The following is a 143,503-nucleotide window of genomic DNA, read 5'->3' as shown; positions in this document are numbered from 1 at the left end:
TAATAGACACATGTCCCAGTGTCCTCTGTCCTTAGACACATGTCCCAGTGTCCTCGGTCCTTAGACAAATGTCCCGGCGTCCTCTGTCCTTAGACAAATGTCCCAGCGTCCTCTGTCCTTAGACACATGTCCCAGTGTCCTCTGTCCTCAAACACATGTCCCAGTGTCCTCTGTCCTCAAACACATGTCCCAGTGTCCTCTGTCCAGAGACACATGTCCCAGTGTCCTCTGTCCTCAAACACATGTCCCAGTGTCCTCTGTCCAGAGACACATGTCCCAGTGTCCTCTGTCCAGAGACACATGTCCCAGTGTCCTCTGTCCTCAAACACATGTCCCAGTGTCCTCTGTCCTCAAACACATGTCCCAGTGTCCTCTGTCCAGAGACACATGTCCCAGTGTCCTCTGTCCTCAAACACATGTCCCAGTGTCCTCTGTCCAGAGACACATGTCCCAGTGTCCTCTGTCCTCAAACACATGTCCCAGTGTCCTCTGTCCAGAGACACATGTCCCAGTGTCCTCTGTCCTCAGACACATGTCCCAGCGTCCTCTGTCCAGAGACACATGTCCCAGTGTCCTCTGTCCTTAAACACATGTCCCAGCGTCCTCTGTCCTTAGACAAATGTCCCAGCGTCCTCTGTCCTTAGATAAATGTCCCAGCGTCTTCTGTCCTTAGACAAATGTCCCAGCGTCCTCTGTCCTCAGACACATGTCCCAGCGTCCTCTGTCCTTAAACACATGTCCCAGCGTCATTTGTCCTTAGACACATGTAAACTGTGTTGTGCGACATATCTGCTCATGTCATTATTCTTGATGATAAACTGTGTTGTGTGACATATCTGCTCATGTCATTATTCTTGATGATAAACTGTGTTGTGTGACATATCTGCTCATGTCATTATTCTTAATGATAAACTGTGTTGTGTGACATATCTGCTCATGTCATTATTCTTGATGATAAACTGTGTTGTGTGACATATCTGCTCATGTCATTATTCTTGATGATAAACTGTGTTGTGTGACATATCTGCTCATGTCATTATTCTTGATGATAAACTGTGTTGTGTGACATATCTGCTCATGTCATTATTCTTGATGATAAACTGTGTTGTGTGACATTTCGTGCTGTTTTGCATTTCTAAAAAATGTTTTAGGTTTTCATTGCAGTAATTAAGTGTAAGAGTCATTAGTCTGTTGGGTAAATATGATGTATATTTGTCTGTTGCATTAGTGACTGCCTCATCTGCATATTGACTGCCTCATCTGCATATTGATTGCCTCATCTGCATATTGACTGCCTCATCTGCATATTGACTGCCTCATCTGCATATTGATTGCCTCATCTGCATATTGACTGCCTCATCTGCATATTGACTGCCTCATCTGCATATTGACTGCCTCATCTGCATATTGATTGCCTCATCTGCATATTGACTGCCTCATCTGCATATTGACTGCCTCATCTGCATATTGACTGCCTCATCTGCATATTGACTGCCTCATCTGCATATTGATTTTTGCCTCATCTGCATATTGACTGCCTCATCTGCATATTGACTGCCTCATCTGCATATTGATTGCCTCATCTGCATATTGACTGCCTCATCTGCATATCGACTGCCTCATCTGCATATTGATTGCCTCATCTGCATATTGACTGCCTCATCTGCATATTGACTGCCTCATCTGCATATTGACTGCCTCATCTGCATATTGATTGCCTCATCTGCATATTGACTGCCTCATCTGCATATTGACTGCCTCATCTGCATATTGACTGCCTCATCTGCATATTGACTGCCTCATCTGCATATTGATTTTTGCCTCATCTGCATATTGACTGCCTCATCTGCATATTGACTGCCTCATCTGCATATTGATTGCCTCATCTGCATATTGATTGCCTCATCTGCATATTGATTGCCTCATCTGCATATTGACTGCCTCATCTGCATATTGATTTTTGCCTCATCTGCATATTGACTGCCTCATCTGCATATTGACTGCCTCATCTGCATATTGATTGCCTCATCTGCATATTGACTGCCTCATCTGCATATCGACTGCCTCATCTGCATATTGATTGCCTCATCTGCATATTGACTGCCTCATCTGCATATTGACTGCCTCATCTGCATATTGACTGCCTCATCTGCATATTGATTGCCTCATCTGCATATTGACTGCCTCATCTGCATATTGACTGCCTCATCTGCATATTGACTGCCTCATCTGCATATTGACTGCCTCATCTGCATATTGATTTTTGCCTCTTCTGCATATTGACTGCCTCATCTGCATATTGACTGCCTCATCTGCATATTGATTGCCTCATCTGCATATTGATTGCCTCATCTGCATATTCATAGACACATTTGTTTTGTCTTTCTAATTTCATTAGTTGTTTCTTTTGTTCAGGGATATTTCCTTTTCTCAACAATATTTTGAACACGTGTCTTTGCTGACCTCTAGTGGCCACGCCCCCTTCATCACGCGTCTCCAATGGAAACCTCCCTGTGTGACGTCACTTCAAACGTGTTCCGTCTTTTCTTGTTCCAGGTCAAAACTATTTACACATAATAGACACATGTCCCAGTGTCCTCTGTCCTTAGACACATGTCCCAGTGTCCTCGGTCCTTAGACAAATGTCCCGGCGTCCTCTGTCCTTAGACAAATGTCCCAGCGTCCTCTGTCCTTAGACACATGTCCCAGTGTCCTCTGTCCTCAAACACATGTCCCAGTGTCCTCTGTCCTCAGACACATGTCCCGGCGTCCACTGTCCTTAGACACATGTCCCAGTGTCCTCTGTCCTTACACAAATGTCCCAGCGTCCTCTGTCCTTAGACAAATGTCCCAGCGTCCTCTGTCCTTAGCTCCTCCTTCTCCTCCAGAAAAACTACTAAACAGACATTGTTGATTCGGCCTCAGAGGCTCCAGACACACCCCCTCAGCCCCAGACACACCCCCTCAGCCCCAGACACACCCCCTCAGCCCCAGACACACCCCCTCAGCCCCAGACTAACCCCCTCAGCCCCAGACACACCCCCTCAGCTCATGACACACCCCCTCAGCCCCAGACACACCCCCTCAGCCCCAGACACACCCCCTCAGCCCCAGACACACCCCCTCAGCCCCAGACACACCCCCTCAGCTCATGACACACCCCCTCAGCCCCAGACACACCCCCTCAGCTCATGACACACCCCCTCAGCCCCAGACACACCCCCTCAGCTCATGACACACCCCCTCAGCCCCAGACACACCCCCTCAGCTCATGACACACCCCCTCAGCCCCAGACACACCCCCTCAGCTCATGACACACCCCCTCAGCCCCAGACACACCCCCTCAGCCCCAGACACACCCCCTCAGCTCATGACACACCCCCTCAGCCCCAGACACACCCCCTCAGCTCATGACACACCCCCTCAGCCCCAGACACACCCCCCAGCTCCAGACACACCCCCTCAGCCCCAGACACACCCCCTCAGCTCATGACACACCCCCTCAGCCCCAGACACACCCCCTCAGCTCATGACACACGCCCTCAGCCCCAGACACACCCCCTCAGCCCCAGACACACCCCCTCAGCTCCAGACACACCCCCTCAGTGAAACACCCCTCAGCTCCAGACACACCCCTTCATCCCCAGACACACCCCCTCAGCTCCAGACACACCCCCTCAGCTCCAGACACACCCCCTCAGCCCCAGACACACCCCCTCAGCTCCAGACACACCCCCTCAGCCCCAGACACACCCCCTCAGCTCATGACACACCCCCTCAGCCCCAGACACACCCCCTCAGCTCATGACACACCCCCTCAGCCCCAGACACACCCCCTCAGCTCATGACACACCCCCTCAGCCCCAGACACACCCCCTCAGCCCCAGACACACCCCCTCAGCCCCAGACACACCCCCTCAGCCCCAGACACACCCCCTCAGCTCATGACACACCCCCTCAGCCCCAGACACACCCCCTCAGCTCATGACACACCCCCTCAGCCCCAGACACACCCCCTCAGCTCATGACACACCCCCTCAGCCCCAGACACAGCCCCTCAGGCGCAGACACACCCCCTCAGCCCCAGACACACCCCCTCAGCCCCAGACACACCCCCTCAGCTCCAGACACACCCCCTCAGCCCCAGACACACCCCCTCAGCCCCAGACACACCCCCTCAGCCCCAGACACACCCCCTCAGCTCATGACACACCCCCTCAGCCCCAGACACACCCCCTCAGCTCATGACACACCCCCTCAGCCCCAGACACACCCCCTCAGGCGCAGACACACCCCCTCAGCCCCAGACACACCCCCTCAGCCCCAGACACACCCCCTCAGCTCCAGACACACCCCCTCAGCCCCAGACACACCCCCTCAGCCCCAGACACACCCCCTCAGCCCCAGACACACCCCCTCAGCCCCAGACACACCCCCTCAGCCCCAGACACACCCCCTCAGCCCCAGACACACCCCCTCAGCTCCAGACACACCCCCTCAGCCCCAGACACACCCCCTCAGCCCCAGACACACCCCCTCAGCCCCAGACCTGGTGAAATAAGTGACAAGATTAAAAAGGCTTTAGACAAAATACATGATTTTAAATCTAAGACTGGCAGAAGTGGGCGGGGTCCATGATGTGAAAGAACGAGACGTCTGGACGCCGCCATGACACACTGTTTCTGTCTGAAGTAGTGGTACTGTAGTATCAGTATTATACTGAAGTAGTGGTAGTATAGTATCAGTATTATACTGAAGTAGTGGTAGTATAGTATCAGTATTATACTGAAGTAGTGGTAGTATAGTATCAGTATTATACTGAAGTAGTGGTAGTATAGTATCAGTAGTGGTAGTATAGTATCAGTATTATACTGAAGTAGTGGTAGTATAGTATCAGTATTATACTGAAGTAGTGGTAGTATAGTATCAGTATTATACTGAAGTAGTGGTAGTATAGTATCAGTATTATACTGAAGTAGTGGTCGTATAGTATCAGTATTATACTGTAGTAGTGGTAGTATAGTATCAGTATTATACTGAAGTAGTGGTAGTATAGTATCAGTATTATACTGAGGTAGTGGTAGTATAGTATCAGTATTATACTGAAGTAGTGGTAGTATAGTATCAGTATTATACTGAAGTAGTGGTAGTATAGTATCAGTATTATACTGAAGTAGTGGTAGTATAGTATCAGTATTATACTGTAGTAGTGGTAGTATAGTATCAGTATTATTATGAAGTAGTGGTAGTATAGTATCAGTAGTATACTGAAGTAGTGGTAGTATAGTATCAGTATAATACTGAAGTAGTGGTAGTATAGTATCAGTATTATACTGAAGTAGTGGTAGTATAGTATCAGTATTATACTGAAGTAGTGGTAGTATAGTATCAGTATTATACTGAAGTAGTGGTAGTATAGTATCAGTATTATACTGAAGTAGTGGTAGTATAGTATCAGTATTATACTGAAGTAGTGGTACTGAAGTAGTGGTAGTATAGTATCAGTATTATACTGAAGTAGTGGTAGTATAGTATCAGTATTATACTGAAGTAGTGGTCGTATATTATCAGTATTATACTGTAGTAGTGGTAGTATAGTATCAGTATTATACTGAAGTAGTGGTAGTATAGTATCAGTATTATACTGAAGTAGTGGTAGTATAGTATCAGTATTATACTGAAGTAGTGGTAGTATAGTATCAGTATTATACTGAAGTAGTGGTAGTATAGTATCAGTATTATACTGTAGTAGTGGTAGTATAGTATCAGTATTATACTGAGGTAGTGGTAGTATAGTATCAGTATTATACTGAAGTAGTGGTAGTATAGTATCAGTATTATACTGAAGTAGTGGTAGTATAGTATCAGTATTATACTGAGGTAGTGGTAGTATAGTATCAGTATTATACTGAAGTAGTGGTAGTATAGTATCAGTATTATACTGAAGTAGTGGTAGTATAGTATCAGTATTATACTGAAGTAGTGGTAGTATAGTATCAGTATTATACTGAAGTAGTGGTAGTATAGTATCAGTATTATACTGAAGTAGTGGTAGTATAGTATCAGTATTATACTGAAGTAGTGGTAGTATAGTATCAGTATTATACTGAAGTAGTGGTAGTATAGTATCAGTATTATTATGAAGTAGTGGTAGTATAGTATCAGTAGTGGTAGTATAGTATCAGTATTATACTGAAGTAGTGGTAGTATAGTATCAGTATTATACTGAAGTAGTGGTAGTATAGTATCAGTAGTGGTAGTATAGTATCAGTATTATACTGAAGTAGTGGTAGTATAGTATCAGTATTATACTGTAGTAGTGGTAGTATAGTATCAGTATTATACTGAGGTAGTGGTAGTATAGTATCAGTATTATACTGAAGTAGTGGTAGTATAGTATCAGTATTATACTGAAGTAGTGGTAGTATAGTATCAGTATTATACTGAGGTAGTGGTAGTATAGTATCAGTATTATACTGAAGTAGTGGTAGTATAGTATCAGTATTATACTGAAGTAGTGGTAGTATAGTATCAGTATTATACTGAAGTAGTGGTAGTATAGTATCAGTATTATACTGAAGTAGTGGTACTGTAGTAGTGGTAGTATAGTATCAGTATTATACTGAAGTAGTGGTAGTATAGTATCAGTATTATACTGAAGTAGTGGTAGTATAGTATCAGTATTATACTGAAGTAGTGGTAGTATAGTATCAGTATTATACTGAAGTAGTGGTAGTATAGTATCAGTATTATACTGAAGTAGTGGTAGTATAGTATCAGTATTATACTGAAGTAGTGGTAGTATAGTATCAGTAGTGGTAGTATAGTATCAGTATTATACTGAAGTAGTGGTAGTATAGTATCAGTATTATACTGAAGTAGTGGTAGTATAGTATCAGTAGTGGTAGTATAGTATCAGTATTATACTGAAGTAGTGGTAGTATAGTATCAGTATTATACTGAAGTAGTGGTAGTATAGTATCAGTATTATACTGAAGTAGTGGTAGTATAGTATCAGTATTATACTGAAGTAGTGGTAGTAAAGTATCAGTATTATACTGAAGTAGTGGTAGTATAGTATCAGTATTATACTGAAGTAGTGGTAGTATAGTATCAGTATTATACTGAAGTAGTGGTAGTATAGTATCAGTATTATACTGAAGTAGTGGTAGTATAGTATCAGTATTATACTGAAGTAGTGGTAGTATAGTATCAGTAGTGGTAGTATAGTATCAGTATTATACTGAAGTAGTGGTAGTATAGTATCAGTATTATACTGAAGTAGTGGTAGTATAGTATCAGTATTATACTGAAGTAGTGGTAGTATAGTATCAGTAGTGGTAGTATAGTATCAGTATTATACTGAAGTAGTGGTAGTATAGTATCAGTATTATACTGAAGTAGTGGTAGTATAGTATCAGTAGTGGTAGTATAGTATCAGTATTATACTGAAGTAGTGGTAGTATAGTATCAGTATTATACTGAAGTAGTGGTAGTATAGTATCAGTATTATACTGAAGTAGTGGTAGTATAGTATCAGTATTATACTGAGGTAGTGGTAGTATAGTATCAGTATTATACTGAAGTAGTGGTAGTATAGTATCAGTATTATACTGAAGTAGTGGTAGTATAGTATCAGTATTATACTGAAGTAGTGGTAGTATAGTATCAGTATTATACTGAAGTAGTGGTAGTATAGTATCAGTATTATACTGAAGTAGTGGTAGTATAGTATCAGTATTATACTGAAGTAGTGGTAGTATAGTATCAGTAGTATACTGAAGTAGTGGTAGTATAGTATCAGTATAATACTGAAGTAGTGGTAGTATAGTATCAGTATTATACTGAAGTAGTGGTAGTATAGTATCAGTATTATACTGAAGTAGTGGTAGTATAGTATCAGTATTATACTGAAGTAGTGGTAGTATAGTATCAGTATTATACTGAAGTAGTGGTAGTATAGTATCAGTATTATACTGAAGTAGTGGTAGTATAGTATCAGTATTATACTGAAGCAGTGTAGTATAGTATCAGTATTATACTGAAGTAGTGGTAGTATAGTATCAGTATTATACTGAAGTAGTGGTAGTATAGTATCAGTAGTGGTAGTATAGTATCAGTATTATACTGAAGTAGTGGTAGTATAGTATCAGTATTATACTGAAGTAGTGGTAGTATAGTATCAGTATTATACTGAAGTAGTGGTAGTATAGTATCAGTAGTGGTAGTATAGTATCAGTATTATACTGAAGTAGTGGTAGTATAGTATCAGTATTATACTGAAGTAGTGGTACTGTAGTAGTGGTAGTATAGTATCAGTATTATACTGAAGTAGTGGTAGTATAGTATCAGTATTATACTGAAGTAGTGGTAGTATAGTATCAGTAGTGGTAGTATAGTATCAGTATTATACTGAAGTAGTGGTAGTATAGTATCAGTATTATACTGAAGTAGTGGTAGTATAGTATCAGTATTATACTGAAGTAGTGGTAGTATAGTATCAGTATTATACTGAAGTAGTGGTAGTATAGTATCAGTATTATACTGTAGTAGTGGTAGTATAGTATCAGTATTATACTGTAGTAGTGGTACTGTAGTATCAGTATTATACTGAAGTAGTGGTACTGTAGTAGTGGTAGTATAGTATCAGTATTATACTGAAGTAGTGGTAGTATAGTATCAGTATTATACTGAAGTAGTGGTAGTATAGTATCAGTATTATACTGAAGTAGTGGTAGTATAGTATCAGTATTATACTGAAGTAGTGGTAGTATAGTATCAGTATTATACTGAAGTAGTGGTAGTATAGTATCAGTATTATACTGTAGTAGTGGTAGTATAGTATCAGTATTATACTGAAGTAGTGGTACTGTAGTAGTGGTAGTATAGTATCAGTATTATACTGAAGTAGTGGTAGTATAGTATCAGTATTATACTGAAGTAGTGGTAGTATAGTATCAGTATTATACTGAAGTAGTGGTAGTATAGTATCAGTATTATACTGAAGTAGTGGTAGTATAGTATCAGTATTATACTGAAGTAGTGGTAATATAGTATCAGTATTATACTGAAGTAGTGGTAGTATAGTATCAGTATTATACTGAAGTAGTGGTAGTATAGTATCAGTATTATACTGAAGTAGTGGTAGTATAGTATCAGTATTATACTGAAGTAGTGGTAGTATAGTATCAGTATTATACTGAAGTAGTGGTAGTATAGTATCAGTATTATACTGAAGTAGTGGTAGTATAGTATCAGTATTATACTGAAGTAGTGGTAGTATAGTATCAGTATTATACTGAAGTAGTGGTAGTATAGTATCAGTATTATACTGAAGTAGTGGTAGTATAGTATCAGTATTATACTGAAGTAGTGGTAGTATAGTATCAGTATTATACTGAAGTAGTGGTAGTATAGTATCAGTAGTGGTAGTATAGTATCAGTATTATACTGAGGTAGTGGTAGTATAGTATCAGTATTATACTGAAGTAGTGGTAGTATAGTATCAGTATTATACTGAAGTAGTGGTAGTATAGTATCAGTATTATACTGAAGTAGTGGTAGTATAGTATCAGTATTATACTGAAGTAGTGGTAGTATAGTATCAGTATTATACTGAAGTAGTGGTAGTATAGTATCAGTATTATACTGAAGTAGTGGTAGTATAGTATCAGTAGTGGTAGTATAGTATCAGTATTATACTGAAGTAGTGGTAGTATAGTATCAGTATTATACTGAAGTAGTGGTAGTATAGTATCAGTATTATACTGAAGTAGTGGTAGTATAGTATCAGTATTATACTGAAGTAGTGGTAGTATAGTATCAGTATTATACTGAAGTAGTGGTAGTATAGTATCAGTATTATACTGAAGGGATGTGCACGGTCAAGCTTCATGATGTCTAAAGTTCTGACCACATGTCCACACGTTACATCTACGGTCTGGGTTGTCCAGGTCGTCCAGGTTGTGTGTCAAAACACGTACTTGGTTTGTAAAGTAGAGACAGTGTCCCTCAGGTCAGACACGTCCTGCTCGACCGCTGTGGCTCAGGTGTCCATCTGGCCCGCCGAGGGGACCCAACCTGCAATTCAACTGGGAGGGCATCAGATTCACTCTGCCCCAAACCCAGCACCCTGAGACTGGACACTGGCACCCTGAGACTGGACACTAGCACACTAGCACCCTGAGACTGGACACTAGCACCCTGAGACTGGACACTAGCACACTAGCACCCTGAGACTGGACACTAGCACCCTGAGACTGTACACTAGCACCCTGAGACTGCACACTAGCACCCTGAGACTGGACACTAGCACCCTGAGACTGGACACTAGCACACTAGCACCCTGAGACTGTACACTAGCACCCTGAGACTGCACACTAGCACCCTGAGACTGTACACTAGCACCCTGAGACTGGACACTAGCACACTAGCACCCTGAGACTGGACACTAGCACCCTGAGACTGGACACTAGCACACTAGCACCCTGAGACTGTACACTAGCACCCTGAGACTGGACACTAGCACACTAGCACCCTGAGACTGGACACTAGCACCCTGAGACTGTACACTAGCACCCTGAGACTGCACACTAGCACCCTGAGACTGGACACTAGCACCCTGAGACTGGACACTAGCACACTAGCACCCTGAGACTGGACACTAGCACCCTGAGACTGTACACTAGCACCCTGAGACTGCACACTAGCACCCTGAGACTGTACACTAGCACCCTGAGACTGGACACTAGCACACTAGCACCCTGAGACTGGACACTAGCACCCTGAGACTGGACACTAGCACACTAGCACCCTGAGACTGTACACTAGCACCCTGAGACTGGACACTAGCACACTAGCACCCTGAGACTGGACACTGGCACCCTGAGACTGTACACTAGCACCCTGAGACTGGACACTAGCACCCTGAGACTGGACACTAGCACCCTGAGACTGTACACTAGCACCCTGAGACTGTACACTAGCACCCTGAGACTGCACACTAGCACCCTGAGACTGGACACTAGCACACTAGCACCCTGAGACTGAACACTAGCACCCTGAGACTGTACACTAGCACCCTGAGACTGGACACTAGCACACTAGCACCCTGAGACTGTACACTAGCACCCTGAGACTGTACACTAGCACACTAGCACCCTGAGACTGTACACTAGCACCCTGAGACTGGACACTAGCACACTAGCACCCTGAGACTGGACACTAGCACCCTGAGACTGTACACTTTCACACTAGCACCCTGAGACTGGACACTAGCACCCTGAGACTGGACACTAGCGCACTAGCACCCTGAGACTGGACACTAGCACCCTGAGACTGTACACTAGCACCCTGAGACTGCACACTAGCACCCTGAGACTGGACACTAGCACACTAGCACCCTGAGACTGAACACTAGCACCCTGAGACTGTACACTAGCACCCTGAGACTGGACACTAGCACACTAGCACCCTGAGACTGGACACTAGCACCCTGAGACTGGACACTAGCACACTAGCACCCTGAGACTGGACACTAGCACCCTGAGACTGTACACTAGCACCCTGAGACTGTACACTAGCCCCCTGAGACTGCACACTAGCACCCTGAGACTGTACACTAGCACCCTGAGACTGTACACTAGCACCCTGAGACTGTACACTAGCACCCTGAGACTGTACACTAGCACCCTGAGACTGTACACTAGCACCCTGAGACTGTACACTAGCACCCTGAGACTGTACACTAGCACCCTGAGACTGTACACTAGCACCCTGAGACTGGACACTAGCACCCTGAGACTGTACACTAGCACCCTGAGACTGGACACTAGCACACTAGCACCCTGAGACTGGACACTAGCACCCTGAGACTGTACACTAGCACCCTGAGACTGTACACTAGCACCCTGAGACTGGACACTAGCACACTAGCACCCTGAGACTGTACACTAGCACCCTGAGACTGGACACTAGAACCCTGAGACTGGACACTAGCACACTAGCACCCTGAGACTGGACACTAGCACACTAGCACCCTGAGACTGGACATTAGCACCCTGAGACTGTACACTAGCACCCTGAGACTGGACACTAGCACCCTGAGACTGGACACTAGCACACTAGCACCCTGAGACTGGACACTAGCACCCTGAGACTGTACACTAGCACCCTGAGACTGGACACTAGCACCCTGAGACTGGACACTAGCACACTAGCACCCTGAGACTGGACACTAGCACCCTGAGACTGTACACTAGCACCCTGAGACTGTACACTAGCACCCTGAGACTGTACACTAGCACCCTGAGACTGGACACTAGCACCCTGAGACTGTACACTAGCACCCTGAGACTGGACACTAGCACACTAGCACCCTGAGACTGGACACTAGCACCCTGAGACTGTACACTAGCACCCTGAGACTGGACACTAGCACACTAGCACCCTGAGACTGTACACTAGCACCCTGAGACTGGACACTAGAACCCTGAGACTGGACACTAGCACACTAGCACCCTGAGACTGGACACTAGCACACTAGCACCCTGAGACTGGACATTAGCACCCTGAGACTGTACACTAGCACCCTGAGACTGGACACTAGCACCCTGAGACTGGAGACTAGCACACTAGCACCCTGAGACTGGACACTAGCACCCTGAGACTGTACACTAGCACCCTGAGACTGGACACTAGCACACTAGCATCCTGAGACTGGACACTAGCACCCTGAGACTGTACACTAGCACACTAGCACCCTGAGACTGTACACTAGCACACTAGCACCCTGAGACTGGACACTAGCACCCTGAGACTGGACACTAGCACCCTGAGACTGTACACTAGCACCCTGAGACTTTACACTAGCACACTAGCACCCTGAGACTGGACACTAGCACCCTGAGACTGTACACTAGCACATTAGCACCCTGAGACTGGACACTAGCACACTAGCACCCTGAGACTGCACACAAGTACACTAGCACCCTGAGACTGTACACTAGCACACTAGCACCCTGAGACTGTACACTAGCACCCTGAGACTGTACACTAGCACCCTGAGACTGGACACTAGCACCCTGAGACTGGACACTAGCGCCCTGAGACTGTACACTAGCACCCTGAGACTGGACACTAGCACCCTGAGACTGTACACTAGCACCCTGAGACTGGACACTAGCACACTAGCCCCCTGAGACTGGACACTAGCACCCTGAGACTGGACACTAGCACACTAGCCCCCTGAGACTGGACACTAGCACCCTGAGACTGTACACTAGCACCCTGAGACTGTACACTAGCACCCTGAGACTGGACACTAGCACCCTGAGACTGGACACTAGCACTCTGAGACTGGACACTAGCACCCTGAGACTGTACACTAGCACCCTGAGACTGTACACTAGCACCCTGAGACTGGACACTAGCACACTAGCCCCCTGAGACTGGACACTAGCACCCTGAGACTGGACACTAGCACCCTGAGACTGTACACTAGCACCCTGAGACTGTACACTAGCACACTAGCACCCTGAGAATGGACACTAGCACCCTGAGACTGGACACTAGCACCCTGAGACTGTACACTAGCACCCTGAGACTGTACACTAGCACCCTGAGACTGGACACTAGCACACTAGCACCCTGAGACTGTACACTAGCACACTAGCACCCTGAGACTGGACACCAGCACCCTGAGACTGTACACTAGCACATTAGCACCCTGAGACTGGACACTAGCACACTAGCACCCTGAGACTGTACACAAGCACACTAGCACCCTGAGACTGTACACTAGCACACTAGCCCCCTGAGACTGGACACTAGCACCCTGAGACTGGACACTAGCACCCTGAGACTGTACACTAGCACCCTGAGACTGGACACTAGCACCCTGAGACTGGACACTAGCACTCTGAGACTGGACACTAGCACCCTGAGACTGTACACTAGCACCCTGAGACTGTACACTAGCACACTAGCACCCTGAGACTGGACACTAGCACCCTGAGAATGGACACTAGCACCCTGAGACTGGACACTAGCACCCTGAGACTGTACACTAGCACCCTGAGACTTTACATTAGCACCCTGAGACTGTACACTAGCACCCTGAGACTGTACACTAGCACCCTGAGACTGTACACTAGCACCCTGAGACTGTACACTACCACCCTGAGATTGTACACCAGCACCCTGAGATTGTACACCAGCACCCTGAGACTGTACACTAGCACCCTGAGACTGTACACTAGCACCCTGATACTGTACACTAGCACCCTGAGACTGGACACTAGCTCCCTGAGACTGTACACTAGCACCCTGAGACTGGACACTAGCACCCTGAGACTGTACACTAGCACCCTGAGACTGTACACAAGCACCCTGAGATTGTACACCAGCACCCTCAGACTGGACACTAGCACCCTGAGACTGGACACTAGCACCCTGAGTCTGTACACTAGCACCCTGAGACTGGACACTAGCCGTAAGGAAGGAGGCGGGACTAGTGAGTGTGAGAGCCACTATCCAGGACGAAACGTCCAAGATCCATAAGTACATCAAGGACAAGGCTCCTACAGAGGACGTGCTCAGTGAATGTCTCAGACAATGAGGAACAGAGGAGGGACCATCATGGGAGGACACGCCCCTACATGGGAGGACACGCCCCTACATGGGAGGACACGCCCCTACATGGGATGTACCACCGGAACTGACGTGGCTGATATCACAAAATCCTTCCAATGGCTGCTGCTCGGGTCCTGACTAGAACCAGGAAGTATGATCACATTAGTCCTGTTCTCAGGTCTCTGCACTGCCCCCTGTGGCTCAGAGAAGAGACTTTAAAGCAGCTCTGCTTGTGTACAAGTCTCTCCATGGCCTAGCACCAAAGTACATCTTGGATATGTTAGTGCCATATGAACCATCTCGGACTCTGAGGACCTCAGGGACCGGCCTCCTGCTGGTGCCAGAGTCAGGACTAAACATGGACCGGCCTCCTGCTGGTGCCAGAGTCAGGACTAAACATGGACCGGCCTCCTGCTGGTGCCAGAGTCAGGACTAAACATGGACCGGCCTCCTGCTGGTGCCAGAGTCAGGACTAAACATGGACCGGCCTCCTGCTGGTGCCAGAGTCAGGACTAAACATGGACCGGCCTCCTGCTGGTGCCAGAGTCAGGACTAAACATGGACCGGCCTCCTGCTGGTGCCAGAGTCAGGACTAAACATGGACCGGCCTCCTGCTGGTGCCAGAGTCAGGACTAAACATGGACCGGCCTCCTGCTGGTGCCAGAGTCAGGACTAAACATGGACCGGCCTCCTGCTGGTGCCAGAGTCAGGACTAAACATGGACCGGCCTCCTGCTGGTGCCAGAGTCAGGACTAAACATGGACCGGCCTCCTGCTGGTGCCAGAGTCAGGACTAAACATGGACCGGCCTCCTGCTGGTGCCAGAGTCAGGACTAAACATGGACCGGCCTCCTGCTGGTGCCAGAGTCAGGACTAAACATGGCCCGGCCTCCTGCTGGTGCCATTGTGAAGCACATTGTTTTGCCTTGTGTATGAATCGTGCTCTTCACATGTGAAGTCATGGTTAGTCTCAAAGATGATCCCTCCCCTGAGCAAACCCCGCCCCCCTGAGTAAACCCCGCCCCCCTGAGTAAACCCCGCCCCCCATGTGGACACAGCAGCAGCAGCAGCACATTCTCGGGACACTCACCACAGGTAAGACTGAACTTTAGACTCTGCATTTCCTGTTGTTTTGTGGTTTCATGTGTCGAGGCTTTAAACGTGCTGAAGAGTAAAAACACACATTCTCACACATGATTATTGAACATTCAGCGTTTTGTCTCGTTACATTTATATTCTTGGATCTGGTGGAAAATGATATTCTTAGTTTGAAGAACTGCTTTTTCTGTCGATTGTTTGTTCAAGACTAAATCTGGGGATGAAATATCAAGTTAAAATGTTCAGAAGCTTCGCCCTTCGAGAGGTAAAATGTGTTCAGTATATAATATATATATATATATATATATATTTATAATCTTCCCCTTCAGAAAGTGATTTGCTGTTTGAGATGTTTCTGTGTAAATATTCCAGACCAGCTTCATGTCATATTTGTGGACGTTACTTTTATTATTATTATGTCATTATTCATAGTTTTCATTTAAAGCTGAAAGTTCCTCTGTTTGTGAACTGTTCAAAGACAACAAAGCTTTTCTGATTCGAGCGACTTCGGTGAGACGTTTTGCTCAGATTGTTCACTTAAGTGTCACGTACTTGATGTGTTTAGTGTCTTTAAAGGGCGCGTCCTCGTGTACTCTGCTCTCAGGCTGAGAGTTCCCTCTTTATCTCCATGTTTGTGGGGGAAGTTCTGATACTCTCCAAACCCGTCTGTTACTTCAGTCTAATTGTCACACGACCTCATGCTGGAGAATGATGTCCGGGTGGCACGGCCGAACGGCACAGCTGGGTGCAGACTGCAAACCTGGGTGGAAGGCGTTCAGAGCGTGAGTCCCGCTGCTGGAATGTGGCAGGAGTCCACACCTTGAAGAGGTGTGAGAGGCTTTATTGGTTTCACATTCTTTTGTGGCAGTGGCTCAACCGGCTCAACTGGAAACTCCCCGTCCACAGCTCCAGCTCCAGCTGCAGCTCAGAGCAGAAGATCACATTAAGCACTTGCTGCTTTAGCTGAAGCTCCGTGTCCCTCATACGACACTCAGTGTGTTTTACAGGCAAACAAAAAAAACGTTTTTTATAACATTGGGTTTTGAGGTCTTGGACAAGCTCTGTCCTTGTCTCTGTCCTTGTCCTACACGCAGACCAGAAAGTCCTGACAAGAAGGTGTCGTCCTCCTGACAATAGGGGGCGATATGCCTCGTTTCCCCCTCATTCGACCGTTAGTGTCTCATATAAACAACAGCTCTGTTCATCTCCTGTGTCACGTCTGTGTTAGTTATTGTTAGTTATTGTTAGTTATTGTTAGTTATTGTTAGTTATTAGGCCCGAGCGCCACAAGCTGGCGAGAGGCCTATTAGCCTCGTAAGGCCGTGCGAAGCACGGCTGCGAAAGTGCGCACGTAGTGCGCACGAAATCGAGCGCGAAGCGCTCGCCCACTTCCAAACACTCACTAACGCACTCCTTCACTCACGCACGCCCCCTGCAGACTAATTAGAGGTAGGAAAATGGAACATTACCGTTGTAAACGGGCGAAGCCCGTGCAAAAGTGCGCACTAAACGAGCACTTTGCATTGGTCATCCCCATATAAAGCACTCATTTGCGCTAAGTAGCTCACAAATACATTCCATCTCTTGCATGTTCCGTTCATATAAACATGTGATGTAAAATTGAACATTATTACTGTATAGAGGGCCAAAAACACAAAGTGGGCGGAGCCCACTCAAAATTATCGAAAGTACCCGTCAGTGACCAGGGACCCACACCATGAGGTAGGAAAGCGCGAGCGCTTTCCGAAAATGTATAGTTTATGATATTTGAAAAATGGGAAACATTGTTTTTGCATTGGAACATTATTCTTTCTTCTTTCTCCTCAGGACACGCCCCCTATTTTTCACCCAGTGACATTGACGAAAAGTCACAAAAATGTTCACACCTCTAAGAATTATGCCTCTCTACATTCTGGCTATTTCCCTTTTCTAAAATAAAAAAATTGGCGCGTCAGCGCCCCCAAATGTACCAAAAATGCATTGAGATAGGAAATGACCCAAAACCCGACCCGAAATTTGGCGCAGAGGTAGATGGTGACAAGAGAAGTAAAAAATATTATCACGGCAACGCAGTCCGCCCAACCAAATGTCGGCCATATTGCTTCAAAAATGGCTAAACATGACTTCGGAGTTTTTCCAAACGTGGTACTTTTATGAACTCCTCCCAGGGCGTTGGCCCTAAAAAGCTGAAATTTGGTGAAAATGCTACTGAGGAGTGGGACATCAAAAGTTATTCAAATGACATTGACCCTGACACAGTCTCTGAGCGGCGAAGCCACAAACTTTAGCTAGAATTGCCGTTTGCGCAGATAAAGTCCGAATTGCGTCAAATTAGAATCAGTTGTTAAACTCTTTGCCCTAAACCTACTTGAAGTGAAATAAATTAATTTGGAGCCACAGCGCCCCCTACAGATTTTATATGGAGGTTAAATGTTTAGTTTTGCGAAATTATATGAAATTTGACACAAAACTCAATTTTGGCATCCCCATCAAAAAAGTCAATGACTCATGTCATAATTGTTATGTCGTTGCCGTAACGATGACCGAAACCTTCCATGTTATTCCAATGGGGAAATCGCCAGAACATGTTTACACTTTAGACTTTCATAAACTCCTCCCCCTCAGGGCGTTTGCCCTATTAATCTGAAATTTGGTGAGACTCCCCTTCAGGACCATCAAAAGTTATCCACATTTTTATTCAAAGAGTCACGGTGTCTGTGCGGCAGAGCCGCACATTTTGCCAAGAATTCAAAATAAAATGTCTTTTTGATGTAAAACAAAGGGGAGAAGATGTGACAGCGTCACAGATTCAGCAGTAGGCGTAATAAAAGGACAATTGGGGCGCGTTAGCGCCCCCTCCTCTTGCGGCGTGGCGGCGGCGTGGCGAGGGCCGATCATTGCCGCTTGCGGCTATATTTGTTAGTTATTGTTAGTTATTGAGCAGATGAAGTGCTGCTGACCCTGGTGTTGTGTTCTTCATGTATGGTTTTGTTCCGGGGTCGTAGGTCAGCGTGGGTCATAGGTCATTGTGGGTCGTGGGTTTGAACAAGTCTTATTTTAAGTGACATAAACTCTAATGAATTCATATCTACTTTAAACACGTCTGTGACAAGTTCATTAGTTCTTTATATTCTTTATATTCTTTATATTCTTTATACAAACACAAGCGTTTGGACTGAAATGTGACATTTGAGTCACTGCTGCACCTTTTGTGTCACAAATGTGCTGTAAATAATAATAATACGTTTTTAAACCTTTGGGTCATTTTGTCACAAAAGACACTCGAGATTTAGACCATTTTACATCAGCGATCTGACCTCAGACTGTGTGTATATATATATATATATATATATATATATATATATATATATATATATATATATATATATCTTCTCTGTTGAAGTAAGTTTGTGCAGCAGTTTTTGTCCCTTTTATAACATAATATATACATATATTTCCCCGCCACATAAAGCCGTGTGGAGAAGACACGGGTTAAACTCAGTCTCAGGTTCTAAACTCTGAGTTTGTCTTCTGGAAGCATCAGAAGGACTTTGACTCTAACGGGGACAATGTCCCACAGACAGAGCCAGTCCCAGAGGTGGTCCCCAAAAGAAAGCTTGGAAACATAAATGTCAGTGTCTTATTACATATTTTTACATCAAATTAAGGACAAAAATATGAATAGAATATTGTTTAAATAATGCGTATACAAATAATACAATGCAAACAATGCATTTTGGGGTCTCAAACTCCCAGCTGTACTCCGGGCCGTCCCTGAGGAGCTTGTGGACCTGTCACAGCACATATGGAACCCACTTCCCCCCGTCCAGGGCCAGTCCCAGGCTGAATCCCCCCGTCCCGGGCCGGTCCCAGGCTGAATCCCCCCGTCCCGGGCCGGTCCCAGGCTGAATCCCCCCGTCCCGGGCCAGTCTCAGGCTGAATCCCCCCGTCCCGGGCCGGTCCCAGGCTGAATCCCCCCGTCCCGGGCCAGTCTCAGGCTGAATCCCCCCGTCCCGGGCCGGTCCCAGGCTGAATCCCCCCGTCCCGGGCCGGTCCCAGGCTGAATCCCCCCGTCCCGGGCCGGTCCCAGGCTGAATCCCCCCGTCCCGGGCCAGTCTCAGGCTGAATCCCCCCGTCCCGGGCCGGTCCCAGGCTGAATCCCCCCGTCCCGGGCCAGTCCCACACGACACACTATCATCATGGTGTTTGCTTTCTCATTTCATTTGTTTCTGTCTTGAACACGAGGCCCGACCACAGAGAAGCAGCTTAACAACACATGAGCTCAGCTGCGTTGGTCTGGACCTGTTCTTGTGGGTGTGGCAGTGTTTGTCAGAGTGATCAGAAGTGACTCCATGAGCAGGTATGATGACGTCTCGCCCTGTGCTCAGACTTGCCCTGGCTTCCCTGTGCCAGGACGTCCTGCCACCACCAGCAGCAGCAGCACTCTTATTCACATGTTCTGTAACGTAATCCTCACTCACTGTTCGCTCTTTTAGATCTTTACTTTTATATTTGTGTTATTTCTCATCTCGGCACGTCTCACAGGTCACATCCCACTTTCATCATTGCTCTTCCTCTCTCTCTCTCGCTCCTTTTTTTTAACCTTATGGCATAAAACACAGACTTTGAAGACGTACACCTCCAGTAGGGGGCGGTAAATGCACCTTTTCAGTCGGCTGAACATCAACCACTGGTTCTGGATTTCCCATGTTATAAATATTATGTTACTATGAAATCAAATTAGACATCTGGTCAGAGGCTTTTGTTGAGACTGAGCATGAGCGCAGATGCAGATGTTTTGTGTGGTCCACAGTGACGTCCACAGTGACGTCCACTGTGACGTCCACAGTGACGTCCACAGTGACGTCCACAGTGACGTCCACAGTGACGTCCACAGTGACGTCCACAGTGACGTCCACAGTGACGTCCACAGAGACGTCCACAGAGACGTCCACAGTGACGTCCACAGTGACGTCCACAGTGACGTCCACAGTGACGTCCACAGTGACGTCCACAGTGACGTCCACAGTGACGTCCACAGAGACGTCCACAGAGACGTCCACAGTGACGTCCACAGTGACGTCCACAGTGACGTCCACAGTGACGTCCACAGTGACGTCCACAGAGACGTCCACAGAGACGTCCACAGTGACGTCCACAGTGACGTCCACAGTGACGTCCACAGTGACGTCCACAGTGACGTCCACAGTGACGTCCACAGTGACGTCCACAGTGACGTCCACAGTGACGTCCACAGAGACGTCCACAGTGACGTCCACAGTGACGTCCACAGTGACGTCCACTGTGACGTCCACAGTGACGTCCACAGTGACGCCCACTGTGACGTCCACAGTGACGTCCACAGTGACGTCCACAGTGACGTCCACAGTGACGTCCACAGTGACGTCCACAGAGACGTCCACAGAGACGTCCACAGTGACGTCCACAGTGACGTCCACAGTGACGTCCACAGTGACGTCCACAGTGACGTCCACAGAGACGTCCACAGTGACGTCCACAGTGACGTCCACAGAGACGTCCACAGTGACGTCCACAGTGACGTCCACAGTGACGTCCACAGTGACGTCCACAGAGACGTCCACAGTGACGTCCACAGTGACGTCCACAGTGACGTCCACAGTGACGTCCACAGAGACGTCCACAGTGACGTCCACAGTGACGTCCACAGTGACGTCCACAGTGACGTCACTGTCCACAGTGACGTCCACAGTGACGTCCACAGAGACGTCCACAGTGACGTCCACAGTGACGTCCACAGTGACGTCCACAGTGACGTCCACAGTGACGTCCACAGTGACGTCCACAGAGACGTCCACAGAGACGTCCACAGAGACGTCCACAGTGACGTCCACAGTGACGTCCACAGAGACGTCCACAGAGACGTCCACAGTGACGTCCACAGTGACGTCCACAGTGACGTCCACAGTGACGTCCACAGTGACGTCCACAGTGACGTCCACAGTGACGTCCACAGTGACGTCCACAGAGACGTCCACTGTGACGTCCACAGTGACGTCCACAGTTAGTCTTTACTCTTCCCTCAGAAGGTCAGTGATCAGAAGCAGGAGTAATAAGGTGGCCAGAGGAAGAGAGAGCTACAGACCATAGACGTTAGGGCATGAAAGCTCCTGACCAAGCGTGAAGGTCCCAAGCCACGCACCCTTAAGCTACAGACACGCTGAACCCTGTGAAGAGCCATGGTGCGAATCAGGTGCGAATCAGGTGCGAATCAGGTGCGAATCAGGTGCAACTGCAACGAGGAGCAACGTGTCGTCGGCGCAAACAAGGCGACCAGGCGTCAAAGCGCGACCATGTGCAAACATTGAGGTCAAGGTGGCCTGAATTAGATGTGTTTCATAATCATAAGCCAAAATGCCCTTCAAAGTGCAAATTTGTTTCCTGTCACTTTCCAAGCGCCATTTAAGACAAGCAATGGCAAAAGTCCTGTGATTACATCTGGAAAGAGTATTTATTGTAAGTGAAGTGCACTTTTTGAGCTTTTAGCAATGTTCTAACATCGTTCCTTCCTCAAAACCATGAACCTGCCGTTGTCTTGAGCTTCTTGCTTGATAAATCCTGGTTATAAAATCTTTCCCAGATGTGACGTTCTCTCGATGTTTGAAGAATCTCGTTCATTACAACTGCGAGACTCAACAAGGCAGAAGAAGCTGGTGCAATTCCCTCTGCAGCCAGTAGATGGACTCAATGCACCGTTACTACTCCCAGAGCTGCAAATAATCATTTTGTATGAACATAAAATGCCAAAGTGTTAGAGAATGTTTAAAGGCCTATAACGATTTAAATAATGCATCCTATTTGTTCTTTTAACCTAAACCAGAGGGAACAAGTTTGATAAGAAATAATGTCACTTCGTCCCAGGGCAGCTGTGGCTACAATAGTAACTTAACACCACCACGTGAGGAATGAACAATAAGCAGCTTGAAGAGGGAGGAGAGAGGGAGGAGAGAGGGAGGAGTGAGGGAGGAGTGAGGGAGGAGTGAGGGAGGAGAGAGGGAGGAGAGAGGGAGGAGAGAGGGAGGAGTGAGGGAGGAGTGAGGGAGGAGAGAGGGAGGAGTGAGGGAGGAGTGAGGGAGGAGTGAGGGAGGAGAGAGGGAGGAGAGAGGGAGGAGAGAGGGAGGAGTGAGGGAGGAGTGAGGGAGGAGTGAGGGAGGAGAGAGGGAGGAGAGAGGGAGGAGTGAGGGAGGAGAGAGGGAGGAGTGAGGGAGGAGAGAGGGAGGAGAGAGGGAGGAGAGAGGGAGGAGAGAGGGAGGAGAGAGGGAGGAGAGAGGGAGGAGAGAGACGTGCACCTTTAATGTGACATAAACCTGTTTGACAGATCAGTGTTGTCCCAGAGGGAGTGGAGCAGGAGCAGGAGCAGGAGCAGGAGCAGGAGCAGGAGCAGGAGCAGGAGCAGATAAGTAAGTTTGTTCTGATGACATTGGGGATCTCAGAGGTTCTCATGGTTCAAACTAGATGGTGTGACTCTGGATGAAGCGATGGCATGTTACATGTTAATTATTATTACATGTTAATTATTACATGTTAATTGTTACATGTTAATTATTACATGTTAATTGTTACATGTTAATTATTACATGTTAATTATTACATGTTAATTGTTACATGTTAATTATTACATGTTAATTATTACATGTTAATTGTTACATGTTAATTGTTACATGTTAATTATTACATGTTAATTGTTACATGTTAATTATTACATGTTAATTGTTACATGTTAATTGTTACATGTTAATTATTACATGTTAATTGTTACATGTTAATTATTACATGTTAATTGTTACATGTTAATTGTTACATGTTAATTATTACATGTTAATTGTTACATGTTAATTATTACATGTTAATTGTTACATGTTAATTGTTACATGTTAATTATTACATGTTAATTGTTACATGTTAATTGTTACATGTTAATTATTACATGTTAATTATTACATGTTAATTGTTACATGTTAATTATTACATGTTAATTGTTACATGTTAATTATTACATGTTAATTATTACATGTTAATTGTTACATGTTAATTGTTACATGTTAATTGTTACATGTTAATTGTTACATGTTAATTATTACATGTTAATTGTTACATGTTAATTATTACATGTTAATTATTACATGTTAATTGTTACATGTTAATTGTTACATGTTAATTATTACATGTTAATTATTACATGTTAATTGTTACATGTTAATTATTACATGTTAATTGTTACATTTTAATTGTTACATGTTAATTGTTACATGTTAATTGTTACATGTTAATTGTTACATGTTAATTGTTACATGTTAATTATTACATGTTAATTGTTACATGTTAATTATTACATGTTAATTATTACATGTTAATTGTTACATGTTAATTATTACATGTTAATTATTACATGTTAATTGTTACATGTTAATTGTTACATGTTAATTGTTACATGTTAATTGTTACATGTTAATTGTTACATGTTAATTATTACATGTTAATTATTACATGTTAATTGTTACATGTTAATTATTACATGTTAATTGTTACATGTTAATTATTACATGTTAATTGTTACATGTTAATTATTACATGTTAATTATTACATGTTAATTGTTACATGTTAATTGTTACATGTTAATTGTTACATGTTAATTGTTACATGTTAATTATTACATGTTAATTGTTACATGTTAATTGTTACATGTTAATTGTTACATGTTAATTATTACATGTTAATTGTTACATGTTAATTGTTACATGTTAATTATTACATGTTAATTATTACATGTTAATTATTACATGTTAATTGTTACATGTTAATTGTTACATGTTAATTGTTACATGTTAATTGTTACATGTTAATTATTACATGTTAATTGTTACATGTTAATTGTTACATGTTAATTGTTACATGTTAATTGTTACATGTTAATTGTTACATGTTAATTATTACATGTTAATTATTACATGTTAATTGTTACATGTTAATTATTACATGTTAATTATTACATGTTAATTGTTACATGTTAATTATTACATGTTAATTGTTACATGTTAATTGTTACATGTTAATTATTACATGTTAATTGTTACATGTTAATTGTTACATGTTAATTGTTACATGTTAATTATTACATGTTAATTGTTACATGTTAATTGTTACATGTTAATTATTACATGTTAATTATTACATGTTAATTATTACATGTTAATTGTTACATGTTAATTGTTACATGTTAATTATTACATGTTAATTGTTACATGTTAATTGTTACATGTTAATTGTTACATGTTAATTGTTACATGTTGATGGATTCTTATGAAGTATTCTTGTAATAATGTTCTGTTACATCTTTGTTAACCAGATTTGTTCTCATGATATCATGAATATGGGCCCCTGGGAGCCACTAGAGCAGCAGAGGCTTCGACCAGCCTCTTGTGTCATTATTATTATTATAAGAGCTGCACAATTGTGAAGTGGTTTACATTTTATGATATAGCGTTTTGCCACCCACAATGTGTGTAACATTGATCACAGCCTTTAACAATTGACTGAATGCCTCTTCCCACTCTTCGCTCTCATTCCATGCTTACATTAGCCCTGTCCAATAAAGCCCATGGACCAGGCTTTAGTGGGAGTGGCATGTGACTCTGCTTTGGTGCCTAAAACGTCGCCTTTTGATGTCGTAGCAAAATATACGATCAGTTTTTATGTTGAAATGTAAATGATTCCAGGTGTTTATATGACGTCATGATTCTGCAGTGCTATTGTCATTGTTGCTCAGTATATTAACTCTACCATGGAGCACTTAACCTCAGTACACGGCCGTCCTCAAACCTGTAGATGCCGTAACACACGAGGCACTAGGGCCCCGAGGCACCCGTGGGTGTGGCCTCCTCTTGTTTACTCTCTGCACGATCCACACACACTGCAGCGGCAGTGAGGGCCCGACGGGGGTGGAAAGGTTAGAAAGTCTCCAAGGGCCCGGGGCTGACAAGGGCCCGGGGCTGACAGGGGCCCGGGGCTGACAGGGGCCCGGGGCTGACAGGGGCCCGGGGCTGACAGGGGCCCGGGGCTGACAGAGGCACAGAAGGATCAGGACCGTTTGGGGGGCGGGGCCTCATTGTGTGTTTGATGAGTCCGTTCTAGTCCAGAGTATTTCAAAAAGGTCATTTTTTAATGTTAATGTCAATCATAATGTGGGTCCAGTAAAGATGAGTTTGATTTGATTTGAGGCCCAAATCCACAGTTCTGATCTTAACTCCTCATTGTAAACGCCTCTAAGTCCTGTTTCGCCAAGTCAAAGGATTCTCTCAACAAACCAACGTTTTTACAATCTGGTAGAAAACCTTTACGACTTTTATTGTTCTTTATATCTTGAGTTTGTGCTGTAGGTGTGACATTTTGGTCATAAGACAGTTTAAGATTGTAACATCTGTGTTTAGTTTGTATCTTCTGATCAGCTCCTTCCATGTTGTAAGAGCAGATTTGAGACAGGGATTCTTCACTTCCTCCGTCAAACTCAAGCGTCTGTCATCTGCAGTAAGAACTGTACAGGAACCCCCGGCACCACATGACTCTCAGTATAAGACCTGTACAGGAACCCCCGGCACCACATGACTCTCAGTATAAGACCTGTACAGGAACCCCCGGCACCACATGACTCTCAGTATAAGACCTGTACAGGAACCCCCGGCACCACATGACTCTCAGTATAAGATCTGTACAGGAACCCCCGGCACCACATGACTCTCAGTATAAGACCTGTACAGGAACTCCCGGCACCACATGACTCTCAGTATAAGACCTGTACAGGAACCCCCGGCACCACATGACTCTCAGTATAAGACCTGTACAGGAACCCCCGGCACCACATGACTCTCAGTATAAGACCTGTACAGGAACCCCCGGCACCACATGACTCTCAGTATAAGACCTGTACAGGAACCCCCGGCACCACATGACTCTCAGTATAAGATCTGTACAGGAACCCCCGGCACCACATGACTCTCAGTATAAGACCTGTACAGGAACTCCCGGCACCACATTACTCTCAGTATAAGACCTGTACAGGAACCCCCGGCACCACATGACTCTCAGTATAAGACCTGTACAGGAACCCCCGGCACCACATGACTCTCAGTATAAGACCTGTACAGGAACCCCCGGCACCACATGACTCTCAGTATAAGACCTGTACAGGAACCCCCGGCACCACATGACTCTCAGTATAAGACCTGTACAGGAACCCCCGGCACCACATGACTCTCAGTATAAGACCTGTACAGGAACCCCCGGCACCACATGACTCTCAGTATGAGACCATTGAGCACAACATTCTGGACCAGGACCACTCTGATTTGACCTGGAATAAAGTCATTTCTCAGACAAGGTAAACCCTGCCCCCTTTTTCTTTTTTGATAATTGTAGAGTTTTGAATTGGCCTCAGAGTTTTTGCTTTGTCATATAAATCTTTTTGAGTTCATCAAACAGCCGGTTGTGGGTGGAAATTGTTCTGGCAAAACATTAGAATGTTTAGTTTCATTTGACTTAATAAGTCATATTTTCAAGATTTTTTAAAGAGTAGTCAAAATAGTTAAAAGGGGATATAATTTTTGGTCTCTATGGAATTCCACACCTACATATCTAAGAAATTCCGTTTGGTCAAAGGGGTCGCCAGCATGAGATCAATTCATTTAATTTGAATCCAGATATATGTTTCATAAGATATGTAGATTTGTGGTTTGGTCAAATATAATAACACACAATAAACACAATAAATTGCTTTTGATTGTTTAAACTATTGGGACAATGGTTCCAAGTACAAAGCAAACAGGAGGATGGACCAGGCACAGCCCTGTCTGACTCCTCTGTCCAGAGTCAGCTGATCTGTCACATGACCATTGATTTTACTTCTTGATGTTGGACCAGCGTAAAGAGCCCTAATATTTTTTATAATTAAATCGTTGATTTGAAATGTGTTTATCACTTTAAATAAATAAATCCAGACTTATTCTTCCATCTTTGTTTAGTTGTGTTTGTGTGTGTCTCATTGTGTGTAAAGATGGTCTTATGTCCTCTTGTGTGTCTCATTGTGTAAAGATGGTCTTATGTCGTCTTGTGTGTGTCTCATTGTGTGTAAAGATGGTCTTATGTAGTCTTGTGTGTCTCATTGTGTGTAAAGATGGTCTTATATCGTCTTGTGTGCGTCTCATTGTGTGTAAAGATGGTCTTATGTCGTCTTGTGTGTGTCTCATTGTGTGTAAAGATGGTCTTATGTCCTCTTGTGTGTGTCTCATTGTGTAAAGATTGTCTTATGTCCTCTTGTGTGTGTCTCATTGTGTAAAGATTGTCTTATGTCCTCTTGTGTGTGTCTCATTGTGTAAAGATGGTCTTGTGTCGTCTTGTGTGTGTCTCATTGTGTGTAAAGATGGTCTTGTGTCGTCTTGTGTGTGTCTCATTGTGTGTAAAGATGGTCTTATGTCCTCTTGTGTGTGTCTCATTGTGTGTAAAGATGGTCTTGTGTCGTCTTGTGTGTGTCTCATTGTGTGTAAAGATGGTCTTATGTCGTCTTGTGTGTGTCTCATTGTGTGTAAAGATGGTCTTATGTCCTCTTGTGTGTGTCTCATTGTGTGTAAAGATGGTCTTATGTCGTCTTGTGTGTGATCTTTGTGGATTCAGTTTAGGAGGATTTGTTCCATTCTTTTGGAAATAATGGAGATGTTTGAGTCTATATTAGGCACATTCAAGTTGGTCCTTCCATAAGTCTATTTATATTTTTCATCCTATGGCGGATTTAAATTGTTTCTTTTGGACTTCATACAGAATGTTTTATCATTGTTCATTCAATCACATAATAATAAGAATAATAAGCAAGTTCCTACGTTCGTGAATTCTGTTCATTGACAATAGCAATAAACCCCGATTCTGATTTTTTATGTACTTTTTAGACTTTAAGCTGCTACACGCACTTTGAACCCTGCGGCCGATACAACGGTGCGTCTAATCTATAGATAATCTATAGACTTTACAGGCTGGCGGCCGCCGGGAGGTGCTCTAACAGGACGTTTAAACGTATGGCGGCCGCCGGAAGGTGCTCTAACAGGACGTTTAAACGTATGACGGCCACCGGGAGGTGCTCTAACAGGACGTTTAAACGTATGGCGGCCGCCGGAAGGTGCTCTAACAGGACGTTTAAACGTATGGCGGCCGCCGGAAGGTGCTCTAACAGGACGTTTAAACGTATGGCGGCCACCGGGAGGTGCTCTAACAGGACGTTTAAACGTATGGCGGCCACCGGGAGGTGCTCTAACAGGACGTTTAAACGTATGGCGGCCGCCGGAAGGTGCTCTAACAGGACGTTTAAACGTATGGCGGCCACCGGGAGGTGCTCTAACAGGACGTTTAAACGTATGGCGGCCACCGGGAGGTGCTCTAACAGGACGTTTAAACGTATGGCGGCCGCCGGAAGGTGCTCTAACAGGATGTGTAAACGTATGGCGGCCACCGGGAGGTGCTCTAACAGGACGTGTAAACGTAAGACACACTGTAGAAGAAGAGGTCAGTGGAACATGTCGTGTTCTCTGTATCGTTGTGTGTTTGATCACAATCAGACTCATATTCACAGAGAGATTAGTCTAATTAGTCCCGCAGAGATTTTTCTTTATCTTCTTTATCTCCTGAGAATTTAGAAAAAGTTTTTACAGAAAAATTTCATTTTTTTTTTTTTTTTTTTTACATTATACCAACTCTCATATTTAAAAAAAAATCTTTTGTTTGTTTGGGTGTTACAAAAATACATTTAATTGAATTGAATACAGTACTTCTATAGCTCTGTTTACCTGTTGTCGCAAAATAAAAAGTAATGTCAGTATCTTTGTCCTATTTTATTTTTTTAAATGAAGATGTGCAACCACTAAATATCTTGATCATCATTATTATTGAGGACCACAGCCTTCACCCAAACTATAACTTCATTCACTACAATGAGAGGGTTTCTTTATATTATGATATATATATATATATATATATATATATATATATATATATATATATATATATATATATATATATATATATATATATTATAAATTGTGGCCGTAGGCTTTAAATGAGGTGGAATAGTACTTTTGATCTGCTGTTTGTGCTGCTCCTCTGGAGGTGAGAAGGATGTGGACCTGAAGCTGATGCAGAAGATGCTGCTGCAGCTCGTTCAGATCATGAAACATACAATACTTTACTAGAATGTGTTCCATATATTTCTATTTGGATCAGTTGTTGGATGTATGAAGTTATTAGAGCAGAATGGATTTATAAAGAAGTGCTTTTTGGATAAACATGACATTTCATACATTTTCTTATCCAGAGTAAAACCATTATCCATTTGGTACATTTTTAAGACCCTTCAGACGTATCATAATGAGGGAATTGTATTGGAATATACAAGTAGATACGTATCGTATCGCAAGGGTCTTGGCGATACCCAGCCCTACCTCCTACAGGGTTCAGGGCGGGGTCATAATATATAATTTTTTATATGTCCTGAGATGATGTATTTTTCGCCTATTTTTACTGCGACTTTCTTTTCAAGCAGTAATAAGCCTTGTGTAGGTTCTTTACAAGATTTCTGCGATGATCAATCCATCAGTGAAATCGTCCTGAAGAGTGGAAAAGAACGGATACTGATGCTGAGGCTTTTTCTTTTACGATCCATGTTGAGATTCAGGGGATGAAACATGATCCATTTTCTCCTACCTGAGTCGAGACCTCAGCAAAGGCCTTTTCACACTCTCGCAGAGTCGGTCTTGTCCGATCCGCAGCGAGACATCCAGCCGCTGATCTTTATCACTGCAGTATAATGGGTCTTGGACGCTGGTTCGGGGCCGGCTTGGGGCCCAGGGGCCATGTGCACGGTCAAGCTTTATTTTACCAGCTTTAGTTAGAAGTTCTAGATATTCAGGGATCCAATTCACACATTTGACCTAATCTTTCCCTTCAAAGTTCTTTGGAAGACAAACTGCAGATGGCCTCTGTCATATCCTCTTGACCTATCAGGACACACACCTGGCTCATTAGCTCTGCTACGTTAGCCTGCAGCGTTAGCCTGCAGCGTTAGCCTGCAGCGTGAAGACCAGCCAGTTCAGCTGAAGCTGCATCTGTCTTTGCCTTTACAACTTTTGTAACGTTGTCATCAGAAAGTTCCCTCTTTTGACATCCCATACTTGGTCTTTTTACGTTACATGAAGTGTTCACCTCGCGTGGCGCTCTTGGAGCACAAACGTTGCCGTTATACGTTGTGTAGCAGATTCAGGGTTGAGTTGGTGGTGGGCGGGGCATCAGGCCTGTTTTCTGTAGCACTTTAACTCCTTTTGTTTATGAGGCTAGTGTTGATCCAGGGAAATCGTGAACATCTCTGATTTTTTGGAGAATAACTGGTGGAAATTAGCATTCATGCATTTTCTAGTTGAGCCTATCCCAGTGACTTTGGGCCTTAGGCGGGGTACATCCTGGACAGGGGCCAATAAAACATACAACATTGAAATTGAGAGTAATAGACTTAAGGGAAATGTGATCTCTGCAAATGCCTCAGCTCCGAGCTCCTGTGTGACGAGGCTCCTGTGTGACGAGGCTCCTGTGTGACGAGGCTCCTGTGTGACGAGGCTCCTGTGTGACCGGGCTCCTGTGTGACGGGGCTCCTGTGTGACGGGGCTCCTGTGTGACGGGGCTCCTGTGTGACGAGGCTCCTGTGTGACGGGGCTCCTGTGTGACGAGGCTCCTGTGTGACGAGGCTCCTGTGTGACGAGGCTCCTGTGTGACGAGGCTCCTGTGTGACGAGGCTCCTGTGTGACGAGGCTCCTGTGTGACGAGGCTCCTGTGTGACCGGGCTCCTGTGTGACGGGGCTCCTGTGTGACGGGGCTCCTGTGTGACAGGGCTCCTGTGTGACGGGGCTCCTGTGTGACGGGGCTCCTGTGTGACGAGGCTCCTGTGTGACGGGGCTCCTGTGTGACGGGGCTCCTGTGTGACGAGGCTCCTGTGTGACGGGGCTCCTGTGTGACGGGGCTCCTGTGTGACGGGGCTCCCGTGGGGGGCGGGCGTGTGACGTCACGTGAATGACCTCTATAGCCCTTCGAGACAACAGCTAATGTGATTTTGGGCGTCACAAAATACTTTGAATTGAATGTGTCACTGCCTCATGTTGTTGTGATTACGATTGTTTTGTGCCCGTTATTTCCTTTATTCTACAATGAATCATACAAAACTGCTCAAACAGTACATATTCATATGGAACTAATTACTTTGTGTTTGTTTGTTTGTTTGTTTGTTAGCTTGTTAGCTTGTTTATTTGTTAGCTTGTTAGCTTGTTAGCTTGTTAGCTTGTTTATTTGTTAGCTTGTTAGCTTGTTAGCTTGTTTATTTGTTAGCTTGTTAGCTTGTTAGCTTGTTAGCTTGTTAGCTTGTTAGCTTGTTAGCTTGTTTATTTGTTAGCTTGCTGTCGTAGCCTCGGGGCTTGAATAACCACCTCTCAGACCAAAGATAATTTCATGTGATTAGAATTTCCACATAAAGATTTGCAAAGTGCAAAATGTGTAATTCTTACAACAAAAATCAAATCTATGAATATGATTATCCCGTGCTGCCCGGTGGTGCAGTGGTCAAGGCACAGCACACGTGCCAGGCTCCACGCGCAGCTGACCGCAGAGTCGGGAGTTCAAATCCATTTCACACTTTCCTCTTCTGTTTAATAAAGCCTATTGGCCAACAAGTCTCTAAAAATAAAAAAATATAAATCTCTAAATTGTGATTTAAAAAAAGTGTAATTGACAGATGATGATTGATAGTGAATGACAGCAGTGACCTCATCACTGGATGAAGGGCTTGAGATGGAGGAGAGCGATGTGAGTGGAAATGCTGTCAGAGCGAGAGTCTCAGTCACCTGGAGTGGCCTACGCGCTTGGGTGTGGCCTACGCGCTTGGGTGTGGCCTACGCGCTTGGGTGTGGCCAACGCGCCTGGGAGTGGCCGACGCCTGGGTGTGGCTGACGCCTGGGAGTGGCCAACGCGCCTGGGTGTGGCCGACACCTGGGCGTGGCCTACGCGCCTGGGTGTGGCTGACACCTGGGAGTGGCCGACGCCTGGGTGTTGCCTACGCGCCTGGGTGTGGCTGACGCCTGGGAGTGGCCAACGCCTGGGTGTGGCTGACGCCTGGGAGTGGCCAACGCGCCTGGGTGTGGCCGACACCTGGGCGTGGCCTACGCGCCTGGGTGTGGCCTACGCACCTGGGTGTGGCTGACGCCTGGGAGTGGCCAACGCGCCTGGGTGTGGCCGACACCTGGGCGTGGCCTACGCGCCTGGGTGTGGCCTACGCACCTGGGTGTGGCTGATGCCTGGGTGTGGCCTACGCGCTTGGGTGTGGCCAACGCGCCTGGGAGTGGCCGACGCCTGGGTGTGGCTGACGCCTGGGAGTGGCCAACGCGCCTGGGTGTGGCCGACACCTGGGCGTGGCCTACGCGCCTGGGTGTGGCTGACACCTGGGAGTGGCCGACGCCTGGGTGTTGCCTACGCGCCTGGGTGTGGCTGACGCCTGGGAGTGGCCAACGCCTGGGTGTGGCTGACGCCTGGGAGTGGCCAACGCGCCTGGGTGTGGCCGACACCTGGGCGTGGCCTACGCGCCTGGGTGTGGCCTACGCACCTGGGTGTGGCTGACGCCTGGGAGTGGCCAACGCGCCTGGGTGTGGCCGACACCTGGGCGTGGCCTACGCGCCTGGGTGTGGCCTACGCACCTGGGTGTGGCTGATGCCTGGGTGTGGCCTACGCGCTTGGGTGTGGCCAACGCGCCTGGGAGTGGCCGACGCCTGGGTGTGGCTGACGCCTGGGAGTGGCCAACGCGCCTGGGTGTGGCCGACACCTGGGCGTGGCCTACGCGCCTGGGTGTGGCTGACGCCTGGGTGTGGCCTACGCGCTTGGGTGTGGCCTACGCGCTTGGGTGTGGCCAACGCGCCTGGGAGTGGCCGACGCCTGGGTGTGGCTGACGCCTGGGAGTGGCCAACGCGCCTGGGTGTGGCTGACACCTGGGAGTGGCCGACGCCTGGGTGTTGCCTACGCGCCTGGGTGTGGCTGACGCCTGGGAGTGGCCAACGCCTGGGTGTGGCTGACGCCTGGGAGTGGCCAACGCGCCTGGGCGTGGCCGACACCTGGGCGTGGCCTACGCGCCTGGGTGTGGCCTACGCACCTGGGTGTGGCTGACGCCTGGGAGTGGCCAACGCGCCTGGGTGTGGCCGACACCTGGGCGTGGCCTACGCGCCTGGGCGTGGCCTACGCGCCTGGGTGTGGCCGACGCCTGGGAGTGGCCAACGCGCCTGGGAGTGGCTGACGCCTCCTCGGGCCGTTCATTGGCTGTAGACAATGTGACGTCTGTAAAAGTGACTGACGTGGGTTAGTTCTTAAATAAAGACCTGCAGAGATGAACGGCGACATGTGAAGTGTTTCCTGCTAAACGAGGCGAGAGGGAAGAAGGGGGTGGTTTCTGTCGAGCCACTGTCACTGCGAGACGGGGAATGTGTGAGTATCGTTGGTGTGTCTGGAGCGCCGAGGAAAGATTGTCCCACTCGTGTCCAGAGCATGTACTACACCCATTGTCCCACTCGTGTCCAGAGCATGTACTACACCCATTGTCCCACTCGTGTCCAGAGCATGTACTACACCCATTGTCCCACTCGTGTCCAGAGTATGTACTACACCCATTGTCCCACTCGTGTCCAGAGTAGGTACTACACCCATTGTCCCACTCGTGTCCAGAGTATGTACTACACCCATTGTCCCACTCGTGTCCAGAGTAGGTACTACACCCATTGTCCCACTCGTGTCCAGAGTATGTACTACACCCATTGTCCCACTCGTGTCCAGAGCATGTACTACACCCATTGTCCCACTCGTGTCCAGAGTAGGTACTACACCCATTGTCCCACTCGTGTCCAGAGTATGTACTACACCCATTGTCCCACTCGTGTCCAGAGTATGTACTACACCCATTGTCCCACTCGTGTCCAGAGTATGTACTACGCCCATTGTCCCACTCGTGTCCAGAGTATGTACTACGCCCATTGTCCCACTCGTGTCCAGAGTATGTACTACGCCCATTGTCCCACTCGTGTCCAGAGCATGTACTACGCCCATTGTCCCACTCGTGTCCAGAGTAGGTACTACACCCATTGTCCCACTCGTGTCCAGAGTAGGTACTACACCCATTGTGCCCACTCGTGTCCAGAGCATGTACTACACCCATTGTCCCACTCGTGTCCAGAGCATGTACTACACCCATTGTCCCACTCGTGTCCAGAGCATGTACTACACCCATTGTCCCACTCGTGTCCAGAGTAGGTACTACACCCATTGTCCCACTCGTGTCCAGAGTAGGTACTACACCCATTGTGCCCACTCGTGTCCAGAGCATGTACTACACCCATTGTCCCACTCGTGTCCAGAGCATGTACTACACCCATTGTCCCACTCGTGTCCAGAGCATGTACTACGCCCATTGTCCCACTCGTGTCCAGAGCATGTACTACGCCCATTGTCCCACTCGTGTCCAGAGCATGTACTACACCCATTGTCCCACTCGTGTCCAGAGCATGTACTACACCCATTGTCCCACTCGTGTCCAGAGTAGGTACTACACCCATTGTCCCACTCGTGTCCAGAGCATGTACTACACCCATTGTCCCACTCGTGTCCAGAGTAGGTACTACACCCATTGTCCCACTCTTGTCCAGAGTATGTACTACGCCCATTGTCCCATTCGTGTCCAGAGTATGTACTACACCTATTGTCCCACTCGTGTCCAGAGTATGTACTACGCCCATTGTCCCACTCGTGTCCAGAGCATGTACTACACCCATTGTCCCACTCGTGTCCAGAGTATGTACTACGCCCATTGTCCCACTCGTGTCCAGAGCATGTACTACACCCATTGTCCCACTCGTGTCCAGAGCATGTACTACACCCATTGTCCCACTCGTGTCCAGAGCATGTACTACGCCCATTGTCCCACTCGTGTCCAGAGCATGTACTACGCCCATTGTCCCACTCGTGTCCAGAGCATGTACTACGCCCATTGTCCCACTCGTGTCCAGAGCATGTACTACACCCATTGTCCCACTCGTGTCCAGAGTAGGTACTACACCCATTGTCCCACTCGTGTCCAGAGCATGTACTACACCCATTGTCCCACTCGTGGCCAGAGTAGGTACTACACCCATTGTCCCACTCGTGTCCAGAGTATGTACTACACCCATTGTCCCACTCTTGTCCAGAGTATGTACTACGCCCATTGTCCCATTCGTGTCCAGAGTATGTACTACACCTATTGTCCCACTCGTGTCCAGAGTATGTACTACGCCCATTGTCCCACTCGTGTCCAGAGCATGTACTACACCCATTGTCCCACTCGTGTCCAGAGTATGTACTACGCCCATTGTCCCACTCGTGTCCAGAGCATGTACTACACCCATTGTCCCACTCGTGTCCAGAGTATTTACTACACCCATTGTCCCACTCGTGTCCAGAGTATTTACTACACCCATTGTCCCACTCGTGTCCAGAGTATGTACTACACCCATTGTCCCACTCGTGTCCAGAGTATGTACTACACCCATTGTCCCACTCGTGTCCAGAGTAGGTACTACACCCATTGTCCCACTCGTGTCCAGAGTAGGTACTACACCCATTGTCCCACTCGTGTCCGGAGTATGTACTACACCCATTGTCCCACTCGTGTCCAGAGTAGGTACTACACCCATTGTCCCACTCGTGTCCAGAGTAGGTACTACACCCATTGTCCCACTCGTGTCCAGAGTATGTACTACACCCATTGTCCCACTCGTGTCCAGAGTATTTACTACACCCATTGTCCCACTCGTGTCCAGAGTAGGTACTACACCCATTGTCCCACTCGTGTCCAGAGTAGGTACTACACCCATTGTCCCACTCGTGTCCAGAGTATTTACTACACCCATTGTCCCACTCGTGTCCTCAGCACACGCCGCTGTATCGTCCTCCCTAAGTTTGTCCTGGAGCTAATAGCACATGATGCTAACACACAGCTAACGTGCTTCACCTGCTTTAAACCCTCAGTGTTGCTATAGCGACCGACACAAACAAACCAGAGTCTACGGCTCAGTTTAGTTCAGTCAATAAGACACATTTTATTCTAATAACTTATGATGGAAACGTGAGTTAAAGTGAGACTAATAATGAGTCAAATCCTCATCTGAAGCAGAAGAAATACTCACGTACTTATATATATTATATATATTATTTATATATGAATGTACTTTTATCTTATGGTCTATATTCTATAATCGAGCAGTCCTGGCTCAAGGTCCAATCCCCCAGCTAAAGTGGCTCTGATCTGGAGACGGGGCCCAGCGCTGCACACATGGGGTTTACAGGAGGACACGGGTGCATCTGGTCGTGGTTGTGGGGGTTTACAGGAGGACACGGGTGCATCTGGTCGTGGTTGTGGGGGTTTACAGGAGGACACGGGTGCATCTGGTCGTGGTTGTGGGGGTTTACAGGAGGACACGGGTGCATCTGGTCGTGGTTGTGGGGGTTTACAGGAGGACACGGGTGCATCTGGTCGTGGTTGTGGGGGTTTACAGGAGGACACGGGTGCATCTGGTCGTGGTTGTGGGGGTTTACAGGAGGACACGGGTGCATCTGGTCGTGGTTGTGGGGGTTTACAGGAGGACACGGGTGCATCTGGTCGTGGTTGTGGGGGTTTACAGGAGGACACGGGTGCATCTGGTCGTGGTTGTGGGGGTTTACAGGAGGACACGGGTGCATCTGGTCGTGGTTGTGGGGGTTTACAGGAGGACACGGGTGCATCTGGTCGTGGTTGTGGGGGTTTACAGGAGGACACGGGTGCATCTGGTCGTGGTTGTGGGGGTTTACAGGAGGACACGGGTGCATCTGGTCGTGGTTGTGGGGGTTTACAGGAGGACACGGGTGCATCTGGTCGTGGTTGTGGGGGTTTACAGGAGGACACGGGGGCATCTGGTCGTGGTTGTGGGGGTTTACAGGAGGACACGGGTGCATCTGGTCGTGGTTGTGAGGGTTTACAGGAGGACACGGGGGCATCTGGTCGTGGTTGTGGGGGTTTACAGGAGGACACGGGGGCATCTGGTCGTGGTTGTGGGGGTTTACAGGAGGACACGGGTGCATCTGGTCGTGGTTGTGGGGGTTTACAGGAGGACACGGGTGCATCTGGTCGTGGTTGTGGGGGTTTACAGGAGGACACGGGTGCATCTGGTCGTGGTTGTGGGGGTTTACAGGAGGACACGGGTGCATCTGGTCGTGGTTGTGGGGGTTTACAGGAGGACACGGGTGCATCTGGTCGTGGTTGTGGGGGTTTACAGGAGGACACGGGTGCATCTGGTCGTGGTTGTGGGGGTTTACAGGAGGACACGGGTGCATCTGGTCGTGGTTGTGGGGGTTTACAGGAGGACACGGGTGCATCTGGTCGTGGGGGGTTTACAGGAGGACACGGGTGCATCTGGTCGTGGTTGTGGGGGTTTACAGGAGGACACGGGTGCATCTGGTCGTGGTTGTGGGGGTTTATCTTTTAATTCTCTTTTTCTTTCATTCAACAGGTTTTTCAGATGCAAACAAAGCACAAAGAACAAGGACATGGTACGTTCAAACCCATCGTTAGCACTGGGGCCCCTTATGTGTTCCGCGTCCTTTATGGACCCTTCACCTTGGGTCATCATACACACCAAAAAGCAGGAGCCGGGCTCTCGGGGGCCGGGCTCTCGGGGGCCGGGCTCTCGGGGGCCGGGCTCTCGGGGGCCGGGCTCTCAGGGGCCGGGCTCTCTCTGCTCTGTTGATGATGTAGTTCTCCGTCTCTTCAGGATTCTGAGTTTGGACAGAACAGTCCTGAGGAGGATCCAGTCACTCCTCGGCCTTTATCAACCGCACAAAACCCCAAATACCAACTGTATCTCAACAATGACCTGAAGAGCAACGGCTCCAACAGCAGAGAGAAGGACATGAGCTTCAGCAGTGGGCCAGCAGGGGCCGAGAACGGGCCCCGACCCCGCTGGGAGGGCACCAGGCTGGGAATAAACAACTACAGAGGGTCCCTGGAGTCACTTTCATCACGGGACTGGGACGTCATGTCAGAGCGGGTGAGAAACATGTGTGTGTGTCTATATATATATATATTTATGGATAAGTATGTGTATGTATATATATATATATATATATATATATATATATATATATATATATATACATGTAACACGTGAACATGTGCGATCTGGAGAGTAAATCTCAGTGACAAACATGACTTTGCTCAGTTATAGATATGACGGTTGATAATGACGTTGTGCTTCAGGGCGGTTTACTGGACGTGTCCTCCAGAGTCTTCAACAGTCCGTACTCCACCACTGCGTCTGTGGACTACAGCCCCACATACCGCAGGTCGTCTGATTATAAGGTCTGTTCTTCCTCTTAATGTATAAAAACATGACATGGTGAAAAACATATGTATTATATAGAATATACACAACAGTTTCCTTATATTTATACAATTAAACTAGAGAAACATTCAAATTTACTCTAGATTTATTATTTTCATCATATCACCTGCACTGCACACCTGCACTGCACACCTGCACTGCACACCTGCACTGCACACCTGCACTGCACACCTGCACTGCACACCTGCACTGCACACCTGCACTGCACACCTGCACTGCACACCTGCACTGCACACCCGCACTGCACACCCGCACTGCACACCCGGATACCCGTACTGCACACCTGCACTGCACACCTGCACTGCACACCCGCACTGCACACCCGCACTGCACACCCACACTGCACACCTGCACTGCACACCCACACTGCACACCTGCACTGCACACCCGGATACCCGTACTGCACACCCGCACTGCACACCTGCACTGCACACCTGCAATGCACACCCGCACTGCACACCCGCACTGCACACCCATACTGCACACCCGCATACCCGTACTGCACACCCGTACTGCACACCCGCACTGCACACCCGCACTGCACACCTGCACACTCGCACTGCACACCCGCACTGCACACCCGCACACCCGCACTGCACACCCGCACTGCACACCCGCACTGCACACCTGCACACTCGCACTGCACACCCGCACTGCACACCCGCACACCCGCACTGCACACCCGCACTGCACACCCACACTGCACACCCGCACTGCACACCCGGATACCCGTACTGCACACCGGCACTGCACACCTGCACTGCACACCTGCAATGCACACCCGCACTGCACACCCATACTGCACACCCGCATACCTGTACTGCACACCCGCACTGCACACCCGCACTGCACACCCGCACTGCACACCCGCACTGCACACCCGGTCTCTGGAGTGAGCATCAGGAGGCTTTAAATGACTATTATTACTAGTATTTGAACCATTTTTAGAAATGAAGTGGAGGAAGAGTCAAAGTAATAAGTATGAAGTAAAGTACATAAACATGAAGCTGGAAGTAGGGTTCTGTACGAGAGTTACTCTGGTCAGAGTTACTCTGGTCAGAGTTACTCTGGTCAGAACAGAGTTACTCTGGTCAGAGTTACTCTGGTCAGAGTTACTCTGGTCAGAACAGAGTTACTCTGGTCAGTTACTCTGGTCAGAACAGAGTTACTCTGGTCAGAACAGAGTTACTCTGGTCAGAGTTACTCTGGTCAGAACAGAGTTACTCTGGTCAGTTACTCTGGTCAGAACAGAGTTACTCTGGTCAGAGTTACTCTGGTCAGAACAGAGTTACTCTGGTCAGAACAGAGTTACTCTGGTCAGAGTTACTCTGGTCAGAACAGAGTTACTCTGGTCAGAGTTACTCTGGTCAGAACAGAGTAACGTTACTCTGGTCAGAACAGAGTTACTCTGGTCAGAGTTACTCTGGTCAGAACAGAGTTACTCTGGTCAGAGTTACTCTGGTCAGAACAGAGTTACTCTGTGATGGTGAGTCCAGAGGAGACGAGTGTAAGTGACATAAATGGATCCAATGTGTGACCTCCAGGTACAAGGCAGTTTGTCTCCAGCGACCTCTGACCTCAACTTGTACAACTACAATGGGCGGAGCATCAGCCCGGTGCCCTCTGTCGCTGGACGGGCGTTCTACTCCACGTACGACACGCTCAGACGCAAACCTGAGATCAACTCCACCGTAAGAACTCCCCCTTCAGAAGTGACCACGCCCAGAACAGTGTGGAGCCCTGACCCTCTGTTGTTCTCAGGTTCTTCCCTCCGCACATTATTCTGTTCGATCGTCCACTCTGGGAAACGCAAACAAGAAGGATTACATCGAGGAGCTGACCAAAGAGCTGGACGCCTGTCAAAAGGTGAGTGTTCTGCCTTCTCTAAAGAGGAAGATTATGCACAAAGACTTTGAGGTATTTTAGTCACTGTCACTGTAACAGTCACTGTCACTGTAACAGTCACTGTCACTGTAACAGTCACTGTCACAGTCACTGTCACTGTAACAGTCACTGTCACTGTCACAGTCACTGTAACAGTCACTGTCACTGTCACAGTCACTGTCACTGTAACAGTCACAGTCACTGTCACTGTAACAGTCACTGTAACAGTCACTGTCACTGTCACAGTCACTGTCACTGTAACAGTCACTGTCACTGTCACAGTCACTGTCACTGTAACAGTCACTGTCACTGTAACAGTCACTGTCACAGTCACTGTCACTGTAACAGTCACTGTCACAGTCACAGTCACTGTAACAGTCACTGTCACTGTCACTGTCACAGTCACAGTCACTGTCACTGTCACTGTAACAGTCACTGTCACTGTCACTGTCACTGTCACTGTCACTCGCCATGTTTGAAATGCCATGTGATCATAAATAAACCTGTCAATCAATCTTAGGCAAAAAGATGAAAAATCCAGTCCATTTGGATATTTAACACAAGCGGCTTCGCAAACAGAGCAGCTGCGCAAACAGGGAAGCTGCGCAGACAGAGCAGCTGCACAAACAGGGCAGCTGCACAAACAGGGAGGCTGCGCAGACAGAGCAGCTGTACAAACAGGGAGGCTGCGCAGACAGAGCAGCTGTACAGACAGGGCAGCTGCACAAACAGGGAAGCTGCACAAAAAGGGAGGCTGCGCAGACAGAGCAGCTGTACAGACAGGGCAGCTGCACAAACAGGGAAGCTGCACAAACAGGGAGGCTGCGCAGACAGAGCAGCTGTACAGACAGGGCAGCTGCACAAACAGGGAAGCTGCGCAGACAGGGCAGCTGTACAGACAGGGCAGCTGCACAAACAGGGAAGCTGCGCAGACAGGGCAGCTGCACAGACAGGGAAGCTGCGCAGACAGGGCAGCTGCACAGACAGGCCAGCTGCGCAGACAGGGCAGCTGCACAAACAGGGAAGCTGCGCAGACTGGGAAGTTGCGTAGACATGGCAGCTGCACAGACAGGCCAGCTGCGCAGACAGGCCAGCTGCGCAGACAGGGCAGGTGCACAGACATGTCAGCTGCGCACACTGGGCAGGGCAGCTGTGCAGACATGGCAGCTGCGCAGACAGGGTGCGCAGACAGGTCAGCTGCGCAGACAGGGCAGCTGCGGAGACATGGTAACAAAGAATTGGACACCTCCGTTTGCAGATTGGAAACATACAAACTCTTTTTTGCAGAGGAACCAGTTTTTAGAAGCCGAGAGCGTCGAGATGGAGAAGGAGAGGAACCAGATCAGGTCAGAAGAACACGCAATATTCATGTACATGTATTTTAAACATGTATTTTAAACATGTATTTTAAACATGTATTTTAAACATGTATTTTAAACATGTATTTCAAACATGTATTTTAAACATGTATTTTAAACATGTATTTCAAACATGTATTTCAAACATGTATTTCAAACATGTATTTCAAACATGTATTTTAAACATGTATTTGAAACATGTATTTTAAACATGTATTTTACACATGTATTTCAAACATGTATTTTAAACATGTATTTCAAACATGTATTTCAAACATGTATTTCAAACATGTATTTCAAACATGTATTTTAAACATGTATTTGAAACATGTATTTTAAACATGTATTTTACACATGTATTTCAAACATGTATTTTAAACATGTATTTCAAAGATGTATTTCAAACATGTATTTTAAACATGTATTTCAAACATGTATTTTAAACATGCATTTTAAACATGTATTTCAAACATGTATTTCAAACATGTATTTTAAATATGTATTTTAAACATGTATTTCAAACATGTATTTCAAACATGTATTTCAAACATGTATTTCAAACATGTATTTTAAACATGTATTTTAGACATATATCTTAAACATGTATTTTAAACATGTATTTTAAACATGTATTTTAAACATGTATTTTAAACATGTATTTTAAACATGTATTTTAGACATATATCTTAAACATGTATTTTAAACATGTATTTTAAACATGTATTCTAAACATGTATTTTAGACATGTATTTTAGACATATATCTTAAACATGTATTTTAAACATGTATTTCAAACATGTATTCTAAACATGTATTTTAGACATGTATTTTAGACATATATCTTAAACATGTATTTTAAACATGTATTTTAAACATGTATTTTAAACATGTATTTGAAACATGCATTTTAAAACATGTATTTCAAACATGTATTTTAAACATGTATTTCAAACATGTATTTCAAACATGTATTTTAAACATGTATTTTAAACATGTATTTCAAACTTGTATTTCAAACATGTATTTTAAACATGTATTTCAAACATGTATTTTAAACATGTATTTCAAACTTGTATTTTAAACATGTTTTTTAAACATGTATTTTAAACATGTATTTCAAACATGTATTTTAAACATGTATTTCAAACATGTATTTCAAACATGTATTTTAAACATGTATTTCAAACAAGTATTTTAAACATGTATTTTAAACATGTATTTCAAACATGTATTTCAAACATGTATTTCAAACATGTATTTTAAACATGTATTTGAAACATGTATTTTAAACATGTATTTTACACATGTATTTCAAACATGTATTTTAAACATGTATTTCAAACATGTATTTCAAACATGTATTTCAAACATGTATTTCAAAAATGTATTTCAAACATGTATTTTAAACATGTATTTGAAACATGTATTTTAAACATGTATTTTAAACATGTATTTCAAACATGTATTTCAAACATGTATTTCAAACATGTATTTCAAACATGTATTTTAAACATGTATTTGAAACATGTATTTTAAACATGTATTTTACACATGTATTTCAAACATGTATTTCAAACATGTATTTTAAACATGTATTTCAAACATGTATTTTAAACATGTTTTTTAAACATGTATTTCAAACATGTATTTCAAACATGTATTTTAAACATGTATTTTAAACATGTATTTCAAACATGTATTTCAAACATGTATTTCAAACATGTATTTCAAACATGTATTTTAAACATGTATTTCAAACATGTATTTTAAACATGTATTTTACACATGTATTTCAAACATGTATTTTAAACATGTATTTCAAACATGTATTTCAAACATGTATTTTAAACATGTATTTCAAACATGTATTTTAAACATGTATTTTAAACATGTATTTCAAACATGTATTTCAAACATGTATTTTAAACATGTATTTCAAACATGTATTTTAAACATGTATTTTAAACATGTATTTCAAACATGTATTTCAAACATGTATTTTAAACATTTATTTTAAACATGTATTTCAAACATGTATTTTAAACATGTATTTTAAACATGTATTTCAAAAACATGTATTTCAAACATGTATTTTAAACATTTATTTTAAACATGTATTTCAAACATGTATTTTAAACATGTATTTTAAACATGTATTTTAAACATGTATTTCAAACATGTATTTTAAACATGTATTTTAAACATGTATTTTAGACATATATCTTAAACATGTATTTTAAACATACATTTTAAACATGTATTTTAAACATGTATTCTAAACATGTATTTTAGACATGTATTTTAGACATATATCTCAAACATGTATTTTAAACATGTATTTTAAACATGTATTTTAAACATGTATTTGAAACATGCATTTTAAAACATGTATTTCAAACATGTATTTTAAACATGTATTTCAAACATGTATTTTAAACATGTATTTTAAACATGTATTTTAAACATGTATTTTAAACATGTATTTCAAACATGTATTTTAAACATGTATTTTAAACATGCATTTTAAACACGTATTTTAAACATGTATTTTAAACATGTATTTTAAACATGTATTTTAAACATGTATTTTAAACATGTATTTCAAACATGTATTTTAAACATGTATTTTAAACATGTATTTTAAACATGTATTTCAAACATGTATTTCAAACATGTATTTTAAACATGTATTTTAAACATGTATTTTAAACATGTATTTTAAACATGTATTTCAAACACGTATTTTAAACACGTATTTTAAACATGTATTTCAAACATGTATTTTAAACATGTATTTTAAACATGCATTTTAAACACGTATTTTAAACATGTATTTTAAACATGTATTTTAAACATGTATTTTAAACATGTATTTTAAACATGTATTTTAAACATGTATTATAAACATGTATTTTAAACATGTATTTTAAACATGTATTTCAAACATGTATTTTAAACATTTATTTTAAACATGTATTTTAAACATGTATTTTAAACATGTATTTTAAACATGTATTTTAAACATGTATTTCAAACACGTATTTTAAACATGTATTTTAAACATGTATTTCAAACATGTATTTTAAACATGTATTTTAAACATGCATTTTAAACATGTATTTTAAACATGCATTTTAAACACGTATTTTAAACATGTATTTTAAACATGTATTTTAAACATGTATTTTAAACATGTATTTGAAACATGCATTTTAAAACATGTATTTCAAACATGTATTTTAAACATGTATTTCAAACATGTATTTCAAACATGTATTTTAAACATGTATTTTAAACATGTATTTCAAACTTGTATTTCAAACATGTATTTTAAACATGTATTTCAAACATGTATTTTAAACATGTATTTCAAACTTGTATTTTAAACATGTATTTTAAACATGTATTTTAAACATGTATTTCAAACATGTATTTTAAACATGTATTTCAAACATGTATTTCAAACATGTATTTTAAACATGTATTTCAAACAAGTATTTTAAACATGTATTTTAAACATGTATTTCAAACATGTATTTCAAACATGTATTTCAAACATGTATTTTAAACATGTATTTGAAACATGTATTTTAAACATGTATTTTACACATGTATTTCAAACATGTATTTTAAACATGTATTTCAAACATGTATTTCAAACATGTATTTCAAACATGTATTTCAAAAATGTATTTCAAACATGTATTTTAAACATGTATTTGAAACATGTATTTTAAACATGTATTTTAAACATGTATTTCAAACATGTATTTCAAACATGTATTTCAAACATGTATTTCAAACATGTATTTTAAACATGTATTTGAAACATGTATTTTAAACATGTATTTTACACATGTATTTCAAACATGTATTTCAAACATGTATTTTAAACATGTATTTCAAACATGTATTTTAAACATGTTTTTTAAACATGTATTTCAAACATGTATTTCAAACATGTATTTTAAACATGTATTTTAAACATGTATTTCAAACATGTATTTCAAACATGTATTTCAAACATGTATTTCAAACATGTATTTTAAACATGTATTTCAAACATGTATTTTAAACATGTATTTTACACATGTATTTCAAACATGTATTTTAAACATGTATTTCAAACATGTATTTCAAACATGTATTTTAAACATGTATTTCAAACATGTATTTTAAACATGTATTTTAAACATGTATTTCAAACATGTATTTCAAACATGTATTTTAAACATGTATTTCAAACATGTATTTTAAACATGTATTTTAAACATGTATTTCAAACATGTATTTCAAACATGTATTTTAAACATTTATTTTAAACATGTATTTCAAACATGTATTTTAAACATGTATTTTAAACATGTATTTCAAACATGTATTTCAAACATGTATTTTAAACATTTATTTTAAACATGTATTTCAAACATGTATTTTAAACATGTATTTTAAACATGTATTTCAAACATGTATTTTAAACATGTATTTTAAACATGTATTTTAAACATGTATTTTAAACATGTATTTCAAACACGTATTTTAAACATGTATTTTAAACATGTATTTCAAACATGTATTTTAAACATGTATTTTAAACATGCATTTTAAACACGTATTTTAAACATGTATTTTAAACACGTATTTTAAACATGTATTTTAAACATGTATTTCAAACATGTATTTTAAACATGTATTTCAAACATGTATTTTAAACATGTATTTTAAACATGTATTTTAAACATGTATTTTAAACATGTATTTTAAACATATATTTCAAACATGTATTTTAAACATGTATTTCAAACACGTATTTTAAACACATATTTTAAACATGTATTTCAAACATGTATTTTAAACATGTATTTTAAACATGCATTTTAAACACGTATTTTAAACATGTATTTTAAACATGTATTTTAAACATGTATTTTAAACATGTATTTTAAACATGTATTTTAAACATGTATTTTAAACATGTATTTTAAACATATATTTCAAACATGTATTTTAAACATGTATTTCAAACATGTATTTTAAACATGTATTTTAAACATGTATTTTAAACATGTATTTCAAACATGTATTTTAAACATGTATTTTAAACATGCATTTTAAACACGTATTTTAAACATGTATTTTAAACATGTATTTTAAACATGTATTTTAAACATGTATTTTAAACATGTATTTCAAACATGTATTTTAAACATGCATTTTAAACATGTATTTTAAACATGCATTTTAAACACGTATTTTAAACATGTATTTTAAACATGTATTTTAAACACGTATTTTAAACATGCATTTTAAACATGTATTTTAAACATGTATTTTACACATGTATTTTAAACATGTATTTTAAACATTTATTTTAAACATGTATTTTAAACATGTATTTCAAACACGTATTTTAAACATGTATTTTAAACATGTATTTCAAACATGTATTTTAAACATTTATTTTAAACATGTATTTTAAACATGTATTTTAAACATGTATTTTAAACATGTATTTCAAACACGTATTTTAAACATGTATTTTAAACATGTATTTCAAACATGTATTTTAAACATGTATTTTAAACACGTATTTTAAACATGTATTTTAAACATGTATTTTAAACATGTATTTTAAACATGTATTTCAAACATGTATTTTAAACATGTATTTCAAACATGTATTTTAAACATGTATTTTAAACATGTATTTTAAACATGTATTTTAAACATGTATTTTAAACATATATTTCAAACATGTATTTTAAACATGTATTTCAAACATGTATTTTAAACATGTATTTTAAACATGTATTTTAAACATGTATTTTAAACATGTATTTTAAACATGTATTTTAAACATGTATTTCAAACACGTATTTTAAACATGTATTTTAAACATGTATTTCAAACATGTATTTTAAACATGTATTTTAAACATGCATTTTAAACACGTATTTTAAACATGTATTTTAAACATGTATTTTAAACATGTATTTTAAACATGTATTTTAAACATGTATTATAAACATGTATTTTAAACATGTATTTTAAACATGTATTTCAAACATGTATTTTAAACATTTATTTTAAACATGTATTTCAAACATGTATTTTAAACATGTATTTTAAACATGTATTTTAAACATGTATTTCAAACATGTATTTTAAACATGTATTTTATACATGTATTTCAAACACGTATTTTAAACACGTATTTTAAACATGTATTTCAAACATGTATTTTAAACATGTATTTTAAACATGCATTTTAAACACGTATTTTAAACATGTATTTTAAACATGTATTTTAAACATGTATTTTAAACATGTATTTTAAACATGTATTATAAACATGTATTTTAAACATGTATTTTAAACATGTATTTCAAACATGTATTTTAAACATTTATTTTAAACATGTATTTTAAACATGTATTTTAAACATGTATTTTAAACATGTATTTTAAACATGTATTTCAAACATGTATTTTAAACATGTATTTTATACATGTATTTCAAACATGTATTTTAAACATGTATTTTAAACATGCATTTTAAACATGTATTTTAAACATGCATTTTAAACACGTATTTTAAACATGTATTTTAAACATGTATTTTAAACACGTATTTTAAACATGTATTTTAAACATGTATTTTAAACATGTATTTTACACATGTATTTTAAACATGTATTTTAAACATGTATTTTAAACATTTATTTTAAACATGTATTTTAAACATGTATTTCAAACACGTATTTTAAATATGTATTTTAAACATGTATTTCAAACATGTATTTTAAACATTTATTTTAAACATGTATTTTAAACATGTATTTTAAACATGTATTTTAAACATGTATTTCAAACACGTATTTTAAACATGTATTTTAAACATGTATTTCAAACATGTATTTTAAACATGTATTTTAAACACGTATTTTAAACATGTATTTTAAACATGTATTTTAAACATGTATTTTAAACATGTATTTCAAACATGTATTTTAAACATGTATTTCAAACATGTATTTTAAACATGTATTTTAAACATGTATTTTAAACATGTATTTTAAACATGTATTTTAAACATATATTTCAAACATGTATTTTAAACATGTATTTCAAACATGTATTTTAAACATGTATTTTAAACATGTATTTTAAACATGTATTTTAAACATGTATTTTAAACATGTATTTTAAACATGTATTTCAAACACGTATTTTAAACACGTATTTTAAACATGTATTTCAAACATGTATTTTAAACATGTATTTTAAACATGCATTTTAAACACGTATTTTAAACATGTATTTTAAACATGTATTTTAAACATGTATTTTAAACATGTATTTTAAACATGTATTATAAACATGTATTTTAAACATGTATTTTAAACATGTATTTCAAACATGTATTTTAAACATTTATTTTAAACATGTATTTCAAACATGTATTTTAAACATGTATTTTAAACATGTATTTTAAACATGTATTTCAAACATGTATTTTAAACATGTATTTTATACATGTATTTCAAACACGTATTTTAAACACGTATTTTAAACATGTATTTCAAACATGTATTTTAAACATGTATTTTAAACATGCATTTTAAACACGTATTTTAAACATGTATTTTAAACATGTATTTTAAACATGTATGTTAAACATGTATTTTAAACATGTATTATAAACATGTATTTTAAACATGTATTTTAAACATGTATTTCAAACATGTATTTTAAACATTTATTTTAAACATGTATTTTAAACATGTATTTTAAACATGTATTTTAAACATGTATTTTAAACATGTATTTCAAACATGTATTTTAAACATGTATTTTATACATGTATTTCAAACATGTATTTTAAACATGTATTTTAAACATGCATTTTAAACATGTATTTTAAACATGCATTTTAAACACGTATTTTAAACATGTATTTTAAACATGTATTTTAAACACGTATTTTAAACATGTATTTTAAACATGTATTTTAAACATGTATTTTACACATGTATTTTAAACATGTATTTTAAACATGTATTTTAAACATGTATTTTAAACATGTATTTCAAACACGTATTTTAAACATGTATTTTAAACATGTATTTCAAACATGTATTTTAAACATTTATTTTAAACATGCATTTTAAACACGTATTTTAAACATGTATTTTAAACATGTATTTTAAACATGTATTTTAAACATGTATTTCAAACATGTATTTTAAACATGTATTTCAAACATGTATTTTAAACATGTATTTTAAACATGTATTTTAAACATGTATTTTAAACATGTATTTTAAACATATATTTCAAACATGTATTTTAAACATGTATTTCAAACATGTATTTTAAACATGTATTTTAAACATGTATTTTAAACATGTATTTCAAACATGTATTTTAAACATGTATTTTAAACATGCATTTTAAACACGTATTTTAAACATGTATTTTAAACATGTATTTTAAACATGTATTTCAAACATGTATTTTAAAATGTATTTCAAACATGTATTTTAAACATGTATTTTAAACATGTATTTTAAACATGTATTTTAAACATGTATTTTAAACATGTATTTCAAACATGTATTTTAAACATGTATTTTAAACATGCATTTTAAACACGTATTTTAAACATGTATTTTAAACATGTATTTTAAACATGTATTTTAAACATGTATTTCAAACATGTATTTTAAACATGTATTTCAAACATGTATTTTAAACATGTATTTTAAACATGTATTTTAAACATGTATTTTAAACATGTATTTTAAACATATATTTCAAACATGTATTTTAAACATGTATTTCAAACATGTATTTTAAACATGTATTTTAAACATGTATTTTAAACATGTATTTCAAACATGTATTTTAAACATGTATTTCAAACATGTATTTTAAACATGTATTTCAAACATGTATTTTAAACATGTATTTTAAACATGTATTTTAAACATGTATTTTAAACATGTATTTTAAACATGTATTTCAAACATGTATTTTAAACATGTATTTTAAACATGCATTTTAAACACGTATTTTAAACATGTATTTTAAACATGTATTTTAAACATGTATTTTAAACATGTATTTTAAACATGTATTTTAAACATGTATTTCAAACATGTATTTTAAACATGTATTTCAAACATGTATTTTAAACATGTATTTTAAACATGTATTTTAAACATGTATTTTAAACATATATTTCAAACATGTATTTTAAACATATATTTGCATGTATGTTTCTACACAAACACTCCACACATTCTATATTCTATGTCAAAGTTACATTAACATGTGTCTTACCTCATATTACACATGAATAACATGATATTACACATGATTAACATATTACATGTTGATAACATGATATTACACACGAACAACATGATATTACACATGAATAACATGATACATGTTAATAACATGATATTACACATGAATAACATGATATTACACATGAATAACATGATACATGTTAATAACATGTTAATAACATGATATTAGACATGAATAAACCTTTAATGAGCCACTTGTGCTGCAGGTTTGAAATGCGAGGTCTTCTGGTCAACAACGAGGACCTTCTGAGGACCAACACCCAACTGACCAATGAGATCAAGAGAACCAGAGAACAAATGCTGGACATGGAGAAAGAGAACCAGGCGATGGCCGAGCGCTGTCGGGAGATGGAGGTCAGTCCAGGGTCATCTGTGCTGTGGTCAGTCCAGGGTCATCTGTGCTGTGGTCAGTGCAGGGTCATCTGTGCTGTGGTCAGTCCAGGGTCATCTGTGCTGTGGTCAGTGCAGGGTCATCTGTGCTGTGGTCAGTCCAGGTCATCTGTGCTGTGGTCAGTCCAGGTCATCTGTGCTGTGGTCAGTGCAGGGTCATCTGTGCTGTGGTCAGTCCAGGGTCATCTGTGCTGTGGTCAGTGCAGGGTCATCTGTGCTGTGGTCAGTCCAGGTCATCTGTGCTGTGGTCAGTGCAGGGTCATCTGTGCTGTGGTCAGTCCAGGGTCATCTGTGCTGTGGTCAGTCCAGGGTCATCTGTGCTGTGGTCAGTCCAGGTCATCTGTGCTGTGGTCAGTGCAGGGTCATCTGTGCTGTGGTCAGTCCAGGGTCATCTGTGCTGTGGTCAGTCCAGGTCATCTGTGCTGTGGTCAGTGCAGGGTCATCTGTGCTGTGGTCAGTCCAGGGTCATCTGTGCTGTGGTCAGTCCAGGTCATCTGTGCTGTGGTCAGTGCAGGGTCATCTATGCTGTGGTCAGTCCAGGGTCATCTGTGCTGTGGTCAGTGCAGGGTCATCTGTGCTGTGGTCAGTGCAGGGTCATCTGTGCTGTGGTCAGTCCAGGGTCATCTGTGCTGTGGTCAGTCCAGGGTCATCTGTGCTGGTCAGTCCAGGGTCATCTGCGCTGGTCAGTGCAGGGTCATCTGCGCTGTGGTCAGTCCAGGTCATCTGTGCTGGTCAGTCTAGGGTCATCTGTGCTGGTCAGTGCAGGGTCATCTGTGCTGGTCAGTCCAGGGTCATCTGTGCTGTGGTCAGTGCAGGGTCATCTGTGCTGTGGTCAGTCCAGGGTCATCTGTGCTGTGGTCAGTGCAGGGTCATCTGTGCTGTGGTCAGTCCAGGGTCATCTGTGCTGTGGTCAGTGCAGGGTCATCTGTGCTGTGGTCAGTCCAGGTCATCTGTGCTGTGGTCGGTGCAGGGTCATCTGTGCTGTGGTCAGTCCAGGGTCATCTGTGCTGTGGTCAGTCCAGGTCATCTGTGCTGTGGTCAGTGCAGGGTCATCTGTGCTGTGGTCAGTGCAGGGTCATCTGTGCTGGTCAGTCCAGGGTCATCTGCGCTGGTCAGTGCAGGGTCATCTGTGCTGGTCAGTGCAGGGTCATCTGTGCTGGTCAGTGCAGGGTCATCTGTGCTGGTCAGTGCAGGGTCAGTGTAGTGTAGTTCAACCCTCTCAAAACATAAAAATGGTTTGCTCCAGTGAGAAACAGACTTTTCTCATATTATGTCCTTCATTTCATGTTGGTTTGATCTTTTTGTGTCTTTTTGAGTAACTTCTTCACAAAGGCACAATTCTCAACGTTTTGTCTCAAAATGGCACTATTTAGTTTCACTGTCACCCAAAAGATTCATAAAAAACAACGTGACAACACATGAGTGTGTTTTGGGGAAAGCCCGGACTCATACGCAGGGATGGCCCCTCCCACTTCAGAGGGTTCATCCCTATTAGTTCAGAATCTGACCCATAGTCTTAGTGGCCTAAAGTGGATGAGCCCCGGGCGCAGAGCAGCAGTGTAAGACGCTCCTCTGTCGCTGAGCTCCTGCCCGCTCTGTGGCTGAGCTCCTGCCCTCTCCTGCCCGCTCTGTCACTGAGCTCCTGCCCGCTCTGTGGCTGAGCTCCTGCCCTCTCCTGCCCGCTCTGTGGCTGAGCTCCTGTCCGCTCTGTGGCTGAGCTCCTGCCCTCTCCTGCCCGCTCTGTGGCTGAGCTCCTGCCCTCTCCTGCCCGCTCTGTCGCTGAGCTCCTGCCCTCTCCTGCCCGCTCTGTGGCTGAGCTCCTGTCCGCTCTGTGGCTGAGCTCCTGTCCGCTCTGTGGCTGAGCTCCTGCCCTCTCCTGCCCGCTCTGTGGCTGAGCTCCTGCCCTCTCCTGCCCGCTCTGTCGCTGAGCTCCTGCCCTCTCCTGCCCGCTCTGTCGCTGAGCTCCTGCCCTCTACTGCCCGCTCTGTGGCTGAGCTCCTGCCCTCTCCTGCCCTCTCTGTGGCTGAGTTAATGACATAGATCTTCAGCTCTAACTGAAACTTGGCTTCAACATCATGATGATGATCATGATGAAGAAGAAGATGATGATGATGATGATGATGATGATGATGATGATGATGATGATGTCAGACTCGTTTAGTCTGTTGGAAGTTATAAAGGATCTGACCCTGTCATCTGCAGTAAAGAGTTCACACAGTTGTATTTGTATTCATAGATCACAGATTTCAGCATGTGGTTACGTACAATATATTTACACCATGTACCAGAACAAACCCAAACTGTTGTATATATATATATATACTCATATATATATATATACTCATATATATATATATATATATATATATATATATATATATATATATACTCATATATACTCATATATATATATACTCATACATACTCATATATATATATATACTCATATATATATATATATACTCATATATATATATATATATATATATATATATACTCATATATACTCATATATATATATACTCATACATACTCATATATATATATATACTCATATATATATATATATACTCATATATATATATATATATATATATATATATATATATACTCATATATACTCATATATATATATACTCATACATACTCATATATGTATATATATATATATATATATATATATATATATATATATATATATATATATATATATATATATATATATATATATATATATATATATATATATATATATATATATATATATATATATATATATATATATATATATATATATATATATATATATATATACGAGTGTGAAGTACTTGTCTGTGTTTTGCAGATTGAGGTGAAACAGGCTCGAGACATCATGGTGGAGGCCAACAACCAGGAGTACGCCTTCAACTTCCTCCAGCAGTCGCTGAAGAACCAGATCCAGGACGTCGAGGTGAGAGTCTAACACACAGTCCAGGAGACAACTCAGAGACAACTCAGAGACGACTCCAGGAGACGACTCCAGGAGACAACTCCACTGGTGGAACAGAACTGAGGATTGGAGGCTTTGGCTTGAGACATATATCTTATATATATATATCTTATATATCTTATATATATTATATATATCATGATTATCTTATGAATATCTTACATTTTGCTCAGATTGAGCGAAATGAGCAGAATGTAGCTGAGCAGCTCTGTGCTGTTGTCATCATTAAACATTGTGCTTATTATTAGTGGAATAAAGCGTTTTGACGTTAGGACACGTCTCTGCAAATCATGACACAAAACAACTATTGAAAATGTCTTTTGAAAACTCTGAATGATTCATTTCTGTTTCTTTTGCTCCAGGAAAACCTGGAGAAGCAGACGCAGCATTCTCAGACTTTAGCAGAGAAACTGTGGCGCGCCGAGAGACAACTGGAGGAGTTTGAACTGGACAGAGACTCCAAGGACAAGAAGACATCCGACCTAAACAGCAGTGTGCAGCGACTGGAGGACGAGGTGCATGATGGGACATTTATCATCTATGATGGGACATTTATCATTATGATGGGACATTTATCATCTATGAAGGGACATTTATCATTATGATGGGACATTTAGACTTAACACACAAACACATTGTTGAGCTTAGTGAGGACATTTAGACGAGTGTGAGGGACATTCAGATTAAAAACATATCAGACTCAGAAAAGGTTTGAACAGAATTCACAGATATAAAACTCACATAAAACAATGAACAATGATTTTTTCTAACTGAGTCCAGATGAAACAACTGAAGCTTTTTCTACAATGGAACACGCCTGGACCAATGAGCGATGAGCGATTACGCCCACAATGAACAAAGATTAAATAAAAAACGATATAAGTCAAAAGAGAAACTATTTAAATCTGCCACAGGATCAAATCAAAATAAGCTTAATATGTTCATAAATGTACAGTTGAATTTACATCACCAATATGAGGGCCCTATGAGAGGAGCCGTGTCCCTGTGGGGGCCCCCACAGGCTGAAACACCAGTTTGTGCCGGAGTAAAACAGACTCTCTCACATTATACAGTTGTGTTGGGGGTGAGAGCTGGCCGTGGTGCTGAAAGTGACTCGTGTTTCCGACACTTTGGAAAGAAACGTTGGTCTTGGATTTTTGAAATATACATATTTCTCCTGTAATATTCACTTTTCTGACTGCGACTTTATTCTCATAAAATTACAACTTAAATGTCAGAATGTTTCCTGTGGGCCTCACTGTCCCTTATGGCGCCCTCACTGTCCCTTATGGCACCCTCACTGTCCCTTGTGGCACCCTCACTGTCCCTTATGGCGCCCTCACTGTCCCTTATGGCGCCCTCACTGTCCCTTATGGCGCCCTCACTGTCCCTTATGGCGCCCTCACTGTCCCATATGGCGCCCTCACTGTCCCATATGGCGCCCTCACTGTCCCATGTGGTGCCCTCACTGTCCCTTATGGCGCCCTCATTGTCCCTTATGGCGCCCTCACTGTCCCTTATGGCGCCCTCACTGTCCCTTATGGCGCCCTCACTGTCCCTTGTGGCACCCTCACTGTCCCTTATGGCGCCCTCACTGTCCCTTATGGCGCCCTCACTGTCCCTTATGGCGCCCTCACTGTCCCTTATGGCGCCCTCACTGTCCCATATGGCGCCCTCACTGTCCCATATGGCGCCCTCACTGTCCCATGTGGTGCCCTCACTGTCCCTTATGGCGCCCTCACTGTCCCTTATGGCGCCCTCATTGTCCCTTATGGCGCCCTCACTGTCCCTTATGGCGCCCTCACTGTCCCTTATGGCGCCCTCATTGTCCCTTATGGCGCCCTCATTGTCCCTTATGGCGCCCTCACTGTCCCTTATGGCGCTCTCACTGTCCCTTATGGCGCCCTCACTGTCCCTTATGGCGCCCTCACTGTCCCTTATGGCGCCCTCACTGTCCCTTATGGCGCCCTCATTGTCCCTTATGGCGCCCTCACTGTCCCTTATGGCGCTCTCACTGTCCCTTATGGCGCCCTCACTGTCCCTTATGGCGCCCTCACTGTCCCTTATGGCGCTCTCACTGTTCCTTATGGCGCCCTCACTGTCCCTTATGGCGCCCTCACTGTCCCTTATAGCGCCCTCATTGTCCCTTATGGCACCCTCACTGTCCCTTATGGCGCCCTCACTGTCCCTTATGGTGCTCTCACTGTCCCTTATGGCGCCCTCACTGTCCCTTATAGCTCCCTCATTGTCCCTTATGGCGCCCTCATTGTCCCTTATGGCGCCCTCACTGTCCCTTATGGCGCTCTCACTGTTCCTTATGGCGCCCTCACTGTCCCTTATGGCGCCCTCACTGTCCCTTATAGCGCCCTCATTGTCCCTTATGGCACCCTCACTGTCCCTTATGGCGCCCTCACTGTCCCTTATGGCGCTCTCACTGTCCCTTATGGCGCCCTCACTGTCCCTTATGGCGCCCTCACTGTCCCTTATAGCGCCCTCATTGTCCCTTATGGCGCCCTCACTGTCCCTTATGGCGCTCTCACTGTCCCTTATGGCGCCCTCACTGTCCCTTATGGCGCCCTCACTGTCCCTTATAGCGCCCTCACTGTCCCTTATGGCGCCCTCACTGTCCCTTATGGCGCCCTCACTGTCCCTTATGGCGCCCTCATTGTCCCTTATGGCGCCCTCACTGTCCCTTATGGCGCCCTCACTGTCCCTTATGGCGCCCTCATTGTCCCATATGGCGCCCTCATTGTCCCTTATGGCGCCCTCACTGTCCCTTATGGCGCCCTCACTGTCCCTTATGGCGCCCTCATTGTCCCTTATGGCGACCTCATTGTCCCTTATGGTGCCCTCACTGTCCCTTATAGCGCTCTCACAGTCCCTTATGGCGCCCTCATTGTCCCTTATGGCGCCCTCACTGTCCCTTATGGTGCTCTCACTGTCCCTTATGGCGCCCTCACTGTCCCTTATGGCGCCCTCACTGTCCCTTATAGCGCTCTCACTGTCCCTTATGGCGCCCTCATTGTCCCTTATGGCGCCCTCACTGTCCCTTATGGCGCCCTCACTGTCCCTTATGGCGCCCTCACTGTCCCTTTATAGCGCCCTCATTGTCCCTTATGGCGCCCTCAATGTCCCTTATGGCGCTCTCACTGTCCCTTATGGCGCCCTCACTGTCCCTTATGGCGCCCTCACTGTCCCTTATTGCGCCCTCATTGTCCCTTATGGCGCCCTCACTGTCCCTTATGGCGCTCTCACTGTCCCTTATAGCGCCCTCATTGTCCCTTATAGCGCCCTCATTGTCCCTTATGGCGCCCTCATTGTCCCTTATGGCGCCCTCACTGTCCCTTATGGCGCCCTCACTGTCCCATATGGCGCCCTCACTGTCCCTTATGGCGCCCTCATTGTCCCTTATGGCGCCCTCACTGTCCCTTATGGCGCCCTCACTGTCCCTTATGGCGCCCTCACTGTCCCTTATGGCGCCCTCATTGTCCCTTATGGCGCCCTCATTGTCCCTTATGGTGCCCTCACTGTCCCTTATAGCGCTCTCACAGTCCCTTATGGCGCCCTCATTGTCCCTTATGGCGCCCTCACTGTCCCTTATAGTGCTCTCACTGTCCCTTATGGCGCCCTCACTGTCCCTTATGGCGCCCTCACTGTCCCTTATTGCTCCCTCATTGTCCCTTATGGCGCCCTCATTGTCCCTTATGGCGCCCTCATTGTCCCTTATGGCGCCCTCACTGTCCCTTATGGCGCTCTCACTGTCCCTTATGGCGCTCTCACTGTCCCTTATAGCGCCCTCATTGTCCCTTATGGCGCTCTCACTGTCCCTTATTGCGCCCTCATTGTCTCACTGTCCCCTCATTGTCTCACTGCGCCCTTATGGCGCCCTCACTCCCTGTCCCTTATGGCGCCCTCACTGTCCCTTATGGCGCCCTCACTGTCCCTTATAGCGCCCTCTTTGTCCCTTATGGCGCCCTCACTGTCCCTTATAGCGCCCTCACTGTCCCTTATGGCGCCCTCACTGTCCCTTATGGCGCTCTCACTGTCCGTTATGGCGCCCTCACTGTCCCTTATGGCGCCCTCACTGTCCCTTATAGCGCCCTCATTGTCCCTTATGGCGCCCTCACTGTCCCTTATGGCGCTCTCACTGTCTCTTATGGCGCCCTCACTGTCCCTTATGGCGCCCTCACTGTCCCTTATGGCGCCCTCACTGTCCCTTATTGCGCCCTCATTGTCCCTTATGGCGCCCTCAATGTCCCTTATGGCGCTCTCACTGTCCCTTATAGCGCCCTCATTGTCCCTTATGGCGCCCTCATTGTCCCTTATGGCGCCCTCACTGTCCCTTATGGCGCTCTCACTGTCCCTTATGGCGCCCTCACTGTCCCTTATGGCGCCCTCACTGTCCCTTATGGCGCCCTCACTGTCCCATATGGCGCCCTCACTGTCCCATATGGCGCCCTCACTGTTCCTTATGGCGCCCTCACTGTCCCTTATGGCGCCCTCATTGTCCCTTATGGCGCCCTCACTGTCCCTTATGGCGCCCTCATTGTCCCTTATGGCGCCCTCATTGTCCCTTATGGTGCCCTCACTGTCCCTTATGGCGCTCTCACAGTCCCTTATGGCGCCCTCATTGTCCCTTATGGCGCCCTCACTGTCCCTTATGGTGCTCTCACTGTCCCTTATGGCGCTCTCACTGTCCCTTATGGCGCCCTCACTGTCCCTTATGGCGCCCTCACTGTCCCTTATAGCGCTCTCACTGTCCCTTATGGCGCCCTCATTGTCCCTTATGGCGCCCTCACTGTCCCTTATGGCGCCCTCATTGTCCCTTATGGCGCCCTCACTGTCCCTTATGGCGCCCTCACTGTCCCTTATGGCGCCCTCACTGTCCCTTATAGCGCCCTCATTGTCCCTTATGGCGCCCTCACTGTCCCTTATGGCGCCCTCACTGTCCCTTATGGCGCCCTAACTATCCCTTATGGCGCCCTCACTGTCCCTTATGGCGCCCTCACTGTCCCTTATAGCGCCCTCATTGTCCATTATGGCGCCCTCACTGTCCCTTATGGCACCCTCACTGTCCCTTATGGCGCCCTCACTGTCCCTTATAGCGCCCTCATTGTCCCTTATGGCGCCCTCACTGTCCCTTATGGCGCCCTCACTGTCCCTTATGGCGCTCTCACTGTCCCTTATGGCGCCCTCACTGTCCCTTATGGCGCCCTCACTGTCCCTTATGGCGCTCTCACTGTCCCTTATGGCGCTCTCACTGTCCCTTATGGCGCCCTCATTGTCCCTTATAGCGCCCTCACTGTCCCTTATGGCGCCCTCATTGTCCCTTATGGCCTGTGTCATTTTGTTTTGACCCTTTCACATGTTTATTTATATATTTCTCATAAATGTCGAATGTTTTGGAAAATCATTTTCAAAACTTTTTTATTCCAACCAGGTCCAAGTATTTAAAACATACATTATATCCTTGATCTGGACCATACACATGACATCACACACATAAAGTATATATAATATATAATATATATCATATATATAATATGTATAATATATTATATATATATAAGTATCTCGGGGTCTTGTTCACGAGTGAGGGAAGGATGGAGCGTGAGATCGACAGGCGGATCGGTGCAGCGGCTGCAGTGATGCAGTCGCTGCATCGGACCGTTGTGGTGAAGAAGGAGCTGAGCCCAAAGGCAAAGCTCTCGATTTACCGGTCGGTCTACGTTCCTACCCTCACCTATGGTCATGAGCTTTGGGTAATGACCGAAAGAACAAGATCGCGGATACAAGCGGTCGAAATGAGTTTCCTCCGCCGTGTGGCCAGGCGCTCCCTTAGAGATAAGGTGAGGAGCTCGGCCACACGGAGGGAGCTCGGAGTAGAGCCGCTGCTCCTCCACGTCGAGAGGAGCCAGCTGAGGTGGCTCGGGCATCTGTTCCGGATGCCTCCTGGGCGCCTCCCTCGGGAGGTGTTTCAGGCATGTCCCACCGGGAAGAGGCCCCGGGGAAGACCCAGGACACGCTGGAGAGACTATGTCTCTCGGCTGGCCTGGGAACGCCTCGGGATCCCCCCGGAGGAGTTAGAGGAAGTGTCTGGGGAGTAGGAAGTCTGGGAGTCCCTGCTCAGACTGCTGCCCCCGCGACCCGGCCCCGGATAAAGCGGCAGAAGATGGATGGATGGATGGATGGATTATATATATATATAATATGTATAATATATTATATATATATAATATATATATAATGTATAATATATACAAAATACATAATATATATAATATATATGATATGTATAATATATATAATATGTATAATATATATAATATATACAAAATACATAATATATATAATATGTATAATATTTATAATATATACAAAATATATAATATGTATAATATATATAATATGTATAATATGTTTAATATATATATAATATGTATAATATGTATAAAATGTATAATATATATAATATGTATAATATGTATAATATATATAATATGTATAATATGTATAATATATATAATATGTTCAATATATATAATATATATAATATATTTAATATATATGGTGATGTTGCAGCTGACGGAGGCCCTACAGATGGCGTCAGAAGCGTCTGGGGAGAGGAACCTCCACATGAAGCTCAGAGAAGACGCTCAACTTCGGGTGGAGGAGTTGGAGGAGAATCTTCTGAACAAGGAACAGGAAATGGACAAACTCCACATCCTGGTCACGAAGCTCCAGGGCGAGGTGGGTTCCCCAGGTTCAGATGGAGGACAGGAACTGAACGTTTTTATAACATCATAAATGAATCTGCAAATGTAGAAGCTTCTTTATTAAGGATTAACCCTACTTTTACCCAAAGCATTTTGAGAACCGTAAATATTCACCGCAATGTGTTTATAAGAGGTAAAGCTAACAAGCATTAGCATGCTAACATCCATCCTAACAAGCATCAGCATGCTAGCATCCATCCTAACAAGCATTTGCATGCTAGCATCCATACTAACAAGCATTAGCATGATAGCATCCATCCTAACAAGCAGTAGCATGCTAGCATCCATCCTAACAAGCATTAGAATGCTAGCATCCATCCTAACAAGTATTTGCATGCTAGCATCCATACTAACAAGCATTAACATGATAGCATCCATCCTAACAAGCATTAGCATGCTAACATCCATCCTAACAAGCATTAGCATGCTAGCATCCATCCTAAAAAGTATTAGCATGATAGCATCCATCTTCTACATTCTACCTTCAGTCCCAGGCTTCATGGAGCTGTTCTCTTGACCCTTGACCCTTGCGTGTGTTGCTCAGGTGTGGTTCTCTTGACCCTTGACCCTTGCGTGTGTTGCTCAGGTGTCGTTCTCTTGACCCTTGCGTGTGTTACTCAGGTGTGGTTCTCTTGACCCTTGACCCTTGCGTGTGTTGCTCAGGTGTGGTTCTCTTGACCCTTGACCCTTGCGTGTGTTGCTCAGGTGTGGTTCTCTTGACCCTTGACCCTTGCGTGTGTTGCTCAGGTGTCGTTCTCTTGACCCTTGCGTGTGTTGCTCAGGTGTGGTTCTCTTGACCCTTGCGTGTGTTGCTCAGGTGTGGTTCTCTTGACCCTTGACCCTTGCGTGTGTTGCTCAGGTGTGGTTCTCTTGACCCTTGACCCTTGTGTGTGTTGCTCAGGTGTCGTTCTCTTGACCCTTGCGTGTGTTGCTCAGGTGTGGTTCTCTTGACCCTTGCGTGTGTTGCTCAGGTGTGGTTCTCTTGACCCTTGACCCTTGCGTGTGTTGCTCAGGTGTTGTTCTCTTGACCCTTGCGTGTGTTGCTCAGGTGTGGTTCTCTTGACCCTTGTGTGTGTTGCTCAGGTGTGGTTCTCTTGACCCTTGCGTGTGTTGCTCAGGTGTGGTTCTCTTGACCCTTGACCCTTGCGTGTGTTGCTCAGGTGTGGTTCTCTTGACCCTTGCATGTGTTGCTCAGGTGTGGATCTCTTGACCCTTGTGTGTGTCACTCAGGTGTGGTTCTCTTGACCCTTGCGTGTGTTGCTCAGGTGTGGTTCTCTTGACCCTTGCGTGTGTTGCTCAGGTGTGGTTCTCTTGACCCTTGACCCTTGCGTGTGTTGCTCAGGTGTGGTTCTCTTGACCCTTGCATGTGTTGCTCAGGTGTGGATCTCTTGACCCTTGTGTGTGTCACTCAGGTGTGGTTCTCTTGACCCTTGCATGTGTTGCTCAGGTGTCGTTCTCTTGACCCTTGCGTGTGTTGCTCAGGTGTGGTTCTCTTGACCCTTGACCCTTGCGTGTGTTGCTCAGGTGTGGTTCTCTTGACCCTTGACCCTTGCGTGTGTTGCTCAGGTGTGGTTCTCTTGACCCTTGACCCTTGCGTGTGTTGCTCAGGTGTTGTTCTCTTGACCCTTGCGTGTGTTGCTCAGGTGTGGTTCTCTTGACCCTTGACCCTTGCGTGTGTTGCTCAGGTGTTGTTCTCTTGACCCTTGACCCTTGCGTGTGTTGCTCAGGTGTGGTTCTCTTGACCCTTGCGTGTGTTGCTCAGGTGTGGTTCTCTTGACCCTTGACCCTTGCGTGTGTTGCTCATGTGTTGTTCTCTTGACCCTTGACCCTTGCGTGTGTTGCTCAGGTGTGGTTCTCTTGACCCTTGACCCTTGCGTGTGTTACTCGGGGGTGGTTCCCTTGACCCTTGTGTGTGTTGCTCAGGTGTGGTTCTCTTGACCCTTGACCCTTGCGTGTGTTGCTCAGGTGTGGTTCTCTTGACCCTTGACCCTTGCGTGTGTTGCTCAGGTGTGGTTCTCTTGACCCTTGCATGTGTTGCTCAGGTGTGGTTCTCTTGACCCTTGTGTGTGTTGCTCAGGTGTGGTTCTCTTGACCCTTGTGTGTGTTGCTCAGGTGTGGTTCTCTTGACCCTTGACCCTTGTGTGTGTTGCTCAGGTGTCGTTCTCTTGACCCTTGCGTGTGTTGCTCAGGTGTGGTTCTCTTGACCCTTGCGTGTGTTGCTCAGGTGTGGTTCTCTTGACCCTTGACCCTTGTGTGTGTTGCTCAGGTGTGGTTCTCTTGACCCTTGCGTGTGTTGCTCAGGTGTGGTTCTCTTGACCCTTGACCCTTGCGTGTGTTGCTCAGGTGTTGTTCTCTTGACCCTTGCTTGTGTTGCTCAGGTGTGGTTCTCTTGACCCTTGACCCTTGCGTGTGTTGCTCAGGTGTTGTTCTCTTGACCCTTGCGTGTGTTGCTCAGGTGTGGTTCTCTTGACCCTTGACCCTTGCGTGTTTTGCTCAGGTGTGGTTCTCTTGACCCTTGCGTGTGTTGCTCAGGTGTGGTTCTCTTGACCCTTGACCCTTGCGTGTGTTGCTCAGGTGTGGTTCTCTTGACCCTTGTGTGTGTTGCTCAGGTGTGGTTCTCTTGACCCTTGTGTGTGTTGCTCAGGTGTGGTACTCTTGACCCTTGCGTGTGTTGCTCAGGTGTGGTTCTCTTGACCCTTGCGTGTGTTGCTCAGGTGTTGTTCTCTTGACCCTTGACCCTTGCGTGTGTTGCTCAGGTGTGGTTCTCTTGACCCTTGACCCTTGCGTGTGTTGCTCAGGTGTGGTTCTCTTGACCCTTGACCCTTGCGTGTGTTGCTCAGGTGTGGTTCTCTTGACCCTTGCGTGTGTTGCTCAGGTGTGGTTCTCTTGACCCTTGCGTGTGTTGCTCAGGTGTTGTTCTCTTGACCCTTGACCCTTGCGTGTGTTGCTCAGGTGTGGTTCTCTTGACCCTTGACCCTTGCGTGTGTTACTCGGGGGTGGTTCCCTTGACCCTTGTGTGTGTTGCTCAGGTGTGGTTCTCTTGACCCTTGACCCTTGCGTGTGTTGCTCAGGTGTGGTTCTCTTGACCCTTGACCCTTGCGTGTGTTGCTCAGGTGTGGTTCTCTTGACCCTTGCATGTGTTGCTCAGGTGTGGTTCTCTTGACCCTTGCGTGTGTTGCTCAGGTGTGGTTCTCTTGACCCTTGACCCTTGCGTGTGTTGCTCAGGTGTGGTTCTCTTGACCCTTGCGTGTGTTGCTCAGGTGTGGTTCTCTTGACCCTTGACCCTTGCGTGTGTTGCTCAGGTGTTGTTCTCTTGACCCTTGCTTGTGTTGCTCAGGTGTGGTTCTCTTGACCCTTGACCCTTGCGTGTGTTGCTCAGGTGTTGTTCTCTTGACCCTTGCGTGTGTTGCTCAGGTGTGGTTCTCTTGACCCTTGACCCTTGCGTGTTTTGCTCAGGTGTGGTTCTCTTGACCCTTGCGTGTGTTGCTCAGGTGTGGTTCTCTTGACCCTTGACCCTTGCGTGTGTTGCTCAGGTGTGGTTCTCTTGACCCTTGTGTGTGTTGCTCAGGTGTGGTTCTCTTGACCCTTGCGTGTGTTGCTCAGGTGTGGTTCTCTTGACCCTTGCGTGTGTTGCTCAGGTGTTGTTCTCTTGACCCTTGACCCTTGCGTGTGTTGCTCAGGTGTGGTTCTCTTGACCCTTGACCCTTGCGTGTGTTGCTCAGGTGTGGTTCTCTTGACCCTTGCATGTGTTGCTCAGGTGTGGTTCTCGGTTCTCTTGACCCTTGTGTGTGTTGCTCAGGTGTGGTTCTCTTGACCCTTGACCCTTGTGTGTGTTGCTCAGGTGTCGTTCTCTTGACCCTTGCGTGTGTTGCTCAGGTGTGGTTCTCTTGACCCTTGCGTGTGTTGCTCAGGTGTGGTTCTCTTGACCCTTGCGTGTGTTGCTCAGGTGTGGTTCTCTTGACCCTTGACCCTTGCGTGTGTTGCTCAGGTGTGGTTCTCTTGACCCTTGACCCTTGCGTGTGTTACTCGGGGGTGGTTCCCTTGACCCTTGTGTGTGTTGCTCAGGTGTGGTTCTCTTGACCCTTGACCCTTGCGTGTGTTGCTCAGGTGTGGTTCTCTTGACCCTTGACCCTTGCGTGTGTTGCTCAGGTGTGGTTCTCTTGACCCTTGCATGTGTTGCTCAGGTGTGGTTCTCGGTTCTCTTGACCCTTGTGTGTGTTGCTCAGGTGTGGTTCTCTTGACCCTTGACCCTTGTGTGTGTTGCTCAGGTGTCGTTCTCTTGACCCTTGCGTGTGTTGCTCAGGTGTGGTTCTCTTGACCCTTGCGTGTGTTGCTCAGGTGTGGTTCTCTTGACCCTTGACCCTTGCGTGTGTTGCTCAGGTGTGGTTCTCTTGACCCTTGCGTGTGTTGCTCAGGTGTGGTTCTCTTGACCCTTGACCCTTGCGTGTGTTGCTCAGGTGTTGTTCTCTTGACCCTTGCTTGTGTTGCTCAGGTGTGGTTCTCTTGACCCTTGACCCTTGCGTGTGTTGCTCAGGTGTGGTTCTCTTGACCCTTGCGTGTGTTGCTCAGGTGTGGTTCTCTTGACCCTTGACCCTTGCGTGTGTTGCTCAGGTGTGGTTCTCTTGACCCTTGTGTGTGTTGCTCAGGTGTGGTTCTCTTGACCCTTGTGTGTGTTGCTCAGGTGTGGTTCTCTTGACCCTTGCGTGTGTTGCTCAGGTGTGGTTCTCTTGACCCTTGCGTGTGTTGCTCAGGTGTGGTTCTCTTGACCCTAGACCCTTGCGTGTGTTTCTCAGGTGTTGTTCTCTTGACCCTTGACCCTTGCGTGTGTTGCTCAGGTGTGGTTCTCTTGACCCTTGACCCTTGCGTGTGTTGCTCAGGTGTAGTTCTCTTGACCCTTGCGTGTGTTGCTCAGGTGTGGTTCTCTTGACCCTTGACCCTTGCGTGTGTTGCTCAGGTGTGGTTCTCTTGACCCTTGACCCTTGCGTGTGTTACTCAGGTGTTGTTCTCTTGACCCTTGCGTGTGTTGCTCAGGTGTGGTTCTCTTGACCCTTGACCCTTGCGTGTGTTGCTCACGTGTTGTTCTCTTGACCCTTGACCCTTGCGTGTGTTGCTCAGGTGTGGTTCTTTTGACCCTTGTGTGTGTTGCTCAGGTGTGGTTCTCTTGACCCTTGTGTGTATTACTCAGGTGTGGTTCTCTTGACCCGTGATCCTTGCGTGTGTTGCTCAGGTGTGGTTCTCTTGACCCTTGACCCTTGTGTGTGTTGCTCAGGTGTCGTTCTCTTGACCCTTGCGTGTGTTGCTCAGGTGTGGTTCTCTTGACCCTTGCGTGTTGCTCAGGTGTGGTTCTCTTGACCCTTGACCCTTGCGTGTGTTACTCGGGTGTGGTTCCCTTGACCCTTGTGTGTGTTGCTCAGGTGTGGTTCTCTTGACCCTTGACCCTTGCGTGTGTTGCTCAGGTGTAGTTCTCTTGACCCTTGCGTGTGTTGCTCAGGTGTGGTTCTCTTGACCCTTGACCCTTGCGTGTGTTGCTCAGGTGTGGTTCTCTTGACCCTTGACCCTTGCGTGTGTTGCTCAGGTGTTTTTCTCTTGACCCTTGCGTGTGTTGCTCAGGTGTGGTTCTCTTGACCCTTGACCCTTGCGTGTGTTGATCACGTGTTGTTCTCTTGACCCTTGACCCTTGCGTGTGTTGCTCAGGTGTGGTTCTTTTGACCCTTGTGTGTGTTGCTCAGGTGTGGTTCTCTTGACCCTTGTGTGTATTACTCAGGTGTGGTTCTCTTGACCCGTGATCCTTGCGTGTGTTGCTCAGGTGTGGTTCTCTTGACCCTTGACCCTTGTGTGTGTTGCTCATGTGTCGTTCTCTTGACCCTTGCGTGTGTTGCTCAGGTGTGGTTCTCTTGACCCTTGCGTGTGTTGCTCAGGTGTGGTTCTCTTGACCCTTGACCCTTGCGTGTGTTGCTCACGTGTTGTTCTCTTGACCCTTGACCCTTGCGTGTGTTGCTCAGGTGTGGTTCTTTTGACCCTTGTGTGTGTTGCTCAGGTGTGGTTCTCTTGACCCTTGTGTGTGTTACTCAGGTGTGGTTCTCTTGACCCGTGATCCTTGCGTGTTTCTCAGGTGTGGTTCTCTTGACCCTTGACCCTTGTGTGTGTTGCTCAGGATTCGTTCTCTTGACCCTTGCGTGTGTTGCTCAGGTGTGGTTCTCTTGACCCTTGCGTGTGTTGCTCAGGTGTGGTTCTCTTGACCCTTGACCCTTGCGTGTGTTGCTCAGGTGTGGTTCTCTTGACCCTTGCGTGTGTTGCTCAGGTGTGGTTCTCTTGACCCTTGACCCTTGCGTGTGTTGCTCAGGTGTGGTTCTCTTGACCCTTGCGTGTGTTGCTCAGGTGTGGTTCTCTTGACCCTTGACCCTTGCGTGTGTTGCTCAGGTGTTGTTCTCTTGACCCTTGCTTGTGTTGCTCAGGTGTGGTTCTCTTGACCCTTGACCCTTGCGTGTGTTGCTCAGGTGTGGTTCTCTTGACCCTTGCGTGTGTTGCTCAGGTGTGGTTCTCTTGACCCTTGCTTGTGTTGCTCACGTGTTGTTCTCTTGACCCTTGACCCTAGCGTGTGTTGCTCAGGTGTTGTTCTCTTGACCCTTGACCCGTGCGTGTGTTGCTCAGGTGTGGTTCTCTTGACCCTTGTGTGTGATGCTCAGGTGTGGTTCTCTTGACCCTTGTGTGTGTTGCTCAGGTGTGGTTCTCTTGACCCTTGCGTGTGTTGCTCAGGTGTGGTTCTCTTGACCCTTGCGTGTGTTGCTCAGGTGTGGTTCTCTTGACCCTTGACCCTTGCGTGTGTTGCTCAGGTGTTGTTCTCTTGACCCTTGACCCTTGCGTGTGTTGCTCAGGTGTGGTTCTCTTGACCCTTGACCCTTGCGTGTGTTGCTCGGGTGTGGTTCCCTTGACCCTTGCGTGTGTTGCTCAGGTGTTGTTCTCTTGACCCTTGACCCTTGCGTGTGTTGCTCAGGTGTGGTTCTCTTGACCCTTGCGTGTGTTGCTCAGGTGTGGTTCTCTTGACCCTTGCGTGTGTTGCTCAGGTGTGGTTCTCTTGACCCTTGACCCTTGCGTGTGTTGCTCATGTGTTGTTCTCTTGACCCTTGACCCTTGCGTGTGTTGCTCAGGTGTGGTTCTCTTGACCCTTGACCCTTGCGTGTGTTACTCGGGGGTGGTTCCCTTGACCCTTGTGTGTGTTGCTCAGGTGTGGTTCTCTTGACCCTTGACCCTTGCGTGTGTTGCTCAGGTGTGGTTCTCTTGACCCTTGACCCTTGCGTGTGTTGCTCAGGTGTGGTTCTCTTGACCCTTGCATGTGTTGCTCAGGTGTGGTTCTCTTGACCCTTGTGTGTGTTACTCAGGTGTGGTTCTCTTGACCCTTGTGTGTGTTGCTCAGGTGTGGTTCTCTTGACCCTTGACCCTTGTGTGTGTTGCTCAGGTGTCGTTCTCTTGACCCTTGCATGTGTTGCTCAGTTTGGGTTCTCTTGACCCTTGCGTGTGTTGCTCAGGTGTGGTTCTCTTGACCCTTGACCCTTGCGTGTGTTGCTCAGGTGTGGTTCTCTTGACCCTTGCGTGTGTTGCTCAGGTGTGGTTCTCTTGACCCTTGCGTGTGTTGCTCAGGTGTTGTTCTCTTGACCCTTGCTTGTGTTGCTCAGGTGTGGTTCTCTTGACCCTTGACCCTTGCGTGTGTTGCTCAGGTGTGGTTCTCTTGACCCTTGCGTGTGTTGCTCAGGTGTGGTTCTCTTGACCCTTGACCCTTGTGTGTGTTGCTCAGGTGTGGTTCTCTTGACCCTTGTGTGTGTTGCTCAGGTGTGGTTCTCTTGACCCTTGCGTGTGTTGCTCAGGTGTGGTTCTCTTGACCCTTGACCCTTGCGTGTGTTGCTCAGGTGTGGTTCTCTTGACCCTTGCGTGTGTTGCTCAGGTGTGGTTCTCCTGACCCTTGACCCTTGCGTGTGTTGCTCAGGTGTGGTTCTCTTGACCCTTGCGTGTGTTGCTCAGGTGTGGTTCTCTTGACCCTTGACCCTTGCGTGTGTTGCTCAGGTGTTGTTCTCTTGACCCTTGCTTGTGTTGCTCAGGTGTGGTTCTCTTGACCCTTGACCCTTGCGTGTGTTGCTCACGTGTTGTTCTCTTGACCCTTGACCCTTGCGTGTGTTGCTCAGGTGTGGTTCTCTTGACCCTTGTGTGTGTTGCTCAGGTGTGGTTCTCTTGACCCTTGTGTGTGTTACTCAGGTGTGGTTCTCTTGACCCTTGACCCTTGCGTGTGTTGCTCAGGTGTGGTTCTCTTGACCCTTGACCCTTGCATGTGTTGCTCAGGTGTCGGGGAAGCTGGTGGACCGGGAGCGCTCTCTGGAGGAGGAGATCCAGCTGCGTGAGCGGCTGCAGCTGCAGGTCAAACAGGCCGAGCGGAGCCTGGACGACCTGCGCATGGAAGTGACCAGCAGCAACCAGAGCCTGGACGAGCTCACCAAGCAGCACAAGGCCGCTCAGGTCAGGAGACGCCAGGGACACCAAGGACACCAGGGACACCACGGGGACACCACAGAGACACCAGGGACACCACAGAGACACCAGGGACACCACAGAGACACCACAGAGACACCACACAAGAGACACCACAGAGACACCACAGAGACACCACACAAGAGACACCACAGAGACACCACAGAGACACCACACAAGAGACACCACAGAGACACCACACAAGAGACACCACAGAGACACCACAGAGACACCACACTCAGATAAACTCAGTCCTAAAGCAGGACTAAAGCAGGACTAGAGATACAGTTTGAATGTTGATGACTGGACAGTGTCTCTCACTGGACAGTGTCTCTCACTGGACAGTGTCTCTCACTCTAGATCCCTAATTCTACATCTACTTTATTTCAGGAGAAGATCATTGATCTTGAGACTGATCTGGAGGAGCTGCAGGACAGTGAGCAGCGCTGGGCGTCCAAGCACAAGCGAGCCACCGAACAGGCAAGGAATCCATTTGTGTTTGTGCTGAAGCACGTGTGAAGCGCTGTACAGAAGCTGAAGCACGTGTGAAGCGCTGCACAGAAGCTGAAGCACGTGTGAACCGCTGCACAGAAGCTGAAGCACGTGTGAACCGCTGCACAGAAGCTGAAGCACGTGTGAAGCGCTGCACAGAAGCATATGTGAACCGCTGCACAGAAGCTGAAGCGAGTGTGAAGCGCTGCACAGAAGCTGAAGCATGTGTGAGCGCTGCACAGAAGCTGAAGCACGTGTGAACCGCTGCACAGAAGCTGAAGCACGTGTGAACCGCTGCACAGAAGCTGAAGCACGTGTGAACCGCTGCACAGAAGCTGAAGCACGTGTGAACCGCTGCACAGAAACTGAAGCACGTGTGAACCGCTGCACAGAAGACAATGCTTTAAAAATCAAGAGGTTTCTGCTTCCACACGAAAGTCATGTTCTGGTTTTTGAACAATGAGCGTTACAAAAGACACTCACATTCTGGACCGCAGTGAGTCGTGCATCTGAAAGACACAAGGAGAAGAGTGTCCTTTACAGCAGTGTCCTTTACAGCTGTGTCCTTTACAACAGTGTCCTTTACAACAGTGTCCTTTACAGCAGTGTCCTTTACAACAGTGTCCTTTAAAGCAGTGTCCTTTACAGCAGTGTCCTTTAAAGCAGTGTCCTTTACGGCAGTGTCCTTTACAACAGTGTCCTTTACAACAGTGTCCTTTACAGCAGTGTCCTTTACAACAGTGTCCTTTAAAGCAGTGTCCTTTACAGCAGTGTCCTTTAAAGCAGTGTCCTTTACGGCAGTGTCCTTTAAAGCAGTGTCCTTTACAACAGTGTCCTTTAAAGCAGTGTCCTTTACGGCAGTGTCCTTTAAAGCAGTGTCCTTTACAACAGTGTCCTTTAAAGCAGTGTCCTTTAAAGCAGTGTCCTTTTCGGCAGTGTCCTTTAAAGCAGTGTCCTTTTCGGCAGTGTCCTTTAAAGCAGTGTCCTTTACAGCAGTGTCCTTTACGGCAGTGTCCTTTAGGACAGTGTCCTTTACAGCAGTGTCCTTTAAAGCAGTATCCTTTACGGCAGTGTCCTTTAAAGCAGTGTCCTTTACAACAGTGTCCTTTACGGCTCTGTCCTTTAGGGCAGTGTCCTTTACAGCAGTGTCCTTTAAAGCAGTGTCCTTTACAGCAGTGTCCTTTATGGCAGTGTCCTTTACAACAGTGTCCTTTACAGCAGTGTCCTTTACAGCAGTGTCCTTTACAACAGTGTCCTTTAAAGCAGTGTCCTTTACAGCAGTGTCCTTTACGGCAGTGTCCTTTACAGCAGAGGCAACTGTTGTGATTTTGGGCCTTACAAAAATAAATTGATTTGATTTGAGCAGTGTCCTTTAAAGCAGTGTCCTTTACAACAGTGTCCTTTACAGCAGTGTCCTTTATGGCAGTGTCCTTTACAACAGTGTCCTTTACAGCAGTGTCCTTTATAGCAGTGTCCTTTACAACAGTGTCCTTTAAAGCAGTGTCCTTTACGGCAGTGTCCTTTAAAGCAGTGTCCTTTACGGCAGTGTCCTTTACAACAGTGTCCTTTATGGCAGTGTCCTTTACAACAGTGTCCTTTACAGCAGTGTCCTTTACAGCAGTGTCCTTTACGGCAGTGTCGTTTACGGCAGTGTCCTTTATGGCAGTGTCCTTTACAGCAGTGTCCTTTACAACAGTGTCCTTTACGGCAGTGTCCTTTACAACAGTGTCCTTTACGGCAGTGTCCTTTACAACAGTGTCCTTTATGGCAGTGTCCTTTACAGCAGTGTCCTTTAAAGCAGTGTCCTTTATGGCAGTGTCCTTTACAACAGTGTCCTTTATGGCAGTGTCCTTTACAGCAGTGTACTTTACAGCAGTGTCCTTTACAGCAGTGTCCTTTATGGCAGTGTCCTTTATGGCAGTGTCCTTTACAACAGTGTCCTTTACAGCAGTGTCCTTTATGGCAGTGTCCTTTACAGCAGTGTCCTTTAAAGCAGTGTCCTTTACGGCAGTGTCCTTTAAAGCAGTGTCCTTTACAACAGTGTCCTTTAAAGCAGTGTCCTTTAAAGCAGTGTCCTTTTCGGCAGTGTCCTTTAAAGCAGTGTCCTTTTCGGCAGTGTCCTTTAAAGCAGTGTCCTTTACAGCAGTGTCCTTTACGGCAGTGTCCTTTAGGACAGTGTCCTTTACAGCAGTGTCCTTTAAAGCAGTATCCTTTACGGCAGTGTCCTTTAAAGCAGTGTCCTTTACAACAGTGTCCTTTACGGCAGTGTCCTTTAGGGCAGTGTCCTTTACAGCAGTGTCCTTTAAAGCAGTGTCCTTTACAGCAGTGTCCTTTATGGCAGTGTCCTTTACAACAGTGTCCTTTACAGCAGTGTCCTTTACAGCAGTGTCCTTTACAACAGTGTCCTTTAAAGCAGTGTCCTTTACAGCAGTGTCCTTTACGGCAGTGTCCTTTACAGCAGAGGCAACTGTTGTGATTTTGGGCCTTACAAAAATAAATTGATTTGATTTGATTTGAGCAGTGTCCTTTAAAGCAGTGTCCTTTACAACAGTGTCCTTTACGGCAGTGTCCTTTACGGCAGTGTCCTTTACAGCAGTGTCCTTTAAAGCAGTGTCCTTTATGGCAGTGTCCTTTACAACAGTGTCCTTTACAGCAGTGTCCTTTATGGCAGTGTCCTTTACAACAGTGTCCTTTACAGCAGTGTCCTTTATAGCAGTGTCCTTTACAACAGTGTCCTTTAAAGCAGTGTCCTTTACGGCAGTGTCCTTTAAAGCAGTGTCCTTTACGGCAGTGTCCTTTACAACAGTGTCCTTTATGGCAGTGTCCTTTACAACAGTGTCCTTTACAGCAGTGTCCTTTACAGCAGTGTCCTTTACGGCAGTGTCGTTTACGGCAGTGTCCTTTATGGCAGTGTCCTTTACAGCAGTGTCCTTTACAACAGTGTCCTTTACGGCAGTGTCCTTTACAACAGTGTCCTTTACGGCAGTGGCCTTTACAACAGTGTCCTTTATGGCAGTGTCCTTTACAGCAGTGTCCTTTAAAGCAGTGTCCTTTATGGCAGTGTCCTTTACAACAGTGTCCTTTATGGCAGTGTCCTTTACAGCAGTGTACTTTACAGCAGTGTCCTTTACAGCAGTGTCCTTTATGGCAGTGTCCTTTATGGCAGTGTCCTTTACAACAGTGTCCTTTACAGCAGTGTCCTTTATGGCAGTGTCCTTTACAGCAGTGTCCTTTATGGCAGTGTCCTTTACAACAGTGTCCTTTACGGCAGTGTCCTTTACGGCAGTGTCCTTTACAGCAGTGTCCTTTAAAGCAGTGTCCTTTATGGCAGTGTCCTTTACAACAGTGTCCTTTACAGCAGTGTCCTTTATGGCAGTGTCCTTTACAGCAGTGTCCTTTACAGCAGTGTCCTTTACAACAGTGTCCTTTAAAGCAGTGTCCTTTACGGCAGTGTCCTTTACAACAGTGTCCTTTATGGCAGTGTCCTTTACAACAGTGTCCTTTACAGCAGTGTCCTTTACAGCAGTGTCCTTTACAGCAGTGTCCTTTATGGCAGTGTCCTTTACGGCAGTGTCCTTTACAACAGTGTCCTTTACAGCAGTGTCCTTTACAACAGTGTCCTTTACAACAGTGTCCTTTACAACAGTGTCCTTTACGGCAGTGTCCTTTACGGCAGTGTCCTTTACAACAGTGTCCTTTATGGCAGTGTCCTTTACAGCAGTGTCCTTTAAAGCAGTGTCCTTTACGGCAGTGTCCTTTACAACAGTGTCGTTTACGGCAGTGTCCTTTACAACAGTGTCCTTTACGGCAGTGTCCTTTACAGCAGTGTCCTTTACAGCAGTGTCCTTTACAGCAGTGTCCTTTACAACAGTGTCCTTTACGGCAGTGTCCTTTAAAGCAGTGTCCTTTACAGCAGTGTCCTTTACAGCAGTGTCCTTTACAACAGTGTCCTTTACGGCAGTGTCCTTTACAACAGTGTCCTTTACAGCAGTGTCCTTTACAGCAGTGTCCTTTACAGCAGTGTCCTTTACAACAGTGTCCTTTACGGCAGTGTCCTTTACAACAGTGTCCTTTACGGCAGTGTCCTTTACAACAGTGTCCTTTATGGCAGTGTCCTTTACAGCAGTGTCCTTTATGGCAGTGTCCTTTACAACAGTGTCCTTTACAGCAGTGTCCTTTACGGCAGTGTCCTTTACAGCAGTGTCCTTTATGGCAGTGTCCTTTACAACAGTGTCCTTTACAGCAGTGTCCTTTACAGCAGTGTCCTTTACAACAGTGTCCTTTAAAGCAGTGTCCTTTACGGCAGTGTCCTTTAAAGCAGTGTCCTTTACGGCAGTGTCCTTTACAACAGTGTCCTTTATGGCAGTGTCCTTTAGGGCAGTGTCCTTTATAGCAGTGTCCTTTAAAGCAGTGTCCTTTATGGCAGTGTCCTTTACAACAGTGTCCTTTACAGCAGTGTCCTTTACAGCTGTGTCCTTTACAGCAGTGTCCTTTACAACAGTGTCCTTTACAACAGTGTCCTTTACAACAGTGTCCTTTACAGCAGTGTCCTTTACAACAGTGTCCTTTAAAGCAGTGTCCTTTAAAGCAGTGTCCTTTACAGCAGTGTCCTTTACAACAGTGTCCTTTATGGCAGTGTCCTTTACAGCAGTGTCCTTTACAGCAGTGTCCTTTACAGCAGTGTCCTTTATGGCAGTGTCCTTTATGGCAGTGTCCTTTACAACAGTGTCCTTTACAGCAGTGTCCTTTATGGCAGTGTCCTTTACAGCAGTGTCCTTTATGGCAGTGTCCTTTACAACAGTGTCCTTTACGGCAGTGTCCTTTACGGCAGTGTCCTTTACAGCAGTGTCCTTTAAAGCAGTGTCCTTTATGGCAGTGTCCTTTACAACAGTGTCCTTTACAGCAGTGTCCTTTATGGCAGTGTCCTTTACAGCAGTGTCCTTTACAGCACTGTCCTTTACAACAGTGTCCTTTAAAGCAGTGTCCTTTACGGCAGTGTCCTTTACAACAGTGTCCTTTATGGCAGTGTCCTTTACAACAGTGTCCTTTACAGCAGTGTCCTTTACAGCAGTGTCCTTTACAGCAGTGTCCTTTATGGCAGTGTCCTTTACGGCAGTGTCCTTTACAACAGTGTCCTTTACAGCAGTGTCCTTTACAACAGTGTCCTTTACAACAGTGTCCTTTACAACAGTGTCCTTTACGGCAGTGTCCTTTACGGCAGTGTCCTTTACAACAGTGTCCTTTATGGCAGTGTCCTTTACAGCAGTGTCCTTTAAAGCAGTGTCCTTTACGGCAGTGTCCTTTACAACAGTGTCGTTTACGGCAGTGTCCTTTACAACAGTGTCCTTTACGGCAGTGTCCTTTACAGGAGTGTCCTTTACAGCAGTGTCCTTTACAGCAGTGTCCTTTACAACAGTGTCCTTTACGGCAGTGTCCTTTAAAGCAGTGTCCTTTACAGCAGTGTCCTTTACAGCAGTGTCCTTTACAACAGTGTCCTTTACGGCAGTGTCCTTTACAACAGTGTCCTTTACAGCAGTGTCCTTTACAGCAGTGTCCTTTACAGCAGTGTCCTTTACAGCAGTGTCCTTTACAACAGTGTCCTTTACGGCAGTGTCCTTTACAACAGTGTCCTTTACGGCAGTGTCCTTTACAACAGTGTCCTTTATGGCAGTGTCCTTTACAGCAGTGTCCTTTATGGCAGTGTCCTTTACAACAGTGTCCTTTACAGCAGTGTCCTTTACGGCAGTGTCCTTTACAGCAGTGTCCTTTATGGCAGTGTCCTTTACAACAGTGTCCTTTACAGCAGTGTCCTTTACAGCAGTGTCCTTTACAACAGTGTCCTTTAAAGCAGTGTCCTTTACGGCAGTGTCCTTTAAAGCAGTGTCCTTTACGGCAGTGTCCTTTACAACAGTGTCCTTTATGGCAGTGTCCTTTACAACAGTGTCCTTTATGGCAGTGTCCTTTAGGGCAGTGTCCTTTATAGCAGTGTCCTTTAAAGCAGTGTCCTTTATGGCAGTGTCCTTTACAACAGTGTCCTTTACAGCTGTGTCCTTTACAGCAGTGTCCTTTACAACAGTGTCCTTTACAACAGTGTCCTTTACAACAGTGTCCTTTACAGCAGTGTCCTTTACAACAGTGTCCTTTAAAGCAGTGTCCTTTAAAGCAGTGTCCTTTACAGCAGTGTCCTTTTCGGCAGTGTCCTTTAAAGCAGTGTCCTTTTCGGCAGTGTCCTTTAAAGCAGTGTCCTTTACAGCAGTGTCCTTTACGGCAGTGTCCTTTACGACAGTGTCCTTTACAGCAGTGTCCTTTAAAGCAGTATCCTTTACGGCAGTGTCCTTTAAAGCAGTGTCCTTTACAACAGTGTCCTTTACGGCAGTGTCCTTTAGGGCAGTGTCCTTTACAGCAGTGTCCTTTAAAGCAGTGTCCTTTACAGCAGTGTCCTTTACGGCAGTGTCCTTTACAACAGTGTCCTTTACAGCAGTGTCCTTTACAGCAGTGTCCTTTACAACAGTGTCCTTTAAAGCAGTGTCCTTTACAGCAGTGTCCTTTACGGCAGTGTCCTTTACAGCAGTGTCCTTTAAAGCAGTGTCCTTTTCGGCAGTGTCCTTTAAAGCAGTGTCCTTTACAACAGTGTCCTTTACGGCAGTGTCCTTTACGGCAGTGTCCTTTACAGCAGTGTCCTTTAAAGCAGTGTCCTTTATGGCAGTGTCCTTTACAACAGTGTCCTTTACAGCAGTGTCCTTTACAGCAGTGTCCTTTACAACAGTGTCCTTTAAAGCAGTGTCCTTTACGGCAGTGTCCTTTAAAGCAGTGTCCTTTACGGCAGTGTCCTTTACAACAGTGTCCTTTATGGCAGTGTCCTTTACAACAGTGTCCTTTACAGCAGTGTCCTTTACAGCAGTGTCCTTTACAGCAGTGTCCTTTACGGCAGTGTCGTTTACGGCAGTGTCCTTTATGGCAGTGTCCTTCACAGCAGTGTCCTTTACAACAGTGTCCTTTACGGCAGTGTCCTTTACAACAGTGTCCTTTATGGCAGTGTCCTTTACAGCAGTGTCCTTTAAAGCAGTGTCCTTTATGGCAGTGTCCTTTACAACAGTGTCCTTTATGGCAGTGTCCTTTACAGCAGTGTCCTTTACAGCAGTGTCCTTTACAGCAGTGTCCTTTATGGCAGTGTCCTTTATGGCAGTGTCCTTTACAACAGTGTCCTTTACAGCAGTGTCCTTTATGGCAGTGTCCTTTACAGCAGTGTCCTTTATGGCAGTGTCCTTTACAACAGTGTCCTTTACGGCAGTGTCCTTTACGGCAGTGTCCTTTACAGCAGTGTCCTTTAAAGCAGTGTCCTTTATGGCAGTGTCCTTTACAACAGTGTCCTTTACAGCAGTGTCCTTTATGGCAGTGTCCTTTACAGCAGTGTCCTTTACAGCAGTGTCCTTTACAACAGTGTCCTTTAAAGCAGTGTCCTTTACGGCAGTGTCCTTTACAACAGTGTCCTTTATGGCAGTGTCCTTTACAGCAGTGTCCTTTACAGCAGTGTCCTTTACAGCAGTGTCCTTTACAGCAGTGTCCTTTATGGCAGTGTCCTTTACGGCAGTGTCCTTTACAACAGTGTCCTTTACAGCAGTGTCCTTTACAACAGTGTCCTTTACAACAGTGTCCTTTATGGCAGTGTCCTTTACAGCAGTGTCCTTTAAAGCAGTGTCCTTTACGGCAGTGTCCTTTACAACAGTGTCGTTTACGGCAGTGTCCTTTACAACAGTGTCCTTTACGGCAGTGTCCTTTACAGCAGTGTCCTTTACAGCAGTGTCCTTTACAGCAGTGTCCTTTACAACAGTGTCCTTTACAACAGTGTCCTTTAAAGCAGTGTCCTTTACGGCAGTGTCCTTTAAAGCAGTGTCCTTTACGGCAGTGTCCTTTACAACAGTGTCCTTTATGGCAGTGTCCTTTACAACAGTGTCCTTTATGGCAGTGTCCTTTAGGGCAGTGTCCTTTACAGCAGTGTCCTTTAAAGCAGTGTCCTTTATGGCAGTGTCCTTTACAACAGTGTCCTTTAAAGCAGTGTCCTTTACAGCAGTGTCCTTTACAGCAGTGTCCTTTACGGCAGTGTCCTTTACGGCAGTGTCCTTTACGGCAGTGTCCTTTAAAGCAGTGTCCTTTTCGGCAGTGTCCTTTAAAGCAGTGTCCTTTACAACAGTGTCCTTTACAGCAGCGTCCTTTACGGCAGTGTCCTTTACGGCAGTGTCCTTTAAAGCAGTGTCCTTTATGGCAGTGTCCTTTACAACAGTGTCCTTTACAGCAGTGTCCTTTACAACAGTGTCCTTTACAGCAGTGTCCTTTACGGCAGTGTCCTTTACAACAGTGTCCTTTATGGCAGTGTCCTTTACAACAGTGTCCTTTACAGCAGTGTCCTTTACAGCAGTGTCCTTTACAGCAGTGTCCTTTACGGCAGTGTCGTTTACGGCAGTGTCCTTTATGGCAGTGTCCTTTACAGCAGTGTCCTTTACAGCAGTGTCCTTTACAGCAGTGTCCTTTACAACAGTGTCCTTTACGGCAGTGTCCTTTACAACAGTGTCCTTTACGGCAGTGTCCTTTACAACAGTGTCCTTTAAAGCAGTGTCCTTTATGGCAGTGTCCTTTACAGCAGTGTCCTTTAAAGCAGTGTCCTTTATGGCAGTGTCCTTTACGGCAGTGTCCTTTACGGCAGTGTCCTTTACAACAGTGTCCTTTACAGCAGTGTCCTTTACGGCAGTGTCCTTTACAACAGTGTCCTTTACAGCAGTGTCCTTTACAGCAGTGTCCTTTACAACAGTGTCCTTTACGGCAGTGTCCTTTACAACAGTGTCCTTTATGGCAGTGTCCTTTACAGCAGTGTCCTTTATGGCAGTGTCCTTTATGGCAGTGTCCTTTACCACAGTGTCCTTTACAGCAGTGTCCTTTATGGCAGTGTCCTTTACAACAGTGTCCTTTACAGCAGTGTCCTTTACAGCAGTGTCCTTTACAACAGTGTCCTTTACAGCAGTGTCCTTTACAGCAGTGTCCTTTACAACAGTGTCCTTTACGGCAGTGTCCTTTACAACAGTGTCCTTTACAGCAGTGTCCTTTACAGCAGTGTCCTTTACAGCAGTGTCCTTTACAACAGTGTCCTTTACGGCAGTGTCCTTTACGGCAGTGTCCTTTACGGCTCTGTCCTTTACGGCAGTGTCCTTTACGGCAGTGTCCTTTAAAGCAGTGTCCTTTTCGGCAGTGTCCTTTACAGCAGCGTCCTTTACAGCAGCGTCCTTTACAGCAGCGTCCTTTCCGGCAGCGTCCTTTACGGCAGTGTCCTTTACGGCAGTGTCCTTTACGGCAGTGTCCTTTACGGCAGTGTCCTTTACGGCTGTGTCCTTTACGGCAGTGTCCTTTACGGCAGTGTCCTTTAAAGCAGTGTCCTTTTCGGCAGTGTCCTTTACAGCAGTGTCCTTTACGGCAGTGTCCTTTACGGCTGTGTCCTTTACGGCAGTGTCCTTTACGGCAGTGTCCTTTATGGCAGTGTCCTTTACAACAGTGTCCTTTACAACAGTGTCCTTTATGGCAGTGTCCTTTACGGCAGTGTCCTTTAAAGCAGTGTCCTTTGCGGCAGTGTCCTTTACAACAGTGTCCTTTATGGCAGTGTCCTTTACAACAGTGTCCTTTACAGCAGTGTCCTTTACAGCAGTGTCCTTTACAACAGTGTCCTTTACAGCAGTGTCCTTTACAGCAGTGTCCTTTACAACAGTGTCCTTTACGGCAGTGTCCTTTACAACAGTGTCCTTTACAGCAGTGTCCTTTACAGCAGTGTCCTTTACAGCAGTGTCCTTTACAACAGTGTCCTTTACGGCAGTGTCCTTTACGGCAGTGTCCTTTACGGCTCTGTCCTTTACGGCAGTGTCCTTTACGGCAGTGTCCTTTAAAGCAGTGTCCTTTTCGGCAGTGTCCTTTACAGCAGCGTCCTTTACAGCAGTGTCCTTTACAGCAGCGTCCTTTCCGGCAGCGTCCTTTACGGCAGTGTCCTTTACGGCAGTGTCCTTTACGGCAGTGTCCTTTACGGCAGTGTCCTTTACGGCTGTGTCCTTTACGGCAGTGTCCTTTACGGCAGTGTCCTTTAAAGCAGTGTCCTTTTCGGCAGTGTCCTTTACAGCAGTGTCCTTTACGGCAGTGTCCTTTACGGCTGTGTCCTTTACGGCAGTGTCCTTTACGGCAGTGTCCTTTACGGCAGTGTCCTTCAAAGCAGTGTCCTTTTCGGCAGTGTCCTTTACAACAGTGTCCTTTACGGCAGTGTCCTTTACAACAGTGTCCTTTACGGCAGTGTCCTTTACAACAGTGTACTTTACAACAGTGTCCTTTATGACAGTGTCCTTTACAACAGTGTCCTTTACGGCAGTGTCCTTTACGGCAGTGTCCTTTACAACAGTGTCCTTTATGGCAGTGTCCTTTACAGCAGTGTCCTTTAAAGCAGTGTCCTTTACAGCAGTGTCCTTTAAAGCAGTGTCCTTTACGGCAGTGTCCTTTACAACAGTGTCGTTTACGGCAGTGTCCTTTACAACAGTGTCCTTTACAGCAGTGTCCTTTACAGCAGTGTCCTTTACAGCAGTGTCCTTTACAGCAGTGTCCTTTACAGCAGTGTCCTTTACAGCAGTGTCCTTTACAACAGTGTCCTTTACGGCAGTGTCCTTTACAACAGTGTCCTTTACGGCAGTGTCCTTTACAACAGTGTCCTTTATGGCAGTGTCCTTTACAGCAGTGTCCTTTATGGCAGTGTCCTTTACAACAGTGTCCTTTACAGCAGTGTCCTTTACGGCAGTGTCCTTTACAGCAGTGTCCTTTATGGCAGTGTCCTTTACAACAGTGTCCTTTACAGCAGTGTCCTTTACAGCAGTGTCCTTTACAACAGTGTCCTTTAAAGCAGTGTCCTTTACGGCAGTGTCCTTTAAAGCAGTGTCCTTTACGGCAGTGTCCTTTACAACAGTGTCCTTTATGGCAGTGTCCTTTACAACAGTGTCCTTTATGGCAGTGTCCTTTAGGGCAGTGTCCTTTACAGCAGTGTCCTTTAAAGCAGTGTCCTTTATGGCAGTGTCCTTTACAACAGTGTCCTTTACAGCAGTGTCCTTTATGGCAGTGTCCTTTACAACAGTGTCCTTTAAAGCAGTGTCCTTTACAGCAGTGTCCTTTACAACAGTGTCCTTTAAAGCAGTGTCCTTTAAAGCTTGTCCTTTACAGCAGTGTCCTTTACGGCAGTGTCCTTTACGGCAGTGTCCTTTACGGCAGTGTCCTTTAAAGCAGTGTCCTTTTCGGCAGTGTCCTTTAAAGCAGTGTCCTTTACAACAGTGTCCTTTACAGCAGCGTCCTTTACGGCAGTGTCCTTTACGGCAGTGTCCTTTAAAGCAGTGTCCTTTATGGCAGTGTCCTTTACAACAGTGTCCTTTACAGCAGTGTCCTTTACAACAGTGTCCTTTACAGCAGTGTCCTTTACGGCAGTGTCCTTTACAACAGTGTCCTTTATGGCAGTGTCCTTTACAACAGTGTCCTTTACAGCAGTGTCCTTTACAGCAGTGTCCTTTACAGCAGTGTCCTTTACGGCAGTGTCGTTTACGGCAGTGTCCTTTATGGCAGTGTCCTTTACAGCAGTGTCCTTTACAGCAGTGTCCTTTACAGCAGTGTCCTTTACAACAGTGTCCTTTACGGCAGTGTCCTTTACAACAGTGTCCTTTACGGCAGTGTCCTTTACAACAGTGTCCTTTAAAGCAGTGTCCTTTATGGCAGTGTCCTTTACAACAGTGTCCTTTATGGCAGTGTCCTTTACAGCAGTGTCCTTTATGGCAGTGTCCTTTATGGCAGTGTCCTTTACCACAGTGTCCTTTACAGCAGTGTCCTTTATGGCAGTGTCCTTTACAGCAGTGTCCTTTATGGCAGTGTCCTTTACAACAGTGTCCTTTACAGCAGTGTCCTTTACAGCAGTGTCCTTTACAACAGTGTCCTTTAAAGCAGTGTCCTTTACGGCAGTGTCCTTTACAACAGTGTCCTTTATGGCAGTGTCCTTTACAACAGTGTCCTTTACAGCAGTGTCCTTTACAGCAGTGTCCTTTACAACAGTGTCCTTTACAGCAGTGTCCTTTACAGCAGTGTCCTTTACAACAGTGTCCTTTACGGCAGTGTCCTTTACAACAGTGTCCTTTACAGCAGTGTCCTTTACAGCAGTGTCCTTTACAGCAGTGTCCTTTACAACAGTGTCCTTTACGGCAGTGTCCTTTACGGCAGTGTCCTTTACGGCTCTGTCCTTTACGGCAGTGTCCTTTACGGCAGTGTCCTTTAAAGCAGTGTCCTTTTCGGCAGTGTCCTTTACAGCAGCGTCCTTTACAGCAGCGTCCTTTCCGGCAGCGTCCTTTACGGCAGTGTCCTTTACGGCAGTGTCCTTTACGGCAGTGTCCTTTACGGCAGTGTCCTTTACGGCTGTGTCCTTTACGGCAGTGTCCTTTAAAGCAGTGTCCTTTTCGGCAGTGTCCTTTACAGCAGTGTCCTTTACGGCAGTGTCCTTTACGGCTGTGTCCTTTACGGCAGTGTCCTTTACGGCAGTGTCCTTTACGGCAGTGTCCTTCAAAGCAGTGTCCTTTTCGGCAGTGTCCTTTACAACAGTGTCCTTTACGGCAGTGTCCTTTACAACAGTGTCCTTTACGGCAGTGTCCTTTACAACAGTGTCCTTTACAACAGTGTCCTTTATGGCAGTGTCCTTTACAACAGTGTCCTTTACAGCAGTGTCCTTTACAACAGTGTCCTTTACGGCAGTGTCCTTTACAACAGTGTCCTTTACAACAGTGTCCTTTACGGCAGTGTCCTTTACGGCAGTGTCCTTTACGGCAGTGTCCTTTACGGCAGTGTCCTTTACGGCTGTGTCCTTTACGGCAGTGTCCTTTACGGCAGTGTCCTTTAAAGCAGTGTCCTTTTCGGCAGTGTCCTTTACAGCAGTGTCCTTTACAGCAGTGTCCTTTACGGCAGTGTCCTTTACGGCAGTGTCCTTCAAAGCAGTGTCCTTTTCGGCAGTGTCCTTTACAACAGTGTCCTTTACGGCAGTGTCCTTTACAACAGTGTCCTTTACGGCAGTGTCCTTTACAACAGTGTCCTTTACAACAGTGTCCTTTATGGCAGTGTCCTTTACAACAGTGTCGTTTACGGCAGTGTCCTTTACAGCAGTGTCCTTTACAACAGTGTCCTTTACGGCAGTGTCCTTTACAACAGTGTCCTTTACGGCAGTGTCCTTTACGGCAGTGTCCTTTACGGCAGTGTCCTTTACGGCAGTGTCCTTTACGGCAGTGTCCTTTACGGCTGTGTCCTTTACGGCAGTGTCCTTTACGGCAGTGTCCTTTAAAGCAGTGTCCTTTTCGGCAGTGTCCTTTACAGCAGTGTCCTTTACAGCAGTGTCCTTTACAGCAGTGTCCTTTACAGCAGCGTCCTTTACAGCAGCGTCCTTTACAGCAGTGTCCTTTACGGCAGTGTCCTTTACAGCAGTGTCCTTTACGGCAGTGTCCTTTACGGCAGTGTCCTTTACGGCTGTGTCCTTTACGGCAGTGTCCTTTACGGCAGTGTCCTTTAAAGCAGTGTCCTTTTCGGCAGTGTCCTTTACGGCAGTGTCCTTTACGGCTGTGTCCTTTACGGCAGTGTCCTTTACGGCAGTGTCCTTTAAAGCAGTGTCCTTTTCGGCAGCGTCCTTTACAGCAGCGTCCTTTACAACAGTGTCCTTTACGGCTGTGTCCTTTACGGCAGTGTCCTTTACGGCAGTGTCCTTTACAGCAGTGTCCTTTACGACAGTAAATACATACATACATGTGCTGGACGTCTCAAGCTGCTGGACATTACACTGGGCTCTTACCCACCATGTCCACTTATGTCCTCACCATGTCCACTTATGTCCTCACCATGTCCACTTATGTCCTCACCATGTCCATATTCCTGACCCTGTAACTCTTTGTTCAGGTGGAACAACTTCAACTCAAGTTCATTCAGCAAAAGGATCTGAGCGAACAACTGGAAATGGACAAGGTCACGCTGGAGCGACAGGTCAGTATCACTGTGATCACTGTGGTCAAGGCTGCTGTGGTCAAGGCTGTTGTGGTCAAGGCTGTTGTGGTCAAGGCTGTTGTGGTCAAGGCTGTTGTGGTCAAGGCTGTTGTGTTGCAGGTGCGAGAGCTGCGCCTGGAGCTGGAGGAGCTTCAGAGCTCCAGACTCCAGGAGGACGTCATCTCCAGAACTGAATCTAGAGTCAAAGAGTTGGAGAACAGCCTGAGATCAGAGGAAAGGTCAGTGACCCTAACCCGCCCCTGGCAGCACCCGCACCCGCCTCTGGCAGCACCCGCCCCTGGCAGCACCCGCCTCTGGCAGCACCCGTCCCTGGCAGCACCCGCCCCTGGCAACACCCGCCTGTGGCAACACCCAGCCCTGGTAGCACCCGCCCCTGGCAGCACCCGCACCCGCCCCTGGCAGCACCCGCCTCTGGCAGCACCCGCCCCTGGCAGCACCCGCCTCTGGCAGCACCCGTCCCTGGCAGCACCCGCCTGTGGCAACACCCAGCCCTGGTAGCACCCGCCCCTGGCAGCACCCGCCTCTGGCAGCACCCGCCCCTGGCAGCACCCGCCTCTGGCAGCACCCGCCCCTGGCAACACCCGCCTGTGGCAACACCCAGCCCTGGTAGCACCCGCCCCTGGCAGCACCCGCCCCTGGAAGCACCCGCCCCTGGCAGCACCCGCCCCTGGCTGCACCTGCCCCCTTGCTGCACCCGCCCCTCGCAGCACCTGCCCCTCGCTACACCCGCCCCTCGCTGCATCCTCCACCTTGCTGCACCCGCCCCTCAGAGCACCTGCCCCTCACAGCACCTGCCCCTCGCTGCACCCGCCCCTCGCTGCACCCGCCCCTCGTTGCACCCGCCCCTCACAGCACCTGCCCCTCGCTGCACCCGCCCCTCGCTGCACCCGCCCCTCGCTGCACCCGCCCCTCACAGCACCCGCCCCTCGCTGCACCCGCCCCTCGTTGCACCCGCCCCTCGCTGCACCCGCCCCTCACAGCACCCGCCCCTCGCTGCACCCGCCGTGAGTCTAAAGGTAGAACTTTGTGCCTCGCCGACAATGGCACGTTTGTCAAAAATGAATCAGTCACAAAACCTTCTGGTTTCATCATCTTTAGAACGATCTCGTAATGTTCTAGAACATTTAGAATCACACTTCAGGTAAACGTGGTTTATCCTGCACTGGGCTGTTTTGTCCAAGTCTGAGACGGAGAAGTGGTCAGTGAGCGGTCAGTGAATTGTTCCTTGTTTTTTGAGCAGAAATAAAGGAGTCCTGACCAACACCATCAGTAAACTGGAGCGGAAAATCACAGAAGTGACGGACCAGCTGGAGGAAGATCACCGCATCTCCGCCGAGCAGAAGGAGCTGGTAATCCTGATTCATTCTGATTCATCCTGAGTCATCCTGAGTCATCCTGAGTCATCCTGATTCATCCTGATTCATCCTGATTCATCCTGATTCATCCTGATTCATCCTGATTCATCCTGAGTCATCCTGATTCATCCTGATTCATCCTGATTCATCCTGAGTCATACTGAGATCAGAGGACACAAACATGAGCCGTACATACATGTGCTTCAGACACAGACATGAGCCGTACATACATGTGCTTCAGACACAGACATGAGCCGTACGTACATGTGCTTCAGATCATTCCTCTTTGATCTTCATTTAAAACGATAACATCGACTCATGAGATTTATCCCTCGGATCTAAAGGTCCTCAAAGGAACACAAGCAGGTTGTATTTGAAAGAACCGTTTCTGAATGTTTTGTTGGTCGTAGATGACGCAGAGGATTCGGACTCTGAAGAGACAGTTGAACGAGGCGGAGGAGGAGGCCAGCAGGAAGGAGGCGCAGTGCCGCTTCGCTCAGAGAGAGCTGGGCGAGGAGCGCGAGGCCCGAGAGCGCCTCCAGAGGCAGCTCGTGGACCAGCAGCTCCAGGCCAAGTACATGCCACTGCTGTTATCTAGCATTAGCATTAGCATTACTATCCCTGGTGTAATATTTGTATGTGTTTCTCTGTGTTCTGCAGGCGTAAGGAGGCTCTGACCATGCGCCAAACCCTGGACAACCTGCATCTGGACCTGAGCATCGACGACGAGGAGGACGATCAGTCCAAAACAGAAACAGTCACCAAAGTCTAGAGCGTTTGAAAAGAATGTTCTAAAACCTCTTGTACGCCGGATGTTCTGTCCATACTGTCCATAGAGCCGTGTCCCATGAGCCGTGTCCCATGAGCCGCGTCCCATGAGCCGCGTCCCATGAGCCGCGTCCCATGAGCGTCTCCCATGAGCCGCGTCCCATGAGCCGTCTCCCATGAGCCGCGTCCCATGAGCCGACTCCCATGAGCGTCTCCCATGAGCGTCTCCCATGAGCCGTCTCCCATGAGCCGTCTCCCATGAGCCGCGTCCCATGAGCCGTCTCCCATGAGCCGCGTCCCATGAGCCGACTCCCATGAGCGTCTCCCATGAGCGTCTCCCATGAGCCGTCTCCCATGAGCGTCTCCCATGAGCCGCGTCCCATGAGCGTCTCCCATGAGCCGACTCCCATGAGCGTCTCCCATGAGCGTCTCCCATGAGCCGCGTCCCGTGAGCCGTCTCCCATGAGCCGCGTCCCATGAGCCGACTCCCATGAGCGTCTCCCATGAGCGTCTCCCATGAGCCGTCTCCCATGAGCGTCTCCCATGAGCCGCGTCCCATGAGCGTCTCCCATGAGCCGACTCCCATGAGCGTCTCCCATGAGCGTCTCCCATGAGCCGTCTCCCATGAGCGTCTCCCATGAGCCGCGTCCCGTGAGCGTCTCCCATGAGCGTCTCCCATGAGCCGACTCCCATGAGCGTCTCCCATGAGCGTCTCCCATGAGCCGTCTCCCATGAGCGTCTCCCATGAGCCGCGTCCCGTGAGCGTCTCCCATGAGCCGCGTCCCGTGAGCGTCTCCCATGAGCGTCTCCCATGAGCGTCTCCCATGAGCGTCTCCCATGAGCCGCGTCCCATGAGCGTCTCCCATGAGCGTCTCCCATGAGCCGTCTCCCATGAGCGTCTCCCATGAGCCGCGTCCCATGAGCGTCTCCCATGAGCCGTCTCCCATGAGCGTCTCCCATGAGCGTCTCCCATGAGCCGCGTCCCATGAGCGTCTCCCATGAGCCGCGTCCCATGAGCCGTCTCCCATGAGCCGCGTCCCATGAGCCGTCTCCCATGAGCCGCGTCCCATGAGCCGACTCCCATGAGCGTCTCCCATGAGCGTCTCCCATGAGCGTCTCCCATGAGCCGCGTCCCATGAGCCGTCTCCCATGAGCCGCGTCCCATGAGCGTCTCCCATGAGCCGCGTCCCATGAGCGTCTCCCATGAGCCGTCTCCCATGAGCGTCTCCCATGAGCCGTCTCCCATGAGCGTCTCCCATGAGCCGCGTCCCATGAGCGTCTCCCATGAGCCGTCTCCCATGAGCCGCGTCCCATGAGCGTCTCCCATGAGCGTCTCCCATGAGCCGTCTCCCATGAGCCGTCTCCCATGAGCGTCTCCCATGAGCGTCTCCCATGAGCCGCGTCCCAGCGTTTGTCCTTCATCTCTGACCTTCAGCAGGTTGTGGGTGCGATGCTTGAGCTTGTGCTGGAACAAGGGCTTTTTCTCTGACTTCTTAAATAAACACTGGTGATGTAAATAATGTTTGTGTTGTAGTTTGAGACTTTCGCAGTCGTCTTTATTTATGGCAGAGTGTCCATGACAACAGAAGCTTCAATGCTGTCAGTTCTGAAGGAAACACTGGTCTGCCATGATGAGAGGGGTTTAAGCCATAAGGGGAGGGGTTTAAGCCATAAGGGGAGGGGTTTAAGCCATAAGGGGAGGAGTTAAGCCATAAGGGGAGGGGTTAAGCCATAAGGGGAGGGGTTTCAGCCATAAGGGGAGGGGTTTAAGCCATAAGGGGGGAGGTTAAACCATAAGGGGAGGGGTTTAAGCCATAAGGGGAGGGGTTAAGCCATAAGGGGAGGGGTTTCAGCCATAAGGGGAGGGGTTAAGCCATAAGGGGAGGGGTTAAGCCATAAGGGGAGGGGTTTAAGCCATAAGGGGGGAGGTTAAGCCATAAGGGGAGGGGTTTAAGCCATAAGGGGAGGGGTTCTGACTCCTCTGGCCCCTCAGATCCTACACAAAGTGTGTTGTGCAGTGTCCACGTTTTCAGCTGTTTCCTTCAAATCTGACTCTCAGATAATAATAATAATTATATATATATATATTTATATATATATATATATATATATATATATATATATATATATATATATATATAATCATTTTTAAACCCGTGTTTATTAAAAGCTCATTATTACAATTAGATAAAAAACTGAATTGGGGCCTATAATTGTGGTACGGAATAGTTTGTTTTAAGCAGAATATATTTGGAATAATGAAATGTTGAATAAAAAATAATAAAAAAAATAATAAAGGAATAACATTCTTTTGTGTGTGTGTTGTGTGTGTGTGTTTGTGTTTGTGTGTGTGTGTGTGTGTGTTTGTGTTTGTGTGTGTGTGTGTGTGTGTGGTCTGTCTGTATCTGGAAGTCCCAGAGGACCTTGGCTCAGTCGTTTTCCACCTTTGGAGGTGTTTCCACTTTGTCCTTGGGGTCTTCAGCTCGTGCTCTGCACAGATGTTTCTTACACTATGTCAGTTCCTGGTGATGGAGCTCCATGTCTGAGGTCCCTGCAGCATCTGCACCTGCAGTGATGAGTGGGATGGTCTCAGGGCCCTTTGCACAGCCTACACCTTGGGTCTTGTCTGGTGTGGTAGATCAGGGCCTCTGTCCTTCAGACCGGCTCTTTCTAACCATTTGTAGGATCTTGTGATATCACTCACTTATAAGATGAGATAAGATCAGATAATATAATATATTCCTTTAATGTCCCACAGGGACATGTGGGACATGTTGTCCCACAGGGACATGTGGTAGTTCCACTGCAGTAGATCCAGAGGAAAAGGACAGATTATAGGAAGTTTAAAAAACACTCTTAAAGGCGCAATGGACGATTTTTCGGCGATTTGAGAACTCATGGACGGAAGTGCTCATGCCACTCCCCCGTGCTCATGCCACTCCCCCGTGCTCATGCCACTCCCCCGTGCTCATGCCACTCCCTCTTCACATGCCACTCCCCCGTGCACATGCCACTCCCCTGTGCACATGCCACTCCCCCTTCACATGCTCCACTGCCCTAAGAGCAACTCTGTCCTCTTCTTCTGACTTATTCTATCAAACTATATTTACATTTGAATTCCACTTGCAAACTGTTCACCGCCTTCTTTTTCTTTGTCTCACTCCTGAGGACCTGTGGACACAGATGTCCCTCTCCTGGTGAAGTGGTCCCTGCCCTGTGTGGACGGTCCCTCATCTGTCTGAAGAGTGGCTCCAGCTCCAGTCTCACTCACGTCTGAGAGAGGGTTAGGGTGTAAGGACAGAAGGAGGGTCTAAGGACAGAAGGAGGGTCTAAGGACAGAAGGAGGGTCTGAGGACAGAAGGAGGGTCTAAGGACAGAAGGAGGGTCTAAGGACAGAAGGAGGGTCTAAGGACAGAAGGAGGGTCTAAGGACAGAGGACTCTGGGACATCGTCCCTCGTCCCCACAGACATTGCTTGATTCATTTCTCACTGTCGCCTCAGAGGAAACTGTTGTTGTGATTTTGGGCCTTACAAAAATAAATTGAATTGAATTGAACCAAAGAAATTCTGGCAAACCGCCCGTCCCTCAGGAGGGGGAAGCAGTGCCTCACCAACACCGTTTACGATGCGGGTGGAGGTCTGCTGAACTCGACTGGGGATGTCGTCGGACGGTGGAAGGAATACTTTGAGGACCTCCTTAATTCCTCAGTCACGTCTTCCGAAGAGGAAGTAGAGACCGGGGACTCGGAAGCTGGCTCATCCATCACCCAAGCTGAAGTCACTGAGGTTGTTCGCAAACTCCTCGGTGGCAGGGCTCCGGGGGTGGATGAGATCCGCCCTGAGTACCTAAAGTATCTGGATGTTGTAGGACTGTCTTGGTTGACACGTCTCTGCAACATCACGTGGCGGTCGGGGACCGTGCCTCTGGACTGGCAGACCGGGGTGGTGGTCCCTCTGTTCAAGAAGGGGGACCGGAGGGTGTGTTCCAACTACAGAGGGATCACACTCCTCAGCCTCCCGGGTAAGGTCTATTCCAGGTCCTGGAGAGGAGAATCCGACTGATAGTCGAACCTCGGATTCAGGAGGAGCAGAGCGGTTTTGGTCCCGGTCGTGGAACACTGGACCAGCTCTATACCCTCCATCGGGTGCTCGAGGGTTCATGGGAGTTTTCCCAACCAGTCACATGTGCTTTGTGGATCTGGAGAAGGTTTTCGACCGTGTCCCTCGGGGTGTCCTTTGGGGGGTGCTCCGGGAGTACGGGGTCCAGGGCCCGGGGCCCTTTGCTCAGGGCTGTCTGGTCCCTGTATGACCGGAGCAGGAGTTGTGTTCACAGCAGTAAGTCAGACCTGTTCCCAGTGCATGTGGGACTCCTCAGGGCTGCCCTTTGTCACCGGTTCTGTTCATAGTTTTTATGGACAGAATTTCTAGGCACAGTCAGGGGTCGGAGGGTGTGGTCAGGGGTCGGAAGGTGTGGTCAGGGGTCTAAAGGTGTGGTCAGGGGTCGGAGGGTGTCCGGTTTGGGGACCGCAGGATCTCATCCCTGCTGTTTACAGACGATGTTGTCCTGATGGCTCCATCAAACCCGGACCTGCAGCTGCACTGGGACGGTTTGAGCCGAGTGTGAAGCGTCTGGGATGAGAATCAGCTCCAAATCCGAGGCCATGGTTCTCGACCGGAAAAAGGTGGCTTGCCTTCTCCAGGTGGGTGGGGGGTCCTTGCCCCAAGTGGAGGAGTTCAAGTATCTCGGGGTCTTGTTCACGAGTGAGTGAAGGATGGAGCGTGAGATTGACAGTTGGATCGGTGCAGCGGCTGCAGTGATGCAGTCGCTGCATCGACTGTTGTGGTAAAGAGGGAGCTGAGTCAAAAGGCAAAGCTCTCAATTTACCGGTCGCTCTACGTTCTGACCTCACCTATGGTCATGAGCTTTGGGTAGTGACCGAAAGAACAAGATCGCGGATACAAGCGGTCGAAATGAGTTTCCTCCGGGGGGAGCTCGGAGTAGAGCCGCTGCCCCTCCAGCTAAGGTGGCTCGGGCATCTGTTCCGGAGCCTCTTGGGCGCCTCCCTCGGGAGGTGTTCCGGGCATGTCCCACCGGGAAGAGGCCCCGGGGAAGAACCAGGACACGCTGGAGAGACTATGTCTCTCGGCTGGCCTGGGAACGCCTCTGGATCCCCCCGGAGGAGTTAGAGGAAGTGTCTGGGGAGGAGGAAGTCTGGGAGTCCCTGCTCAGACTGCTGCCCCCGCGACCCGGCCCAGGATAAAGCAGCAGAAAATGGATGGATGGATGAATTGAACACCTTCAGCCTCCACTACTTCCTTCACCCTTTCACAATAAAATACATTTTGTGTGTGAGACATAAAACAGGCCATAAAATAGTCTAATGATGATTTTAAAATAAATAGTAAATAAAAAAGTTGATTTGAGGCATAACATAAAGCACCTGTCTCACAGCAGAGGGGACCAAGCACCTGTCTCACAGCATAGGGGACCAAGCACCTGTCTCACAGCAGAGGGGACCAAGCACCTGTCTCACAGCAGAGAGGACCAAGCACCTGTCTCACAGCAGAGAGGACCAAGCACCTGTCTCACAGTAGAGAGGACCAAGCACCTGTCTCACAGCAGAGGGGACCAAGCACCTGTCTAACAGTAGAGGTCATAAGTCATTATGACTCTTTATGACTTATTATGACTCATTATGACTTATTATGACTCATTATGACTCATTATGACTCATTATGACTCATTATGACTTATTATGACTTATTATGACTCTTTATGACTTATTATGACTCATTATGACTTATTATGACTCATTATGACTTATTATGACTTATTATGACTCTTTATGACTTATTATGACTCTTTATGACTTATTATGACTCATTATGACTTATTATGACTCATTATGACTTATTATGACTTATTATGACTCATTATGATTTATTATGACTCATTATGACTCTTTATGACTTATTATGACTCATTATGACTTATTATGACTTATTATGACTCATTATGACTTATTATGACTCATTATGACTTATTATGACTCTTTATGACTTATTATGACTCATTATGACTTATTATGACTCATTATGACTTATTATGACTTATTATGACTCATTATGATTTATTATGACTCATTATGACTCTTTATGACTTATTATGACTCATTATGACTTATTATGACTTATTATGACTCATTATGACTTATTATGACTCTTTATGACTTATTATGACTCATTATGACTTATTATGACTCTTTATGACTTATTATGACTCTTTATGACTTATTATGACTCATTATGACTTATTATGACTCATTATGACTTATTATGACTTATTATGACTCATTATGACTTATTATGACTCATTATGACTTATTATGACTTATTATGATTTATTATGACTCATTATGACTCTTTATGACTTATTATGACTCATTATGACTTATTATGACTTATTATGACTCATTATGACTCATTATGACTTATTATGACTTATTATGATTTATTATGACTTATTATGACTCATTATGACTTATTATGACTCATTATGATTTATTATGACTCATTATGACTCTTTATGACTTATTATGACTCATTATGACTTATTATGACTCTTTATGACTTATTATGACTCTTTATGACTTATTATGACTCATTATGACTCTTTATGACTTATTATGACTCATTATGACTTATTATGACTCATTATGACTTATTATGACTTATTATGACTCTTTATGACTTATTATGACTCATTATGACTTATTATGACTTATTATGACTCATTATGACTTATTATGACTCATTATGACTTATTATGACTTATTATGATTTATTATGACTCATTATGACTCTTTATGACTTATTATGACTCATTATGACTTATTATGACTCATTATGACTCATTATGACTCATTATGACTCATTATGACTTATTATGACTCTTTATGACTTATTATGACTCATTATGACTTATTATGACTCATTATGACTTATTATGACTTATTATGACTCTTTATGACTTATTATGACTCATTATGACTCTTTATGACTTATTATGACTCATTATGACTTATTATGACTTATTATGACTCATTATGACTTATTATGACTCATTATGATTTATTATGACTCATTATGACTCTTTATGACTTATTATGACTCATTATGACTTATTATGACTCATTATGACTTATTATGACTCTTTATGACTTATTATGACTCATTATGACTTATTATGACTCATTATGACTTATTATGACTCATTATGATTTATTATGACTCATTATGACTCTTTATGACTTATTATGACTCATTATGACTTATTATGACTTATTATGACTCATTATGACTTATTATGACTCATTATGACTTATTATGACTCATTATGATTTATTATGACTCATTATGACTCTTTATGACTTATTATGACTCATTATGACTTATTATGACTCATTATGACTCATTATGACTCATTATGACTTATTATGACTCATTATGACTTATTATGACTTATTATGACTCTTTATGACTTATTATGACTCATTATGACTTATTATGACTCTTTATGACTTATTATGACTCATTATGACTTATTATGACTCATTATGACTTATTATGACTTATTATGACTCATTATGATTTATTATGACTCATTATGACTCTTTATGACTTATTATGACTCATTATGACTTATTATGACTTATTATGACTCATTATGACTTATTATGACTCTTTATGACTTATTATGACTCATTATGACTTATTATGACTCTTTATGACTTATTATGACTCATTATGACTTATTATGACTCATTATGACTTATTATGACTTATTATGACTCATTATGACTTATTATGACTCATTATGACTTATTATGACTTATTATGATTTATTATGACTCATTATGACTCTTTATGACTTATTATGACTCATTATGACTTATTATGACTTATTATGACTCATTATGACTCATTATGACTTATTATGACTTATTATGATTTATTATGACTTATTATGACTCATTATGACTTATTATGACTCATTATGACTTATTATGACTTATTATGATTTATTATGACTCATTATGACTCTTTATGACTTATTATGACTCATTATGACTTATTATGATTTATTATGACTCATTATGACTCATTATGACTCATTATGACTTATTATGACTTATTATGATTTATTATGACTTATTATGACTCATTATGACTTATTATGACTCATTATGATTTATTATGACTCATTATGACTCTTTATGACTTATTATGACTCATTATGACTTATTATGACTCTTTATGACTTATTATGACTCTTTATGACTTATTATGACTCATTATGACTCTTTATGACTTATTATGACTCATTATGACTTATTATGACTTATTATGACTCATTATGACTTATTATGACTCATTATGATTTATTATGACTCATTATGACTCTTTATGACTTATTATGACTCATTATGACTTATTATGACTTATTATGACTCATTATGACTTATTATGACTCATTATGACTTATTATGACTCATTATGATTTATTATGACTCATTATGACTCTTTATGACTTATTATGACTCATTATGACTTATTATGACTTATTATGACTCATTATGACTTATTATGACTCATTATGACTTATTATGACTCATTATGACTTATTATGACTCATTATGACTCATTATGACTCATTATGACTCATTATGACTTATTATGACTCTTTATGACTTATTATGACTCATTATGACTTATTATGACTCATTATGACTTATTATGACTTATTATGACTCTTTATGACTTATTATGACTCATTATGACTTATTATGACTCTTTATGACTTATTATGACTCATTATGACTTATTATGACTCATTATGACTTATTATGACTTATTATGACTCATTATGATTTATTATGACTCATTATGACTCTTTATGACTTATTATGACTCATTATGACTTATTATGACTCATTATGACTTATTATGACTCATTATGACTCATTATGACTCATTATGACTCATTATGACTTATTATGACTTATTATGACTCTTTATGACTTATTATGACTCATTATGACTTATTATGACTCATTATGACTTATTATGACTTATTATGACTCTTTATGACTTATTATGACTCATTATGACTTATTATGACTCATTATGACTTATTATGACTTATTATGACTCATTATGATTTATTATGACTCATTATGACTCTTTATGACTTATTATGACTCATTATGACTTATTATGACTTATTATGACTCATTATGACTTATTATGACTCTTTATGACTTATTATGACTCTTTATGACTCATTATGACTCTTTATGACTTATTATGACTCATTATGACTTATTATGACTTATTATGACTCTTTATGACTTATTATGACTCTTTATGACTTATTATGACTCATTATGACTTATTATGACTTATTATGATTTATTATGACTCATTATGACTCTTTATGACTTATTATGACTCATTATGACTTATTATGACTCATTATGACTCATTATGACTCATTATGACTCATTATGACTTATTATGACTCTTTATGACTTATTATGACTCATTATGACTTATTATGACTCATTATGACTTATTATGACTCATTATGACTTATTATGACTCATTATGACTCATTATGACTCATTATGACTCATTATGACTTATTATGACTCTTTATGACTTATTATGACTCATTATGACTTATTATGACTCATTATGACTTATTATGACTTATTATGACTCTTTATGACTTATTATGACTCATTATGACTTATTATGACTCTTTATGACTTATTATGACTCATTATGACTTATTATGACTCATTATGACTTATTATGACTTATTATGACTCATTATGATTTATTATGACTCATTATGACTCTTTATGACTTATTATGACTCATTATGACTTATTATGACTTATTATGACTCATTATGACTTATTATGACTCTTTATGACTTATTATGACTCATTATGACTTATTATGACTCTTTATGACTTATTATGACTCATTATGACTTATTATGACTCATTATGACTTATTATGACTTATTATGACTCATTATGACTTATTATGACTCATTATGACTTATTATGACTTATTATGATTTATTATGACTCATTATGACTCTTTATGACTTATTATGACTCATTATGACTTATTATGACTTATTATGACTCATTATGACTCATTATGACTTATTATGACTTATTATGATTTATTATGACTTATTATGACTCATTATGACTTATTATGACTCATTATGACTTATTATGACTTATTATGATTTATTATGACTCATTATGACTCTTTATGACTTATTATGACTCATTATGACTTATTATGATTTATTATGACTCATTATGACTCATTATGACTCATTATGACTTATTATGACTTATTATGATTTATTATGACTTATTATGACTCATTATGACTTATTATGACTCATTATGATTTATTATGACTCATTATGACTCTTTATGACTTATTATGACTCATTATGACTTATTATGACTCTTTATGACTTATTATGACTCTTTATGACTTATTATGACTCATTATGACTCTTTATGACTTATTATGACTCATTATGACTTATTATGACTTATTATGACTCATTATGACTTATTATGACTCATTATGATTTATTATGACTCATTATGACTCTTTATGACTTATTATGACTCATTATGACTTATTATGACTCATTATGACTTATTATGACTCTTTATGACTTATTATGACTCATTATGACTTATTATGACTCAATATGACTTATTATGACTTATTATGACTCATTATGATTTATTATGACTCATTATGACTCTTTATGACTTATTATGACTCATTATGACTTATTATGACTTATTATGACTCATTATGACTTATTATGACTCATTATGACTTATTATGACTCATTATGATTTATTATGACTCATTATGACTCTTTATGACTTATTATGACTCATTATGACTTATTATGACTTATTATGACTCATTATGACTTATTATGACTCATTATGACTTATTATGACTCATTATGACTTATTATGACTCATTATGACTCATTATGACTCATTATGACTCATTATGACTTATTATGACTCTTTATGACTTATTATGACTCATTATGACTTATTATGACTCATTATGACTTATTATGACTTATTATGACTCTTTATGACTTATTATGACTCATTATGACTTATTATGACTCTTTATGACTTATTATGACTCATTATGACTTATTATGACTCATTATGACTTATTATGACTTATTATGACTCATTATGATTTATTATGACTCATTATGACTCTTTATGACTTATTATGACTCATTATGACTTATTATGACTCATTATGACTTATTATGACTCATTATGACTCATTATGACTCATTATGACTCATTATGACTCATTATGACTCATTATGACTTATTATGACTTATTATGACTCTTTATGACTTATTATGACTCATTATGACTTATTATGACTCATTATGACTTATTATGACTTATTATGACTCTTTATGACTTATTATGACTCATTATGACTTATTATGACTCATTATGACTTATTATGACTCATTATGACTTATTATGACTTATTATGACTCATTATGATTTATTATGACTCATTATGACTCTTTATGACTTATTATGACTCATTATGACTTATTATGACTTATTATGACTCATTATGACTTATTATGACTCTTTATGACTTATTATGACTCTTTATGACTTATTATGACTCATTATGACTTATTATGACTTATTATGATTTATTATGACTCATTATGACTCTTTATGACTTATTATGACTCATTATGACTTATTATGACTCATTATGACTCATTATGACTCATTATGACTCATTATGACTTATTATGACTCTTTATGACTTATTATGACTCATTATGACTTATTATGACTCATTATGACTTATTATGACTTATTATGACTCTTTATGACTTATTATGACTCATTATGACTCTTTATGACTTATTATGACTCATTATGACTTATTATGACTTATTATGACTCATTATGACTTATTATGACTCATTATGATTTATTATGACTCATTATGACTCTTTATGACTTATTATGACTCATTATGACTTATTATGACTCATTATGACTTATTATGACTCTTTATGACTTATTATGACTCATTATGACTTATTATGACTCATTATGACTTATTATGACTCATTATGATTTATTATGACTCATTATGACTCTTTATGACTTATTATGACTCATTATGACTTATTATGACTTATTATGACTCATTATGACTTATTATGACTCATTATGACTTATTATGACTCATTATGATTTATTATGACTCATTATGACTCTTTATGACTTATTATGACTCATTATGACTTATTATGACTTATTATGACTCATTATGACTTATTATGACTCATTATGACTTATTATGACTCATTATGACTTATTATGACTCATTATGACTCATTATGACTCATTATGACTCATTATGACTTATTATGACTCTTTATGACTTATTATGACTCATTATGACTTATTATGACTCATTATGACTTATTATGACTTATTATGACTCATTATGACTTATTATGACTCTTTATGACTTATTATGACTCATTATGACTTATTATGACTCTTTATGACTTATTATGACTCATTATGACTTATTATGACTCATTATGACTTATTATGACTTATTATGACTCATTATGACTTATTATGACTCATTATGACTTATTATGACTTATTATGATTTATTATGACTCATTATGACTCTTTATGACTTATTATGACTCATTATGACTTATTATGACTTATTATGACTCATTATGACTCATTATGACTTATTATGACTTATTATGATTTATTATGACTTATTATGACTCATTATGACTTATTATGACTCATTATGACTTATTATGACTTATTATGATTTATTATGACTCATTATGACTCTTTATGACTTATTATGACTCATTATGATTTATTATGACTCATTATGACTCTTTATGACTTATTATGACTCATTATGACTTATTATGACTCATTATGACTTATTATGACTCTTTATGACTTATTATGACTCATTATGACTTATTATGACTCATTATGACTTATTATGACTCATTATGATTTATTATGACTCATTATGACTCTTTATGACTTATTATGACTCATTATGACTTATTATGACTTATTATGACTCATTATGACTTATTATGACTTATTATGACTTATTATGACTCATTATGACTTATTATGACTCATTATGACTTATTATGACTCATTATGATTTATTATGACTCATTATGACTCTTTATGACTTATTATGACTCATTATGACTTATTATGACTTATTATGACTCATTATGACTTATTATGACTCATTATGACTTATTATGACTCATTATGACTTATTATGACTCATTATGACTCATTATGACTCATTATGACTCATTATGACTTATTATGACTCTTTATGACTTATTATGACTCATTATGACTTATTATGACTCATTATGACTTATTATGACTTATTATGACTCTTTATGACTTATTATGACTCATTATGACTTATTATGACTCTTTATGACTTATTATGACTCATTATGACTTATTATGACTCATTATGACTTATTATGACTTATTATGACTCATTATGATTTATTATGACTCATTATGACTCTTTATGACTTATTATGACTCATTATGACTTATTATGACTCATTATGACTTATTATGACTCATTATGACTCATTATGACTCATTATGACTCATTATGACTCATTATGACTCATTATGACTTATTATGACTTATTATGACTCTTTATGACTTATTATGACTCATTATGACTTATTATGACTCATTATGACTTATTATGACTTATTATGACTCTTTATGACTTATTATGACTCATTATGACTTATTATGACTCATTATGACTTATTATGACTCATTATGACTTATTATGACTTATTATGACTCATTATGATTTATTATGACTCATTATGACTCTTTATGACTTATTATGACTCATTATGACTTATTATGACTTATTATGACTCATTATGACTTATTATGACTCTTTATGACTTATTATGACTCTTTATGACTTATTATGACTCATTATGACTTATTATGACTTATTATGATTTATTATGACTCATTATGACTCTTTATGACTTATTATGACTCATTATGACTTATTATGACTCATTATGACTCATTATGACTCATTATGACTCATTATGACTTATTATGACTCTTTATGACTTATTATGACTCATTATGACTTATTATGACTCATTATGACTTATTATGACTTATTATGACTCTTTATGACTTATTATGACTCATTATGACTCTTTATGACTTATTATGACTCATTATGACTTATTATGACTTATTATGACTCATTATGACTTATTATGACTCATTATGATTTATTATGACTCATTATGACTCTTTATGACTTATTATGACTCATTATGACTTATTATGACTCATTATGACTTATTATGACTCTTTATGACTTATTATGACTCATTATGACTTATTATGACTCATTATGACTTATTATGACTCATTATGATTTATTATGACTCATTATGACTCTTTATGACTTATTATGACTCATTATGACTTATTATGACTTATTATGACTCATTATGACTTATTATGACTCATTATGACTTATTATGACTCATTATGATTTATTATGACTCATTATGACTCTTTATGACTTATTATGACTCATTATGACTTATTATGACTTATTATGACTCATTATGACTTATTATGACTCATTATGACTTATTATGACTCATTATGACTTATTATGACTCATTATGACTCATTATGACTCATTATGACTCATTATGACTTATTATGACTCTTTATGACTTATTATGACTCATTATGACTTATTATGACTCATTATGACTTATTATGACTTATTATGACTCATTATGACTTATTATGACTCTTTATGACTTATTATGACTCATTATGACTTATTATGACTCTTTATGACTTATTATGACTCATTATGACTTATTATGACTCATTATGACTTATTATGACTTATTATGACTCATTATGACTTATTATGACTCATTATGACTTATTATGACTTATTATGATTTATTATGACTCATTATGACTCTTTATGACTTATTATGACTCATTATGACTTATTATGACTTATTATGACTCATTATGACTCATTATGACTTATTATGACTTATTATGATTTATTATGACTTATTATGACTCATTATGACTTATTATGACTCATTATGACTTATTATGACTTATTATGATTTATTATGACTCATTATGACTCTTTATGACTTATTATGACTCATTATGATTTATTATGACTCATTATGACTCTTTATGACTTATTATGACTCATTATGACTTATTATGACTCATTATGACTTATTATGACTCTTTATGACTTATTATGACTCATTATGACTTATTATGACTCATTATGACTTATTATGACTCATTATGATTTATTATGACTCATTATGACTCTTTATGACTTATTATGACTCATTATGACTTATTATGACTTATTATGACTCATTATGACTTATTATGACTCATTATGACTTATTATGACTCATTATGACTTATTATGACTCATTATGACTCATTATGACTCATTATGACTCATTATGACTTATTATGACTCTTTATGACTTATTATGACTCATTATGACTTATTATGACTCATTATGACTTATTATGACTTATTATGACTCTTTATGACTTATTATGACTCATTATGACTTATTATGACTCTTTATGACTTATTATGACTCATTATGACTTATTATGACTCATTATGACTTATTATGACTTATTATGACTCATTATGATTTATTATGACTCATTATGACTCTTTATGACTTATTATGACTCATTATGACTTATTATGACTCATTATGACTTATTATGACTCATTATGACTCATTATGACTCATTATGACTCATTATGACTTATTATGACTTATTATGACTCTTTATGACTTATTATGACTCATTATGACTTATTATGACTCATTATGACTTATTATGACTTATTATGACTCTTTATGACTTATTATGACTCATTATGACTTATTATGACTCATTATGACTTATTATGACTCATTATGACTTATTATGACTTATTATGACTCATTATGATTTATTATGACTCATTATGACTCTTTATGACTTATTATGACTCATTATGACTTATTATGACTTATTATGACTCATTATGACTTATTATGACTCTTTATGACTTATTATGACTCTTTATGACTTATTATGACTCATTATGACTTATTATGACTCATTATGACTTATTATGACTTATTATGACTCATTATGACTTATTATGACTCATTATGACTTATTATGACTTATTATGATTTATTATGACTCATTATGACTCTTTATGACTTATTATGACTCATTATGACTTATTATGACTTATTATGACTCATTATGACTCATTATGACTTATTATGACTTATTATGATTTATTATGACTTATTATGACTCATTATGACTTATTATGACTCATTATGACTTATTATGACTTATTATGACTCTTTATGACTTATTATGACTCATTATGACTTATTATGACTCATTATGACTTATTATGACTCATTATGACTTATTATGACTTATTATGACTCATTATGATTTATTATGACTCATTATGACTCTTTATGACTTATTATGACTCATTATGACTTATTATGACTTATTATGACTCATTATGACTTATTATGACTCTTTATGACTTATTATGACTCTTTATGACTTATTATGACTCTTTATGACTTATTATGACTCATTATGACTTATTATGACTTATTATGACTCATTATGACTTATTATGACTCATTATGACTTATTATGACTTATTATGATTTATTATGACTCATTATGACTCTTTATGACTTATTATGACTCATTATGACTTATTATGACTTATTATGACTCATTATGACTCATTATGACTTATTATCTTTAGTGTGTTTTATGGTTCATTATGTGTAAATGTCATTGTGGTTACAGTAGAAAAGGACCAAGAGACTCTCGCGGGTCAGACTCGCAGTTCTGACCTTTTACACTAAAGCAGATCTCAGGCTCAGGCCGAGCATCCTCCTCACACACGATCTGTGGCATGGCGCATGACGTCACGCGCTCAGACCCCTGTTGTGCTTGGGACGCGGGGCCCATGCGCGGGGCCCATGCGCGGGGCCAGAGAAAGGACACACTCAAACTTTGAGCTCGGAGTTCACGAGACGCGGAGGAAAATGCCCCAGATCTTAACCAAAAGTCCGTACGACAGTCCCGAGTCCCCCGCGGCCGTGGAGGCGAGCACCGGGGCCCCCGCGAGCACCGGGGCCGCGCGCACCGGGGCCGCGGGCACCGGGGCAGAGCCGGACACCGACGACTCCTCACCGGAACCAGGCAAGGACGGCCACGGGCCCGGGCAGCGCGGGCACGGTCCGGAGCACGGTCCGGAGCACGAGGCTCGCTCCAGAACACGGCTCCTGGACACGGGCTCTGACCCCGCGGAGGAAGAAGAGCCCGAGAAGGGCCCCGCGCAGGGCAGTCTGGCGAGCAGCAGTGACGGGCCCCCAGAGGGCTCCCGGGTCCCGCTGGACTCCGAACAAAGACTGAGGCCGGGGGGGTCTGCGGAGCGCACAAAGACAGAGAGAGCCAGCCCCGGCAGCGTGGCCCCGGACACCAGTGCAGAGGGGCCTCCGGGGCCCGCGGAGCAAGACAGGTCAGTGTCCGACCGAGTAGTTTCGACCAGAAATGATCGAAAGTGTAAAAGTTTTTGTTGCTGGGGAAATCCGACTTAAAAGTGGTCTGAGCCCCCAGGAGCCCCCAGGGGCCCCCAGGAGCCCCCAGGGGCCCGCGTGTCCCTGTGAACTCTGAACTCTCATATTACTCATGTCAATCATAATGGTTTGTACTGTAAAACTGAACACGATGTTGACTTGTCATGTGATGTTTTGGTTCAAGAGGATTGTCCAATCAGAGAGCAGAACGAGCCTCTCACGACCTACAGCTTCACCTGAACAGGCCTGAACACACCTGAACACGAGCCACGGCCTGAACACGAGCCACGGCCTGAACACGAGCCACGGCCTGAACACGAGCCACGGCCTGAACACGAGCCACGGCCTGAACACGCCTGAACACGAGCCACGGCCTGAACACACCTGAACACGAGCCACGGCCTGAACACACCTGAACACGAGCCACGGCCTGAACACGAGCCACGGCCTGAACACGAGCCACGGCCTGAACACGAGCCACGGCCTGAACACGAGCCACGGCCTGAACACGAGCCACGGCCTGAACACGAGCCACGGCCTGAACACGAGCCACGGCCTGAACACGCCTGAACACGAGCCACGGCCTGAACACACCTGAACACGAGCCACGGCCTGAACACACCTGAACACGAGCCACGGCCTGAACACGAGCCACGGCCTGAACACGAGCCACGGCCTGAACACACCTGAACACGAGCCACGGCCTGAACACGAGCCACGGCCTGAACACGAGCCACGGCCTGAACACGCCTGAACACGAGCCACGGCCTGAACACACCTGAACACGAGCCACGGCCTGAACACACCTGAACACGAGCCACGGCCTGAACACGAGCCACGGCCTGAACACGAGCCACGGCCTGAACACGAGCCACGGCCTGAACACGAGCCACGGCCTGAACACGAGCCACGGCCTGAACACGCCTGAACACGAGCCACGGCCTGAACACACCTGAACACGAGCCACGGCCTGAACACGAGCCACGGCCTGAACACGAGCCACGGCCTGAACACGAGCCACGGCCTGAACACGAGCCACTGCCTGAACACGCCTGAACACGAGCCACTGCCTGAACACGCCTGAACACGAGCCGTGGCTCCTGCTACTTCACTCCTTACCTCGGCGTGTGTCGTGTCCCGCGTGTGACGTGTCCCGCGTGTGACGTGTCCCGCGTGTGACGTGTCCCGCGTGTGACGTGTCCCGCGTGTGACGCGTCCCGCGTGTGACGCGTCCCGCGTGTCCCGTGTGTGACGTGTCCCGTGTGTGACCGCAGCTTGTGTCTGGTGCTGGAGCAGAAGAGACCAGTCGCTCCCCTGAACTACTCCTGCTGCTGGGACCTGTGTGGACTGCCCTTCCCCTCCAGCCCTGACCTGGCTGACCACCTCCGGGACGGACACGTGGACGTCCAGAGAGGAGGGGTGAGAGAGTGCACTCACAGCTCATGTTTGGACTTAACTAAACGACTCGTTATCAATGCCACAACAATTCTTTATTATTAGCAATTTTTATGATATTTTTGCTCTTACAATGATAATGTCCTGAATAATCACAATGATCCATAAACTTCCACTGAGGGCGTGTCATGTCTCTGACCCTCTCGTCCTCCAGCAGGTGTTGGTGTGTCTGTGGAAAGGGCGTGTCATGTCTCTGACCCTCTCGTCCTCCAGCAGGTGTTGGTGTGTCTGTGGAAAGGGCGTGTCATGTCTCTGACCCTCTCGTCCTCCAGCAGGTGTTGGTGTGTCTGTGGAAAGGGCGTGTCATGTCTCTGACCCTCTCGTCCTCCAGCAGGTGTTGGTGTGTCTGTGGAAAGGGCGTGTCATGTCTCTGACCCTCTCGTCCTCCAGCAGGTGTTGGTGTGTCTGTGGAAAGGGCGTGTCATATCTCTGACCTTCTCGTCCTCCAGCAGGTGTTGGTGTGTCTGTGGAAAGGGCGTGTCATGTCTCTGACCCTCTCGTCCTCCAGCAGGTGTTGGTGTGTCTGTGGAAAGGGCGTGTCATGTCTCTGACCCTCTCGTCCTCCAGCAGGTGTTGGTGTGTCTGTGGAAAGGGCGTGTCATGTCTCTGACCCTCTCGTCCTCCAGCAGGTGTTGGTGTGTCTGTGGAAAGGGCGTGTCATATCTCTGACCTTCTCGTCCTCCAGCAGGTGTTGGTGTGTCTGTGGAAAGGGCGTGTCATGTCTCTGACCCTCTCGTCCTCCAGCAGGTGTTGGTGTGTCTGTGGAAAGGGCGTGTCATGTCTCTGACCCTCTCGTCCTCCAGCAGGTGTTGGTGTGTCTGTGGAAAGGGCGTGTCATGTCTCTGACCCTCTCGTCCTCCAGCAGGTGTTGGTGTGTCTGTGGAAAGGGCGTGTCATGTCTCTGACCCTCTCGTCCTCCAGCAGGTGTTGGTGTGTCTGTGGAAAGGGCGTGTCATATCTCTGACCTTCTCGTCCTCCAGCAGGTGTTGGTGTGTTTGTGGAAAGGGCGTGTCATGTCTCTGACCTTCTCGTCCTCCAGCAGGTGTTCGTGTGTCTGTGGAAAGGGTGTAAAGTCTACAACACTCCGTCCACCAGTCAGAGTTGGCTGCAGAGACACATGTTGAGCCACAGCGGGGACAAGCCCTTTAAGGTGAGTCTCAAATACTGTCAAATCCAAAATATTGACCCAGCAGGGGGCCACACTGTGGGGGCCAGACTGTGGGGGCCACACTGTAAAGGCCCCTGAATCCAGCACGTACAAAGGGCCCTTAACCAGAGTCTTGTTCTTTACTCTGGATGTCCCCTGGAGACTCCTCTGTTGTGACGTCGTGTCCTTGTCCCTTGTGCAGTGCCTGGTCGGAGGATGCACTGCCACTTTCTCCTCTCAGGGGGGTCTGGCCCGCCACGTGCCCACCCACTTCAGCGACCACAGCTCGTCCCGAGTGCCTGGTCACAGCAGGGCTAAGGACGAGTCCCCGTCCAAGGCCGGCTTGAAGCGGAGGAAGGCCCGGAGCCGGCAGCGGCGCTCTCTGCGTAAGTGCACTTCTCTGCACTCCAAAGGTTAGATTATACTTCATGCTTCCCAGGCTGCGGTGCGCGGACCACCAGGGCCCCTCCTCCTCGCACGGGTAAACCAAACCTGAAAGGACACAAACAGAAACAAACAAACACATCAACAATAATAAACAATAACCACAACTTGAACTCGATCAATATGTCTATTTCAAATTCAGTCTAAATATCATTTTTCCATTTGCCTGATGTCTGTCCCTGTCTCAGTCCAGTCCTTGATCGTTGGTGATGTTTTGTCTTTTTCCCTATGCCAAAAGTACACCCCTAAAGTACAGCCCAAAAGTACAGCCCAAAAGTACAGCCCAAAAGTACAGCCCAAAAGTACAGCCCAAAAGTACAGCCCAAAAGTACAGCCCAAAAGTACAGCCCAAAAGTACAGCCCAAAAGTACAGCCCAAAAGTACAGCCCAAAAGTACAGCCCAAAAGTACAGCCCAAAAGTACACCCCTAAAGTACAGCCCAAAAGTACAGCCCAAAAGTACACCCCAAAAGTACACCCCAAAAGTACAGCCCAAAAGTACAGCCCAAAAGTACAGCCCTAAAGTACAGCCCAAAAGTACAGCCCTAAAGTACAGCCCAAAAGTACAGCCCAAAAGTACAGCCCAAAAGTACAGCCCAAAAGTACAGCCCAAAAGTACAGCCCAAAAGTACAGCCCTAAAGTACAGCCCAAAAGTACAGCCCAAAAGTACAGCCCAAAAGTACAGCCCAAAAGTACAGCCCAAAAGTACAGCCCAAAAGTACAGCCCAAAAGTACAGCCCAAAAGTACAGCCCAAAAGTACAGCCCTAAAGTACAGCCCTAAAGTACAGCCCAAAAGTACAGCCCAAAAGTACACCCCTAAAGTACAGCCCTAAAGTACAGCCCAAAAGTACAGCCCAAAAGTACAGCCCAAAAGTACAGCCCAAAAGTACAGCCCAAAAGTACAGCCCTAAAGTACAGCCCAAAAGTACAGCCCAAAAGTACACCCCTAAAGTACAGCCCAAAAGTACAGCCCAAAAGTACAGCCCTAAAGTACAGCCCTAAAGTACAGCCCAAAAGTACAGCCCAAAAGTACAGCCCAAAAGTACAGCCCAAAAGTACAGCCCAAAAGTACAGCCCAAAAGTACAGCCCAAAAGTACAGCCCTAAAGTACAGCCCAAAAGTACACCCCTAAAGTACAGCCCAAAAGTACACCCCTAAAGTACACCCCAAAAGTACACCCCAAAAGTACACCCCAAAAGTACAGCCCAAAAGTACAGCCCAAAAGTACACCCCTCCAAAAGTACACCCCTCCAAAAGTACACCCCTAAAGTATCCATGTATTGTGTTCATGGCAGGCCCTGAGGCCCGGGGTTTTTCCAACCCATGACTTAACCACACCCACTCACTTAACCACACCCACTCACTTAACCACACCCACTCACTTAACCACACCCACTCACTTAACCACACCCACTCACTTAACCACACTAACTCTTCCTCTCTTGACCCGCCCTGACCTGCGGCTGGGGCAGGTGCGGCTGGGGCAGGTGCGGCTGGGGCAGGTGCGGCAGGGACAGGTGCGGCAGGGACAGGTGCGGCAGGGACAGGTGCGGCTTAAGGCGATGCAGCCGGTGAAAAGCAACTGCCACGGCTTCATGGACTACAAAGTCCAAATGCATGATGGGAAACGCAGTGCTCTGATCAGAAACATAACGTCTGTCGTAAAAAGTCTGTTCTTTAAGTATTTAAAGGACGATGTTTGTAAAAGAGTGTGATCCTTGTCCAGGACAGCAGGGGGCGCCAGGACAGCAGGGGGCGCCAGGACGGCAGGGGGCGCCAGGACGGCAGGGGGCGCCAGGACGGCAGGGGGCGCCAGGACGGCAGGGGGCGCCAGGACGGCAGGGGGTGCCAGGACGGCAGGGGGTGCCAGGACGGCAGGGGGCGCCAGTGAGACAGTGAAACTATTTTTTTACTTTAAATTTGTATCTGAACATTGGACCAAAATCGTCACATTATTCGTCCTCCAAACGAGCCCCAATGTCATCAGACGTCCCGCCCGTCCTCCCACCCCTCCCCCTGCCCGTCCTCCCACCCCTCCCCCTGCCCGTCCCCCTGCCCGTCCTCCCACCCCTCCCCCTGCCCGTCCCCTCGCCCGTCCTCCCACCCCCTCCCCCTGCCCGTCCCCTCGCCCGTCCTCCCACCCCTCCCCCTGCCCGTCCCCTCGCCCGTCCTCCCACCCCTCCCCCTGCCCGTCCCCTCGACCGTCCTCCCACCCCTCCCCCTGCCCGTCCCCTCGCCCGTCCTCCCACCCCTCCCCCTGCCCGTCCCCTCGCCCGTCCTCCCACCCCTCCCCCTGCCCGTCCCCTCGCCCGGCTCCGCTCCAGATCCATTGTACTCGTGTTCACCTCCATCTGACTCTGCAGAAAGTAAATCAGGTCTAACTTCAGTACAGAACGTGAGGGCCACGCCCTCTTATGTCTGCCCTGTGTGAGGAAGAGTAAAGGCCACGCCCACGTTTCTTGTATGTTTATAATATAGTTCTGATTTGTCTGACCTGGTTCTGGACATGATGGCGCCTCTTTGCACGCTCTCCTCTCTATCTCGCAGCTCGCCCGCACGACTTCTTTGACGCTCAGACGATGGACGCCATTCGCCACAGAGCGATCTGCCTCAACCTGGCGACCCACATCGAGAGCCTGGGCAGCGGGCACAGTGTGGTGTTCCACAGCACGGTACAGCCCCACACGCCCCTTTAGGCTCCCCCCACACGCCCCCTTTAGGCTCCCCCCACACGCCCCCTTTAGGCTCACCCCACACGCCCCTTTTAGGCTCACCCCACACGCCCCCTTTAGTCTCCTCCCACACGACATTGAAAAACGGATTAAACGATGTCTGTGGGGACGAGGGACGATGTCCCAAAGTCCTCTGTCCTTAGAACCTCCTTCTGCAGGAAAAACTAGCTCCTTGGGAGAAAGTGGAACTCCTCCAGGTTTCTAGAGTGAAGGAGAGATCTGACTCTCACAGGAGGACGCGAGAGAGAACCAGTCAGGAGGAGAACCAGCTCCTCAGGAGGAGAACCAGCTCCTCAGGAGGAGAACCAGCTCCTCAGGAGGAGAACCAGCTCCTCAGGAGGAGAACCAGTTCGTCAGGAGGAGAACCAGTTTGTCAGGAGGAGAACCAGCTCGTCAGGAGGAGGAGAACCAGCTCCTCAGATGGAGGAGAACCAGCTCTCCTCGGGAGGAGTTCCAGCTCCTCGGGAGGAGTTCAGGAAGAGAACCAGCTCCACAGGAAGAGAACCAGCTCCACAGCTCCACAGGAGGAGAACCAGCTCCACAGCTCCACAGGAGGAGAACCAGCTCCACAGGAGGAGAACCAGCTCCCCAGCAGGAGAACCAGCTCCCCAGGAGGAGAACCAGTTCAGAGTTGCTGCTAGGGCAGCGGAGCTGAAGCTGTAGGTTTATATTTCTGTTATAACTGGTCTGACAGTCATTTCAAAGAGGAACGTTTTAATCCTGGACTTAAATGAAGAGACTGTGTCGCCTCTTTAACATGGACAGAACTCTACCTCCTACTGTGCTTTTAGAGACTCTTGGGACCACCAGAAGGCCAGCATTTAGAGAGTGAAGAGCTCTGATTGGATGAGATGGTTCTATAGCATCTTTGAGGTAGGAGGGGCCATGTCATTTATGGCTTTGTAAATCAGGAGGAGGAGTTTAAATGTGATTCTAAACTGGACAGGAGCCAGTGAAGAGACTCCAGCACCGGTGTAATGTGCTCTCTTCTTTTAGTTGCTGTTTGTAATCTTGCTGCTGCATTTTGAACCAGTTAAAGCTTTTTATGGATCTTTTAGGACCTGCTGTGAGCAGGAGTTACAGGAGAATCTAGACGTTACAAATGCAGGAGACGTTTCAGCTTCACTTTTAGGCCGGATTCTTCTGATTTGATCTTTATTACACAGACGAAAGAGTCTGTTTTACAGACTTGATTTACATGAGCTTTAAATGAGAGCTCCTGGTCCAATCAGACTCTGAGGTTTCTTACAGTCGAACTGGAGGCTTCAGTGAGGCTATCTGCACAATGACCTCCAGCACAATGACCTCCAGCACAATGACCTCCAGCACAATGACCTCCAGCACAATGACCTTCAGCACATTGACCTCAATGACCTCAGCACAATGACCTCCAGCACAATGACCTCAGCACAATGACCTCCAGCACAATGACCTCAATGACCTCCAGCACAATGACCTTCAGCACATTGACCTCAATGACCTCCAGCACAATGACCTCCAGCACAATGACCTCCAGCACAATGACCTCCAGCACAATGACCTCAATGACCTCCAGCACAATGACCTTCAGCACATTGACCTCAATGACCTCCAGCACAATGACCTCCAGCACATTGACCTCAATGACCTCCAGCACAATGACCTCCAGCACAATGACCTTCAGCACATTGACCTCAATGACCTCCAGCACAATGACCTCCAGCACAATGACCTCCAGCACAATGACCTCAATGACCTCCAGCACAATGACCTTCAGCACATTGACCTCAATGACCTCCAGCACAATGACCTCCAGCACATTGACCTCAATGACCTCCAGCACAATGACCTCCAGCACAATGACCTCCAGCACAATGACCTTCAGCACATTGACCTCAATGACCTCCAGCACAATGACCTCCAGCACAATGACCTCCAGCACAATGACCTCAATGACCTCCAGCACAATGACCTTCAGCACATTGACCTCAATGACCTCCAGCACAATGACCTCCAGCACAATGACCTCCAGCACATTGACCTCAATGACCTCCAGCACAATGACCTCGGTTTGTTCAGGATTAAGAAGCAGATCATTTAGTGTCCTCCAGGTTTTTATCTCCTTCACACAAGCACTAAGTCTGTCTGATCATGTGACCTGATCATGTGACCTGATGTTTATAACTGTAAATATGTCTTTATAACTGAACATCATGAATCATGTGACAGGTGATCGCCCGGAGGAAGGAGGAGTCTGGGAAGGTCAAAGTCCTGCTGCACTGGACTCCTGAGGACATGTAAGTCTTTATGTGGACTCCTCCTGAGGACATGTTAAGTCTTAATGTGGACTCCTGAGGACATGTAAGTCTTTATGTGGACTCCTGAGGACATGTAAGTCTTTATGTAGACTCCTCCTGAGGACATGTAAGTCTTAATGTGGACTCCTGAGGACATGTAAGTCTTTATGTGGACTCCTCCTGAGGACATGTAAGTCTTTATGTGGACTCCTCCTGAGGACATGTTAAGTCTTTATGTGGACTCCTCCTGAGGACATGTTAAGTCTTTATGTGGACTCTTGAGGACATGTTAAGTCTTTATGTGGACTCCTCCTGAGGACATGTTAAGTCTTTATGTGGACTCTTGAGGACATGTAAGTCTTAATGTGGACTCCTGAGGACATGTAAGTCTTTATGTGGACTCCTCCTGAGGACATGTAAGTCTTTATGTGGACTCCTCCTGAGGACATGTAAGTCTTTATGTGGACTCCTCCTGAGGACATGTAAGTCTTTATGTGGACTCCTGAGGACATGTAAGTCTTTATGTGGCTGTAGCTCCATGTGCTGTAGCTCCATGTGCAGCAGGTCCATTTTCTGTAGCTCCATGTGCAGTAGCTCCATGTGCTGTAGCTCCATGTGCAGTAGCTCCATGTGCAGTAGCTCCATGTGCTGTAGCTCCATGTGCTGTAGCTCCATGTGCTGTAGCTCCATGTGCAGCAGCTCCATATGCTGTAGCTCCATGTGCAGCAGCTCCATGTGCTGTAGCTCCATGTGCTGTAGCTCCATGTGCTGTAGCTCCATGTGCTGCAGCGCCATGTGCTGTAGCTCCATGTGCAGCAGCTCCATGTGCAGTAGCTCCATATGCTGTAGCTCCATGTGCAGTAGCTCCATATGCTGTAGCTCCATGTGCAGTAGCTCCATATGCTGTAGCTCCATGTGCAGTAGCTCCATGTGCAGCAGCTCCATGTGCAGTAGCTCCATGTGCAGCAGCTCCATGTGCAGTAGCTCCATGTGCAGCAGCTCCATGTGCAGTAGCTCCATGTGCAGTAGCTCCATGTGCTGTAGCTCCATGTGCTGTAGCTCCATGTGCTGTAGCTCCATGTGCAGCAGCTCCATGTGCTGTAGCTCCATGTGCTGTAGCTCCATGTGCTGTAGCTCCATGTGCAGCAGCTCCATGTGCAGCAGCTCCATGTGCAGTAGCTCCATGTGCAGTAGCTCCATGTGCTGTAGCTCCATGTGCTGTAGCTCCATGTGCAGTAGCTCCATGTGCAGTAGCTCCATGTGCTGCAGCTCCATGTGCAGTAGCTCCATGTGCAGTAGCTCCATGTGCAGTAGCTCCATGTGCTGCAGCTCCATGTGCTGTAGCTCCATGTGCAGCAGCTCCATGTGCTGTAGCTCCATGTGCAGCAGCTCCATGTGCAGCAGCTCCATGTGCAGCAGCTCCATGTGCAGCAGCTCCATGTGCTGTAGCTCCATGTGCAGTAGCTCCATATGCTGTAGCTCCATGTGCAGTAGCTCCATATGCTGTAGCTCCATGTGCAGCAGCTCCATGTGCTGTAGCTCCATGTGCAGCAGCTCCATGTGCAGTAGCTCCATATGCTGTAGCTCCATGTGCAGTAGCTCCATATGCTGTAGCTCCATGTGCAGCAGCTCCGTGTGCTGTAGCTCCGTGTGCAGCAGCTCCATGTGCAGCAGCTCCATGTGCTGTAGCTCCATGTGCTGTAGCTCCATGTGCAGCAGCTCCATGTGCAGTAGCTCCATGTGCTGTAGCTCCATGTGCAGCAGCTCCATGTGCAGCAGCTCCATGTGCTGTAGCTCCATGTGCAGCAGCTCCATGTGCTGTAGCTCCATGTGCTGTAGCTCCATGTGCAGCAGCTCCATGTGCAGCAGCTCCATGTGCTGTAGCTCCATGTGCAGTAGCTCCATGTGCTGCAGCTCCATGTGCTGTAGCTCCATGTGCAGTAGCTCCATGTGCAGCAGCTCCATGTGCTGTAGCTCCATGTGCAGCAGCTCCATGTGCTGCAGCTCCATGTGCTGTAGCTCCATGTGCAGTAGCTCCATGTGCAGCAGCTCCATGTGCTGTAGCTCCATGTGCTGTAGCTCCATGTGCAGTAGCTCCATGTGCAGTAGCTCAATGTGCTGCAGCTCCATGTGCTGTAGCTCCATGTGCAGCAGCTCCATGTGCAGTAGCTCCATGTGCAGCAGCTCCATGTGCAGCAGCTCAATGTGCTGCAGCTCCATATGCAGCAGCTCCATGTGCTGTAGCTCCATGTGCTGTAGCTCCATGTGCTGTAGCTCCATGTGCACTAGCTCCATGTGCAGTAGCTCAATGTGCTGCAGCTCCATGTGCTGTAGCTCCATGTGCAGCAGCTCCATGTGCAGTAGCTCCATGTGCAGCAGCTCAATGTGCTGCAGCTCCATATGCAGCAGCTCCATGTGCTGTAGCTCCATGTGCAGCAGCTCCATGTGCTGTAGCTCCATGTGCTGTAGCTCCATGTGCAGTAGCTCCATGTGCTGTGAGCAGTGGGCGTGGTTAGGAAATGACAGTTCTGCTGGTTTGAGCCTCATTCACAGAGAAAGATGCAAAAGGCTGAATGAATGGAAGGCAGGGTCAGAGGTTAGAGGTCAGGATAGAGCAGGACCTGGGTCAGGGGTCAGAGGTTAGAGGTCAGGGTCAGGGTAGAGCAGGACCTGGGTCAGGGGTCAGAGGTTAGAGGTCAGGGTCAGGGTAGAGCAGGACCTGGGTCAGAGGTTAGAGGTCAGGGTAGAGCAGGACCTGGAGCCTCTCAGTCCACGGGGGAGGAGAGGAAAGTGCTTCTGGCTCCGCCCCTGGGCGTGGCATCACAGGTTCCTGAGGTTTAAGAACATCTGCTGTTCACTGTCACACTAATGTCGAGGCCTCTGCTGTCGGGGCCAGGGGCCAAACTCGGGGCCAGGGGCCAAACTCGGGGCCAGGGGCCAAACTCGGGGCCAGGGGCCAAACTCAGGGCCAGGGGCCAAACTCAGGGCCAGGGGCTGTGCAGCCAAACTCAGAGCCAGGGGGCAAACTCAGGGCCAGGGGGCAAACTCAGGGCCAGGGGCCAAACTCAGGGCCAGGGGCCAAACTCAGGGCCAGGGGCCAAACTCAGGGCCAGGGGCCAAACTCAGGGCCAGGGGCCAAACTCAGGGCCAGGGGCTGTGCAGCCAAACTCAAGGCCAGGGGCCAAACTCGGGGCCAGGGGCCAAACTCTGAGCCAGGGGCTGTGCAGCCAAACTCGGGGCCTGGGGGTCACGGGGTGAAGGGGAGTGACCTGCTAAAATAGTCAATGTAAAATTCACCAGAAAACAAGAAATCACTTCAGATTTCTTCAGTTTTCTGGGGGCGGAGTCCAGTGCTGCCTCTGCCTTTGAGCAAAGCACTTGAATGTTGAACTTTGTCCTTTGAGGGACTCCAGGGTCACTCCAGCTGATTGAGCATGGGTTGTTGTGGCTCTAGGGTCTCAGGGTCACTCCAGGGTCACTCCAGGGTCACAGGGTCACTCCAGGGTCACAGGGTCACTCCAGGGTCACAGGGTCACTCCAGCTGATGATGTTGTTGTGCTCGCAGACTGCCGGACGTGTGGGTGAACGAGAGCGAGCGCCTCCAGCAGAAGACACGTGTGGTCCATCTGTCCAAACTGCCCACAGACACGGCTGTGCTCCTGGACCCCAACATCTACAGGTCAGATCCTGAGCTCCTGACCCCAACATCTACAGGTCAGATCCTGACCTCAACATCTACAGGTCAGATCCTGAGCTCCTGACCCCAACATCTACAGGTCAGATCCTGACCTCAACATCTACAGGTCAGATCCTGAGCTCCTGACCCCAACATCTACAGGTCAGATCCTGACCTCAACATCTACAGGTCAGATCCTGAGCTCCTGACCCCAACATCTACAGGTCAGATCCTGAGCTCCTGACCCCAACATCTACAGGTCAGATCCTGACCTCAACATCTACAGGTCAGATCCTGAGCTCCTGACCCCAACATCTACAGGTCAGATCCTGACCTCAACATCTACAGGTCAGATCCTGAGCTCCTGACCCCAACATCTACAGGTCAGATCCTGAGCTCCTGACCCCAACATCTACAGGTCAGATCCTGACCTCAACATCTACAGGTCAGATCCTGAGCTCCTGACCCCAACATCTACAGGTCAGATCCTGAGCTCCTGACCCCAACATCTACAGGTCAGATCCTGACCTCAACATCTACAGGTCAGATCCTGAGCTCCTGACCCCAACATCTACAGGTCAGATCCTGACCTCAACATCTACAGGTCAGATCCTGAGCTCCTGACCCCAACATCTACAGGTCAGATCCTGACCTCAACATCTACAGGTCAGATCCTGAGCTCCTGACCCCAACATCTACAGGTCAGATCCTGAGCTCCTGACCCCAACATCTACAGGTCAGATCCTGACCTCAACATCTACAGGTCAGATCCTGAGCTCCTGACCCCAACATCTACAGGTCAGATCCTGACCCCAACATCTACAGGTCAGATCCTGAGCTCCTGACCCCAACATCTACAGGTCAGATCCTGACCTCAACATCTACAGGTCAGATCCTGAGCTCCTGACCTCAACATCTACAGGTCAGATCCTGAGCTCCTGACCCCAACATCTACAGGTCAGATCCTGAGCTCCTGACCCCAACATCTACAGGTCAGATCCTGACCTCAACATCTACAGGTCAGATCCTGAGCTCCTGACCCCAACATCTACAGGTCAGATCCTGACCTCAACATCTACAGGTCAGATCCTGAGCTCCTGACCCCAACATCTACAGGTCAGATCCTGACCCCAACATCTACAGGTCAGATCCTGAGCTCCTGACCTCAACATCTACAGGTCAGATCCTGACCCCAACATCTACAGGTCAGATCCTGACCCCAACATCTACAGGTCAGATGAGAGGTCACTGTGTTTCATGACCTGGGCTCAGTCCAGTTATGATTGAAGTTTTTCGTTGTAGAAATGACTTTTTGATGATTTTGTCTCGATTCTTGAATGAAAATGTCATGATTCCATTTGATGTAAAAGAGCTAAATCTAATGAAGTTGAACATGTTCCATCCTGAGCATTTACCACATGACTAATGGTCTCTTACATCATCACTTTGGTTTACGTGGTCAATACCATAAGTTATACATCATTTTAAAGATTATTTTCTCAACAAAACGAATGTCATTGATTTACATTGAATAATTTGCCCCAAGAAGCAATTGCCAATAGTTTGTGAGAAAGTCTCAACTTTTACAAACTCACGTCCTGTTTGTGTTTATGACAAAACAGCTTTAATTCTGTTCATTCTTCTGCTCAGTCTGTCCGTAAAGAACCATCGAACAACAATATACACTTGTATTTTTACTGAAGTTTTCACATTTCCAGATATTGTCAAGTAAACAAAGTTTTCTTCTGTGATGATGGTCAGGATGAAGCTCGTCCAGAACAAATGACCTGTTTGACTTATAAGATGGTGTTTGGCATCGATCTTTTCTTCAGACTGTTTCCTACAGAATGAGACCATCCACTGTCCTCGGGTTTGTCCTCTACAGCCTCCGGGGGGAAAAATGCGCCGCTTCCGACGCGCAAAACTAACTTGTTTTTAGCCCTTAGCCACTGCTTATTCTAGCCAATAAGAATAGCTTTAGAATGCGGGGAGGGACTTAGGGGTCCCACACGCAGAATCCTCTGTATTTTCGTGCGTAACGGCTGTAAAGAGACAGATTTTTGGGCAGGAGGCGACTAGATTTTACGCATAACATTTTCTGATTTTATTCGCCTTTTGGACGTGCATTTTGTTAGATATATGTATTATTATACCAATACAAAAATAAAATAAAAATATTATATTTTTTCACCTCTATATGGGAAATTCATGGTAAACTCATATTGACACATTTTCACATACATTGTTGTTGTTAGCAGTCATAGTATTAGTGGTTCTACAAAACATCAACATGTTTGTTTTATGATCATAAAGGAGCTAAAACTGTAATAAAACAGTTTGGCACATATTTGGATCACTTGAATATACTTTTTGATACAAAAAGGTCAAAGCACCAAAATGCTTCTGTTCTAGAGATGTGGAACTTACACAGTTGTTGTCATGACAACAGCATAAACACAATGAAGTCTGTCTTTAGGACATTTACAAATGGACAATATTCAGGCGAGACTAAAAAAGGATGTTTGGTTTATGTTTGTGCTTCTGTAGTGTGAGTTCTGAAGCCCTGACAGTGTGACATGTGCACATCTGCAGAAACTAGAAGGCCTAAGCTTTCCCATGATGCATCACACTTGCATGTGAAACGTAAGATCCTCTTTTAATAAGCAATGCCATTTGGGTCCAACCAGTGTGCACAGGACCTAAGAGGTGGATGGAAACAGGTTAAAAACATTTAAATCATGGGAGCGTCTAAAGGGAGCGTCTTAAGGGAGCGTCTTAAGGGAGCGTCTAAGGGAGCGTCTAAAGGGAGCGTCTAAGGGAGCGTCTAAAGGGAGCGTCTAAAGGGAGCGTCTAAGGGAGCGTCTAAGGGAGCGTCTAAAGGGAGCGTCTAAGGGAGCGTCTAAGGGAGCGTCTAAAGGGAGCGTCTAAGGGAGCGTCTAAGGGAGCGTCTAAAGGGAGCGCCTAAAGGGAGGTGTCTAAGGGAGCGTCTAAAGGGAGCGTCTAAGGGGAGGCGTCTAAGGGAGCGTCTAAAGGGAGCGTCTAAGGGAGCGTCTAAGGGAGCGTCTAAGGGAGCGTCTAAAGGGAGCGTCTAAGGGGAGGCGTCTAAGGGAGCGTCTAAAGGGAGAGTCTAAAGGGAGCGTCTAAAGGGAGCATCTAAAGGGAGGTGTCTAAGGGAGCGTCTAAAGGGAGCGTCTAAAGGGAGCCTCTACAGGGCCGAAACTGCCCTGTTATTCGGTGCCGCGGCTCTGCAGCCACGCCCCTGCAGCCACGCCCTTAAATCATATGTAAATTGCACAACTGAGTCAAAACATGTGGCCCGCGGGCCCCATCCAGCCCCCCAGACGTTTTATTCCGGCCCGCCCAACATTTCCATATTATGGACATAAGACACTTATGTCTTATGTTACTGTGCGTGTCCTCTGTGTGTGTCCCTCTGACTGTGTCCCTGTGTCTCTGAACTTGCCCTTGTCTCGTTCCAGGATGTTCTTCTGAAGCTCCAGTGTCCTCAGTGGCGCCCCCTGAAGCTGTCCCCCCTGAAGCTGTCCCCCCTGAAGCTGTCCCCCCTGAAGCTGTCCCCCCTGAAGCTGTCCCCCCGAAGCTGTCCCCCCGAAGCTGTCCCCCCTGAAGCTGTCCCCCCTGAAGCTGTCCCCCCTGAAGCTGTCCCCCCGAAGCTGTCCCCCCGAAGCTGTCCCCCCTGAAGCTGTCCCCCCTGAAGCTGTCCCCCCTGAAGCTGTCCCCCCTGAAGCTGTCCCCCTGAAGCTGTCCCCCCTGAAGCTGTCCCCCCTGAAGCTGTCCCCCCTGAAGCTGTCCCCCCTGAAGCTGTCCCCCCTGAAGCTGTCCCCCTGAAGCTGCTCTGATCTGTGAAACTGCTGTAAATACTCTCATGTTTAATATATTTTTCTACTTTTGTATTCACACTGTTGTAGATAGTTTTTCTTTTTTTAATAAAAATGTGAAACGTGTGATCATCGAGCTGGACTTGTTTTGTGGACTCATTAAAGACAAACTCTCACTCCGAGACGTACGTCTGTTTGTGTGGAGGAGACACGGTGAGGAGAGAGGAGACACGGTGAGGAGAGAGGAGACATGGTGAGGAGAGAGGCAGGAGGAGACACGGTGAGGAGAGAGGAGACACGGTGAGGAGAGAGGAGACATGGTGAGGAGAGAGGCAGGAGGAGACACGGTGAGGAGAGAGGAGACATGGTGAGGAGAGAGGCAGGAGGAGACACGGTGAGGAGAGAGGAGACACGGTGAGGAGAGAGGAGACACGGTGAGGAGAGAGGAGACATGGTGAGGAGAGAGGCAGGAGGAGACACGGTGAGGAGAGAGGAGACACGGTGAGGAGAGAGGAGACATGGTGAGGAGGGAGGAGACACGGTGAGGAGGGAGGAGACACGGTGAGGAGGGAGGAGACATGGTGAGGAGGGAGGAGACACGGTGAGGAGAGATGAGATATGGTGAGGAGAGAGGAGACACGGTGAGGAGGGAGGAGACACGGTGAGGAGAGAGGAGACATGGTGAGGAGAGAGGCAGGAGGAGACATGGTGAGGAGAGAAGCAGGAGGAGACACGGTGAGGAGAGAGGAGACACGGTGAGGAGAGAGGAGACACGGTGAGGAGAGAGGAGACACGGTGAGGAGGGAGGAGACACGGTGAGGAGAGAGGAGACACGGTGAGGAGAGAGGAGACATGGTGAGGAGAGAGGCAGGAGGAGACACGGTGAGGAGAGAGGAGACACGGTGAGGAGAGAGGAGACATGGTGAGGAGGGAGGAGACACGGTGAGGAGGGAGGAGACACGGTGAGGAGGGAGGAGACACGGTGAGTAGACACGGTGAGGAGAGAGGAGACATGGTGAGGAGGGAGGAGACACGGTGAGGAGAGATGAGATATGGTGAGGAGAGAGGAGACACGGTGAGGAGGGAGGAGACACGGTGAGGAGAGAGGAGACATGGTGAGGAGAGAGGCAGGAGGAGACATGGTGAGGAGAGAAGCAGGAGGAGACATGGTGAGGAGAGAGGAGATATGGTGAGGAGAGAGGAGACATGGTGAGGAGAGAGGCAGGAGGAGACATGGTGAGGAGAGAAGCAGGAGGAGACATGGTGAGGAGAGAGGAGATATGGTGAGGAGAGAGGAGACACGGTGAGGAGAGAGGAGACATGGTGAGGAGAGAGGCAGGAGGAGACATGGTGAGGAGAGAGGCAGGAGGAGACATAGTGAGGAGGGAGGAGACATGGTGAGGAGAGAGGCAGGAGGAGACATGGTGAGGAGAGAGGCAGGAGGAGACATGGTGAGGAGAGAGGAGATATGGTGAGGAGAGAGGAGACATGGTGAGGAGAGAGGCAGGAGGAGACATGGTGAGGAGAGAAGCAGGAGGAGACATGGTGAGGAGAGAGGAGATATGGTGAGGAGAGAGGAGACACGGTGAGGAGAGAGGAGACATGGTGAGGAGAGAGGCAGGAGGAGACATGGTGAGGAGAGAGGCAGGAGGAGACATAGTGAGGAGGGAGGAGACATGGTGAGGAGAGAGGCAGGAGGAGACATGGTGAGGAGAGAGGCAGGAGGAGACATGGTGAGGAGAGAGGCAGGAGGAGACATGGTGAGGAGGGAGGAGACATGGTGAGGAGAGAGGAGACATGGTGAGGGGAGAGGAGACATGGTGAGGAGAGGAGACATGGCGAGGAGAGAGGAGACATGGTGAGGAGGGAGGAGACATGGTGAGGAGAGAGGAGACATGGTGAGGAGGGAGGAGACATGGTGAGGAGGGAGGAGACATGGTGAGGAGAGAGGCAGGAGGAGACACGGTGAGGAGAGAGGAGACACGGTGAGGAGGGAGGAGACACGGTGAGGAGAGAGGAGACATGGTGAGGAGAGAGGAGACATGGTGAGGAGAGAGGAGACATGGTGTGGAGAGAGGAGACACGGTGAGGAAAGAGGATGGAGGAGACATGGTGAGGAGACACAGAGAGGAGACACGGTGAGGAGAGAGGAGACACAGAGAGGAGATACGGTGAGGAGAGAGGAGACACGGTGAGGAGAGAGGAGACACGGTGAGGAGAGAGGAGACACGGTGAGGAAAGAGGAAGGAGGAGACACGGTGAGGAGACACAGAGAGGAGACACGGTGAGGAGAGAGGAGACACGGTGAGAAGAGAGGAGACACAGAGAGGAGATACGGTGAGGAGAGAGGAGACACAGAGAGGAGACACGGTGAGGAGAGAGGAGACACGGTGAGGAGAGAGGAGACACGGTGAGGAGAGAGGAGACACGGTGAGGAGAGAGGAGACACAGAGAGGAGATACGGTGAGGAGAGAGGAGACACAGAGAGGAGACACGGTGAGGAGAGAGGAGACACGGTGAGGAGAGAGGAGACACGGTGAGGAAAGAGGAGACACAGAGAGGAGACACGGTGAGGACAGAGGAAGGAGGAGACACAGAGAGGAGACACGGTGAGGAGAGAGGAGACACAGAGAGGAGACACAGTGAGGAGAGAGGAGACATGGTGAGGAGAGAGGAGATACGGTGAGGAGAGAGGAGACACAGAGAGGAGACACGGTGAGGAGAGAGGAGACACGGTGAGGAGAGAGGAGACACGGTGAGGAGAGAGGAGACACGGTGAGGAGAGAGGAGACACAGAGAGGAGATACGGTGAGGAGAGAGGAGACACAGAGAGGAGACACGGTGAGGAGAGAGGAGACACGGTGAGGAGAGAGGAGACACGGTGAGGAAAGAGGAGACACAGAGAGGAGACACGGTGAGGACAGAGGAAGGAGGAGACACAGAGAGGAGACACGGTGAGGAGAGAGGAGACACAGAGAGGAGACACAGTGAGGAGAGAGGAGACATGGTGAGGAGAGAGGAGACACGGTGAGGAAAGAGGAAGGAGGAGACACGGTGAGGAAAGAGGAAGGAGGAGACACGGTGAGGAGAGAGGAGACACAGAGAGGAGAGGAGAAACCCCCACAAGAAGCAGTACAAGCCCCGGTACAATAGGGGGCGATATGCACCTTAATCGCCACTGCCAACTAAATAAAAGAAGAAGACGAAGCCGGAAGTGAATGCGGATGTGAATGCGGATGTAAAAGGTAAACAGCGCCATGGAGGAGCCGAGAGCCGCTGTGCGCGAGGACCACGGGCCGAACTCTCTTCTGACCGAGGGTAAAACACCTTTTGTTCTGTCCGAGTGGGACACCTGAGGACAGCCGGGCTCTGGGACGTCCCAAAGTGTTCAGTCAAACCCAAGAGGACAATAAACATGTTAGCTGCGTTAGCTGCGTTAGCTTCTGTCAAATACACGTCTAAATCTGACCGGTTCTGATTCTGGTCTAGAGCGATATCGTGGCTTCAGTTCCACTTTAGTGAGAAACAAATACGTAGAATACAGTAGAACTTAATCATGTAACTCGTGCCCCCCTGTCTTCTGTCTAAAGCCCCCCCTGTCTTCTGTCTAAAGCCCCCCCCTGTCTTCGGTCTAAAGCCCCCCCTGTCTTCTGTCTAAACCCCCCCTGTCTTCTGTCTAAAGCCCCCCCCTGTCTTCGGTCTAAAGCCCCCCCTGTCTTCTGTCTAAAGCCCCCTGTCTTCTGTCTAAAGCCCCCCCTGTCTTCTGTCTAAAGCCCCCTGTCTTCTGTCTAAAGCCCCCCTTGTCTTCTGTCTAAAGCCCCCTGTCTTCTGTCTAAAGCCCCCTGTCTTCTGTCTAAACCCCCCCCTGTCTTCTGTCTAAAGCCCCCTGTCTTCTGTCTAAAGCCCCCTGTCTTCTGTCTAAAGCCCCCTGTCTTCTGTCTAACCCCCCCCCCTGTCTTCTGTCTAAAGTCCCCTGTCTTCTGTCTAAAGCCCCCTGTCTTCTGTCTAAAGCCCCCCCCCTGTCTTCTGTCTAAAGCCCCCCCCCTGTCTTCTGTCTAAAGCCCCCCCTGTCTTCTGTCTAAAGCCCCCTGTCTTCTGTCTAACTGTCTTCTGTCTAAAGCCCCCTGTCTTCTGTCTAAAGCCCCCCCCCTGTCTTCGGTCTAAAGCCCCCCCCCTGTCTTCTGTCTAAAGCCCCCCCCTGTCTTCTGTCTAAAGCCCCCTGTCTTCTGTCTAAACCCCCCCCTGTCTTCTGTCTAAACCCCCCCCTGTCTTCTGTCTAAAGCCCCCCCCTGTCTTCGGTCTAAAGCCCCCCCTGTCTTCTGTCTAAAGCCCCCTGTCTTCTGTCTAAAGCCCCCCCTGTCTTCTGTCTAAAGCCCCCTGTCTTCTGTCTAAAGCCCCCCTTGTCTTCTGTCTAAAGCCCCCTGTCTTCTGTCTAAAGCCCCCCCTGTCTTCTGTCTAAAGCCCCCCCTGTCTTCTGTCTAAAGCCCCCCCTGTCTTCTGTCTAAAGCCCCCCCTGTCTTCTGATTAAAGTCTAAAGCCCCCTGTCTTCTGTCTAAAGCCCCCCCTGTCTTCTGATTAAAGTCTAAAGCCCCCTGTCTTCGATCTAAAGCCCCCTGTCTTCTGTCTAAAGCCCCCTGTCTTCTGTCTAAAGCCCCCTGTCTTCTGATTAAAGTCTAAAGCCCCCTGTCTTCTGTCTAAAGCCCCCTGTCTTCGGTCTAAACCCCCGGTCTTCTTTGCAGAGTGGTATGTGGACTTTGTGGCAGAGGAGTTTGATGTGAAGTCCTACACGGCTCAGGCCATCCACCAGGCGGTCATCAGTGAGCAGCTGGCCCGACTGGCCCAGGGCATCAGTCAGCTGGACAAGGAGCTGCACAGCCAGGTCTGTGCCCCCTTCACCTGTGCCCCCTTTACCTGTGCCCCCTTCACCTGTGCCCCGTTCACCTGTGCCCCCTTTACCTGTGCCCCCTTTACCTGTGCCCCCTTCACCTGTGCCCCCTTCACCTGTGCCCCCTTCACCTGTGCCCCCTTCACCTGTGCCCCCTTCACCTGAGCGCCCTTCACCTGAGCGCCCTTCACATGTGCCCCCTTCACCTGTGCCCCCTTTACCTGTGCCCCCTTCACCTGTGCCCCCTTCACCTGTGCCCCCTTCAACTGTGCCCCCTTCACCTGTGCCCCCTTCACCTGTGCGCCCTTCACCTGAGCCCCCTTCACCTGTGCCCCCTTCACCTGTGCCCCCTTCCCTGCGCCTAATGTGCACGTGTGACCCTCACGTGTGACCCTCACGTGTGACCCTCACGTGTGACCCTCACGTGTGACCCTCACGTGTGACCCTCATGTGTGACCCTCATGTGACCCTCATGTGACCCTCATGTGACCCTCATGTGTGACCCTCATGTGTGACCCTCATGTGTGACCCTCATGTGACCCTCATGTGACCCTCATGTGTGACCCTCATGTGACCCTCATGTGACCCTCATGTGACCCTCATGTGTGTCCAGGTGGTGTCCAGACACGAGGACCTTCTGGCTCAGGCCACAGGGATCGAGTCACTCCAAGGTAACACAACAGACTAAATTTCTCTGTATTAGTTTCTTTAGCTCAGTCACTAATGAAAAAGTTAGTTAGGAGACAATATTGTTCTCAGTCCTGTCTCACAATGACCTCAGTCCTGTCTCCTGTCTCACAATGACCTCAGTCCTGTCTCCTGTCTCACAATGACCTCAGTCCTGTCTCACAATGACCTCAGTCCTGTCTCACAATGACCTCAGTCCTGTCTCACAATGACCTCAGTCCTGTCTCATCCAATGAGCTCGGACCCTCATCTTCCTCCAGTTAAACTAGAACAAACCATCAAACCTTTACCTGCAAGTCAAGTCCTCTGCCACTGCCAGGAACTCGATCTAACTTCAACTACATGACCATCTCAAGAACCTCAAGAACCTCAAATACATGACCATCTCAAGAACCTCAAGAACCTCAACTACATGACCATCTCAAGAACCTCAAGAACCTCAACTACATGACCATCTCAAGAACCTCAAGAACCTCAACTACATGACCACCTCAAGAACCTCAAGAACCTCAACTACATGACAACCTCAAGAACCTCAACTACATGACCACCTCAAGAACCTCAAGAACCTCAACTACATGACCACCTCAAGAACCTCAAGAACCTCAACTACATGACCACCTCAAGAACCTCAAGAACCTCAACTACATGACCATCTCAAGAACCTCAAGAACCTCAACTACATGACCATCTCAAGAACCTCAACTACATGACCACCTCAAGAACCTCAACTACATGACCACCTCAACTACATGACCACCTCAAGAACCTCAACTACATGACCACCTCAAGAACCTCAACTACATGACCATCTCAAGAACCTCGAGAACCTCAAATACATGACCTCCTGGAGAACCTCGAGAACCTCACGCATCGTCATTTTACAGAATTACATAGTTACATATAATTATTACCGCTCGGAACACCGGGATCACATGACCATCTCAAGAACCTCAAGAACCTCAATTACATGACTATCTCAAGAACCTCAACTACATGACTATCTCAAGAACCTGGAGAACCTCAACTACCTGACCATCGCAAGAACCTCGAGAACCTCAACTACATGACCATCTCAAGAACCTGGAGAACCTCAACTACATGACCACCTCAAGAACCTCAAGAACCTCAACTACATGACCATCTCAAGAACCTCAACTACATGACCATCTCAAGAACCTCAAGAACCTCAACTACATGACCATCTCAAGAACCTCAAGAACCTCAATTACATAACTATCTCAAGAACCTCAACTACATGACTCCCTCAAGAACCTCAACTACATGACCATCTCAAGAACCTGGAGAACCTCAACTACCTGACCATCTCAAGAACCTCGAGAACCTCAAATACATGACCATCTCAAGAACCTCAACTACATGACCATCTCAAGAACCTCAACTACATGACCACCTCAAGAACCTCAAGAACCTCAACTACATGACCACCTCAAGAACCTCAAGAACCTCAACTACATGACCACCTCAAGAACCTCAACTACATGACCACCTCAAGAACCTCAACTACATGACCACCTCAAGAACCTCAACTACATGACCATCTCAAGAACCTCAAGAACCTCAACTACATGACCACCTCAAGAACCTCAACTACATGACCACCTCAAGAACCTCAACTACATGACCATCTCAAGAACCTCAAGAACCTCAACTACATGACCATCTCAAGAACCTCAAGAACCTCAACTACATGACCATCTCAAGAACCTCAACTACATGACCATCTCAAGAACCTCAACTACATGACCACCTCAAGAACCTCAACTACATGACCATCTCAAGAACCTGGAGAACCTCAACTACATGACCATCTCAAGAACCCCGAGAACCTCAAATACATGACCTCCTGGAGAACCTCGAGAACCTCACGCATCGTCATTTTACAGAATTACATAGTTACATATAATTATTACCGCTCGGAACACCGGGATCACATGACCATCTCAAGAACCTCAAGAACCTCAATTACATGACTATCTCAAGAACCTCAACTACATGACTATCTCAAGAACCTGGAGAACCTCAACTACCTGACCATCTCAAGAACCTCGAGAACCTCAACTACCTGACCATCTCAAGAACCTCGAGAACCTCAACTACATGACCATCTCAAGAACCTGGAGAACCTCAACTACATGACCACCTCAAGAACCTCAAGAACCTCAACTACATGACCATCTCAAGAACCTCAACTACATGACCATCTCAAGAACCTCAAGAACCTCAACTACATGACCATCTCAAGAACCTCAAGAACCTCAATTACATAACTATCTCAAGAACCTCAACTACATGACTCCCTCAAGAACCTCAACTACATGACCATCTCAAAAACCTGGAGAACCTCAACTACCTGACCATCTCAAGAACCTCGAGAACCTCAACTACCTGACCATCTCAAGAACCTCGAGAACCAAACCTGCATGACCACCTCAAGAACCTCAACTACATGACCACCTCAAGAACCTCAACTACATGACCACCTCAAGAACCTCAACTACATGACCACCTCAAGAACATGACCACCTCAAGAACCTCAACTACATGACCACCTCAACTACATGACCACCTCAAGAACCTCAACTACATGACCACCTCAAGAACCTCAACTACATGACCATCTCAAGAACCTCAACTACATGACCTCCTCGAGAACCTCAACTACATGACCACCTCGAGAACCTCAACTACATGACCACCTCGAGAACCTCAACTACATGACCACCTCAAGAACCTCAACTACATGACCTCCTCGAGAACCTCAACTACATGACCACCTCAAGAACCTCCACTACATGACCACCTCAAGAACCTCCACTACATGACCACCTCAAGAACCTCAACTACATGACCACCTCAAGAACATGACCACCTCAAGAACCTCCACTACATGACCACCTCAAGAACCTCCACTACATGACCATCTCAAGAACCTCGACTACATGACCACCTCAAGAACCTCGACTACATGACCACCTCAAGAACCTCGATTACATGACCACCTCGAGAACCTCAACTACATGACCACCTCGAGAACCTCAACTACATGACCACCTCGAGAACCTCAACTACATGACCACCTCGAGAACCTCAACTACATGACCACCTCGAGAACCTCAACTACATGACCACCTCGAGAACCTCAACTACATGACCACCTCGAGAACCTCAACTACATGACCACCTCGAGAACCTCATCTCCATGACCACCTCGAGAACCTCAACTACATGACCACCTCGAGAACCTCAACTACATGACCACCTCGAGAACCTCCACTACATGACCACCTCGAGAACCTCCACTACATGACCACCTCAAGAACATGACCACCTCAAGAACCTCCACTACATGACCACCTCAAGAACCTCGACTACATGACCATCTCAAGAACCTCGACTACATGACCACCTCAAGAACCTCGACTACATGACCACCTCAAGAACCTCGACTACATGACCACCTCAAGAACCTCGACTACATGACCACCTCGAGAACCTCGACTACATGACCACCTCGAGAACCTCAACTACATGACCACCTCGAGAACCTCAACTACATGACCTCCTCGAACACGACATGCAGACACAGGAAGTACTTTAAACTCTCTGGTCGAACACGACGTACAGACACAGGAAGTACTTTAAACTCTCTGGTCGAACACGACGTGCAGACACAGGAAGTACTTTAAACTCTCTGGTCGAACACGACGTACAGACACAGGAAGTACTTTAAACTCTCTGGTCGAACACGACGTACAGACACAGGAAGTACTTTAAACTCTCTGGTCGAACACGACGTACAGACACAGGAAGTACTTTAAACTCTCTGGTCGAACACGACGTACAGACACAGGAAGTACTTTAAACTCTCTGGTCGAACACGACGTACAGACACAGGAAGTACTTTAAACTCTCTGGTCGAACACGACGTACAGACACAGGAAGTACTTTAAACTCTCTGGTCGAACACGACGTACAGACACAGGAAGTACTTTAAACTCTCTGGTCGAACACGACGTACAGACACAGGAAGTACTTTAAACTCTCTGGTCGAACACGACGTACAGACACAGGAAGTACTTTAAACTCTCTGGTCGAACGCGACGTACAGACACAGGAAGTACTTTAAACTCTCTGGTCGAACGCGACGTACAGACACAGGAAGTACTTTAAACTCTCTGGTCGAACGCGACGTACAGACACAGGAAGTACTTTAAACTCTCTGGTCGAACGCGACGTACAGACACAGGAAGTACTTTAAACTCTCTGGTCGAACACGACGTACAGACACAGGAAGTACTTTAAACTCTCTGGTCGAACGCGACGTACAGACACAGGAAGTACTTTAAACTCTCTGGTCGAACGCGACGTACAGACACAGGAAGTACTTTAAACTCTCTGGTCGAACACGACGTACAGACACAGGAAGTACTTTAAACTCTCTGGTCGAACACGACGTACAGACACAGGAAGTACTTTAAACTCTCTGGTCGAACACGACGTACAGACACAGGAAGTACTTTAAACTCTCTGGTCGAACGCGACGTACAGACACAGGAAGTACTTTAAACTCTCTGGTCGAACGCGACGTACAGACACAGGAAGTACTCTCACAGTGGAAATGCACCTACCAGGAACATTTCAGACCCTCCATCATTTCTGGATGAGAAGGGCAAAATGACTCATCTCTGTGTTTGAAGTGTCACATGTTATAGTAGTGGAAGAGGCCCTCAGCTGTGCCTGTGATGTTGTGTGCAGGGGTCCTTCACATGATGCAGACCAGGATCAGTGCTCTGCAGGCCGCTGTGGACAGGTCAGACACTCTCACATCGTGCTCCCTTAGGTCACTGAAACATCATGTCTCACATTCTCACTTGCAGGATAAGGAGCAAGATTTTAGACCCGTACAACAAGATGATGACCCGGATCACACAGCTCTCCAGACTCCAGGTGGTTCTGAACACACACCCTTCTGTAATGTAGAGTCATCCTGATGGCAAAGCTTAAGTCTGAACCTTCTTCCATGTTCTTCATGTTCTTCATGTTCTTCATGTTCATCATGTTCATCATGTTCTTCATGTTCTTCATGTTCTTCATGTTCATCATGTTCATCATGTTCATCATGTTCTTCATGTTCTTCATGTTCATCATGTTCTTCATGTTCATCATGTTCTTCATGTTCATCATGTTCTTCATGTTCATCATGTTCATCGTGTTCATCGTGTTCTTCGTGTTCTTCGTGTTCTTCGTGTTCTTCGTGTTCATCGTGTTCATCGTGTTCATCGTGTTCTTCGTGTTCTTCGTGTTCATCGTGTTCTTCGTGTTCTTCGTGTTCATCATGTTCTTCGTGTTCTTCGTGTTCATCGTGTTCATCGTGTTCATCGTGTTCTTCGTGTTCTTCGTGTTCTTCGTGTTCTTCGTGTTCTTCGTGTTCATCGTGTTCATCGTGTTCTTCGTGTTCATCGTGTTCTTCGTGTTCTTCGTGTTCTTCGTGTTCATCGTGTTCATCGTGTTCATCGTGTTCTTCGTGTTCTTCGTGTTCATCGTGTTCTTCGTGTTCTTCGTGTTCTTCATGTTCATCTGCAGATGGCCTGTGACCTGCTGCGTCGAATCATCCGCATCCTGTACCTGAGTAAGAGGCTGCAGGGCCAGCTCCAGGGCGGGAGCCGAGAGATCAGCAAAGCAGCACAGAGCCTCAACGAGCTGGGTACGCCTCCCAGAGGGGTCCGCCTCCCAGAGGGGTCCTCCTCCCAGAGGGGTCCGCCTCCCAGAGGGGTCCGCCTCCCAGAGGGGTCTTCCTCCCAAAGGGGTCTTCCTCCCAGAGGGGTTCTCCTCCCAGAGGGGTCCGCCTCCCAGAGGGGTCCGCCTCCCAGAGGGGTCTTCCTCCCAGAGGGGTTCTCCTCCCAGAGGGGTCCTCCTCCCAGAGGGGTCCTCCTCCCAGAGGGGTCTTCCTCCCAGAGGGGTTCTCCTCCCAGAGGGGTCTTCCTCCCAGAGGGGTCTTCCTCCCAGAGGGGTCCTCCTCCCAGAGGGGTCCTCCTCCCAGAGGGGTCCGCCTCCCAGGGGGGTCCCGCCCCTTTGTGCAGCTCACAAGCTGCTTATGACACCAGGACCATTTAGAGTCCATGAGATGCTCTACAAAGCCTCAACTTTTACTCGCCTTTTTTATGTCCACCTCATGTGTTAGTTTAAATGCACAGCCGATACACTTATGAAATACTTTGCTCACAATATTTCAATTATATTAAGATTACAACTAGTCAGCAGCGGTCACGTGCTCTCAGGCAGCGGTCAGCAGCGGTCTCGGGCAGCGGTCAGCAGCGGTCCCGTGCTCTCGGGCAGCGGTCAGCAGCGGTCACGTGCTCTCGGGCAGCGGTCACGTGCTCTCGGGCAGCGGTCAGCAGCGGTCACGTGCTCTCGGGCAGCGGTCAGCAGCGGTCTCGGGCAGCGGTCAGCAGCGGTCCCGTGCTCTCGGGCAGCGGTCAGCAGCGGTCACGTGCTCTCGGGCAGCGGTCACGTGCTCTCGGGCAGCGGTCAGCAGCGGTCACGTGCTCTCGGGCAGCGGTCAGCAGCGGTCACGTGCTCTCGGGCAGCGGTCACGTGCTCTCGGGCAGCGGTCAGCAGCGGTCACGTGCTCTCGGGCAGCGGTCAGCAGCGGTCACGTGCTCTCGGGCAGCGGTCAGCAGCGGTCACGTGCTCTCGGGCAGCGGTCAGCAGCGGTCATGGGCTCACACAGACCTGAACCATTCAAGCTTCTGTGGAGCTCATCAAGCTCCAGGTGCGTCGTGGGAATTAAATCGTTTTATTTTGCATTTATATCTTTGTGCCAGACTCGGCAGGAGCAGCACAAACACCACAGATTAAAAACACAAATAACCCATCGTGGCCATAAATAATTGCGATAATTGAACAAACGGTTGATCTTGACCGTTGTGCCACATTCACGCTCACAAACGCACTCTTCATACACCAGAACACATGGACACTGGAGGAGAGGTGGCTGTGCCTTGCCCAAGGACACAATGACAGTGTGCACTACCGCCCCCCTGTGGCACCTGGTGTTCCAGCGCGCTCCCCTCCAAGTACTAACCAGGCCCCTCCCCGTTTGGCTTCCAGGATCGAATGGTCAGACGTGTTGGTATGTTTTGTCTGTAGATTACCTGTCCCAGGGCGTGGACCTGAGCGGCATCCAGGTGATCGAGAGCGAGCTGCTCCTGATCAGCAGAGCCCGGCTGGAGGTGGAGAACCAGGCCCACAGGCTCCTGCAGCAGGGCATCCAGATCCAGGTACTGCAGCTTCACCCGGGGGACAAACAGTGTCTCGTGTCCGCCTCACACAGTGGCGCCCATTTGTCATGTATATTCTCACACGCGTCAGTAATGGCCCCTGGGTGCTCTGTGTGTCAGTAATGGCCCCTGGGTGCTCCGTGTGTCACTAATGGCCCCTATGTGCTCCGTGTGTCACTAATGGCCCCTGTCCCCTGGCAGAACCCCACTCAGGTGGGCACGGCCCTGCAGGTCTTCCATAACTTGGGCACTCTGCGGCAGACGGTGCTGGCTGTAGTGGAGGGCCACCAGAACAGCCTCCGGGAGACCATCAGCTCTGCTCTGGAGCTCAGGGGCCTCACGCAGTCTCACACCAGAGGTAACCATCCATTATATATATATATTTGTGTGTGTGTAATAATATATATATATATATATATATATATATATATATATATATATATATATATATATACTTCACGTCCTCCACACACGGACAGCTGATAACACCTTTAGCCCGCATTCCTGTCACCATGGCAACAGGGGGAGGACATCTGCATACCCTACACATGTACATATACATATACATATAATATGTGTGTGCTTATGGAATGAGGCATAGATAAAAAGCATTTATAAATAGTTCTTAAATCATTTCCTGGGGTTATCCTCGGGTTATTTTTGGGGCTCGTTAATGTTAATGATACATTAAATATTTGTTACTGGATTTGTTATTTATTCCTAAACATTTATAAATGCTGTGTAGGTCTTTCTTATAGTTAATGATCAGTTTAGTTTTGTTTATGATGAGTAAATAATCTTAAACATTTCTACTATATAATTTATGTCAATGATTAAATGATCATGATTTACAAACATTTATAAATGCTCAGTATTTATGTCTTATTCTGAAGTTATCACACATCGTTTATAATAATGTGATACTTTGTGCTTGGTGCATTGCCACTATATCTGAGTCCTTTGTGCAGGGGCCCCTGGCCGGGCCCTGCTGCCCACACCTGGGACCACAGCTCAGTTCCGGGCTGCGCTCTGGACCAACCTCGAGAAGCTGATGGACCAGATCTGTGCCGTTTGCAGACAGGTGAAGTCCCTCCCCTTTACGCTATGATCCCTCTCCTTCTCTCTGAAGAAGTCCCTCCCCTTTACGCTATGATCCCTCTCCTTCTCTCTGAAGAAGTCCCTCCCCTTTACACTATGATCCCTCCCCTTCTCTCTGAAGAAGTCCCTCCCCTTTACGCTATAATCCCTCCCCTTCTCTCTGAAGAAGTCCCTCCCCTTTACGCTATGATCCCTCCCCTTCTCTCTGAAGAAGTCCCTCCCCTTTACGCTATAATCCCTCCCCTTCTCTCTGAAGAAGTCCCTCCCCTTTACGCTATAATCCCTCCCCTTCTCTCTGAAGAAGTCCCTCCCCTTTACGCTATGATCCCTCCCCTTCTCTCTGAAGAAGTCCCTCCCCTTTACACTATGATCCCTCCCCTTCTCTCTGAAGAAGTCCCTCCCCTTTACACTATGATCCCTCCCCTTCTCTCTGAAGAAGTCCCTCCCCTTTACGCTATAATCCCTCCCCTTCTCTCTGAAGAAGTCCCTCCCCTTTACGCTATGATCCCTCCCCTTCTCTCTGAAGTAGACCCTCCCCTTCTCTCTGAAGTAGACCCTCCCCTTCTCTCTGAAGTAGACCCTCCCCTTCTCTCTGAAGAAGACCCTCCCCTTCTCTGGGGGGTTTGATTGCATTACTGCTGTAATACTGGGGGTTTATGGTTCGTATCACTGTTATTACTGTCAGAAAAACCTGCAAAAACTTCAACCTCTTTTCTATAATAAAAGTGAAGACATGTTTTGACAATAGGCTCAGGGTGTGGCAAGTGGAAATATGAGATGAATATGGTTTAGTTTAGTTTGTGGAGCCGGTCGACCTCCAGTAGAGTTACAAAGGCTCCTCCATCTACATTCTATCTACAGCATGAACACAGCATGTAGAGGAACCCAGAAGGAACATGCTCAGAACATGCAAGCTCCATACAGAACAATGCTCTTTATGTATATGTATGTATATATATATGTATATATGTGTGTATATCCAAACATGTCTTTTTGTGAGGGCAGGTACAGCACCTCCAGAAGGTCCTGATCAAAAAGAGAGACCCAATCAGTCACGTCTGCTTCATTGATGAAATCATCAAGGTACAAACACCACATTTGAGCATCTCTGTTTGGCCCCTGGAGGGCCTCTGTTTGGCCCCTGGAGGGTCTCTGGTGGGCCTCTGTTTGGCCCCTGGAGGGCCTCTGTTTGGCCCCTGGAGGGTCTCTGGAGGGCCCCTGTTTTGCCGCTGGAGGTCCTCTGTTTGGCCCTTGGAGGGCCTCTGTTTGGCCCTTGGAGGGCCTCTGTTTGGCCTCTGGAGGGCCTCTGTTTGGCCCCTAGAGGGCCTCTGGAGGGCCTCTGTTTGGCCCCTAGAGGGCCTCTGTTTGGCCCCTAGAGGGTCTCTGGAGGGCCCCTGTTTTGCCTCTGGAGGGCCCTTGGGGGGCCTCTGTTTGGCCCTTGGAGGGCCTCTGTTTGGCCCTTGGAGGGCCTCTGTTTGGCCCCTGGAGGGTCTCTGGAGGGCCCCTGTTTTGCCGCTGGAGGTCTTCTGGAGGGCCCTTGGAGGGCCTCTGTTTGGCCCCTGGAGGGCCTCTGATGGGCCATTGGAGGTCTGATGTGTTTTTGTGTGGGCAGGACGGGCAGCCGGACATCCTGTGCACCTTCTGGACCAACATGACGGATTGGCTTGGTCAGGAGTTCCACAGGGCCACAGAGGGTGAGCGTCACCACCAAGGCCACGCCCATGTGTGAAAGAGTTTAGCACGTCAGAACAAACACGTGTAATTAGATGTGCACACAATTTGGTAATATTTTGGTAAAAAAATGTAAATCTAGATCATTGTTGATCGCTCTCTCTACTGTTCCACAAAATGTAGTAGATGTATATTTTAAGTTTAAAGTAATTTTTTCATTTTTAATTTTGTTGCCAGCCTCGTCGTTTCTGAAGCAAGCATTTGAAGGAGAATATCCAAAGCTGCTGAGGTTATTTAATGATCTGTGGCGCCGCCTGCAACAGTACAACGGCAGCCTGCAGGGGGCGATGCTGAGTGGCACAGAGTCTGCTCTGGACATGAGCTCCACCGAGTCAGAGGGAAACGACCTCTTCACCTACGCCAAACAGGACTACAAGTCAGTTCATCCCTGGAAGATCATTTCTGTAGTCCGATTATGAATTTGAAATGCTTTTAAAGGGATGGAAAATATGCCTCATACGGGTTTGCATTTTCCTCCAAGGATGATTTAATGTACCTTCATTATTTCCACAGATACATGCACCATAAACACACTATTACATGGTGTATAAACACACTATTACATGGTGTATAAGCCTGTGTCTGTGTGTTGTGTGTCTCTCTCTGTGTGTGTGTGTGTGTCTCTGTGTGTGTCTGTGTGTGTCTCTGTGGTGTGTTTTGTGTGTCTCTGTGTGTGTCTGTGTGTGTGTGTCTCTGTGTGTGTCTCTGTGTGTGTGTTGTGTGTGTCTCTGTGTGTGTGTTGTGTGTGTCTCTGTGGTGTGTTTTGTGTGTCTCTGTGTGTGTGTGTGTCTCTGTGTGTGTCTCTGTGTGTGTGTTGTGTGTGTCTCTGTGTGTGTGTGTGTGTGTGTGTGTTTGTGTCTCTCTGTGTGTGTCTCTGTGTGTGTTGTGTGTCTCTGGTGTGTTGTGTGTGTCTCTGTGGTGTGTTTTGTGTGTCTCTGTGTGTGTCTGTGTGTGTGTGTCTCTGTGTGTGTGTTGTGTGTCTCTGTGGTGTGTTTTGTGTGTCTCTGTGTGTGTCTGTGTGTGTGTGTCTCTGTGTGTGTGTTGTGTGTGTCTCTGTGTGTGTTGTGTGTCTGTGTGTGTGTTGTGTGGCTCTGTGTGTGTTGTGTGGCTCTGTGTGTCTCTGTGTGTGTTGTGTGTCTCTGTTTGTGTTTCTGTGTGTGTTGTGTGTCTCTGTGTGTGTGTGTTGTGTGTCTCTGTGTGTTGTGTGTCTCTGTGTGTCTCTGTGTGTGTTGTGTGTCTCTGTGTGTGTTGTGTGTCTCTGTGTGTGTTGTGTGTCTCTGTGTGTGTCTCTGTGTGCAGCCTGGAGAGGGCTCTGAAGAACTGCCTCCGTCTCTTCGAGGCAGCTTACCTGTCCAAGTCTCTGTCGCGCCTTTTTGACCCCATCAACCTGGTGTTTCCTCTGGGGGGACACAACCCACCGTCCAGTGAAGAGCTGGACAGCATCGTCCGCACCATCAGCAGGTCAGTCACTGCATGTCCACTCTGATGGTCAGTCACTGCAGCATGTCCACTCTGATGGTAGATATAAAGCTGTAGATGGAGAACGCTCGTTTCATATTAGAAGAGAAACAAGACGGAATACATGACGTAAGAGGACGTACGAGGACGTACGAGGACGTACGAGGACGTACGAGGACGTAAGAGGACGTAAGAGGACGTAAGAGGACGTAAGAGGACGTAAGAGGACGTAAGAGGACGTAAGAGGACGTAAGAGGACGTAAGAGGACGTACGAGGACGTACGAGGACGTACGAGGACGTACGAGGACGTACGAGGACGTAAGAGGACGTAAGAGGACGTAGTACGAGGACGTACGAGGACGTAAGAGGATGTAAGATGACGTGTGCTCGCAGTGAGCTGGGCGTGGCCTCGGTGGACCCTCAGCTCGCTCTGTCTGTGGCCAAGAACGCAGCCAAGACCGTCCAGCTCTTCTGCGTCAAGTCCGAACAGCTGGTGAGTCCATATTCTGCTCAAATACTCCGTGTAAATGTATACGTGCTCCTCCATGTTTTCAAAGCTCATACACCTTACGTCATGACAGCCTGACTGAAGGGAATGATTGGAAATGTTGATTTGACAGTTTTGATGACTCCAGAACTTTAAAGTGTGTTGCTATAACATCAAAATAGTTTTCTCCAATTTTACAGTTAAAAATGCTACTTTTTGTTGTCTAGGCCAATTTAGCAGGACGCTTGAGGGCCAAAGAAAACTGGTCTGAGGGCCGCATTTGGCCCCCAGGCCATAGATTGTGATGGAGTTCCTCAGCTCTGTAAAGAGCGCTTTTAGATCAACGCTGTGGTCGACAATGAACCAAATGTAGTTAAGTACAGCGGGCGTGGTCAGCGGGCGTGGTCAAGTCCAGCGTTAGAGTATGAGCTCATGAATGCTTTGGTGTGTGGGTATAATGTGGGTATAATGTGGGCATAATGCGGGTATAATGTGGGTACAATGTGGGCATAATGCGGGTATAATGCGGGTACAATGTGGGCATAATGTGGGTATAATGTGGGCACAATGCGGGCATAATGCAGGTATAATACGGGTATAATGCGGGCATAATGCGGGTATAATGCCGGCATAATGCCGGCATAATGCGGGTATAATGCAGGTATAATACTGGCATAATGCGGCCATAATGCGGGCATAATGCAGGTATAATGCCGACATAATGCCGGCATAATGCGGGTATAATGCGGGTATAATGCGGGCATAATGCGCGTATAATGCTGGCATAATGCCGGCATAATGCGGGTATAATGCAGGTATAATGCCAGCATAATGCGGGTATAATGCATGTATTAATGTGGGTATAATGCCGGCATAATGCGGGCATAATGCGGGTATAATGCGGGTATAATGCGGGTATAATGCGGGCATAATGCGGGCATAATGCGGGTATAATGCGGGTATAATGCATGTATTAATGTGGGTATAGTGCGGGCATAATGCGGGTATAATGCGGGTATAATGCGGGTACAATGCGGGTATAATGCCAGCATAATGCGGGCATAATATGGGTATAATGCGGGTATAATGCGGGCATAATGCGGGTATAATGCGGGCTCCTGTGTGGCAGCTCTACACTGGGCCGGATGCCACGCAGGTGATCGGGCCTCTCACCGAGGGCCAGAGGAGGAACGTGGCTGTGGTCAACAGTCTGCAGCGGCTGAACCAGGCCGTCCTCAGGGTAACGCCCTTTTATCTTCTTCACTCTCGTGTCAGTGTGTGTGTCAGTGTGTGTGTCATGGAATCAGAAAATGTCCTTGGGAGGAGACATACACCGATGCTATTCCGTAACACATTGAGAACACAATTCAACTTAGAATATGAAACGACACAGAAATATCAGACAAGCTTGGGAGAAAACGCCGGGACTGATCACGCAAGCTGTTGTTGTTGATCCTCCTGCGTCTCACCCCGTTTTTTCCCATGCTGGTTGGTTTTATTAGATATTCTGGAATAGGCGGGTCACATTTCTCATTGGTCAGCCTCACATCAAGGCACTTGGTATTTTTCCGTAGAGATCAAGCCTTGGGTAAACATTACCCAAACTCCTCTGGGCTGTCACCCCACCTCGGGTAAACATCCTTTGGCCCATCTTTACGACCCCTTCACAAATGCAGTTTGTCACACACCCGTTCTTCTCTTAGACTAATGATGCAGATAAAATATCACTATTATGCAGATAAAATACATCACAGAAATATAATCATATATTCACATTTTATCACAGTGTGTGTCTGTCAGTGTGTGTGTGTGTGTGTGTGTCAGTGTGTGTGTCAGTGTGTGTGTCAGTGTGTGTGTCAGTGTGTGTGTGTGTGTCAGTGTGTGTGTGTCAGTGTGTGTGTGTCAGTGTGTGTGTGTCAGTGTGTGTGTGTCAGTGTGTGTGTGTCAGTGTGTGTGTGTCTAGTAGGAATGTGAACGGCTACGATGGACCGGATCTGGACTTGTAAAAACGTTTCGGTTCAGGTCCAAAAAAACCGAAACCCCGGTGATTCGGTTCTGGACTCATTAAAAATCTACCACTCACATTCTATTTCCTTTACGTTCTAGAATCTAAACCATCTGAAACCTTCCATAGATCGCGAAATTCGCGCTGGAAAAGACGTAAACTCTGACATCGCTGTCAATGACCCGGAGCATCAGCGACGCACGCGTCTTCCGCGCGGCAGAAGTTGAAGCCGGCGAGTTTAAAGACGCAAGACCGAACATTCGGGAAGATCGCTGACTTTATTTAAATCGTTTGAAGCCGCCGCGTGCATCGCCGCTTGTGCCGCTCCGTGAGTTAGTTTGACGCTTGTTAAAGGAGCGGGTTGTGCTTTGGTTTGGGTGTAAATATTGTAACTTCTCGCTCAGGTCAGTGATGCTGGTTTAATGTCACAAGTTGTCACTTTATTTCTTGAACAGAGTTGGTTAATGTTGGCCGTAACCATGGTGATGGAACAGGAACATCAGAAACTACCTGGTCTCCTGAGCCGCTCTTAGCTCCGCCCCAGAGACCGCGCACGCGCACTAGAGACGAGGGTCGCTACAATATGAATAAAATAACTGTTATGTTGTGCTGTAGCATTTATTTCAGTGGGTTAATGTGCAATATACATATTTATACATCTAAGTAAATACTAAGTCAAAGGAATATTGTTTAATTGCTGGATTCATTAATTGGAGCTTATATTTAGTAATAGTATTTGTATTCTACAGTTGTTAAATATGGTCTTGTGTTTAATGCTGTTAATATGATGTATTGTGTGTAGTGTAAAATATTTTCATATTCTATTTTTGATAATGATGATTGATTTATAGTGGTTCTAGTCGACTGTTATGCTAGTTTTTGAAGGTTTTTACATGACTTTGATGCCAATGGATCTGCAAAATTAAAGAGTGTAAATGTATCTAAAGCATTAAACTTCAGGTGTGGGAACAGCCCAGTCAAACCAGTAACACACTTACAAACACCGTATCAGCTGAAACAGCTGCTCCAATACCAATACTCAACATGCTCTTGTTCAGAAGTTGTTCCTCAAGTAAAACACATGAATTTGTGTTAGCTCGTAGCTTGTGATTTGTAAGTTGTAGCTTCTGTTAAAAACAGTGAATAAACCAGATAAGTTGAGTTTATTTCAGTGCAGTTAAGCCTTGTGTTTGATAGAAGTGTCTTGTGTTACGCTGTTGTAACATTATGTAAATATGGCCTGGTTCAGGTCCGGACTCATTAGGTCTGAACCTGAACCTCTGGATTCAAATCCGGACTTGAACCTTAACGTGGGTTTATGTCTGCGTCCCTAGTGTCAGTGTGTGTGTCAGTGTGTGTGTGTGTGTCAGTGCGTGTGTCAGTGTGTGTGTGTGTGTCAGTGTGTGTGTCAGTGTGTGTGTGTGTGTCAGTGCGTGTGTCAGTGTGTGTGTGTGTGTCAGTGCGTGTGTGTCAGTGCGCGTGTCAGTGCGTGTGTCAGTGCGTGTGTCAGTGTGTGTGTCAGTGTGTGTGTCAGTGCGTGTGTCAGTGTGTGTGTCAGTGTGCGTGTGTCAGTGTGCGTGTGTCAGTGTGCGTGTGTCAGTGTGCGTGTGTCAGTGTGCGTGTGTCAGTGTGCGTGTGTCAGTGTGCGTGTGTCAGTGTGCGTGTGTGTCAGTGCGTGTGTGTGTCAGTGCGTGTGTGTCAGTGCGTGTGTCTGCGTGTGTGTCAGTGCGTGTGTGTCAGTGTGTGTGTGCGTGTGTCAGTGCGTGTGTCAGTGCGTGTGTCAGTGTTTGTGTGTCAGTGCGTGTGTGTGTCAGTGCGTGTGTGTGTCAGTGCGTGTGTCAGTGCGTGTGTCAGTGCGTGTGTGTGTCAGTGCGTGTGTCAGTGCGTGTGTGTCAGTGCGTGTGTGTCAGTGCGTGTGTGTCAGTGCGTGTGTGTCAGTGCGTGTGTGTGTCAGTGCGTGTGTGTGTCAGTGCGTGTGTGTCAGTGCGTGTGTGTCAGTGCGCGTGTGTCAGTGCGCGTGTCTGTGTGTGTCAGTGTGTGTGTCAGTGTGTGTGTCAGTGCGTGTGTGTCAGTGCGTGTGTCAGTGTGCGTGTGTCAGTGTGCGTGTGTCAGTGTGCGTGTGTCAGTGTGCGTGTGTGTCAGTGTGTGTGTGTGTGTGTCAGTGCGTGTGTCAGTGCGTGTGTCAGTGTTTGTGTGTCAGTGCGTGTGTGTGTCAGTGCGTGTGTGTGTGTCAGTGCGTGTGTGTCAGTGCGCGTGTCAGTGCGTGTGTGTCAGTGTGCGTGTGTCAGTGTGCGTGTGTCAGTGTGCGTGTGTCAGTGTGCGTGTGTGTCAGTGCGTGTGTGTCAGTGCGTGTGTCTGCGTGTGTGTCAGTGCGTGTGTGTCAGTGTGTGTGTGCGTGTGTCAGTGCGTGTGTCAGTGCGTGTGTCAGTGTTTGTGTGTCAGTGCGTGTGTGTGTCAGTGCGTGTGTGTGTCAGTGCGTGTGTCAGTGCGTGTGTGTGTCAGTGCGTGTGTCAGTGCGTGTGTGTCAGTGCGTGTGTGTCAGTGCGTGTGTGTCAGTGCGTGTGTGTGTCAGTGCGTGTGTGTGTCAGTGCGTGTGTGTCAGTGCGTGTGTGTCAGTGCGTGTGTGTCAGTGCGCGTGTCTGTGTGTGTCAGTGTGTGTGTCAGTGTGTGTGTCAGTGCGTGTGTGTCAGTGCGCGTGTGTCAGTGTGCGTGTGTCAGTGTGCGTGTGTCAGTGTGCGTGTGTGTCAGTGTGTGTGTGCGTGTGTCAGTGCGTGTGTCAGTGCGTGTGTCAGTGTTTGTGTGTCAGTGTGTGTGTCAGTGTTTGTGTGTGTCAGTGTCAACAGAACAACACAAGAGGCTGAACATACCATAAACAACAACAAATAAAAGGTTAAGTCTTTATAAAGTCTAGTAATAGTTATTTGTGACACTGAGTCCAGATTCATGCAGCAGCAGAACATAGAATGAAATGAGGTCCACGTGTGACAGCACTTCTCAGACCTCAATGTCTGTGTCTGTCTGTGTCTCTGCTCTGTCTGTGTCTGTCTGTGTCTCTGCTCTGCTGTGTC

At 45.6% G+C, this 143,503-nt stretch overlaps 3 protein-coding genes across 4 annotated transcripts in view; all 3 read left to right on the top strand.

The window, feature by feature from the left end:
• The first annotated feature begins 23,114 nt into the window (after window positions 1–23,114).
• Window positions 23,115–87,565, top strand: LOC140367904 (uncharacterized). The gene is made up of 18 exons (XM_072454680.1): window positions 23,115–23,168; window positions 38,398–38,437; window positions 38,659–38,934; window positions 39,144–39,245; window positions 40,833–40,979; window positions 41,050–41,154; window positions 42,460–42,518; window positions 52,113–52,260; window positions 55,142–55,246; window positions 55,648–55,800; window positions 61,868–62,035; window positions 70,393–70,566; window positions 70,969–71,058; window positions 85,051–85,134; window positions 85,255–85,373; window positions 86,396–86,504; window positions 86,921–87,084; window positions 87,171–87,565. Exons 2-18 carry the CDS (start codon window positions 38,435–38,437, stop codon window positions 87,280–87,282), a joined length of 2,118 nt encoding a protein of 705 aa, XP_072310781.1. The 5' UTR covers window positions 23,115–23,168; window positions 38,398–38,434; the 3' UTR covers window positions 87,283–87,565.
• A 17,033-nt stretch (window positions 87,566–104,598) lies between these two features.
• On the top strand, window positions 104,599–120,961 carry LOC140367910 (zinc finger protein aebp2-like). 2 transcript variants are annotated; one of them, XM_072454687.1, is made up of 9 exons: window positions 104,599–105,154; window positions 106,487–106,631; window positions 107,710–107,817; window positions 108,017–108,200; window positions 110,807–110,931; window positions 113,200–113,267; window positions 116,833–116,946; window positions 120,423–120,451; window positions 120,763–120,961. In XM_072454687.1, the coding sequence occupies exons 1-8, from the start codon at window positions 104,613–104,615 to the stop codon at window positions 120,433–120,435; spliced, it is 1,299 nt and encodes a 432-aa protein (XP_072310788.1). In that variant the 5' UTR covers window positions 104,599–104,612; the 3' UTR covers window positions 120,436–120,451; window positions 120,763–120,961. The 2 variants fall into 2 exon arrangements, with proteins under 2 accessions (XP_072310788.1, XP_072310787.1); XM_072454686.1 differs by having other exon boundaries at window positions 107,707–107,817.
• Window positions 120,962–123,982: 3,021 nt separating this feature from the next.
• cog5 (component of oligomeric golgi complex 5) overlaps window positions 123,983–143,503 on the top strand; it is a 29,535-nt gene continuing 10,014 nt past the window's right edge. The window contains exons 1-15 of the mRNA XM_072454667.1: window positions 123,983–124,097; window positions 125,519–125,658; window positions 126,278–126,335; window positions 131,131–131,185; window positions 131,253–131,322; window positions 131,959–132,079; window positions 133,525–133,655; window positions 133,857–134,013; window positions 134,624–134,736; window positions 135,759–135,836; window positions 136,366–136,447; window positions 136,662–136,860; window positions 137,784–137,945; window positions 138,337–138,436; window positions 139,560–139,670. Coding sequence (XP_072310768.1) covers window positions 124,037–124,097; window positions 125,519–125,658; window positions 126,278–126,335; window positions 131,131–131,185; window positions 131,253–131,322; window positions 131,959–132,079; window positions 133,525–133,655; window positions 133,857–134,013; window positions 134,624–134,736; window positions 135,759–135,836; window positions 136,366–136,447; window positions 136,662–136,860; window positions 137,784–137,945; window positions 138,337–138,436; window positions 139,560–139,670 — 1,638 coding nt within the window. The 5' untranslated portion in view covers window positions 123,983–124,036. The remainder of the gene's footprint in view (window positions 124,098–125,518; window positions 125,659–126,277; window positions 126,336–131,130; window positions 131,186–131,252; window positions 131,323–131,958; window positions 132,080–133,524; window positions 133,656–133,856; window positions 134,014–134,623; window positions 134,737–135,758; window positions 135,837–136,365; window positions 136,448–136,661; window positions 136,861–137,783; window positions 137,946–138,336; window positions 138,437–139,559; window positions 139,671–143,503) is intronic.

The sequence above is a fragment of the Eucyclogobius newberryi genome, unplaced genomic scaffold, assembly GCF_026437365.1.
Source record: "Eucyclogobius newberryi isolate DKJ021-1_F unplaced genomic scaffold, fEucNew1.0.hap1 SCAF_2, whole genome shotgun sequence".
NCBI lineage: Eukaryota > Metazoa > Chordata > Actinopteri > Gobiiformes > Gobiidae > Eucyclogobius > Eucyclogobius newberryi.
The sequence above is the reverse complement of the archived record's forward strand: the minus strand, read 5'-3'. Positions and strand labels throughout refer to the sequence as shown.

Coding starts and splice junctions, on each gene's coding strand:
- LOC140367910 (XM_072454686.1), top strand. CDS start 104,613: ATGCGCGGGGCCAGAGAAAGGACACACTCAAACTTTGAGCTCGGAGTT. Junction 107,818..108,016: donor GCGGGGACAAGCCCTTTAAG/GTGAGTCTCAAA, acceptor TCCCTTGTGCAG/TGCCTGGTCGGAGGATGCAC. Junction 113,268..116,832: donor CACTGGACTCCTGAGGACAT/GTAAGTCTTTAT, acceptor TTGTGCTCGCAG/ACTGCCGGACGTGTGGGTGA.
- LOC140367904 (XM_072454680.1), top strand. Junction 40,980..41,049: donor AACCTGAGATCAACTCCACC/GTAAGAACTCCC, acceptor TGTTGTTCTCAG/GTTCTTCCCTCCGCACATTA. Junction 86,505..86,920: donor CCGCCGAGCAGAAGGAGCTG/GTAATCCTGATT, acceptor TGTTGGTCGTAG/ATGACGCAGAGGATTCGGAC.